This window comes from Sphaerodactylus townsendi, linkage group LG15, assembly GCF_021028975.2.
Source record: "Sphaerodactylus townsendi isolate TG3544 linkage group LG15, MPM_Stown_v2.3, whole genome shotgun sequence".
Taxonomy (NCBI): Eukaryota; Metazoa; Chordata; class Lepidosauria; order Squamata; family Sphaerodactylidae; genus Sphaerodactylus; species Sphaerodactylus townsendi.
Window position 1 is genome coordinate 14,816,685 of NC_059439.1, and position 127,239 is coordinate 14,943,923.

General features: G+C 45.1%; 3 protein-coding genes and 1 pseudogene across 3 annotated transcripts; 1 reads left to right on the plus strand and 3 right to left on the minus strand.

Annotated features, from left to right (window-relative positions):
- Nucleotides 1-18,925: 18,925 nt before the first annotated feature.
- Nucleotides 18,926-81,863, minus strand: TTLL6 (tubulin tyrosine ligase like 6). Its single transcript, XM_048516383.1, has 18 exons — nt 81,785-81,863; nt 79,240-79,338; nt 75,256-75,354; nt 72,264-72,494; nt 67,621-67,661; nt 63,990-64,108; nt 63,763-63,893; nt 58,401-58,557; nt 57,447-57,590; nt 54,742-54,827; nt 43,734-43,959; nt 40,444-40,625; nt 35,856-36,044; nt 30,460-30,616; nt 28,639-28,926; nt 23,977-24,343; nt 23,171-23,304; nt 18,926-19,762 (listed from the first exon to the last, which is right to left on the minus strand). Exons 6-18 carry the CDS (start codon nt 64,089-64,091, stop codon nt 19,676-19,678), a joined length of 2,250 nt encoding a protein of 749 aa, XP_048372340.1. The 5' UTR covers nt 64,092-64,108; nt 67,621-67,661; nt 72,264-72,494; nt 75,256-75,354; nt 79,240-79,338; nt 81,785-81,863; the 3' UTR covers nt 18,926-19,675.
- Nucleotides 66,663-67,248, minus strand: LOC125443966 (annotated as a pseudogene).
- A 5,788-nt stretch (nt 81,864-87,651) lies between the features above and the next one.
- LOC125444903 (ADP-ribosylation factor 1-like) lies at nt 87,652-88,701 on the plus strand. Its single transcript, XM_048517656.1, has one exon. It carries the CDS (start codon nt 87,665-87,667, stop codon nt 88,232-88,234), a length of 570 nt encoding a protein of 189 aa, XP_048373613.1. The 5' UTR covers nt 87,652-87,664; the 3' UTR covers nt 88,235-88,701.
- A 5,805-nt stretch (nt 88,702-94,506) lies between these two features.
- On the minus strand, nt 94,507-126,067 carry CALCOCO2 (calcium binding and coiled-coil domain 2). The gene is made up of 13 exons (XM_048518325.1): nt 125,945-126,067; nt 112,795-112,995; nt 110,597-110,693; nt 109,602-109,735; nt 106,066-106,191; nt 103,900-104,058; nt 103,578-103,705; nt 101,370-101,460; nt 99,559-99,681; nt 98,399-98,494; nt 97,564-97,687; nt 95,451-95,479; nt 94,507-95,100 (listed from the first exon to the last, which is right to left on the minus strand). Exons 2-13 carry the CDS (start codon nt 112,984-112,986, stop codon nt 94,903-94,905), a joined length of 1,497 nt encoding a protein of 498 aa, XP_048374282.1. The 5' UTR covers nt 112,987-112,995; nt 125,945-126,067; the 3' UTR covers nt 94,507-94,902.
- Nucleotides 126,068-127,239: the final 1,172 nt, after the last annotated feature.

Here is a 127,239-nt window from a genome sequence, read left to right on the forward strand (position 1 = left end):
TTTGGGGCTTTCCAGGTTGTCTCCCTATCTTTCCAAATTCTCCCTCATAGCAATTTCAGATGTGAGGAAGTAAACTGTGGCGACTCTCTGGCCAGAAAAAAAAGGCACTCTGCACATGCCTAAAGCCATTCAAATGCCAGAACTGAATTCTGGCATTGAATCTCTGGAGCTCTAGTGATAACTCCAGGTTTTAAAGTTTCAGGAATAATTGGTTCCTTATTTCTGGCATGTGAGTGAAAATCCTGTTACCTTGTGTTGCATCCAGTTCTCTTTGTAAAACGTTGGCTTTAGGATCAAAACAAGGATCCAAGATAATATCTGAAGTTGTTTCAGACTCTGAAAAAGAAGTGGAAAATTTGGCCAGAAGGAATGAGGAGGGGCCTGTCTTCCCTTTTGCCTCAAGCGTTTGTTGTAAATTGTTTCATGGAAAAAGTGTCTCGTAGATCTTTCCACATGTCAACAACTTTACACTTAAAAAAAAGAGACTTACATAATAAAAAAAAAGGATGATCTTAAAATATACCACAAGCACACAGACACACAGACTGGCAGATGAATGGAAAATTAATGGGGATTTCATCCGTGACATCTTTGACGGTGTATCAATGCTCTTAAGGCAGAGAATGTACAGTGTAGTCACTAAAGGTCTGAGACAGGCATTGTGGGTTATCATTGTCAACAAATGGAAGTGTGAGTGATGTATTACAGAGGACCTTACAAAAACAAAACAAAATAATGCCCTTCTTTAGGACAGGATGAAACAAAGCAACTGGATTGAACAAACGGCTCATCAAACGAAGCATGGAATGTTGTCCATTCTTGCCAAGAACACATAAAGCAACCTGATGTTGATGCAGGCTGTTGGTCTATCAGTTTCAGTGTAGGACACTGATGGCGAACCTATGGCTCAGGTGCCAGAGGTGGCACTCAGAGCCCTCTCTGCAGGCACACATGCACAGAGTTTGTTATGTGGGGGGGAATCGCCCAAACCCCACATCTAGGCTGGCCTGGGATGCTGGACTTGATGTGCGTGCACCTCAGTGAGCAGGAAGGGTGGTGGGCCTGGTGCCTGTGCTCCAGGTGGTTGCTGCCGGGGGGGGGGGGGGGCAGAGGTGGCAGAGATGCTAGAGAGGTGCAGAGCGGCTCATGTGGGACTTGCTACAGCAGTCTGGACCCTGCTCGAGGGGGTTATTCAGGTTAAATTGCCACGTTGGCACTTTGCGATAAATAAGTGAGTTTTGAGTTGCAATTTGGGCACTCGGTCTCGAAAAGGTTCGCCATCACTGGTGCAGGATCTCCAGTGGAGAAGACAGCGGTTGCACCTGGGACTTCTTGCCTATAAAGTGGATGCCAGCGTGGTGTAGTGGTTAAGAGCAGGTGGATTCTAATCTGGAGAACCAGGTTTGATTCCCCACTCCTCACCTGAGTGGCAGAGGCTTATCAGGTGAACCAGATGTGTTCCCGCACTCCTACATTCCTGCTGGGTGACCTTGGGCTAGTCACAGTTCTTCGGAACTCTCTCAGGAGAGAGGAAGCAAAAGGAGCTTGTAAGCCACCTTGAGTCTCCGGGCAGGAGAGAAAGGTGGGGTATAGATCCAAACTCTTCCTCCTCCTCCTCCTCCTCCTCTTCTATTCCTGATATTGAATCAGTCTAGCAGTTCACCAAGGTCCGTATTGTCGACTCAGGCAGCAGCTAGCCAGGAGTACAGGCAGAGGTCTTTCATATCATCCGCTGGCTGATCCTTTTCACTAGAGATTCTGATGATGAAAGCTGGGTCTTTCTGCTATCAGATTAACCAGACAGTCACATGGGTTTCCTTATATAATTGTGAAAATGGGGAAACCAAAATTAAGGATGCTCAAACACCTGCCACTTGGACTGATGTGCTGTTTTGGCAGCTGAGAACAGGAAGCAAGTTTTTCAGAGGACTGTTTGTCAACTAGCCTCCCTGGAAACCCCCTCTGCAGCTGCTGGGGTGTGTGTGTGTGTGGGGGAGGGTATTTTAATGCAATTTTTATTGTTGTTTTTATTGTTATTTTATTCATGGTGTTATTTTATTCATGGTGTTTTTATTGTAGTTTTTATGGTTTTTAACCTTTGTAAGCTGCCTGGAGTTGCTAGTACCGTGTTTCTCCGAAAATAAGACAGTGTCTTATATTAATTTTTGCTCCCAAAGGTGCGCTATGTCTTATTTTCAGGGGATGTCTTATTTTTCCGCTCCACAGTTGCATGCTCTGGTGTTCTGTTTGACGGGCATGCTTCCAAAGAAAAACTTTGCTATGTCTTACTTTCGGGGGATGTTTTATATTTAGCACTTCAGCAAAACCTCTACTATGTCTTATTTTCAGAGAAACAGGGTATGAAGTGGGAGACAGACAGACAGACAGACAGACAGACAGACAGACAGACAGACCCATTGGCAGCTGTTTAGCAGGTTTCTTCCTAATACTTTCAGAAACGTTCCTTCCTGACAATGCAGTATGGAGCAACAGAGGTTCTGCATATCCCTGTTCTCATCTAACCTGAGTTTCTGTTTCCCCCCATCTGTGCTGCTGCTCTGCTTGACATAAATAAATTGTTAAGTTTGCTGCAAATTATGTAAATTAGTGATGAATAAATGCTGTACTTTTAAAAAATCCTATCAATTTATTATTATTTATTATTATTTTCTTACATTTATATTCTGCTATATCTCCAGAGACTCAAGGCGGCGCACAATAAAACAATGAAACAAATAAATCAGTAGTGAATCAGTGGAAGCCATGTTGGCGGCTGTCAGTCTGCCCGGCTCAGTGCATGATGGGTTTGTGTATGTGCAGTTTTGCAAAAACCTGATGCAAAACTATTCAGCCAGCCGCTGACTCCTTCAGTGCTGAACCAAACAAAACCAGCAATCAGTTCAGGACTGACTGCTTCAGCTGAACATTGGACGTTTGACTGGCAAATATGATTGTCACAGCATTTATGGCACACCCAGTCATAACAAGAGGAGAATCAAAGTAATTCAGAAGGATGATCTACGGAAGTCTTACTGAAATGGACAGGAGTCATTCAATCACATTATGTGTGTGAAGTGCTATCAAGTTGCAGCAAATCAAGTTGCAGCAAAGTTGCAGAATGGGAATATTTAAATATTTGGACCCAGCATGGTGCACTGGTTAAGAGCAGGTGCACTCTAATCTGGAGAACCGGGTTTGATTCCCTGCTCTGCCACTTGAGCTGTGGAGGCTCATCTGGTGAACCAGATGTGTTTCTGCACTCCTACATTCCTGCTGGGTGACCTTGTGCTAGTCACAGTTCTGCAGAGCTCTCTCAGCCCCACCCACCTCACAGGGTGTTTGTTGTGGGGGGGTGGGGTGGAAAGGAGATTGTAAGCCCCTTTGAGTCTCCTTACAGGAGAGAAAGGGGGGATATAAATCCAAAAAACAACTCCTCCTCCTCCTCCTCTTCTTCTTCAATAAGGGGGCTCTGCTGTTCCCCTCTTAGAGGAATTTTAATTGCTGGACGCCATCTGTTGCTGTTGTTTTGAAATGTTTTAGAACTGAACGCTGTGTTTTAATGTATACCATTACTTTGTATGGTTTGTTATTTATTACATGTTGTGAACCGCCCTGAGCCCTCCTGGGGAGGGCGGTATATAAGTTTAATAATAAATAAATAAATAAAAAAGTTTTTTAAAACTTCAGTTTGTTTGTTTTAGTGCACAATTTTATATTTTATTAGTGGCAGCCCCACTCTACACAATATCTCCTCCCTCCATAATGCCCATGTAGGGAAAATAGTCTGGTTGCAAAGGATTATTACCTTCTGGCTCCTTTAAATATCTTATGGAAGAGGTATGGTTCTGCTTTGGAGCAGGAGGGTACAGAATTTTGAAAGTACTGTGTCATTTCCACTGACCACATTGTGATGCACTAAAATAACCCCCATTCATGTCAACAGTATTTCCCAGTTCATGAAGTCCTAAAATTAGAAGAAAGATTAATACATGGTTGATCTGCTACATGGGGAAAGGGTAACTCTGACTATGTCAGCAACTCTTTTTGTTTGGCGCTGTTTCTAGGGATGAATAAACTCATACAGAATGACGCAACCCATCATTGCTTCACTCCTATACAATCATTTAACTGATGCTCTTAGAATTCCTTTAATCTTAGATAATCTTGATCCTTACTTTTGCGAAAGCGTAGCAAAATATCTTTTAACGATTATAGACGCAACGCTAGATGGATACTAAGCATTAGATTGCTATCATCATAACAACAACAATGTTGCTTACATTAACTATTTGCTACTGGTATGCAGTGCCTACCTCTGCCAGCAACCTTTGGGTTCACGGTCACCCAAAGTCAAATAACCTGTGGGTGATTCATTGAGAGATGTCGTAGTTTTGTTATTGATTGCCAGATGGAGTGACAACTGAAGGCTGTGGCAACCTATGGGAGTCAAATCAATTGTTTGCCTATTTCCTCGCCCCCTATCCCTTGTTCTGTGTTAGGTGCCACTATAACAAACTCTGTGTTTTATAGTGGAGTGTTGATATTGTATGCTGTTGTGATGCCTGGGCTCTGTTGGTGGGTTTTCAGTCTGGTCTGTGGAGAGGTGTATAGGAATGGCACTTTTGATGAGTCCATTTAGACTAAACTATTGATAAGACTCTGAATGGCTGTTGTATCTATCTGTCTTTTATGGACAATTGTTTTATTGTATTTTGGAATGCCAATAAAGGCTTGTCTACTATAACTCATACACTTGGGTATTGTGAAAGGGAACTGCTCCCTTTCTAAAAACAATTCAAAATATTAAATAGAATTATATTGACAAAATGGCGTGGATTTTTTTTAGCACAGGTTGCCAATGATGCTGTAAGCACAGGCCAATAGGTGCTGAACGTCTTTCTTGCAATCACCATCTCCCTGCAACAAATTGCAATAGATTGTGCTTGGGAACAAAAAAAAATATTTCCCCAGTGAGGACATACCACAAATGTGATAATCAGTAGAAGAACTACCTTGAGAAAATAAGTCAGAAGCACCTGCAACAATGCACTTCTATAGATTAGAAAATAACAGTGAATATTTTGAGAAGGCAAGTTTAGTTACAGAAGGACACAGTTGGGTTGTTAATTGAAATTCATTTCAGAAGAGTAGCACCAGTGGTGGGATCCAAAAATTTTAGTAACAGGTTCCCTCGCCAGCCCCCCCTCAGCAAAGGGGGCAGAGGCGTACCTAGGCAAACCTGAGCCCTGGGCAAAACCTGAGTTGGATTCCCATGGGCAGCCACCCCACCACGACCCAAAAATTTTTTTTTCACCAGGTCATTTCTAAATCATCATCACATTATAGAAAATGCCCCAACTCACAAATCTGAACACAGCAATGGTGAAACACACAGGGTCTTTGATAGAGTCTGGTGAGATAAAAGGTACAAAAGGCTGAGAATCAATGAATTACAGTACCTGAAAGGGATTAACCCAGTTCAGGGAGTTACATTATTAGTCGCAATTGCTATATGGAACCTTCACATTCAAAGGCAGTATGCCTCTTGGGGAGGCGAGGGCCCAATTAATAACCCCCTCTCAACACACACAAATAATTAGTAACCCACTCTCGGGAACTGGTGAGAACTTGCTGGATCCCACCTCTGAGTAGCACTGCTAGTCCGTCATAGCAAAATTAAACAGTCGCATCTTAAAAACTAGCAAAACTTATTCCATCATGAGCTCTGGTGCATCAGCTCTGGTGCATCATGAGCTCTGGTGCATCTCTTGGCTGGAATACATTAGTTAACTTAATTGAAATGAATATTGAAATGAATGGAAGTTCACAAATGCAGCCACATCCAATGAATTTAAATGAGGAATATGGGGAAACCTTCCAGCTGCTTTGTGTTCCTGTCTTTCCAGTAACAGCATAATGTCAGGCCCACACCATTCCGGGCCTGGCAGTTCGCACGTCCACACCCGGCTGCATGTCCACATCCAGCCATTATCATCCTTCAGAGCTATGGAGGCCTCCCCCCTGCTCCCATGTAACTAGTCAATAGAGCTTAGCCGTTCATCCTTATCTCAAAGATTAAAAGCTGGTTCAGCGAAGAGAGCTCGGCAGCTGCTAACTCGTCGCCATCTTAACCGGAAGCCAAGCAACCGTTCATCCTTATCTGCTTTCCTGAAGGAGTGATCTATCTGTCCTAAACAATGCCTCTATTCCCACCATCCTTTCACATGCTGATATTATGGGAATGCGAGGGTGGGGAGATTCTGGGTTGAACCTTACTGTAACTTACAGGTATACACCAGAGGTCAGAGAGCCAAACTTCAGTTTCGGATATCTGAGCCCCGGACTGACACGGTTCCAATACAGCACTTGAAATCTTCTTGAGTCTCATTTGATGACTGGAGTAACAGACCCTAACACATATGGTGAAAGGGGGGGAAATCTCCCAGCAGCTGTACAGGATGGTTTCCACTTGGCTTATCCTTCTGATGGCAAGAAAGAACTGTCATGTTGCTGCACAAAGCTGGTGGTAATTATAAGCCATTTGCTCCTTGGGGAGCAAGCTAAGTGGCTCGATGCAATGCCACCCGCTCGGATGACTTCACTGGATAATGCATTTCCAAGTCCGACTTCAAAAGCTTGAGGGTGCTGTACAGTCACTGGTGATGGGTTTGATGGTGATGTGTCTCCACATTTATGACTTAATCACTATTTTTATCACCTTGGAAGCACAGTCTTAGCTGCGGAGATTGAGAATTTCTGGTAACGTGCCAGGGATTTCTCATGGTTGAGTTACAGTAATCCATTATTCTCTTGCGATTCCTATTATCGGCGTTTACTGTAGGGTCTGACTTCAGTCAACAGCGGTGGATGTACCTGCTTGTTCTTTGTCACCAAACTGAGGAACACCCTGGCCCAACCTAAAATGTCACTACTGTGAGCTGATACAAGACCTGACCTATTGGAAGACTTCCTCGAGCAACAGAGTTTGAGTGCTATTAAAGAGCATTGGTGATGTGTATGGCCTGACTTGTACGGCCAAGGCTAGACCAATCTCATTAGATTTCAGAAGCTATGCAGGGTCAGTCCTGGTTACTTCTCAAATGGGAGACCAGCAAGGAAGTCCAGGATTGCTATGTGGAGCAGAGGAATAGCAAGGGGGGAAAGCACCCAGTGCACCAGTGCGTCCCCCGCCCCACCCCGGAATGCCCCCACACGCCCCCAGAGTGCCCTCAGAACGCCCTTGCCACACCACCACAGGGGTGCACACTCGGTGCGTTGCGCCCCCCATATCTTCCTGGAGCTACGCCTCTGATGTGGAGGCAGGAAATGTCAAACTACTTTTGTTCACCCCTTGCTTTGAAAACTGTATGGGGTCATCACAAGTTGACTGTAACTTGACGGTACTTTCCACCACTGAAGGACATTGAGTTGGATCCAGACACTTTTCTTTGTGCTGGTAAAAAGGGAAGAGCCATCTTTTGGCCATTTCAAAGACTATGCTAGGAATGGGATTTCATGGTTAGCATGGTAATGACAAAGTTAATTCAGAGTATTTTGAGCCCTTGCATGTAGTAGGGCTTATACTTTATTTGGGTTTTTAGGTCTGGGGAAAAAGATGATCTGAAAATGGCACCCACTGTTCTCAACATTCTAAATAGTATTCCCAGACCGGGGACCCCTGAAGCCCAGAATATGTCATACAGAATGTGGAGGAAGCAGATAAAATTTGCTTGTGTATGCTCTAGTTTTGATCTACAGGAAGAGCAGATGGTTTCTGGAGTCCCATTTGGTTCCAGTTGTTTGGATAAACTGCACAGAATGTCAATCTGAGTTAGCGGATATTTACATGAAAATCCCTGGAACGGATCATCCAGAACAGGAGTCCCCAACACTGTAGAGACTGCGGGTATCTTTGGTATTCTGACATGGGGCGGTGGAGGTCATCACAAAATGGCCGCCATGGGAAATGGAGCTGTCAGGATGCTTTAGGGGTGCTGGGGCTGCTTAGCACTTTGGGCTTATGAGGGGATGGGAATGATGCTCTGTGTTTCTTCTCCTGCAGCTCTTACCACCTGGTGGTGCTGGCCAAGGTCAGCTCCAACGGACTTTTGCTCTTATCACACTGACTGCATATTTCTCTATCTGCTCACATGGGCGGGGTGTGTGTGTCTCCTCACAGCAGTGGCGTAGGAGGTTAAGAGCTCGTGTATCTCATCTGGAGGAACCAGGTTTGATTCCCAGCTCTGCCGCCTGAGCTGAGGAGGCTTATCTGGGGAATTCAGATTAGCCTGTACACTCCCACACATGCCAGCTGGGTGACCTTGGGCTAGTCACAGTTTCTCGGAGCTCTCTCAGCCCCACCTACCTCACAGGGTGTTTGTTGTGAGGGGGGAAGGGCAAGGAGATTGTAAGCCCCCTTGAGTCTCCTGCAGAAGAGAAAGGGGGGATATAAATCCAAACTCTTTCTTCTTCTTCTTCTTCTTCTTCTTCTTCTTCTTCTTCTTCTTCTTCTTCTTCTTCTTCTTCTTCTTCTTCTTCTTCTTCTTCTTCTTCTTCTTCTTCTTCTTCTTCTTCTTCTTCTTCTTCTTCTTCTTCTTCTTGTTATTATTACTGATGTTTGCGCGTGGAAAAGTCAATTCTGACTTTTCCAAGCTGCTCTCTGGATGTATGGATAAACCTCTGTTCTCTACAAGATGTTGTTTCCATCACTGGAGATTTGACAGAATCTACAAAATGGCCGTGATGAACAACAAACACACAGTCATGCATACACAGAGGAATTCCAAATTCAGGGGTCAGGAAGCGTAATTTTAAAAAATACACTGGGAAGGGGAGTGTGAGAGAGAATAACACCAATGATGCGGTGTCAGTCAGCTGCTGCCAAAACAACAGGTTTATCTGCACAACCAATTAGATCCCAAATGGACAATCAAACTCATGTTGGGCAGGGGCTCCACTCATCCCGTATGCTTTCCAAAAACACTTGGCAGATACCAGGAAAGGTGAAGGTACCATGATGCCCATAGGTAGCATGCTGGGGAACCCTTTTCCAGAACTTTGTAGATGGGTACCATCAACATGCTGAAGACTCCCAAGGGAGACTTTTCATCTAACTCAGGTATCGCTGTGAATGTTTGCCACAGGTATTTAGATTCAACAAGGGGTTGGAAGAGACTCAACAAACAGGAGTTCAATCCAACCAGGACAGGTTCTCTTGGTTCAAGGTCTGCTAGGTTAAGGAAGACATATTAAACCTGGACTGCATGGGATGGCACTTCTCTTGGAAGAAGAAGAAGAAGAAGAAGAAGAAGAAGAAGAAGAAGAAGAAGAAGAAGAAGAAGAAGAAGAAGAAGAAGAAGAAGAAGAAGAAGAAGAAGAATAGTTGAATTTATATGCCCCCTTTCTCAAAGGGGCTTACAAACTCCTTTCCCTTCCCCCCTCACAACAAACACCCTGTGAGGTAGGTGGGGCTGAGAGAGCTCAGAAGAACTGTGACTAGACTGTAGGAAGGTCTGGCATAGATTACTACCACATCTGGCCTGTGGACAGCAACTAGAAACCTCAGCTGGTGCAAAATGTGGTGGCAAAATAGTTTATCAACCGGGAGGATATATCACCCAAGATTTCCATATGCTTCCACTTTGTTTCAGGCTTCAGTTGCTAAAAATCCTAAATGTGGATGTTTCACAGTGCCAAAAAACACTTTCTTGGGTGTAAGCCTCATTCAGTAGCCTGGAGTAGGGTTCTGGGTAGACCTGTTGAAGAGTTCTCTCTAAAGGACTGCCTTCTCCTTTACGAACCTGCCTATCAGTGAAGGTCTTCATATGAGGCATTTGCACTTTCTGGGGTGCAGTGGTGTAGCTTCCACACCTCTCCTCCTTCTCCCTTGCCCCGCCAGGTCGGCTAAGGGGGGCGCAGGTGGAGGGCAGGGGGTGGAGGGGCCCATAGTGGGGGCAGAAAATTCAGAGTCTGCCCCGAACTCCATTTTCCCTAGCTGCGCCCCTACTGGGATGACATGTGCTGCTACAAGAGAGCAGGCTTTCTCTGCAGTGGCCTGGATTTTTGAACTCTTTCCCCCAGTATGAGTACCCAGCACAGTCTCTGTTAACATTCAGGTTAACAGGCAAAATTGGTCCTCTTCTCTAGTCCTTTATCGAATGGTATTTAAAAATCTGTTGTACGCATCTGACATTTGCTACGAGACTTACTTATCTGTTTCCTCACTTTTTTATTCCTTCTGGGTATGCATGTGTGTGTATCATATTTGCAGGCTGCCCAGGGTACTTTATCCCAAGAGGCAAAGTGACCATTTTCTAAAATAAATAAGATTTTCACTTCTGATTTACTAAGTTGTTCCATTCGTTAGATGACAAATCAAAATAATATATGCCTGGTACCTATCTCATGTGCTGTGGCTAAAGTCTCACAATTTAAACCTGTTTTTTTTTTAAAAATATCTCAGATGCTGCAAACTTCCAGATTCATGAGGATATATTTGTAGAGATAAAGACCAATAGTCACTGCTGTCAATTAATACTTTTGCCCCTTGTTGCTACATCATTATGTCAATCTGGAAAAGATCAGGTTGAGGAGAAGAAGAGGAGGAGGAGGAGGAGGAGGAGTTTGGATTTATAAACCCCTTTCTTTTCTGTAAGGAGACTCAAGGTGGCTTACAAGCTGCTTTCACTTCCTCTCCCCACAACAGACACCTTGTGAGGTAGGTGGGGCTGAGAGAGTTCAGGGAAAACTGTGGCTAGCCGCTAGCCCAAGGTCACCCAACAGGAGTGGGGGAACACATCTGGTTCACCAGATAAGTTTCAGCCACTCAGGTGGAAGGGTGGGGAATCAAACCGGGTTCTCCAGATTAGAATCCACATGCTCTTAACCTCTACACCATGATGGCACTCACACCACGGTGTGAGGGGTAAACTGATTGTCCTCTTTAAATATCTGAAAAGCTGGCACAGAGGATGGCAGCAGAGGATAGAGCAGCAGAGCAGTAATGGATATAAATTATGGACAGAAAGGTATCAGCTGGATATTAGGAAATCAGCTGCGCAGGGGAGTGGTGAGCTCCCCCTCACTGGCAGTGGCTGGATGAACACGTGTCAAGGTTACTTTAGGCTGATCCTGAATTGAGCAGGGGGTTGGACTAGATGGCATGTCTGGCCCCTTCTAACTTGGTAATTCTATGGTTCTATTTTCTGTCTTCAATTGGTGTTTTACTCTTGTTTTGTACACACTCACACAGCTTGATCACTCTAGTCTTTCAAACACTGTGAGAACTCCTTTCCTTGCCTTAATTTTCCTTTTTATCAGGATTAATAATTCATCTACGAGGAGCAGCAGTGGCGTGGTGGTTAAGAACAGGTACACTCTAATCTGGAGAACCAGGTTTGATTCCCCGCTCTGCCACTTGAGCTGTGAAGGTTCATCTGGGGAACTAAGATTAGCCTGTGCACTCCAACACATGCCAGCTGGGTGACCTTGGGCTAGCCACAGCTTTTCAGAGCTGTCTCAGCCCCACCCACCTCACAGGGTGTTTGTTGTGGGGGTGGGGCAAGGAAAAGATGATTGATGATCTCCCCTTTGAGGAGAGAAAGGGGGGTATAAATCCAAACTACTACTACTACTACTACTACTCCCCCCTCCTCCTCCTCCTCCTCCTCTTCTTCTACTGCTGCTGCTGCTGCTACTGCAACATCCAGTACCCTCCAGCAAGTTTGAGAGGCCATTGTTATGGCATACTTTCTTATGGCCTATGTTGTATTATAGTGGGTTGGAATATCAGACTAGAATCTCAGGTTTTTGAATCTCCCCTCCCGCACAAAAGATCATTGGGCAGAGAGTCATCAACCTCTGGGTGACAGATGGAGATCTCCCACTACAACTACTGATCTCCAGATGACGGAGACCAATTCACCTGGAGAAAATGGCTCCTTTGGAGGATAGACTCTATGGCAGGGGTGTCCAACTCTGGTGCTTCAGATGTTCACGGACTACAACTCCCATCAGTCCCTGCTGGCATGGCCAATTGGGAGTTGTAGTCCATGGACATCTGAACTGCCAGAGTTGGACACCCCTTCTCTATGGTATTACACTAAGGTGACCAGATGGTCACCTTGTGAACCTGGGACGAAGGTAGGTTGCTGCATGTGCAGCCACAGGAGCACACTGCCTTCTGGGGCGCTGCCGTTTCCCACCCTGTCACTTGTGCCCCAGAAGGCAGTGCGGCAGCCTCCCAAAAATCGGGACAATGGAAGGAACCCGCGGGACGCGTGACAAATTGTGAAGGCGGGACTGTCCCGCCAAAAGCGGGACGGCTGGTCAGCCTATATTACACTCCATTGAAGTTCCCCCCCTTCCCTTCCCCTCCCTAAACCCTGTCTTCCTCAGACTCCACCCCACAAATCTCCAGGTATTTCCAACCCGGAGCTGGGAATTTTAATGGAGTGACCTTCAGGTGGTCACATTCTCTCTCATTCAGCCCGACCTACTTCACGGGATCATTGTAAGAATAAAACAGAGGAAGCGAGAACCACTTATACTACTCTGAGCTCTTTGGAGAGGAAGGACGGGATTAAAAAGCACTCGACAGACAGAAGGCCCCCTTCTTCACCCTGGAAAACTGTTTATAAATGTCACATCCCCATTCGCTCTTTTCGGTGTACAACTGGTCTACTCAAATAAAATCCGGCAGCGTATTTGAAAACATCGCTACAGAACCGGAATGACAAAAACAACATGATGGGAATAAAGGCCAATAAAAAACCTTTATCTATGGCCAGGATGAGGCAAGGTCGTAAGCCTTCGGGGCAGAGGAGTTTATAGGAAAAGCGTCCAAAATACACACATCAAAGACAGACGGACAATGGCCGTTTGGTTTATCTCAGCAGGGAATCTTTTTATACAAGGAGAAGACGGAGGAAACACTCAAGATGGGCTGTGCTTGATCCCCCCCCACACACACACACACACTCTATTGGAAGGTGGGCCATCTTAGCATTCAGCGCTGCCTCCATCTTGTGGCTCAGCGGCGCCAGAAGCAGGGGGGTTGGGGGGAGCAGATTTCTCTGGTCTTTCAAGGGCATAACTGCCGCCTCCTCCTTTTCCCGGAACACGCTCTTCCTTGGCATGTCATTCATTATTGGTCTCCCAGCCCCCACCATCTTTGCTGACTCAGACCCTGGTGGAGATTATTCAGACTGGAAGTCACCTCGTGTTTTCCTCGCTCTGTCATTAAACGTTAATCATTGGGAAGCCAGCTCTTTTATTTGCAAGTGAGCATCCCAATGCCTTGATCCTCAAGTACTACTCTGTGGGCAGCCAATAGACGCTTGAGACGGGTTTCCTGGTAACCCCCTTTGTGCTTTGCTGGCTGCACGGCTGCACTGTCCGTCTTGCAACATGTAACCCTGCAAGAATTCCTCCCAGCTGCCCTCCATAGGAGATACCAAGTCCTGTGAATGGCTCAGTGGGAAGGTTACAACACTTGATCATTTAGTAATGCCCAACACGGTACTCATAGGTGCCATGGTGCCTCCCCAGTGTGTTTCTTGATGTCTACCCCAAACAATCTTGTCATCAAAGCAATGAGTCAGTTCTAGCTTTCCTCCCCTTAGCTGGAGTAGGAGATCTTTAGAAGACACAAGGAGGCATCCTCTTTGCATCTGCAGGGTGCACCTGTTTAGAAAGTATCCTCCGCAATCACAGAATACTGGCAGCCAGCGTGGTGTAGTGGTTAAGAACAGGTGGATTCTAATTTGGAGAACTGGGTTTGATTCCACACTCCTCCACCTGAGTGGCAGAGGCTTATCTGGTGAACCAGATGTGTTTCCGCATTCCTATATTCCTGCTGGGTGACCTTGGCCTAGTCACAGTTCTCTCTGGACTCTCTCAGCCCCACCTACTTCACAAGGTGTCTGTTGTGGGGAGAGGAAGGGAAAGGAGCTTGTAAGCCACCTTGAGTCTCCTTACAGGAGAGAAAGCTGGGATAAAATCCAAACTCTTCTTCTTCAGAATGCTTAGCTTGGAACTTCAAAATATCTGCTGACTGAGCTCAGGCCAACCAATTTTATTACCCTCCTTAATACAGCCATTTCCAGGTTACTTGCTGCCTTTTCTCAAAATTGCCCAAAGGTCCTGCAATTTGAGGACTCCTGGTGTAGTCTCTGGTTTGCATAGCTGGGAGTTATAGCCAACTGAAGCTTGCCCCCAGTAAAGCTCTAAATCTTGACTGGTTGAATAAGACCTGGGTAAATGAGGCCTAAGATGCAGCCACAATTGCAATGCCACTTATAGCAGCAGTGGCATAGTGGTTAAGAGCAGGTGTACTCCAATCTAGCAGAACCGGGTTTGATTCCCCACTCTGCTGCTGGAGCTGTGGAGGCTTATCTGGGGAATTCAGATTAGCCTGTGCACACCAACACATGTCAGCTGGGTGACCTTGGACTAGTGTCAAAAAATGGACCGGAAAAATTATACAAGACACACGTATGCTGCTAAAGTGGCATTCAATGTATTACCCTCTTATATTTCTAATCATACATAAAATACAAGTGCAACGATGCTTATTTGTATTTCTATTCCAAGTGGACTTCCTTAGAAGGAGCGCAGGGATTTTCTCACGCGTGCTGAAACAGTTCACTCTCAGTTTAGTGCACACTCAAAACAGTCCAACGTATTAGTCCTGCTCTTCATATATTTGTATCCAAAACCATAGTCATAGGATATTATCCTGACATTTACAAAGTTCTTATTCTTCAAGAGTATGTTGTTATTCTGGATACGTGGCTGAAATCTTACGTGATCTCCTTCTGGAGTCCATTTAAAGGAGCCTTGTTGCAATGCGGAGAAAAATTCAGCAAGCAAAAAGTTCAGCAAGCAGAAGCTAGTCGCGTAACTAAAGCTTTTCGATGCCTTCTTCAGTGCTCCGTATTTGCCATTATCCTTGTCATTCTAAATCTTGTTACTCAGAGAGTAACATCGATTTCTATGCCACTTGGAATAGAAATACAAATAAGCATTGTTGCACTTGTATTTTATGTATGATTAGAAATATAAGAGGGTAATACATTGAATGCCACTTTAGAAGCATACGTGTGTCTTGTATAATTTTTCCGGTCCATTTTTTGACATGCTCTTTGAGACGCACGTTTCCATTCATAAATTTCTTGACCTTGGACTAGTCACAGTTCTGAGCTCTCTCAGCCCCACCTACCTCGCAGGGTGTTTGTTGTGAGGGGGAAAGGGAAAGAAATTTGTAAGCCCCTTTGAGTCTCCTGCAGGAGAGAAAGGGGGGACATAAATGCAACTCTTCTTCTTTATAGTTATTATGTATCTTAGAAAATATATAGAGATTAGATTTGCCATTCCCCCATTGGAGTTGGGGGAATCCTTTACCTCTAGCTCTTATTACCTGCTGCCACTTTGAGAAGTAGCAGGAGAATTTAAAAAACACACAAACCTTTTGGCATCTTCTGCACTGCTATGTCACTTCCAAAGAAAGCCTGGAAGTGATATTGTTACCCAAAATGTTAAGGTCTGTTCCTCTTAGGATGGGGAATTAGCAGGAAATACCTTATTTAAGGTATTTAAGAAATTTACTGCTAAGATTTCTTGGTGTGTTTCTGCAAGAGATCTTAACAATTTTTATTAGAAAATAAAATAATAAACTCACACACTCAAAATGGTAAAACACAACCACACAGAGAATTTAGAAGATTCCTATGATGCAGAAAGAGTTGAGAAGATTGGGAATATAAATTTACTGCTGGAAGGGCAATAATTACCCTTGCTTGAAGAGGAAGGGTCCAGAAACAGAGCCCATGCTGGATTCCAAGGAAAGGGGTAGACCAGTCTACCTTAGAATACACTGGGCACAGTGTAACTAGACCAGAGGCTAGTCAAGAAACACTGAGCAAAGTCTGCAGGGGGAGCAGCCTAATAATAGGAAAATCTGAGCCTCTAACAAAGTTAAGAGAGCTAATCTTCCCCAAACAAAGAAAGTTCTTGTCACCTGGGAGAATACAGGGGACATTTGGCTTAATGACTCAAGCCACAGAGAGTCAAGCAATTGATTAGATTGAAGGTGGAACTGATGAGATCATAGTTCCAGAGTTATTCCAAATCAAAGTGAGGTGATCGTTTCCAGAGATAGAGCAGGAAAGGAGTGATATAATTAACAAGGTAGAGAATAGCTGACAGATAGCTTTGTTTGTATCGACTTGGTTGGTGTTAGCATATCCTTTGTGAAAGGAGACCAGGTGCACTTGGGTCTCAGGACTGTGGCTGTTTCTCAGGAAAAGTCCACTGTTTTCCAAATAGCTGAGGCCCCTTCCGCACATGCAAAATAATGCGTTTTCAAACCACTTTCACAACTGTTTGCAAGTGGATTTTGCCATTCCGCACAGCTTCAAAGAGCACTGAAAACAGTTTGAAAGTGCATTATTCTGTATGTGCGGAATGAGCCTAAGAGAAGGACATACCAGGATATCCATAGAAATGTCAAGGTTCAGACAGATCCTTTTCTTATAGGCAATGAATGCAGTACAGGGCTGAAGATGGCATCCATCTTGAATCTGTATTTCCAGGGCACTGCTTGAAAACAGCTCCCTCTGTGGTAACAATGTAGGGCCGTTCTAAGAATCCCTAGAAACTCTATGGTAAAACCACAGAATTTCCACTGGTTCCTAAAGGTACCTTAATCACATCTGGGCTTTCCCAGAAATGATATGGCAGCTCAGAGGATGTTGGACCTTCCATTTCCCTACCCACAACCCTCCCACTGGGATTCTTGCTTTTGTTAGTTTGCAGGCTAGTGGGAGGGGAGTGAGAAATGTGATGCAGAACGTTGAAGAGGAGGCGTTTGGATTTAAACCCCACATTTCTCAACTGTAATGAGTCTCAAAGTGGCTTGCAAACTTTTTCCCTTCCTCTCCCCACAACAGACACCTTGGCCCTATACGCACACGCAAAATAATGCATTTTCCAACCACTTTCACAACTGTTTGCAAGTGGATTTTGCCATTCCGCACAGTTTCAAAGAGCACTGAAAGCAGTTTGAAAGTGCATTATTCTGCATGTGCGGAATGAGCCCTTGTGAGGTAGGTGGGGCTGAGAGACGTTTGAGAAAGCTTTGGCTAGTCCCAAGTCACTCAGCACGCTTCATGTGGAGAAGCAGGGAAACAAACCTGGTTCACCAGATTAGAGTCTGCTGCTCATGTAAAAAAGTGGGAAATCAAACCCAGTCCACCACTCTTAACCACTATACCACGCAGGCTCTCTGAGTGATACGCACAGCATGAATGACTGAAAAGAATCAAGAAGCTTCACATGTTGACTACAGGAAGTTATAGACACCTCCACGTGGTCCACCACATTTATAAGGCCCATGGAAGACAATATCCTTTCTACCACCCTATTAAGCAAAGTTTAAAGCCCTCCTCTAACCTAAGGAGCATTGCTTCAATTTAAGCGCATCTTCCATTGATGAAGTTACCTAAGTTGGATGACAGAACAGAGCAGTCTGGTAGATTCCTAAAAACCAACACGATTTTGAGGGAGTCAGCCTTCAAGAGTCAAAGATCCAGTAGCGTAGCTTCCATGGGCTGGGTGGGGATAGGCGCCCTGGCGGCCACCATCGGGATCAGATGGGGGCAGAAAATCACTCCCACCCCTCCTCCTTCCCCCTCATCCCACCCTGCCAGCCTCAGCAGAGGCCATTGCCAAGGATGCGGGGATCCATGGGGTGAGGTAGAAATCTCGGAGACTGCCCCGGGCTCCATTTTCCCTAGCTACACCCTTGTAAATATTCCCATGTCAGATACAAGTTGGAGGATTTTCTTTGGAGGAACTTCCTTCAGCCTAAGATAGGATACCACCCAATGGATCCAGACAAATTTTAATTTAACCTCCTCCCCAGTCTCCTGCCACACTACAACCAGCATCCCGTATGGCTTTTGTGTTGGCAGTTTCCATGATTCTCATAGCCTTTTTGGGTGGTTGAAGAAGACACTTCCTTCCTTTCTAAAAAGCTGGTTGGAGCCAACCCGATATATGTAAAGGGATGTCAAGTCTTGGCCTGCATTATATGTGAGCTCTGGAATAGTATCACACCTGCTTCTATTCCAAGTACCACATTGACTCTGGTATGTTAACAGCTGCACCCGCATGATAACCAGAGCATTCCTTCACTTTCTTCACTGAGAGCCAGTGTGATGTAGAGGTTAAGAGTAGCAGACTCTGATCTGGAGAAGCAGATTTGATTCCCCACTCCTCCACATAAAGTCTGCTGGATGACCATTGGCTAGTTCTCTCAGAACTCTCTCATCCCTTCCTATCTTGCAAGGAGCCTGTTGGGAATGAGGGAGAAAGGTAGTTGTAAGCTGCTTTGAGACTTCTTACGATAAAAAAAAGTGGCGTGTAAAAACCAGCTCGTCTCCTTCACGGAAAAGCAGGCATTGAATATTACAGGTTTTTATCACACTTCTGCTCTGCCAGGAAAGACTCGGCCCTGCCAGGAAGCCCCAATCCCTTGACTCTCAGTAATCACAACTATAAATCAGCTTTTAAAAACAAAATAAACACTGCACTTGCAGGGACTTTGCCCCAAATACCAGACTCTGTGCTGCGCAGTTAACACGCACATTTCTTTGCGCATAGCTCGTCCATCACACCAATCATATGTCTGCCCATCTGTTGCTTGCAGGCCATTTGGGGCTTGTGCACAGGTCAAGAGATGCTCCATCAACCCCTCCTTCTGCCAAAGAGCACTGTGGGAGAATGAAAATGGGGACAAGGTTTGAGGAGAAGGAATTAAGTTAGTAACAAAGATATATGACCGTACTGCAAAGGGTACACCACGGAAAAGAACTGGATTGGTAGCCAATAATTATGACAGACACTGCATTCTTAATCCAAAGATATACAAGATAGTTTTATTCCAGTGGGAGAAGTCCCACCCCTCTGTGCTTGAATCTTTATTGAGATTCTATTAACTATATGCTAAAATAAATCTCTGTTCCCTGATGGGGTTTTTTCCAGGGGGTGGGGGAGTGTGTTATGAAAGTCTCAGCAGTGGGAGCGGAAGAACCTTGGAAGATGGAGCTACATCATTCTTTTCCCACCAGCTGTTTGCCTTTTCAAAACTGGTCCAGCAGTTGCTCTTCTCCTCTGGTGGGGGGGGGGGTGGAAACACGGGGATTTCGTTTATCCCCCCACGAGTTGGGTATTTGTGGACAAAGAGATAAAGAAGGTTACCAGACCATCCCCCGGAACCGTTCTTCTTGCAGTATAAGCTGATTTTCATGTGAAAGAATCATGCAACTGCAAAGTACGTCCAGTTTGGCTGCTGGGAATCATTTTTCAAAGCATGGAAACGCGACTGTACGTCTTGAAGAGGTTATGACAAAGCCACACAGAAGGGTAACACTCTAGTATCCGAAGTTGGCTTAATACAGCAGCCACCTTCATGGGAATGAACGGAAGAGAATTTTTTTCAGATGGCAAAACAGCAACGGCATCAATCAGATAATTCTTCAGGGACCAGAGCGCCAGGAGTGTCCATTATTTCAAAACCCACTTGGTCTACAAAGACCCAACCTCTTTGACATGCCAAATTTCATCAGGTGCATGGAGCGCCTTTATATAGGAGTACATTTGGAAAGGATACAGTTCAAAGTGACAACAGATGTCCAATAAAAGGAGCACATTTTGGGTTCCAGAGCCTCCCTTTGTTGTTTGCAAAAGCTTCACTCAGATCCTAGAAGAAAGGAAAGGAAATTGTGGACAAATGATAGGCAAAGGTTCCATTTTGTTCAGGGTTGTTGCCAACAGACTCTTGATCATTCATTAGATACATTCCTCACTTTTGTTTGGGAAAACCACACGGGGAGCTTAAATCAAATTCAACAACGCTGAGTATCTCTTAAGAACTGCACAAACAATCCACACGAGGGGTCCTCTCATTATAATGTTTGTTTCATTCTGTTATTAGTCCCCATCTAGATGACACGTGTCTCAATCCTTTGCTTTTGGGGGGGTTGGTTCCTACCATCTTTACTGCTGGTGAAAAATGAAATCATAGAGCTGGGAGGGGATAGACAGGCCTTCTTGACCAACCTTCTGCTCAATACAGGATCAGCCTAAAGAATCCCTGAAGAAAAGGTACCATTTGATCGCCCAAAAAGCTAATTATGGAGAACACGGAGCCTGTATGTACAAAAGCAGGTGGCATAAGGCACCTTCCACACCTGCAGAATAATGCACTTTCTATCCACTTTCAATGCACTTTGAAGCTGTGCGGAATAGCAAAATCCACTTGCAAACAATTGTGAAAGCAGATTGAAAGTGCATTATTGTGCATTTGCAGAAGGGACCATAGTGTTGTAATAAGGGGGGGGGGGGGATTGGATGAGATTGAGTGGAAAGTTGGCTGGATCTAGCACATTTGTTTTCCTCATTCTTTTCCTGTTTCTCCCAAGAGTTAGTTTGTGGTCTTAGCAAGCGTAATCAATATGAAATGGGGAGTACTGTGGTTCTGTTTCCTCCTCCAGTCAGAAGAGTTTGGGGACAGTAATAATGGTCTTAGGACACCACTTCCTTTGAAGCACTGTGTATACTTCTGCCTGGACATGCCTTCCCACTGCAAGCTGACAATACTTGACTGCCCTGCCTTCTATGCCAACAGCATCTGCATGAATTTGGTTTCTTGCAAAGCCTTCTGAGCAGTAGCAGACCTTCCTTCACATCTGCCATTCTAGGTCAAAGCAGGTGATGGTGATCCACTTTCAAATCTACACAGTTAAATGAAACAGCAGCTCTTCCCAGTTGTTCCAATACATGCTGTATTCCACGCATGGTCAAAGACCTGTGGGTGCATATGTGGTACCTGCTACCCAAAAATAAAAGGTTATTGTCAGGGGGAATTGTATCTAGGTGACTGAGATGCATTCCTAGCTCAATGTAATTGCTACAAGATATATGTAACCAGCCTGCTATATGTTATCATTGATGTTCTGGGACATTCTTTCCTGGATCTTTGCTTCATGGCTTCACACACTGGAATTAGGCTTTCCCCTGACACTTTGGTCTAACGGGAACTGGGATTGTTTCCATTATCCTGTGTGGGCAGAATGCCAGGTGGCTCTATATCTATCGCCGACCTTGGGGCACCTTAGCTCCAAACTAACTCTTTCTCACATTTCTTGGGAAAATGGGAGCGGGGATTAACGTTGGAATAAAGGGGGTAGCAGAAGCCAGATTTGCCAGATCTGGCTTTGTCAAGCTGGGTGCTTCGATGACTATCAATAAATGCTGCTAATCAACAATACAGAGTCCATTTGTTGCTTCAAGGTTTGAGACCTAACAGTTATCTGATCATGCTCATGGGGGACTTAAGAGAATTCCGTTTGTAATGCACCACCTTCTCCAACCCATGGGTGGTGTGAAATGTGAAGCTTGTAATGTAACCCCTCAAATGATCATTGAGAGCAGCAGTGGCGTAGTGGTTAAGAGCAGGTGCACTCTAATCTGGAGGAACTGGGTTTAATTCCCCGCTCTGCCGCTGGAGCTGTGGAGGCTTATCTGGGGAATTCAGATTAGCCTGTGCACACCAACACATGTCAGCTGGGTGACCTTGGACTAGTCACAGTTCTGAGCTCTCTCAGCCCCACCTACCTCACAGGGTGTTTGTTGTGAGGGGGGAAGGGCAAGGAGATTGTAAGCCCCTTTGAGTCTCCTTACAGGAGAAAGGGGGGATATAAATCCAACTCTCCTCCTCCTCTTCCTTTTCCTCCTCCTCCTCCTCCTTCATGATTGGTCCACTGATTGTCAGGGACAGCCTACATTTTCACTTCTCCTTGTTTCTGTTTTATACCCTGTTTTCTAGATTAACCTGCAACTGTATCTGATGGCTTCTGAAGATTACAGACAAAACTATGAAGGGTTTCATCCCCCTCCCCTCCGAATGACAAATAAAATTATTGGGGCACAGACTTTTAAACTATGCTATGCGTTACAATTGTGTTAGAAACGACGCTTGAAGTGGGTGAAAACAGGAAGTGGGATGGTTGGGTTTCATTATCCTTAGAGTCTCAGTTTGCAATTTTGATAAAGGGTAAGCTGACAGCCCTCATCAGTTGCTAAGGTAGGCTAGTAAGTATTGAACAATTGGCTCGCGACACCCAGGTGGAGCTGCTGGAGCCCAAGTCAGAGCTGAGAAGAGTTTTCAGTGTTTAGGGAATCAGATTTTAATGTCTGGTGCATCTTGTTGCCTGTCATTATGGAAGGTGGAAAAAGAATCCATTTTTCAAATTAAGGAAGTGCAGGGGCGTACCGCCCAGGGGGACATATGGGGTCAAATGTCCCAGGGCTGTGGCCATTTAGCCACATGGGGGTGGAAAAGCCCCCCTCCTCCTTCCCCCCGGGGCCATACACTTTTTCATGATCTGGTGGAAAAAACATTGTTTGGTCATGGTGGAGGAGGGTGGCCATCCATACCGGGGGAGGGGGGACAGAAAACTCAGATTTTGCACTGGGCTACATATTCCCCCTTTAGATCAGATATGGAATTTTTTTTGAGCATCTAGATACAGGATCATACTCTCATTAGCCCCATTGTGAACCTTTGGCACTCCAGATGTTATGGACTACAATTCCCATCTATTACCAGCATGGCCAATTGGCCATGCTGGCAGGGGCTGATGGGAATTGTAGTCCATAACATCTGGAGTGCCAAAGGTTCGCCACCACTGCCCTAGATACACCTCTGAGGAAGTGTATATAAATCTGAATAATTTTGCACGGTTTACCCAGGTCAAACCACATAGCTTGTCTTGCGTTTGTGCAGAAGTTCATTTTTTAAAAAATCAAGTGATATAAACACAGTTCTGAAAGGCAGCTGCAGTAAGACAACTGCATGGAAGGCTCTCCTGCCTTAAAGTCACCCTGTCTCTATAGTTTTACCATTCGCAACACACCAGGATTTAATGTAAATCGCTTGACGTGGAAGCAAGTCCTATGTTATTCAGTGTGGCACGATCTCCTGAAAACGTTCTCAGAATTGCAGCTATAAGCTAGTAGTCATCCTTGCCTGTTATTTAGCCCCTGGGATATCTCCCAACACTGGACTGTCCATTTTCTTGGACTGCTGATCCATCCGTGAGATTACCAGGAGGTCTTCCAAGCTGTGCTGTGGAAAGACTGGATTTCGTACGTTGAAGTGAATATTGTGGCCTTTTGCCTGCCTTCTGTAGGACGAGTTCCTACTGCTCAGATGGAGATCTCTCGGGAGGAGGGCGCTTTCTGTGCAACACAAAAGTGAGACTGCACACATGTGCGACATGCAAGAACAGACAAAAAGATAACGGCAAAAACCGCCATCGTATAGGGTAACATTGGAGGGCCATGTGGGAGACAAATACTAAAGAACTGGGGTGGCCAGGGGGTGGGGGGTACTTCTTCCATACAACCATAAATTTTGCTTCCACAACCAAGTCCCATTCGTATTTACTGGAAAATAAAGAAACAGATACAAAACCCCCTTATCTTTATCCCATCCCACTTTAAGCTAAAAAACCTCTGCAGTCAGAGGCATGCAGCCTATAGGGACATGGGATCACCCATGTCCCCAGGCACACGCCTTTTGGTCACTACCCCCCCCCCCATGACAAAATGGCATGTGTGCCAGCCGCACAACACCGAGCCCCGCCTTCCCACCTCCCTGCAGGCCATCTCCTGCCATTTTCTGTGTTACACAAAATCCTGTGCCAGTGGCCCCATACCCAGTTCCTCACAGCAGGAAGTTCCTGGGTGCACCCAATGCTTCAGGAAGAACATGTGGATATCTGACAGTCTACCAACAGACAGGCCTATCTTTTATTCTGCCAAATCAAAGCCAAACACCCCATCCGCCCCCCTTTTGAGACAGATACACAAGATGCTCAGATGCCAGGAAGCCAAGAAACCAGCACTCACGTGCTCTGTTGGTGAGTGGACACGGCTGGTGTTGATGTGAAAGCCTGAGAGGGTTTTCCGCTGGGGTAAAATTGACCTTGTTGAATAATTCTGAGACCAACATAGTTCTCTTTCTGCTGTGGCTCTTTGAGGAATTCATTCTCAACTTTTGGACAGGTAAACGTGGGGATGCTATGATTTCATGAGCATGCACTTGGCCATGCCCGGTTCTGAAAAGCTGAATGTTTTTAACCGATGCGGAGTTGCAGAAAGGCCGTCTAGCTGCCATGGCACTGGCGGAACGAGGCTGCCACATCTTTGGAAGCTGCTTGGGAGGGCTGGGGCTTTCTTTTTCAAATATTCTGGGAAACTCATCTGGTGACTGGAGCTGGTAAAGGCGAGAAAGCAGATCTGTGAGAGTCCTACCTGCAGCAGTGGCCTAGTGGTTAAGAGCAGATGCACTCTAATCTGGAGAACCGGGTTTGATTCCCCGCTCTGTCACTTGTGCTGTGGAGGTTTATCTGGGTGACTAGATTAGCCTATGCCAGGGGTAGGGAACCTGTGGCTCTCCAGATGTTCAGGAACTACAATTCCCATCAGCCCCTACCAGCATGGCCAATTGGCCATGCTGGTAGAGGCTGATGGGAATTGTAGTTCCTGAACATATGGAGAGCCGCAGGTTCCCTACCCCTGGCCTATGCACTCCAACACACGCCAGCTGGGTGACCTTGGGCTAGTCATAGCTCTTCAGAGCTTTCTCAGCCCCACCCACCTCACAGGGTGTTTGTTGTAGGGGGAAAGGGGAAGGAGATTGTAAGCCCCTTTGAGTCTCCTTACAAGAGAGAACAGGGGGATATAAATCCAAATTCTTCTTCTTCAATAATCTATGTGGATTTTTTTTCCCCTGGAAACTCATCAGTGTGGTAGCAGCAGTCACAAAATGGCCACCCCAAGAGACGGAGCCAGGCAGAAAATGGCGTCCACAGTTTACATTCAATCACACAGTAAAGATCCTTGTGCTGTGGTACCAGCTCTTGTCAAAGTGACGTTTTTAAGAAGCTGCACAGAAAATCAAATCTTCATTATCCAGTCTGAACCTTTGCCGGGGCCTTCGGGAATAGGGCGGGAACACACCTCCCCCAAATAAGTAAGAAAAACTCCATTCTCCTTTTTATATCTGCATGGCCAAGAGTGTGCATAGCTTGAGAAAGTTAAAGGACTACTCTCCGCATCAATGTTAACATAAAAAACTGTGGGAAAGAGGATACAGAGGTCTCCCTGCTTAGTTATTCACATAAGCCCTGTAGAGTTTATATTAATTTGTGCATTCAAAGCCCACCGAACATCAATGGGAGCAGCAGCTCCCCGCCAGCGCGAGAGCAGAGATGAGGCACCCTTACTTGCGCCTACACCCTCGGCAGAGCCTGGAAGCAACAACCCAGCAGAGGGGGCCGGTGGCAGAGGCCTTCCAATTACAACTGTTGGCTGGGATCATCACAGGATTGTGGGGGTTGGTGGCAGCAACCCAAAACAGCAATAGTGCCTGCCTGGGCAATCTTGAGCAGCCGAGCCTGGAGACATTTGAGAACGACAGGAGCCCTGGCACATTGGCAGTGAGAGAGCCAATGGGCTTGAGATAGTAGACCACTGGTCATCGACCCAGCCATGGAGGCGTTGAAGAGATTTAGTTAGTCAGTGGTTTTAGTGTAAAGTAAAGGTGGTTCCTATGTGGTGGTGGTTCCCATACCATGCGTTTGGTGGTTCCCATACCATGCAGCTGTGGACAAGTCTACATAGGAACCACCAAACGCAGCGCATTGCAGTATCATCGCATCAAAAGAACACAAAAGGCACTGCAGACTATTTCAGCCAGAAAAATCAGCAATAGCAGAACACATGATAAACCAACCTGGACATAGAATATTATTTGAAAAAACAGAAATTCTGGACCACTCTGAAAGCCACTATGTCAGACTACACAGAGAAGCAAAAGGGTTAACAAACTTCCATAAGCACATGGACAATTTTAACAGGAAGGAAGAAACTATGAAAATGAACAGAACTTGGCTGCCAGTGTTGAAAAATACTAGAGTCAAGACAGTGTCTAACCAGCTCCACACAAACACAGGATGACCATAGACAAAAGAAACAAAGGCCAGGATACTTCTATTCAGATGCTCCCACCAGTGACCTTGCTATCTCCAGTGTTACGCCCATGCTATAGTCTTCATTGTTACTCATACTTCTATTCAGACGCCCTCAACTATTGACCTGGTTGCCTCTTTGTTACTCACAGACAAGGTTTCTCCACCCACCCTGGGCACTCCAACAGATATATACTCCACTTGCTTTCCCAACATCAGATCCTCTGAAGATGCCAGCCACAGATGCAGGCGAAACGTCAGGAGAGAATGCTGCTAGAACACGGCCATACAGCCCGGAAACCACACAGCACCCATTAGGTATGGTTATTGTCTAGCTTAGATTAGGTAGTAGGTTAGTTGATGTTAGTGGTGGGGCTAGTTTGGATTTTATTTGCACTAGAACCATTACTGGTTAGATGAGTCCTGGGTTTTTGTAACATTACTAGATTGATTCTGCAGCAGTTATAGTTTAGTGTGAAATAGTTTTAGTCCTACCAGAGTAGTGTTAATGTGTTAATACATTATTGAACATATTGTTTTAAATGTATTGATTTATTGTAAATGTACTGATTGTTCATGTATTGATTTCTCACATGTTAATATATTGTTAAATCATTGTTAATATACTGGTTTTTTGATGTATTGCTATGATAGGGATTTCGTATTAATGTACTGATGTATTGTTCTAGTACTGCTGTTCTTGTTTAAGTTGCCATTTGAGTATTTTGATCTAGTTCTTAATGTATGTATTATTGCTATTATTGTTTATTCTATTATAATGTTTCTTGTTTTATTATGTTGTTAGCCGCCCTGAGCCCTTCGGGGATAGGGCGGGGTATAAATTAAAATTGAAATGAAATGAAATCTTTTAGAGAACCAGTAACTCATCTGTTAGAGGCTGATCCAGGTTAGACAATCTGATCTCAAACTCAGGCCCACTTTCGGGGACTTCAATAGTCTAGTTTAAGCAAACTAATCAAGTTTCTCATCTGTGTTTAATATATGGAAGCTGCCACCACTGTACCATATAGTTATATACAGACAGGTAAAAAATACTTGGATGAGGCAAAAATTTGACCCATGTGAAATCTGTGAAGCTTTTTCCTTATGAGATCCAGGTTCTTTGATCCAGATCATCCCGTTCTCTGCTCAGAGATAGTGGTTTGGATCCAGCCACTAACAAAAAGGAGAGATGTACTTTCCATGGATTTCCTCTTTCTGTTGCGGACCCCTGATCTGCTGATTCTGCCATTCTTGAGGATCCCCCACTAGTTTGTTTATTGATTGATTGATTGATTGATTGATTGATTGATAATTTTATATACCCTGAAGAGTGGTGTACAGAAGATAAAATACTAATAAATACTAATAAAACCATATAAATACAATCACATAATTAAAACCCAAAATAATTTACACAGTGTTACAACAAAAAGACCAGATAACAGATGGCAACTTAGAACAGACCTTCACACACACACACACCCCAGGAGGGGACTGGACACAACAAAGTGGTGACCAGCCATAGTGATATACAGGGAATAGTGGGGGGTGGGGGATGGGACGGCAAATCAGCAACCAGCCTCCCCCAAAGCCTGGTGGAACAACTCCGTTTTGCAGGCCGTGCGGAACTGTCCAATGTCCTGCAGGGCCCTGATGGCCAGGGAGAGAGTGTTCCACCAGGCAGGGGACAAGGCTGTAAAGGCAGAGGTGGAAACTAGTCACATCATAGAGGGGCCGGGGGGGGGGGGGGCGACCAGTAAATTTGCCTCTGCACAGCGCAGAGGCCGAGCAGGGACATACAGAGAGAGACGGTCCCTACTCAGGAAGCTCAGTGGGCTACCGTAGGAGGCAGGAAAGTTCTGTTCCACTGATGGAAGTGCCTTTCAGTGGCAAATTTTTTTAGTCTAGATCCAACCCATTATATCTAAATAGTACTGTACTGAACCAAGCAAGACTAGCAAGCAGACAAAGGCTTTTGAACGACCCTTGGCAACAGGCTGGCTTTGAGTTTCTTGCCTGATGCAGAACTGAGACCCCTTCTGCACAGCACAGGCAGAGCGGGTTGCAGTCGGGATAAAGCAACCCACTCTCCTGTTTACCCATTTGCATGCCTTCATGCAGGAAGCAAACGGAACCCGCAGAAGCAACGTGGGTTGCCATCGCGCCTTCGCATGGAGGCGTAGTTTTTTTTCTACTCACCTCCTTCTGCTGCGTAGGCATGGACCTCCACAGCCATGCTGACATCCCTGCTACACAGCAGAGAGGTGGGGACATTACAAAAAAGGGAGGCGTGGCTGAGTAAAGTGCTTCCTGGGCAGCCGTTCGCTCGCGAGCAGCTGCAACCCATATTAAAACCAAAGAATCACAGATAGCGTGATTCTCAAAAAACCCAGGGGAGTTAACATGGGGCAGGAGCAATGTGAAGTCCCCCCCCCCCCAAAAAATGTTTTTTTTTCCAGTCCCCAGCCTGGGTTTAATGGCCCGTGTGGAAGGGGCCCAAGATTTGAAACACAATGCAGCCAGCTTTGTAACTTACTACTGGGATGATGTTCACATCTGTTGCAGAGCGGTGGCTGCTAATGGTATCCCCCAGTTCTGGGTTCGAGTTACACGGCTCTGCAGTACTGGGTGAGTTCTGTCTCGTAAGATCAGGCTCAGAACTGTAAGGCCTCACAGGATGTTTCTCGCGTGTTCTTAGACAGCTGTTTGACCCAGGGCCGTCCGGTTGCAAGGGATCTGGATTCACACAGACAGCTTCTTTCTTGGGTTCCTGCTCGTCCGAGAAGTTTTGAAGCAGAACAGCAGTCCCGGGCTCAGACTGAGGCTGAGTAGGGAGAGGGAAAAGACAAACCAGTATTGAATTCATACAGAAAGGTTCAGATCCACAGGTCAGGTTTTATTAGTTAACAGAGGTGTCAATAATCATTTTAACTAACATATATTGCCTAGTGGCATTAGTTCTTCCCAAAGGTCCAGCCAGCGGTATATTGACAGAAAATGGAGCCCGGGCAAGAATTGAGTTTTCCCCCCCCCCCCCCCCCCCCGTGATTAAATGGGCACTGCCTGGGGACATTTGCACCCATATGCTATATATGCTAGCACCCATATGCTATATATGCTAGCAATATGCTAGCACCCAGAGCTTAAGTTAGCTGTTCAATGTTCTCAAATGCCAATGGCATTATGTGCCTGTATGTTTGGAGAATCCACAGTGGAAAATTTTCCGCATTGCATTATATTTTGCCTTTTGTATTCTTAACCTACAGCTACATTTTTTGGGTAAGTTTATTAAGAACCAGAGTTCAACGTCTGATTTAGAGAAACAGATCTTTCTCCTATCAGACACCAGTCCTCTGATTACATACAAAGTGTCAGTGTTTGGCCTGACTGCCAGGAAAATACATGCCAAATGTCAGCAATCAGAGACCAGGTGTTTGAATTCAGCTACTGAAACAGGATTCATTGAGTTTGTCTCTTCCTCTCCCGCTCCTCATATGCCCCCGCCCCCAATTTCTATTCACTCAGTAGTCATATAACCTTCCTTTCTTCCTTCCTTCACTTCTCTGACCGACAAGTCTTGAGTAATAATCTATGCCCCTACATTTCCTCTCCCCCGTCAAATCTTTAGTACTCTTTTTGCATCTGCCCCTCTCTATTTTTATTCAGATTTTTTTCCAATTAATTAATTTATTTAAATGTGTTTTTCCTTTAGCAGCTCAGGACAGCTTACAATTCCGAATGAAAAACAGCAGTGCAGTTCAATTAAATACCAGTTAAAACCCTAGAACATGCCTGTAGCTCAAACTCTACCAAGTGCCACAGCGAAACCTAAAAACCTCCATAAAGCAGCAGCCTGTGGGAAAAGGTTGAATATCAATGTTGCAAATAAATTAAATAAATACACAGGCAAGACTGCAGGTTCCGGTGACTTAAGCATAGACATGTAATGCTGCATGGCCAAGTTAGGGATCCTCAACATTTTTCAGCCTTCAGGTACTTCTGGAATTCAGACATGGCACGGTGGAAGCAGCAACAAAATGGCGGCCACAAAATGGCGGCCTCAGGAGGCAGCCACAATTTAAAACCAGTAACGCAGTGCAGATTTTTGTGCTGGGGTGGCAGCTGCTCCCAAAGCAACATTTTAAAAAACCTGCACAGCCAATAGTCCAGCATAATCCTTGCTCAGCAAAGCCCCACCTGGTCCCATCTATTTCCTTTTAGGTCGCAGCCATTGATTTAGTCATGTGGACTTCAAAAGGCCTTTCCATTTCTTTTCTTATTTCAACAGAATAAGAAGTACTAGATAGGATAGTGGGGAAAATAATTATCAGGGGGAAGGTTCCCATTTCTGTCCCACCTGGGCACAGGCTCTCGCCACAGTCGTTCTGGATACCATCTTTTGCCGGTAAACCTTTATCTTCTCTCCGCTGGACTCTCCCTGGAGTTCTACTTTTTTTTCCCTTGACAGAGCTGCTTTTTGTTCCTGCTTGAGGCGTAACTCTTGGAGTTGTTGCCTGTTGATAAGATAAGATATGACAAGTCTGGGATGGGGAAAAGGCTTCACACCAACTATACATTGAACGTGTGGATCTCCTTAAATCTCCTGTGGGCTCACAAAAAGGGGCTCATTGTGAGGTGGTTGCTTGGGGCACCCCCCCCCCCCGGTAGAACTGCAACAGGAGTAATTAATGCGATGTCCTTGAACAGGTAAGCCAAGAGGGCGAGTTACAGTCCCCAGGTTGCCACCTACTTGCTTATGAGGTCACTCTTGGCTTCCAGCAGAAGGCCAAACTATACGTGTGGGGTTTTTTTACAAATTGGGTCTGAAGTTCCAGAGCTAGATCTATCTGTCTGTCTGTCTGTCTGTCTGTCTATCTCTATCTAAAATAGAGATGACGCCTTTTCAAGTCTATGATTGACAGACAGACAGACAGACAGACAGATAGATAGATATAAAATCTGAAAATTATTATATATATATAAAATCTGAAATTGGGTCTGGGTTCCAGGACTAGATCTACATTTTTTTAAATTGACGCTCCCCCCTTCTAAATTATATACATATTTTTCTTTGTATAATTTGCTGCTGTTGCTGCCCCCTCTGTGTGCTGACAGGGTTAGGCATCCCCCCTTGCCCCCCATAGCTCTCTATAGCTCTCGGAGGGGAGATGATTTACCAATCAGGAACACAGGCAGTATACATATGAAAATTTTCACAGTGTGCAGCGCACTCATAACTTCTTACCACAAGTTAGGATGATGGGCAGTGGCTTAGATGCCTTTAGGAAGGATTACAAATTCCTGGTTAGCAGCTGTATCATCACCTGTCATGACAGCTAAACAGACCTCTACGTTCAAAGGCACTATTTGACTCCTCGCATCTGATGCCGGGAACACACAATAAGAAGGGCTATCATCTTCCTGCCCTTCTCGTCAGTTTCTGGAAATCATTTCATCCAGCAATGCTCTTAGGGTTTCAGCTGGGCTATCCCAGATGATAGAATTCGGGAGAAGCTGGACAGATTTGTACAAGCCATAGAAAAGGAATCACAAGCAGGGCCACTTTGCTGCACAAGAAACCCAATCCTTTGCAGAGTAAATCCAGTCTAAGCCCATGGAAATGAATGGGCTTAGACTGGAGTAACATTCTTGAGGATTGCACTGAAGAACTACTTGAGGAAGGCCTCACGGAAGGGGTGGGGGGTGGCCTGCCATCATTGTTGCTTCCAGAACTTCAGTGATGATCTGGTCCAAGGTGAGAACGACTGTGGGCTTGCCTTCCTATCCAAGTCCTGGTCACTGATGGCATGGGTGCCTACCACCTGGGAGAAAGGCCAGCCACACCTCTTTTGAAGAAGAGGAGGAAGTAGTAATAGTAGTAGTAGTAGTTTGGATTTAAATCCCCCTTTCTCTCCTGCAAGGAGACTCAAAGGGGCTTACAAACTCCTTCCCCCCCCCCACAAAAATCCTGTGAGATGGGTGGGGCTGAGAGAGCTCCAAAGAACTGTGACTAGTCGTCACCCAGCTGGCATGTGTAGGAGTGCACAAGCTAATCTGGTTCCCCAGATAAGCCTCCACAGCTTAAGTGGCAGAGCGGAGAATCAAACTCAGTTCTCCAGATTAGAGTGCACCTGCTCTTAACCACTGTACCAGCGATTCCCAAACAGGGTTCCGTGATACCCTGGGGCACCGTGAGCATGTCCCAGGGATTCCGCAGTAACACTACAGGCCCCCCTCACTTTTGTGGCGTCTCCCACCGGCGCCAGCAAGAACATGGAGCTGGCCCAGGAGGCAGGGCCTGCCACAAGGTCAGCAGTCAATTCCCGCACCCCCCTTCCCAGTGCTTCCCTTCACCCTGGGAGGAGAAGGTGGGGGGGTGGCAAGCAGGGGCAATGGGAGGGTAAGGTGGGGGGATGGCAGAGGTACCGTGAGGTATGAAGAGTGAGGTCAAGGGTACCGTGATGTCGAAAAGGTTGGGAAACACTGCACTATACCATGCCAGCAGAATGAGTTGGGGAGATGACTAAGGCCTAGTGCCTCCCCAGCCTGGGCTGCCCATAACTTGAACTGCCCTTGATCCCGAGGATGGAGGTCATCCATGCTCAGGACCCCCAGCATCCACATGGGAACAAGTTAATATTTTATACAAATACCAAAATGCCTGCGCCTGGCTCTGTGGCTGAGTAATCTTGGTCATATCTCCTGTGGACCCTTAAAGTCACTAAGTACGTTCAGAGATACAAAGTCATAAATTAGGTCTTATTTAAACTTTATCTCAGTGATTCCCAAAGTGGGAGGTACTGCCCCGTGGGGGGTAGTGGGGTTACCTGGTTGGGGGGCACTAAGAACAAGGTGATGACAGGAAGGTGTTGGAGGTGGGCCCCTTCAATTGTGTTGGTCCCTTATTTACAATAGATCAAGCTATAAAAACATGCTAGCAAATCTGGTGGAAACTATCAGAATGTTTTTCCTGACTTTGAAAGGCTGGCATCGCTGGTTCAAGTTCATCAATTTTGCTGAATAAATTAAACTAAAAGCTTTCAATTGAATCTGGAACAGATGTGCAATCCATTGTTACTATTCTTTTGTCATTATCTTCCTTAGAGAGTCATGCAAACCACTGTTTTGAATAATGCTTTTTATAGAGTAGTAGCGGGTCCGGGGGATGAGTTTATGGAATCAAGGGGGCAGCAGCCCACAAAAATTTTGGGCACAACTGATTTATCTAAACCTTTGACAGCCGGCGAGGCGTAGTAGTTAAAATGTTAGACTAGGATCTGGGAAACCCCGGTTCGAATCCCTACTCCGCCATGGAAACCTGCTGGGTGACCTTGGGCTAGTCACATACTTTCAGCCTTGACCTTAGAAAGTATATAGATGGGAGATCTCCAAGGAATACCAGGGTTCTGATAAGGAGGCAGGCAATGGCAATTCACCCCTGAAAAGCTCTTGCCTTGAAAACCTCCCCAGAGGTCACCCCAAGGCAGTTGTGACTTGAGGGCAAAACAAAATATTAAATGTTATGTTATTTAAAAGAAATATTGTAGTATATTGCATTACTTTAACACTTTAATAGTTATGCTGATATTCTGTCTAAAAGCCATTGCACTACTACCTGGTGCTGTAACTGGGCTGCAGTCACAAGGGTTATTTTTGATAGGTGTGACTTTAATTGCCTTTGTTGAAACCAGATCCTATGGCAAATGAATGAGTTGGGATACTCTTTCAAATGTTCCTTCCAAATTCCTTCCTTCCTTAACAGCATTCAGAATATGCAGTGCCCAAATGTGTTTCATGGGGTCAAAACAAATGGGACACTTGGGTATCTGTGATCAGATTTTTTACACACTGGACGGTGGCTACGTGGGAGGCCAAGTTCTGATTGCAACTTGCAGAGGCCTGATCCACCAAAACATCAACATTACTAAGGATATCAACAAGCTGGAACGGGTCCGGAGGAGGCCAACCAAAATGGGAAAAGGTCTGGAATCCACGCCCTACGAGGGAGAGACTTAGGGAACTGGGCATGTTTAGTTTGGTGAAGAGAAGGTTAAGAGGTGACATGATAGCCATGTTTAGATATTTGAAGGGATGTATTGTTGGTGAGGGAGCAAGCTTGTTTTCTGCTGATCCAGAGACTAGGACCAGGAGTAATGCGTTCAAGGTGAAGGAAAAGGGATTCCACCGAAACATCAGGAAAAACTTTCTGACATTAAGGGTTGTTCAACAGTGGAATGCCCTACCTCTGAGTGTGGTGTAGACCATGGAGTCTCCTTCTTTGGAGGTTTTTAAACAGAGGCTGGATGGTCATCTGTCAGGAGTGCTTTAATTACGTGTTCCTGCATTGCAGGGGGTTGGACTTGATGGCCCTTAGGGTCTCTTCCAACTCTATGATTCTATGTGTGGAGATAGAGGAAAGAAAGGGTCTGAAAGGCTAACTGGTTGGAGCCTCGGAAACAAAGCTGTTCCGCCAGGCATTTGGCCAGCCAGGCTGAGTGTGGTACTTCGTCCCGGCCTCCGGTGGGCTAGGGGTGGGAGTGGGATTTTTATCGCCATCTAAACTGCTTTGGAATAGTTTTTTAGAACATATATTTATTTATTTATTTTATTTATTGTTCCACTTATATACCGCCCTCCCCCAGAGGGCTCAGGGCGGTTCACAACATTAACAACAAACAAGTGGATAGTTAAAATCGTACAAAATAAAAAGTTAAAATACAGATGGCGTCCGACTACTAAACTCCTCTAAGAGGGGAACAGTGGGCCTTAGTTGTTGCTAACGGGCACGGATATCAGCAGCTGGCCTCCCCAAAGGCCCGGTGGAATAGCTCAGTCTTACAGGCCCTGTGGAATTTGTTAAGGTCCCGCAGGGCCCGGACAGCTGGAGGGAGCATTCCACCAGGCAGGGGCCAGGGCTGTAAAAGCCCTGGTCCTAGTGGAGGCCAGCCGCATCTTGGATCCATGAATCCACGCACACAAAGTCTCTCTGGGGGATAAAACCTCAGAAATTGCCAGGAGGAACAGGTCTGGAATAAGGAGGAACAGTCTAGAATTTATTGTCGAAGGCTTTCATGGCCAGAATCACTAGGGGGTTGTGGGTTTTCCGGGTTGTATGTCTGTGTTCCAGTAGCATCTTCAGAGGATCTGAAGATGGCAGCCACAGATGCAGGCGAAACATCTGGAGATAATGCTACTGGAACACGGCCATACAGTCCAGAAATCCCACAACACCCTAGTCTGGAATTTGCTGGAGAAAGACAGCATTCTGGGAAGCCGGTGTGGGACTCAGAACTTCCTGTGCACTTTCATGGAAATAACTTTTGTGCCATGCATTTAAAAAACACACAACAAAGACAACAGTAAGATGCCAATACTTGGACTTCCAAATCAGTTTTTAGAAGGAAGCATCTTTCTTTCCTTTAAAACAGAAGAGTGGGGAGCCGGGTTTCAATGAGTGAAACTGGGTGTGGGGCTTGCAGGGTTAAATCCATTCTGCCCTTCCAGCTCAGCCCTAATCTGGATAGCAGCTGCGCATGCACAGTTTATTGTTTACAGACCGGTGGAGATCCATGATCTTTGTCACATCTGTTCTGGCCGTGAAGGCTGCCTTGGATGCCAAACAGAGAGGGAGTGAACTGTAACTTAAGCCGGAGGCCGCTACAGCACGGCAAAGACTATAAATGGGATTAAACGTAGCCATCTTCCACAAAAAAAACCCCCCATTCTGCCCCATATCCAACAGGCCTTTTTTACCTGGCATACTCTTCCCGTGCTCTGGAAGCTGCTGTCTCTTGGAAAAGCGAATTGTGGTGCTGGAAAAACTTATCGTATTTGTCCGAATCAGGAGCGGGGTAAATTCGGCGGTAACCCCCGATGTGTTTCTCCTCATATTTCTCTGCTTGCTTAAGCCAAGCTGCTCGGCAATTCTTGTATTCCTCGGCCCTGGTAAAAACCGACCAAGTACAACGGTTAAGTCCACAGTGGGAAATCTTTCCATTTTCAATCTTATACTTCCATTTTGGGTTCTTAAATCAGATCTCTCTGGTTTTGTGCCCAAGGAAATGGAGGTCAAAGGCAGAAGTGCGGCTCGCAATAGCTTTGCATACTTGTTTGCTTATTTTAACAGACACAGAAAATCTGAAAGCAAATCAGTGTTGTTAAAGTGCTATTCTGCTCTCTCCTGGCTGTCCTCTCACAGAGGTAGAAAATACCGGGCCGGGAGAAAAGGCCACCACGCTAGATCCCCTGCAGATGGGAATTCTGCCTCCTTGCTTCTGCTTAGTTCCCCAGTAGGGGGAAGTTGACAAGGGTCATTTCCCCACTCACCATTTGCTGTGTGCTATTCGCGTCAAATAACATGGGGGCCTGCCACATTCCCCACTACCTCAGCGGCGACCACACAGTGACCCCGATTCTGCCGCTCTCCCTCCTCCTCAGTGTGCGGCATTCCTGCTCCTGAATGGTCGAGCACCTTTTTGAAAACCCTGCGCCAAGCGCAGGGGAGTGGGGAAGCCGGGGGGGGGGGGCGGGGGAGGTGACTCCAGGTTTGATTTTCCTGCCACTGCTGGTGATGTAGAGCCATCCGTCCAATTAGGACGCGTGCAGCCTGGGTTTTTTTTTTAAAAAAAACCGCTTAAAATCCACGTCTGGACATCATTTTGAGCACACATGGGCATATTGTGTCTGCTCAAATTTACGTGGATTCCTCGGCAAAGCGTGGAGACGTTGATTCATCCTTTTCGCAATTAAAAAAAATCCCGCCCCAGCACAACGCAGCAGCCAATCAGGACAGCCCCTGAGCAGATCGTGGGGAGTCCTGCGTAGCTGCTGTGTGGCTGCCGCGTTCATTGGACCAAGGGGGAGGAGGCTGCAGTGGGGACCACGAACCCGCGCTCAAAAGGTCCCGCAGCAAAGGAAACCGCAGCTTATAACCTCCATTTTGTAAGTGGGGAAACGACCAAGAGCAGAAAAAAGAACCAGGAAGAAACCCTTCCTTTGGATCTCCTATATATGACCTTGGGCCAGTCACACACACTCAGCCTTGCCCCTGGCAAGTATTTGGATGGGAGACCAGGGATGCGACTCTTAGGCAGGCAATGGCAAACCACCTAGGAACATCTCGTGCCTTGAAAACCCTCTGGGGTTGCCCTAAGTCAGCTGTGACTTGATGGCAAAACAACAACAACAACAACAACAACAACCCTGCTCCATATGATATGGGGTTAAGCACAAAACTCCATATGGGGTTAAGCGCAAAAATGACATCTGGAAAACTATCAGTAGAAACCAGGATAGAGCTTCCTCACGCTGTGGGTTGGATTCAGGCAGCTATTTCACTCAACCTCACCCAGTTCCCCTCCTCGCTACAGGCCTCTGTTCCATATGGCATCTGTCCAGGTGTGTCTCACGATCCCTGGCTTAACGTTTTGGTAGCCAAAAGGGGACTCTTCCTTTTCCATCAGCAGAGGAACTGGATGGATCCAGATTCTTTGTCTGCCCAACATTTATTTTTGTTCCCTTTGTTCCCTTTATTTGTGCCCCCTCAGGCTGTCAAAGAAACCCACCAGAAGCAATGGTTGAAGAAGAACTACACAGCCTTCTAAAACGTTCCGTGCTCCTAAAGTTTCCTTATGTTCAAATGCAAGATTAATAGTGCACGCATTTCTGCTCCGACGAGTTCCCTTTCTGCAAAGTGGCTACTCTCACCACAGTGTTTCCAGGTGATGGGTTTTGTCCCCACACATCACGTTTTTTATGCAAAATCAGGGGAATGGTGAGGTGCATTTCTTGCACAGTCCTATGTGCTGGAACTGGCTAGCACAAGATGGAGAGCTTCGAGTGGCTTACAGCATAGGTGTCAAACTCGCGGCCCTCCAGATGTTATGGACTACAGTTCCCATCATCCCCTGCCAGGATGATGCAGGGGGTGATGGGAACTGCAGTCCATAACATCTGGAGGGTCGCGAGTTTGACACCTGTGCCTTAGAGCATTTAAGTACTGGCTGGACTATACACTATAACTCCAGTCCTTCAAGCCTAGTTTATCAGATGCTTACTGAATCACATGTCGAAGAGGGAGCAAGCTTGTTTTGGCCACCTCAGAAGCTAGGAAACACAGTGATGGATTCAAGGTGCAGGAAAAGATATTCCACCTAAGCATTAGGAAGAACTTTCTGACTGTCAGGGCTGTTTGACAGTGGAATTCACTGCCTCGGAGCATGGTGGAGACTCCTTTTTCGGAGGAGTGCTTTGATTGCGTGTTCCTGCATTGCATGAGTTGGACTTGATGGCCCTTGTGGTCTCTTCCAACTCTATGATTCTATCTAACTGGCTAGTTATAATCAAGAAGAAGATAAACTCTGTGGCCTATTGAGTCCTTTCATTCCTGTTCTGCTTCGGATGCTTACAGAAGCATAAAACATAGATTTTTGGAAATTTAGGCTCAAAATCTTATTTGTGCTGCCTCTAAGACATGCTCCCCATTGAGTCTGGAATCCCAAGCATACCAGGCCATATAACTGAATATCTTTCCCTCTTACAAAAACCGAGGCAGGGCAGAGCTTACACCAGGGGTAGGGAACCTGCGGCTCTCCAGATGTTCAGGAACTACAATTCCCATCCCTTAGCCTCTGTCCAGCATGTGCCCATTAATTGGCCATTGCTGGAGTAGAAAACTGATAGAAATATGGATTCCTAAGCTATCTGAGCCACATCTATTCCTAACTTCTACACTCTCGCTAGAGCTTTAAGGCTATGCTCCGCATATCCATGCCTATACTCTCTGGAAGATTCCAGAGAGTACCATATGCAGATTGTGATTCAGGCACAATTGAAACAGTACAGCATATTTTATTCTTCTGCTCATTCTATGTTGAGATTCGGGCTAAGTTCTTAACCTCTATTTTTGCACTGAGAGCCGACTCTCTGTTGTAGCTTTTACGTCCTTCTGATTAAATAGCCCTTCTGCAGATCTGTGTGAGAGGGTAGCTAGTTTCCTGCAGGGCGCTATAAACCTTTGCGTTGTCAGGAACAAGTGTTAATTTTAGGTATTGTAAAATATATAATATATGTATTTATCTAATTTTGTTTTCCACTCTGTTTTATATTACTTTTTAATCCTATTCAATGGTGTCTCCTTTTAATTATTATAATGAATTATATTTTTTTGATGCCAGTAAAGGTGTATGTATGTACGAGTTTTGTCCTGCTCTATTCCCTGCCTTTGCTGAATGCTCTGAAGTTCTTTTACAGTACCCAGAAAAATCTGGACAGTAGAGACACAGGCTGGGTCGGCCGCATGACTGTTTGTGCTGCTCCTATCCTCTGTCCAGACTGCTGCTGAATCTTACGGCATTGAACGCTTTCCGCTGCAACATGCCACATCTTCCATTGGAAACCTAGACCTGGCTACTTCAAAATCCCATCTCACGGAACCCCCTTCCCACTCTGCATTTTTTCAGCATATTCCACCAAAGTATCTTGGTAAGGGGAAGGGGAATAATATGACACAATTGAACCAATTCGGTTGTATTTTAGGAGATAAATAAACGCCCACCTGGATTTGCCGAGAGAAGAGAACACTTTTGCAGGGAAACAACACAGAGGAGGATAAAACTAAAGCAAAATGAAGCACAGGATGGCTGTATCCCCATAGCTTTAAACTGTGTTCTTTCCCCTCTCGGGTACATTGGCTAATTCATTTTAATTTACTTCCTTTTGGAGGGGAAAAACCACCCGCCTTGAGTTGGCTGGGTTTTTTTTTTAATGTGTGAGTTTTGCCTAGGCTATGAAGCTTGTGAAGGGCTGAGTTGTTATAATATACTGACAGTTTCCCAGCAAAAGAAATGGGGGGTCTGTTGTGATATCACGATATGTAGAGGTTGTCAGTTTAAGGCAGTGGGGAAAGAGGAATACCCGGCATGAGATGGATTGATTCTATAAAGGAAGCCACGGCCCTCGGTTTGCCAGATCTGAACAAGGTTGTTAACGATAGGACATTTCGGAGGACACTGATTCATAAGGACACCAGGAGTTGGAGGCGACTTGGCTGTGCTTATCACACAGAAAGACGCTGTGGAGGGTATGGAAACACCAAATGCACGCCGGCCTCTTTTCTTGGCAGCAACTGTGCATGTGTTCCAGAATCGAATTCTCACAAAAAAAATTGCCAGGTATTGCGCTGGTTACACTTGCTAATTGAGCTGTTTCTGAGAATTATATCATTTTATACTTCTGTGACACTCCTATTTACAAAGGGATACTGAACGAACGGGGAGTTGAATCCAAAATATAGTACGATGCCACTTTGAACTATGTACACAACCCCCAGAAGAGCTCACACCTCGATTCCCGATTACGGCACTGCTTGAAAAGTCTTTCTTTTCCTCGCCGCCTCTCTTCTTCCAAGACTTTCCGCTTGTCGCAGGCTCCCAAGTTTATCAGAACCAGAGTGTCATACAGGAGTTGGTCTTTCACTTCTGTGTCGAGCCACGAATCGGTACTGAAGCTCGGAGAATGATTCACCTGCAATAACGGGGATTCAGCCTGTTTGCATTCACTGTGATTTCAAATATAAGAGTCATTAGAAATCACAACTGGAGAAATATGCTGAAATCAGTTTCCTTCTGCTTCCAGTGTTGAAAACAGTGCTCACATTTCTAGAACATTCCGGGCACATTCCCACAAACATCGACTACAAGGGCCATAATTTATAATAGCTGTATACACAGATTTTGACTGTGGTAGTCCAGTCTTCTACACAAATTCCCCAATATTTAAGCTTGAAAAACTTCCTGATGTAGTCCCTGTTTGGTATTGACTGGGAATAAGATGATATTGGAGGTTTCTTAACTTGCATTTTAACCATTGGGCTCTTCTGGGCCTTCAATCTTGTTATTTATTTTTTTTAACAGTAGTATTAACTACTAACTAAATTTTGAAGACTAGAACAAGGAATAATTTAAGCATTCCATAGAAGTCTATGACCAAGAACCGTGTTTGGATAAAATACTTTTCAGAGGCAGACTACTACAAATTCAATATTTTTGCAGATGGGAGAAGGGAAGATGACTTAAAATGCAGCATGAAAACAACATATTCTGGTTTGCTTATCCAAATGACAGCAAAATGCCTTTTATGTCCTGAAATAAGAGGTAAATAAAGAAACTGGCCATGAAAAGAACAAATATTAGATGATGGCTGAAAAATAATACACTACTTTGAACTATACGAAATCCACTGGGAACATTTACTTCTAAAGGACAACCAACTGGGACAAGATCTAAGAAAGAGATCTGAATTATGGTTTGTCATTTCTTTCTTTTAATGTTGGGATCTATATCAAATAGAACGGATGCTTTTATAGCCATCAAATTTATATTTGTAATTATAATGGAAATAACTTGATGGCTTTCTTTGTCTTTTATGTACTCTTTTGTTAGGTGAAAGCCCTGAATAATAAACTTTAAACTGAAAATTGTAATGAGTATTTTATTTGATCGGTTTGAACCTGAATAATACTGACAGCTAACACTGATATCTCCCTCATCTCTCAGTACAAGTTTAAAAAAAACCCCTAAACACGTGAGAGCAATTGACAATGGATAGACAAGAGACTTAAGAGAGGAAACAGAAGAAGGAGGGTTGGTTTTTTATACCCTACTTTTCTCTACCTTTAAGGAGTGTCAAAGCAGATTGCAATTACCTTACCTTCCCCTCCCCACAACACACACTTTGTGAGGTAGGTGGGGCTGAGGGAGTTCGAAGAGAACTGTGACTGGCCCAAGGTCACCCAGCAGGCTTCATGTGTAGGAGAGGTCAAAATAACCTGGCTCACTAGAGTACAGTCCACCACTCATGTGGAAAAGTAGGGAATCAAACCCAGTTCTCTAGATTAGGGTCCATCACTCTTAACCATGCCGGCTCTTTTTCATACAGTACACAATCAGTCTAGAGCCAGTAAAGTGTAGTTAGTGAGTTAGACTAGTCAACTGGCTGTACGGGAGGGCCAGGTTTGAATCCCCCTTCTGCCGTGGAAGCTTGCTGGGGGACGTTACCTCCGCCTCAAATAACACACAGGGTTGTTGTGAGGATAAAACGGAGAGAAGGAAAACAAAGTAAACTCCTATGGATCCCTCAGTGGAGAGGAAGGCAGGGTATAAGTGAAGTCAGCAAATAAATATGACACTAATCCCCACAATAAACACAAAGCCTGCCCTAAATGGCTTGAATTAGATGAAGCCTAGGTCCGGCAGCAGGCAAAAGGACAGCCTCCGCTTCCAGACAAGGGATGCTGCTTTGATTTTCCAAATCATCCTGTGTTGTTGATCTTCAGTATCAGCAACACAGGATGAGTCCTGCTGGGGCTTCTCTGTGGAATGCGGCTGATCGGCCTCCCAAGAGGAACCAGATCCAACATTGCAGCTTTCAAACTTGGCAGTGTTCCTCTTCTTAGTCCTCACAGGAGATTTATTTTATGCAGCCAGATGACTACCCTCCCGATAGATGCTTCCAATGTACAAGGGTACGGTTGGGGACTGGGAAAGGAAAAAAGGGGGGGGGAGGGCAGGAAAAGGTGCCATTCCCTGTAGTCTGACACCCTCTGCTGGTCATCCACATGACTGGAAGAGTAGTCATAGGGCTACATTTCTAGAGAAAGCAAAAAAAAAAGACAGAAGAAAGTGGAAAGGTAGAGAGAAAGGCCCCTTCCGCACATGCAAAATAATGCACTTTCCATCCACTTTTACAATTGTTTGCAAGTGGATTTTGCTATTCTGCCCAGTAAAATCCAGCTTCAAAATGCATTGAAAGTGGATTGAAAGTGCATTATTCTGCAGGTGTGGAAAGGGCCAAAGAGGAGGGGAGGGAACCAGAGGTGGGATCCAGCAGGTTCTCACTAGTTCCCGAGAGTGGGTTACTAATTATTTGTGTGTGCCGAGAGGGGGTTACTAATTGGGTCTGCTTTTCCGTTAGAAATTCCATTAGGTCCAAAAATCATAAAGTCCTGTTGTTTCCTATATGTGGCTAGTTTAAGCAGAAAGGGTGAAAGCGGGATAATTCTCCCCTGTTGGGCTGTTTTAAAAACATGTTTTAGAAAGTATGGTAAAGTTCCTTGTTTAAGGAAAGAGTATCCTTCTTTTAAGATTTCCTAGAAACAAAAAATTAAGTGTGTTGAAATTATATGGAAGTACCATTTGACAGGCAGTCAATTAGAGGAGAAGTAGTTGTTTCTGTTGGCGGTAGACGATAGGACTTGCTACAATGAGTTTAAATTATGGACAGAAAGATACCAGCTGGAAATTAGGAACTTTTTTTTACAGTAAGAGTTTTTTACAGTAACAGAGAAATTATTAATGCCCCGTCCCTGGAATGCCCGGCCACGCCCCCGTTGTGCCCCACCCAGCCCCATTAGCGCTATGCCACTGTTTGAATCCCACCACCATGGGAACCTGATACTAAAATTTTTGGATCCCACCACTGGAGGGAACATACTCTGAACCAGATGGATATCTGCAAAATCTTACTGGCCTCTAAGGGGCTACTGGAATCCAGCTTTTCTACTGCAGAGCAAGACAGCTATCCTCCTAAAACTGAAGATAACCTAGGGGGCCATTTGCTTTGTACCAAACATACCTCAAGCAACCATGGTTTGAGTTTGTGATCCAGTAAAATATCAAACCCCAAGATCTCGAAGCAAGCGCTTCCCATGGTGTGGTTGGGGAAACAGGTGAGATAGTTATGTTTGATGATGGGATAGGCTGATATCAGGGTTTTCACCACCACCTCTTCGATGTCCTTCCATATCGGTTCGATTTCGTAGCCATTTTCCTCCATGTGCTTATTAAAGGTAGAGAGCTTCCTTAAAACAGGCAATGCGGGTGGAAAGGAGGGAGAAAAAGAAAGACACTCTAGACTTACACTTTTAACTTGTTTTTAAGTATGCTGTTTTAACTCGACGGCAGGCATAAACACAAACATAAACCATATGCACACTGCTGTACAGTCCCACTTCACTTACATGAATGTGGAACAGCTTACAGGGATCGTTTCCCCACTCACCATTTGCTGCGTGCTATTCACGTCAAATAATGCGGGGGCCTGCCGCATTCCCCACTACCTCAGCGGTGACCAAGCAGTGACCCTGATTTTGCTGCTCTCCTTCCTCCTCAGCGCGCAGCATTCCTGCTCCTGGATGGTCGAGCACCTTTTTGAAAACCCTGCACTGAGCGCGGGGGAGTGGGGAAGCCTGGGGAGGTGACTCTGGGTATGATTTTCCTGCCACTGCTGGTGACATAGAGCCATCCGTCCAATTAGGACGCGCGCAGCCTGGGTTTTAATTTTTTAAAATTTTAAACGCTTAAAATCCACGTCTGGACATCGTTTTGAACGCACATGGGCATATTGTGTCTGCTCAAATTTACGTGGATTCTTCAGCAAAGCGTGGAGACGTTGATTCGTCCTTTTCACAATTAAAAAAAATCCTGCCCCAGCACAATGCAGCAGCCAATCAGGACAGCCCCTGGGAGGATCGTGGGGAGTCCTGCGTAGTTGCTGCGCGGCTGCCGCATTCCTTGGACCAAGGAGGTGGAGGCTGCAGTGGGAACCATGAACCTGCGCTCAAAAGGTCCTGCAGCAAAGGAAACCGCAGCTTATGACCTCCATTTTGTAAGTGGGAAAACGACCAGGATTGTATTTCCAATCAATAAAGTGGATCAGAACTCCCCGAACAACAACAGTGAGCAAAAATAGCATGGGAAGATATAAGCTTTTGCAATTCTATAAACATTCATATACTACATACACAAAAGGCAAGAGCCGATTTGTAGTGGCTGGAGTGTTTCCACATGGGGACAGGACCCCGTTGTGCCCTCAATGGTCCACATGGGGGTACTCTTTGTGGTGCATTTGTGCCTGCCGTTTCCTCCTGCATGCCACTGCCAGTTTTTGTTGGCCCTTAAAAAATAAGCCAATTGCTAAAGCATACAACCAAATTAAAATAACGCCAGCAAGTAAAATAAAGACAAGGTTGAAGGCGAGGAGAAGATGGCAGGCGCAGGGGAGTGTGCAGGGGAAGAGGCACCAGGTTTGGGTTAGAAGGCTCAGAACTTGCCTGTCCACACTATAGCCGAACCAATCTTTCCAAAAGGAATGAAATAAAGCAGATCTGTGAAATACCAGAGTAAATTGGGCAGACAGGTGCCAGCTGGCTATTAGGAAAAGAATTACAGTAAGACTAATTCAGCATTGGAATTGCCTGCCCACGGAGGTGGTGAGATTCCCCTAAATGGAAGTCTGCAAGCAGGAGCCGGACAAACACTTGTTAGGGGTGTTTTAGACTGATCCTGCATTGAACAGGGAATCAGGCTACATTGCCTCTATGGCCCTTTCCAACTCCATGATTCTATGATTCTAAGCAGGCCGAAACAATGAAAGGATAAATGTTGCTATAAGACATCTCGTGAGTGTTCCCAAATTGTCCACTCCAGCTTGAGAGCCAGGGCAGAGAAAATCCTCCAGGATCTGGTATGATCTGAAGGAGAAGAAGACGAAGAAGACGAAGAAGACGAAGAAGAAGGGGAGGAGGAGGAGGATTTATATCCCCCCTTTCTCTCCTGCAAGGAGACTCAAAGGGGCTTACAAAGTCCTTACCCTTCCCCCCTCACAACAAACACCCAGTGAGGTAGATGGGGCTGAGAGAGCTTAGAAGAACCATGACTAGCCCAAGGTCACCCAGTTGGTGTGTGTTGGAGTGTACAGGCTAATTTGAATTCCCCAGACAAGCCTCCACAGCTCAGGCGGCAGAGCGGGGAATCAAACCCGGTTCCTCCAGATTAGAGTACACCTGCTCTTAACCACCACACCTTCTGCAGATTCCCCATGAACAAAATGGTGATGTTATTAGTCACCCCCAAGGAGATGGGTATTGGGAGGCACCAGGGAATACAGCTAACCCACTTGGGGATGGGGGCTAAAACCCGGGTTGTGGGGGCGGGGAACTTGGATGGATCCCAATCCTAATGCAGATCTGCTCTGCATTTCTTCCCCCAAACCCGGGTTTGTCGAGAATCGCGTTATGTGCGATTCTTTTGTTTTAACACAGCTGACAGCCATGGCTGAGCAAATGACTGTAGATGTGAGCTGCATTAAAACAAGAGAATCTCACATAACCGGATTCTCAAAAAACCCTTCCCCAGCTCTCTTCTGCGAAGCCACACAGGGGAAATGTGCTGTATCATGGCCCGGGGTTGGTCCTGCTTGCCTGCAATGTGGGGGGGGGGGGGGAAGGCAGGCAGGGAAGTAAACAAAAAGTGCCTACATGTGAATGCGCATGCCCCTGCCAACGCGCTGGCTGTCCACGGGACAGGCAGCCATGCGAAGGTCCCAGGGCTATGCCGGGTTCGTTAATCCTGGCTGAAACCCGCTCAGAATTTGCTGTGTGGAAAGGGCCTATAAGAACATAAGAACATAAGAACAAGCCAGCTGGATCAGACCAGAGTCCATCTAGTCCAGCTCTCTGCTACTCGCAGTGGCCCACCAGGTGCCTTTGGGAGTTCACATGTAGGATGTGAAAGCAATGGCCTTCTGCGGCTGTTGCTCCCGAGCACCTGGACTGTTAAGGCATTTGCAATCTCAGATCAAAGAGGATCAAGATTGGTAGCCATAAATTGACTTCTCCTCCATAAATCTGTCCAAGCCCCTTTGAAAGCTATCCAGGTTAGTGGCCATCACCACCTCCTGTGGCAGCATATTCCAAACACCAATCACACGTTGCGTGAAGAAGTGTTTCCTTTTATTAGTTCTAATTCTTCCCCCCAGCATTTTTCCAGTAGATACCCCTGGTTCCTAGTATTGTGAGAGAAGAGAGAAAAATTTCTCTCTGTCCCAGCAGTACCCAATGCACAATTTTATAGACTTCAATCATATCCCCCCTCGGGCGTCTCCCTCTCCCAGAGCTAAAGAGTCCCAAGCGCTGCAGCCTTTCCCTCATAAGGAAGGTGCTCCAGTCCCCTCAATCATCCTCGTTGCCCTTCTCTGCACTTTTTCTATCTCTTCAATATGCTTTTTTTGAGGATGAAAGCAGGTGACCAAGAGACTGAACTTTTAATTACTCCAAGTGTGAATTACAGCACCAGTGCTTTATATAAGGGCATGATGACAATCTTTGCAGTTTATTATTATCAATTCCTTTCCTGATTATCCCTAGCATAGAGTTTACCTTTGTCAAAGCTGCCATACATTGAGTTGACATTCCCATGGAACTATCAATTAAGGCGTAAAATCCCTTTCCTGGTCTGTGACTGATAGCACTGACCCCTGTAAGCGTGTATGTGAAGTTTGGATTTTTTGCCCCTATGTGCATCACTTTGCATTTTGCTACATTGAACTGCATTTGCCATTTCTTAGCCCACTCACCTAATTTATCAAGGTCCGCTTAGAGCTCCTCGCAATCCTTTGTGGTTCTCACCACCCTACATAATTTGGTATCATCTGCAAACTTAGCCCACCACGCTACCCACCCCTACTTCCAGGTCATTTATGAATGGAGTTAAAGAGCACTGGTCCCAATCTCACGGGGATCCTTGGGGGACACCACTCCCCACATCTCTCCATTGTGAGAATTTCCCATTTACACCCACTCTTTTGCTTCCCTGTTTCTCAACCAGTTTTTAATCCATAGGAGGACTTCCCCTCTTATTCCCTTCATTGCTGAGTTTTCTCAATGAGTCTCTGGTGAGGAACTTTTGTCAAAAGCCTTTTGGAAATCCAAGTAGACAGCAAATGTCCACTGGTTCCCCCTTATCCACATGCCTATTTACATCCCATCAAAGAACTCTAGTAAGTTTGTAAGACAGGATTTACCTCTGCAAAAGCCATGCTGACTCTTTCTCAGCAGGTCTTGCTTTTCTACATGTTTTATAATTTTATCTTTAATGACAGATTCTACTAATTTACCAGGAACAGATGTCAAACTGACTGGCCTGTAATTTCCCGGGTCCCCCCTAGATCCTTTCTTAAAGATTGGTGTGACAGTGGCCATCTTCCAGTCTTCAGGGGATGGAGCCTGATTTCAGGGATAAGTGGCATATTAAAGGTAGGAACATCCAGCAATTTCGTAGCAGAGCTCCTTTAGGGGAACTCTTGGGTGAATACAATCTGGGCCAGAGGATTTGGTAGCATTTAGTTTATCAATGGCTGCCAAGAGACTTCTTCCTTGTCTACCACACTATCTTAGTTGGTTCTCCCGGATTAGCCCTCCTAAGAAGCTTGGTTCAGGTGCAGGAATGTTCCTCACCTCCTCTTGGGTGAGAGCCAGGATGCAAAGAATTCATTCAGCTTTTCTGCAATCTCCCCTGTCATCTTTTAGCACACCCTTTGTTCCTTTGTCATCCTAACGGGCCTTGAGATTTCCTTGCTGGCTACCTGCTTTTGATGTACTTGAAGAACTTCGGTACATTGTTGCTGAAGATGCTTGATGTTCACAGCCATGCGTTCCCTCATAATCCTTTTTTGCCTCCCCTTACAGCTAACTTGCTTCTCTTTTGCCACCATTTGTGTTCTCTCTGGTATTCTTTATCAGTTAGAGTTGGACTTCCATTTTTCTAAAAGACATCTTTTTTTCCCTAATAATTTCCTCAAAAGCGTCCCCTTGGTAACCATGGTGGCTTTCTTTTGGACACAAGTACCTTTCCTAACCTGTGGAACCACGATTTCGAAGTTGAGGAAAGCTTTTAAGACTGTGTTTTTAAATAACCTCCAAGCATCTTGGACATTTTTGACTCTCTTGATTTTCCCTTTCAGCTTCCTGCTTACTATCCCCCTCATCTTTGAGAAATTTCCCTTTCTGAAGGTGAATGTAGCAACTACATTAGTAGTTGTCACTTGTTAAGCATGCAGGGCCACAAATCTAATAACATTGTAATTGCTATTCCCTCTCGGCTCATATAACGCAGACTTCCCTTGCCTGGAGTCCTGGGTCCCACATAGAATTAGATCTAGGGATCACATCTCCCCTGGTTGGTTCCTACAACCATCTGCTCTAAACCACAGTCGGTTTAGCATATCCAGGAATGTTCTCTCCCTTACTATGACCTGAACATGCATTTTTTCCAGTTTATATGGGGATAGTTAAAATCGCATTATTACATTACCCGCGACATTTTTGCTTTTGATGGCCTCTCTAATTTCTTTTTTCCATCTCAGAGTCCTCTTGTGCTTGCGCTTTGGTCAGGGGGACGATAATATATTCCCTAATGTTAAACTATGCTTCACCCCTAATTATTGATATCCACAGTGCTTCTGTAGAGAATTAAGCTCCCCCTGCATTGTCTATTTTATGTGACACTATACTCTCTTGCTTTGATGTAGAGGGCCACCCCACTGTCAATACGCCCTGTCCTATCCCTTCCTGTAGAGCCTGTAACCTGGGATAACAGCATCCCACTGGTTCTCCTCGGTCCACCATGTCTCTGTGATGCCCACTATATCAATGTCCTCCTTCAAAGAGCTCTGTACTCCAGCTCCCCCATTTTAGGTGGTATGCTTCTACTATTAGCATAGAGACACTTGTATACTCTGTCTCTGTCCCCTAACTACAGGATTTATGTGTTTTGCCCTCTAGCCTTTTGTAGACACTATCACTTATCACATTGCTATGTTTCCTCCCTTGTATGTGGTTGATTTAAAAAAACCTCCTTCTCTGTCTGCATCCCCATGGACTCCTGTATTCAGAACCGCAGTCACCTAAACTCATGTCGGCTTTCCCCCAGGAATCAGGTTAAAAGCTGTTCTGCCACCTTTTTTAATGTTGAGCGTATGTGGCATGGTTCCCTCTTTGGTTAAGATGAAGCCCGTCCCTTTTGTACAGATACTGCCTTATCCCAAAAGGTTCCCCAGTTCCCTGACAAATCCCAAACCCTCTGCCTTGCACCACCTTCTCATCCATTTGGGATTCCCTGTATCTCCGCTTGCCCTAGCTTCGCCCTGTGATGGAGACAGGTAGCATTTCAGAGGGAATGCCACCTTGGGGGGTCCTGGATTTTTAACTTTTTCCCTAGCAGCCTAAATTTAACCAGGAGACCTCCCGGCTACATTTCCCAATGTCATTTGGGTACCAATGTGGACCACAACTGCGGCGCTCCCACCCAGCACTGTCTAACAGCCTATCTAGGCGTGGCGTGACATCCATAACCTTGGCACCAGACGGAGCAAGGTCACCATCCCCGGTCATCACGCCTGTCACTAGGCCAACTCTCTATATTCCTGATGGTCGAATCACCCACTACAAGGAGGCCCCACCTCCCCGAGGGGTATCCTCAGTCGCGAGGAAGATAGCTGATCACCAGTTAAGGAAGGGATCCCACCTAGGGGAGCATCTTCCCCCACCTCAGACTGGCACCCTCTGTCACCCAGACTCTCATTCTCCATGACATCTGAAGAGATGTCACCCAGGAGAGTGGGACCCGGCTGCTAGGTCCCTGAAAGCCTTGTTTGTTGCCCTCTCTGCCTCTCTCAGCTTCTGCAGGTCTGCAACCGTGGCTTCAAGGAGAGCAGGACACGTTCCTTCAGGGTGCCAGGAACTCATTCGATACAGCGAGGAGGCACTTGCGACTTCTGGCCTAGTGGCAGATAATGGTCATACATGTGACACTCAGTGCAAAACACTGGCAAAACCCCATCCCCCTGCTGGCTTCCTGCCTTCATATCTACTTTTGTTTAGATATTTAGATATTAAACTTTTAGTCAGTGCCCCTTGGAATATCTGTACCTACTATCCCTCAAAGAAATGTCCTTATTAATTAATTGAAAATTTTATTTATTTTTAAAGAAAAAAGAAAGAAATTGCGCAGCCGCTTGGCGCTAGCCGCTAGTTCCAGAGACTGAACTAGAGACTGAATGACTCACCTCAGGAGCCCCACCTTTAGTAGCCCAGGACAAAGAGTAACCTCTGTTAACCCCTGTTAAGCCCCACCTCCAGCAGTCTCAGCTCCTAGTAGCCTTAAGGAGAAAAAGAGATAACCCCTGCAAACCCCTGTTAAAAATACACTGTTTTAAAAGATGTGGCTTTGAGAAAAGCCCTCCAAAATGAACACCAGAGTCACTCTGTTCTTCCTGGCCCAGATGCCTTGTCCACATGGCCCAGATGCCTTGGCCTATGAGATTGAAGTGAAGGTTGTGAATAATACTTTGCAGCTAATATTGCATCTGCTAGCTTGCAACCAGCACAATTGTTTAGGGTAATTCAGCAATTAACTGCCCTATCAGACAGACCTCAGAATATTAGAGATTTGGTTGTGACTGTTTGGCAAGCTTTTTTTGCAAATAAAGTCTTATTTGTCCGGACCTTCCAATTTTGATGCAGAAAGTATGCTGGAGGCCTCTTGTGCATCCTCTGGTCCTGTGTCGGACCACTTCAGCCTGCTCTCCCAGGATGATGCAGACAGAGTCCTCAGGGCTATGAAGCCCGCCACATGCCTTTTGGACCCATACCTATCCCAGCTGGTGAAAGCCAGGGGGATGTGGTGCAGAATATCATAAATCTTTCCCTAAGTTCAGGGATCTTCCCTGAGAGGTTTAAGGAGTCCATGGTGAAACTGATCTTGAAAAAACATTGATGGATCCTCCAGATCCTTCAAGTTACAACCCAGTGCAGACTCTTTCGTTCCTGGGCCAGGTAATTGAGACAGTGGTTGTGGAGTAGCTCCAGAGGTTTTTGAATGAGATATCACAGAGGTGGGATCCAGCAGGTTCTCACCAGTTCCTAAGAATGGGTTACTAATTATTTGTGTGTGCCAAGAGGGGGTTACTAATTGGGTCCGATTTTCCATCTCTACGCCCTCGCCTCCCCGAGAGGCATACTGCCTTTGAACATGAAGGTTCCATATAGCAATTGCAACTAATAATGTAACTCCCTGAACTGGGTTAATCCCTTTCAGGTACTGCAATTCGTTGATTCTCAATCTTTCGTACCTTTTATCTCACCAGTCTCTATCAACGAACCTGTGTGTTTCACCATTGCTGTGTTCAGATTTGTGAGTGGGGGCATTTTCTATAATGTGATGATGATTTAGAAATGACCCGGTGCAAAAAAATTTTGGGGGGTCATGGTGGGGTGGTTGCCCATGGGGGAGCATCCAACTCAGGTTTTGCTCAGGGCTCAGGTTTGCCTCTGCCCCCTTTGCTGCCCCCTAACCCTAACCTGTTACTAAAATTTTTTGGATCCCACCACTGGATATCAGTCCTGGATCCTTTCCAGTCCAGCTTTCACGCTGGCCACGGAGTAGAAACAACTCTGACTACCCCCAAAGATGACGTTTGGAGACACCTGGACCAAGGTGGGGCAGCATTGCTGATTTTTGTTAGATCTATCAGCAATGTTCGATTTGGTTGATTCTTCTTCTTATGCAACTCTGCAGGGCCTGTAAGGCAGAGTTGTTCCACCAAGCGTACTGTTGAGGCAGCCTTAGTACTTAGTACCTTAGTACCATTAGGCAGCCTCCTTTCTTCTCTCGCCATTTTCGCATCTGGCTATTATTGAGTTTATTCCACCCCTTACAGGACTGTTGTATCTTCCCCATCTGGACAAAATAGCTGCAATTTACTGAATGTTATTTGTTGGAATGTTTTAATTATATTTAGACTTTCCTATTCAGTCCTAGTTTTCTACTTATGGGAGATTACTAATGTAGGGGAGCTTTGAAAAATACAGCCCCTCACCTGAGTCGGAAATGGTAAAGCCATTCTACCATCTCTGCACTCTGTCACCTCATTATCACCTAATTCTGCCGCTTGTGTAGACGACACATTAGCTCTCATTTTAAAGTGTCAACAAAACCTGGTGGCACTAAAAATTAATTCCCTAAAGCCTAAACGGAGCTGGAAACATGTGTGTCAAGTACCACCAAGTCACAGCAGAATTATGGCAGCCCAGTAGGGTTTTGGGGGCAAGTGTGTAATTCTGATGGCCTTCTGTTGCTTTCCTGCACATAGTGACCCTGGCATTCCTTGGCGGTCTCCCATCCAAACCCTATCCAGGCTCAATCCTGCTTAGCTTCTGATATCTGATGAGATCAGGCTAGCCTGTGCCACCCAGATCAGGACTAGGAGCTGAAAATACCCTGTTTTCCCGAAAATAAGACCTATCCCAAAAATAAGCCCTAGCATGATTTTTCGGGATCTTTGGAGGATGCTTGAAATATAAACCCTACTCCAAAAATAAGTCCTAGTTATAGATTCCCCAGCAAAGCTGATCTGGTGATGTGGGGAGCACAAAATCATGGAAAAAAATAAGACTTCCCCTGAAAATAAGCCCTAACGCAGTGGTTCTCAACCTTCCTAATGCCACAACATTAATTAATTAATTTAATTAATTTAATACAGTTCCTCACGCTGTGGTGACCCCCAACCATAAAATTGGTATACATAAAATATAAAAGGTCATTTTCTGATGGTCTTAGGCAACCCCTGTGAAAGGGTCGTTCGACCCCCAAAGGCGTTCCGACCCCCAGGTTGGGAACCACTGCCCTAATGAATCTTTTGGAGCAAAAATTAATATAAGATCCTGTCTTATTTTGGAGAAAATATGGTAGCTCTACATTTTATTTATGTATTTATTGTTTATTTATTTATTTTATTATTAGACTTATTATACTGCCCACCCCCAAAGGGCTCTGGGCGGTGTACAAAAGATGAAAACACCATAATATTACAACGATTAAACCATAAATAATCAACCACTGCATAATTAAAACATGACAGATGGCGACTCAACATATAATCTCCTAACGGGCGCAGAGGTGACAGTAACCTGCTACAGTGGCTGCTACAGTGATATGCAGTAGCCCACTACAATGGCATGCAGGGGAGTGCCTTTCTCTAACATAAAGGTTTGAAAGCTGAACTCCAAAACTGAACTCCTTAGAGAAGTTCAACAGCACAAGGATAGAGAGTAAGCAGGCATTGATCTGGGCAGATGGCTATTGTAGAGCGTTGAGGGGGGGTCGATTGGACTCTTCCGGCTTGTTTATTGATCTACCCTACCACAGACTTTGTTTTGGACTGCAACTGCAAGTCTAGCCAGCATTGCTGATATTTGATTCTCTTACTGGGAAAGCATGCTAATGCTACGGAAAAACAGGCGGGTAAACCGAGCGTTTTGCCGCAGTGGGCCGAACGCTGCAGAAGAGCGGCAGCCACCAGATTAATAAGGAGTCGATGATCAACAGCAGCGGCAACAAAAAAAAAATAAAGCCAAGGAGAGCTGGGGAGGGGGAGGGGAATCGAGACGGCAATAATTAGATCCAACTGACCGTTCCATGCAAGATTTAGAGAGGCGGCTAATTACGCCCACTGAAAACAATAAAAACAGAGGGCGGCAATCCAGCAATTCCATTTGCAACAAATTCATTTGTATTTCCTTCAGGGGGGGATAAATCCAGGCTCCTCTCGCCTGCTCCAGGTCCCCTGCTGTTACTCATCTGAGCTTTTTAAATGATTTATTCCACCTAATGATGGAGAAGACACCGCGAGCCGACCGAATCCGGAGAAATGTTTCCTAAACACGTATGAAACGGCCGTAAAGATTCATGACAAGAGGCCCACCGGCGTCCCCCCAGCTGTGATTATTTGGGAAAACATTCTGTACCTCTTGCTACCAGAATCGTCGTCTCGCACAAAATTAGCGCTGTGTTTGTTAATTGAATAATTAGTCAGGTGCATGCAGACGTCGTCCTGTAAATAATTAAACAAACAAGCAGGTTATGAGGCTAGAGAGATTTCAGCCTCCCTTCTGTTCTTCTTTTCTTCTGAACTGGGGGTGGGGGGAGACTGTTGATGTCAGAGGAAAAGGCACCTATACTTGACTGGAGAGTCTGCAAATGAACTGGATGGCCTTCATAACCCTTTCAGATCTAGGAGTGCTTTGATTTCCTTCTGCATTCATTCAGAATAACTTATGCCAGGAAAGCAACATCAGAATCATAGATCTGAGAGGGATAGAAAGCCACCTGATCTGCTCAAGCGCTTCATAAAACACAGGCGCCCAGGGCCAAAACTGAATCGAACCCTACTTCATAGTGAGCTTGATTACTATTGGCCTGCGGGTTTCTCTAAGAACAAAAGAAAGGAGTGCAGGCTATTTTAACTGAATCACAGACCCTGTTAACTGGCTACAGTGTGGGATTTCCTTATGGCCATCTAAGCATTTGTTCCGTTTTGTATGCCAGTAAAGGTTTTGTATTTGTTCAGGCTCCACCTATACATTATAAAGCATTATAAAGAACAACATGAAGACTTTGTGTCATATACACAATGGAAGTTTTGTGCCTCTCAGACCAATTCTGGGAGGCTCTTCTTCATTTGTGACACCCAAGCACAGGGAGAAGGGTCTTTATCTTCCCTCCAAATTGTTCTCCACTTCCACAAATCATCCCACAGAACTGCTATTGGCTCTGATGTGAAACCATGTAAGTAATGTGATTTTCACAACATTTCCAGTAGTGACCATGTGGAGCTGCTTACAGATGCAAAAACAATATGGGGGAGGGAAGCTGCAACTGCTTCTTCCTGTGTGCTGCGACTGCAAAGAGAAAAGAGCCGGCATGTGTCTGGGAGGCACAAAACTCTCACTGTGCTGGTAGCACAAAGCTGCTAAGTTGTTCCCCAATGAATACAAGGACCTCGCAGGGTGTGAACGGAGCCTCAGATAAATATTAACAGAATGGAAATGCAAACTGGGAACGTGGCAGGGGCCAGAGCATCCAAGGAATGATCCGGAGGGGAGCAACAGCAAACGAAGAATGGATAAAGCACACGGCTTCTCTGCTCCTCTCCGGCGCATTCTTACATTCGAATGTACAACTAAGCCTTTAGAGCATTGCTATTCCTCTGTGGTTTGGGAACAATCACCATCAATTAAACAAGCCACATGACAACGGCATGCCCTCTGAATCACCCCACCAAACTCATATATGACGTAATGCAAGATATAACTATGTTGGGATAAGATATGTTGGGATAAGATAGAAAAAGTTGTGGATTGCTGGAGACAATGGGCTTTTTGCTAGCCTAGGCCCACCCTGAGAGCCCTGGGGGGGCTCTCAGCTTACTTGTCTTCCAATCCTTCCAGTGGTGGCTCTTCCAAGGTGGGACCCCCCCCCCCCCGCCAACCATAAGTGCAACCAGATAATGGCCTTGCCCATTTTCCCAGAATATGGGGAGAGTACCATATTGGGGAACAGTTCTCAGAAGAGCCTTAGGTGGCATGACAAAGAACCACGGTGTATCAACTGCTTTAAAGATAACCCTAACAAATCAAACACAACAGTTAAACTCCAGCCCCACTCACATGTCACAATGAATATGCAGACATCTGTTTGTAAGAAACAACCAATGTGTGTTTACTTTAAAAATGAAACCGGAGACCAGCTCCCTGGACAAATGTGACCTCTTCAACTGTATGAGAACTTAATGTAACATGAGAATTATTCAACATGTGTATTTTTAAAAGTGTATAATTTTTAAAATTCACTATAATTTGTGAACAGGGCAGAAGACACAAAGTAAGTAAAATGCAAATGCAAATTACAGTAATGTAGAAGTCCTGAGCCACACATCATTCTATACCCCCATGCTGGCCCTATGTCCATCACATGAAAACTGCAGATACTGAGGGGTTGCTGCAGCCTCCCCAAGTATTGCACAGAAAGGAATGCTGTGTGCAGTACCAGACAACTGAGAGGTTGTTTCCGCACGGTCAAAATATCCTGGATTGAGCAAGAAAACTATCCCTGTGCAGCCAAGAATTCTGCACAGTTCCCGGTGCTAAGGCGGGCCTGCCCCAGTGTTGCCTTGCGATATTTCCCTTACCTCAGGATTTTCAACAATCGCCAAACTGGCGATTCTTTTCAAATATCCCGGGGTGACCCCGCTGCCATGCAAACACCATGGGAGTAGAACCGGTTTATTTTTTCCCACCCCAAACAACAGCCAATCAGAATGCCTGGTTTGCGCATGTGGGGATGCACTTGCGGTGTAAATACAAAATACCCAGGTTCATGCGGAACAAACTGGAGTATTACCTCCCAGTCCTAACTCGGCTCTTGGAAAGAAATGGGCAGCCATGCAGAGGGAGAAACTGGGATAAAATAGACCCAGGTTAAAAAAATGGTAGTATACAGGTATAATTTTGCCGTGCGGAAACAGCCAGAGACTACTTTTTTTAGTTTAGCTTTTTACCAAAGCAGCAGGACCAGAAGTTCCCATGTGAGCCATCTGAGGAAAGATGCGCCTTGAACCTGAATTCACCACCCTTTCCGCATTCCACAGTTCACGTTACCAGGATTTGCTCACCAAGTTGCTGAGGGATGGATCCGAATAAGCGGAGGTTGCAAAACGAGCCAGACCTTCCTTATAAATAAATATCCGCAGGGGATCACATGATGTTACCAGCACGTAAATCCGAAGATCAAACTTGAACCCGTCAATAATAAAAGGCTTGGAGAAAGGAAGTGGAAACCGTATTAAAACCATACTTGCAAAAAACACTAAAGGGCAGTAAAAAGTTGGATACATCTGGAGGGCGCAATGTCTCCTAAAAGGCTACCTGCAAGCCAGTACTCTCTCTTCCTGCAGCCTTCTGGGCTGAAATCTACATGTAATTTTGGGGGGGAAATTGGGGGGGGGGGCACATGGCTTGCAGAGCCTGTGTGCATAAAGATTGACAGATGACCCCATCCATATGGTGCGTTGATACCAGATAGGCTGGCACAGAAGGGCATTTTCAATGGCTGTTCTCTGGAGGGACACCAAAACAAATCGGAACTTTGTCTGAAGGCAGTGACAGCTGTCAGTTCTAATGACCAAAGACTTGATTCAGCTGCTTATTTCCCATTGGTATGCATGATTCAATACCTTTGACCTCCAGTTTCCTGAACCACACTTCCCTTGTCCCTCTGCACCCCTTATCAGACTTCCCCCTCCTTTCCCCAGGATTCCTGTTTTCCATCCCACTGCTTTTTCCATTGCCTTCCTTATGGGGGAGTCATCTGTCTCCCCAATTTTTTCCAGCCCATGAAATCCTCTTGACTCCTGGGTTCTCTGACTGCAGCTCCTTCTGGCTCTTGCTGTTGTATGTGAATTCCTCCTGACCCTACCCAGTAGCTTCCTTCACAATACTTTGCCGATCATCAACATTCTTTGACCACCTGATCCTTTTTCTTTTCCTTCGGTTACAAACATCTGTAATGTTGCTGCCCCCAATGACTAGAAGAGTACCATTTTATGCCTCAGTTAAAAGGTGGTTACCTTTGAGATATAGAGCTGGCAGATCATATCTTCTCCTGGTTTGATATCTTTCACAGATCTCATGATGTAGATGCCTCTACCTTGACAGCCAGAATCCGGCTTGCAGATGAAGGTCTTATTCTTTTTTGACCTGCTGTAAGTCTGCAGTTCTCCATAACTGAGAGCAGCGGGGTTGAGGACAAAAAGGGGACCCGTGGTTAACAACTTGCCATATTTGCATTTGGGTAGTTTTCATTTTTTATTTCTTCTTCCTGGCATGATGTAGTCTGATACTAGCCAGCCTTGCCTTGTGCCCGCTGAAGTTAGCTAAACATCCAACAAACCTAGGCTCATTCCGCACACGCAAAATAATGCACTTTCAAGCTGCTTTCACAACTGTTTTTGCCATTCCGCACAGCTTCAAAGAGCCCTGAAAGCAGCTTGAAAGTGCATTATTCTGCGTGTGCGGAATGAGCCCTACAGACACATCTAAGCAGCACACAAAGGCAGAAAAAACTGGTTGTAAAGTGTTAATCCCGCCCACAGCCCGAGTATGTGAGTGGCAGGCTCTGAGTGGGTGGAGTCAGGAAGGCAGTCAGAGCTTCTGACAGGAATGTAAGGGGTTGAACTCCTTAGTTCAGACCCAGAGTGATCAGATGTGTATAGTGCCTGTGAACAGACCTATGGTCTTAGCAGGGAGAGAGTACTGGGGGGAAAGGACCATACTCTAGCCATAGAGGGGAATTATCTTCTAGAGAGGGAAGAATTCCAAATCTAGGTTCCAATATCAAAGCTTGCTCATTTTCTGGACAGAGTGGGTAGCAGAGGCGTATCTAGGGAAAATGTAGCCCGGTGCAAAATCTGAGTTTTCTGCCTCCCCTCCATGAGCGGCTGCCCTCCCCCATCACAACCAAACAATTTTTTTTGCACCAGGTCTTGAAGTCAGTGTATTGATCTGGGGGAAAGGAAGAGCGGTGTGGGGGCGATTTTCCGCCCCCCATGTGACTAAATGGCTGCAACCCAGGGACATTAGACCCCAGATGTCCCCCTAGGCAGTACACCCCTGGTGAGTAGCGTGGAGGGAAGTGACTGAATGATAATTTGAGTCAGAGAGGGACCATTTTCAGCCAGGACAATCTGAAGGCATGTTGGACAATCTGAAGGGGGAAAAATTAGAAGAATTAGGGAACATTTCTTGCCCTTGGATAGAAGGGGAGGTGCGGGAGATTTCCCCCTTCTTCTGGACTATTCTGCCCCACTACAGATCTAATTCCATCAGAAGACAGTCCTCTTGAACATTTCTGTTTTGTTCGTTTTTATCGTGGGAGGCTTCCTGACCTCCTCAGGCAGTTCCACTACCACAGAGAATGCACCGAGGTATTACTAAAGAGGGGCACAATAATAGGCCAAGCGAACAGATTATAGTAAAGCTCCTGGACTTTCAGGAACCATCCCAGACTCAGGTGTTTGATGGTGTTTTATTTTTTTAATTGAGGCTGATTCCGCATGGGCCAAAAACAGTGATGTGAAACTGGTTTGAAAACAGTATAAACCCTTTCACACCATTTTAAACCCTTTTACACCATTTTCACACCATTTTCAAACTGCTGTTTTTGGCCCATGCGGAATCAGCCTGAGAGACCCGCAACGAGCATCCCTTCCCCCAAGCGCTCTTTCTCTCCCCAGCAGCAGGGCAGCCAGGAAGAAAGCACACAGGATGGTGCCAATATCCCTAGCATTATCTGGCACTCCGGATCCCATTAATTTGCTACAAACAAGGCTTGAAGCATGCAGTCAACAGCTGGAATGTTTTAAAGCCAGCCACGAGAGACCTTGCCCGTCTCTTGCTCATCCGTCCACCGAGACTCTCGTATTCTGGTTTCGGAGGGCACCGCAAGGCTGTTAAAATAGGCTCGTAAATAGCTATGCACCTGGTCATCCATGGTGCACAATAACATATTTTGGGGTAACTCCATGACCATTTTTAACGAGCCCTCCTTTCCACATGCAGCATTTGGGTGGCTGTTTCAGTAAAGAGAACAATATGGGTGGGAAGAAGGGTTTTTAAAATATTTTCCTCGTCAGCAATTGTCCTGGTAAAAAATGCTCCCTGCTCAAGCCTTTTTTATCTGTGCCGGGGAAAACTTACAGGTCATTTTTTTTTCATCAGCATCTCAAGCACACAGAAGACGCTACAATGAATACTGTTTAAATTCCCTCACAGCTCATCTTTGTCTTAACTGCGGGAGACCAACACAGTGACTTCACTCATTCCCACCCACCCCCCTCACCCTCCTGTTTCCCTCAACAAAGCAGTCCAAGCTGCTATGCTCAAAAAAGAAAAAAATGTCTTGTAGAATAAACGTGCAGTTCTCCCCTAAGAATCTCCTCCAGGGAAACCTTACAAAAACAAGTTCTCTCTTTCCTATAGCCCACAAATGGCTACCCCTTGGGAGAGACCCTGGCTTGTAAAAATACTGAAGGCTAGTAACTTTTGTTGACTTATTGTACATGAGAGGATACGGAACCGAGGCAGTCCACTCATCGTTTTCTGAAGCCAGAATGTGAGGACAAGGCTTGGAGATTCGTGTAAAAGAAATACCAGATTCAGCCTGAATCTGGACGAATTCGGGCAAAAATTGGCCAAATATGTCCTGTCTGAATATGTACGAATCCGAATGCAAGGTATTCGGTCTTTTGGGGGGGTATTTTTGGTGGTTTTTGCATTTTGGCCTGCAGGGGGCGCATTTTTAAAGCTAGCAGCACCAAAATTTCAGGATATCATCCGGAGAATGTCCTAACGATACCACCCGAGATTGGTGAAGTTTGGTTCAGGACCCCAAAGTTATGGACCCCCAAAGGGGTGCCCCGCCTCCCATTGTTTCAAGTGGGAGCTAACAGGAGATGGGGGCTACCTCTTTGAGGGTCCATAACTCTGCCCCCCCCTGAACCAATCTTATTCTTGTCTTACTCAGGCATACAGATAATTTTATGCCCGAATAAATCTGAATCTCACTGAATTTCTAGGGTATTGACCAAGCCTAGTGAGAACTGAACATCAACTGTTTAAACAGACTGAACGTAAGGCAGGTATGGAGATATTTCTCTCCACTGGGAGGGGCACTTTATCATTACAGTCTTGTAAGCAAGTTGCAACCAGTTCATAAGTCTGCAATGCTTCTATGCAGGGGAAGGCCATGAAAACACGCACCTTCTCACATCTCGGGTTGTCAACCTCCGGGTCTGGGGGAGGGGAGAGAAATCTGCTCTTACAGCTGATCTCCAGGCACGAGATATCAGTTCCCCTGGAGAAAATGGCTGCCTTGGAGAGTGGACTCTATGGCATTGTATCTTGCTGAAGTCCCTCCCCTCCCCAAACTCCATGTTCCCCAAGCTCCACCCCAAAAATCTCGAGGTATTTCCTCACTCAGGCCCTTTCCAAATGTGCAGAATAATGCACTTTCAATCCACTTTCACAATTGTTTGCAAGTGGATTTTGCTATTCCGCACAGTAAAATCCAGCTTCAAAGTGCATGCGTGGAAGGGGCCCCAGGGCTGACAACTCTAGACATAGCAGCAGCATGCAGTGTGAGTACACATGGGAACAATGTCCACTCCTCCGCATTCTGGCACTGTTTATTGTTGCTGCCTCCCCTACAACCAGAGGCATAGCTCCAAGGGGACAGCAGGGTGCAACACACCAGGCGCGCGCCCCTGTGGGGGTGTGGTGAGGGTGTTCCGGGGGCGTGGTAGGGATGTTCCGGGGCAGGACGGGGTGGAGGACGAACCGGTGCACTGGGCGCTTTCCCCCCTTGCTACGCCTCTGCCTACAACCCCCATTCCTCCCCCCGACCTGTGAAAAAGCACAAGTGCTACAGTGATCACACCGCGACAACCCATGACTTGGGACCTTCCCCACTGCAGCTCAGCAGGGAAATGGGGAAAAGGCCTTCAAAAGGCTCAAAGGGCAAGAGGAGAATGGCACATAGCATTTTGAGCTTAGCTTGATCCTCCTCCTCACGGTGGTTCCACCTACACAACTCCACATCTCCTCCTTTAAACCTGGAGAAAAGGGGCTGTGCTTGTTTGCTGAAGAAACATGACATCATGCAAGTGTTCCCCTTAAATCCAAGGGATTGTTGTTGTTGTTTTAATTTTCTATTTCTGTGCTCGATGCAGAGGAAAGAAAACCATATTGAAGCAGCAGCCCTGAATCCAGACAGGCTTCAGGCAGGGGGTTCGAAAATATGCCTGAAATCCCTGCGCTAAGCTGGGGCAATTCTTTACTTGGCCAGGGCAGGGATTTCAAAACAATGCTTAACCATGTGTTTGTGTATAGCTATGGGAGGGACTTGGATATATTTACTGAGTGCTGCAGATCCCCACAAACCACAAAACTTTGTTGATTTACTACCAGGTCAAGCAGGTAGTGGCAGCACAGTCTTTGCAGGCAAATTCTCAATAGAACAGAAAGCACAACACACAAACACAGAGAGAAAAGTGTTATGAAGTAGCAGTTGACGTATGGTGATCCCATGGGGTTTCAAGGCAAGAGACTGCAAAGCAACTCTGATATTCCTTGGGGGTCTCCCATCCAAAGGACCAGCCCTGCTTAGCTTCTGAGATCTATCAAGATCAGGCTAGCTTGGGCCATCCAGAAATCTGTCAAGAGCAGGCTAGCTTGGGCCATCCAGGGCCCCTTCCCCACATGCAGAATCATGCACTTACAATCCACTTCCAATGCACTTTGCAGCAGGATTTTACTGTGCGAAACAGCAAATTCCACTTGCAAACAATTGTGAAAGTGCACTGAAAGTACATTAATCTGCATGTGCGGAAGGGGCCCAGGTCTGGTAGAAAACACTTAGGAACAGACATAACAAAGAGTCGGTTAGCAAGGTGGCGAAGGTAAAAGTAATCCTCCGTGCAAGCACCAGGTCATTACTGATGGGGTGATGTCATATCACAACATTTACTAGGCAGTCGGTGCTTACAGGGTGGTTTGCTACTGATTGACCCATTCATTTACACTTTACCCCCAGCGAGCTAGGTACTCATTTTACCAACCTCAGAAGGAAGAAAGGCTGAGTCAACCATGATCTGGCTACCCTGACTTTTAATTGAGATTGAATTGAAAATTCCCCTTCCTTCCTCCTTAGAACTGCCTGCCTAGTTTTCTGCCCATCTCCTAAAGCACTGGACTGATTAAAGTAAGAGGAAAATCTGTGTGTGTGTGTGTGTGTGTGTGTGTGTGTGTGTGCGTGCGTGCGTGCGTGCGTGCGTGCGTGCGTGCGTGCGTGCGTGAGAGAGAGAGAGAGAGAGAGTGAGTGAGTGAGTGAGTGAGTGTGAGTGCACGCATGTAAATAAATATGTAAATACTCACTCAGCAGGAAGACACCAGGTCCTAGGGAAGAAATTAAATTCCTTGGGGAAAAGTTTTAGCATCCTGCTCATGTTCCTAGCCAGAAGATCCTTCCGACAGATTTCACACATCCCTGGGAAATGATTTATTTTCTAGGAAAGAAAAAAGCAAAGACTAAGCATCTCTTTAATTAATAAAAACAGAAAAAGGATAAAATTTAGCTCCACCCTGTGAGTGACGAAAAATACCTGATAACTTTTCATTTCCAGCACCCGGTCCAGTGAGACTGAATAATCGGTCCAATACAGGGTCCAGTCATCCAAGTCGCTGGCTTCCCGGAGGCCGCACATCTTAGCAGCTCGCCGTACTGCATCACCAAAAGAGGAACAGTTTACGTCATTGTTTGCATAGGAACATCTCGTGATCTTTTAGCACTAAACTGAAGGGGCAGAGTATGTGTTTGTTCCCGTCTTTTGTTTGTGCAGAATATAGGTTTGCCAGGGACAATCTTAACACTGAAAATAGATACATTTCAATGTGGAAGATTTTCTTGTGTACCAAGATAAAGCCAAGATAGTTCTCTGATGGTCTATAACAGTGATGGCGAACCTATGGCATGGGTGTCAGAGGTGGCACTTGGAGCCCTCTCTGTGGGCACGCACACACATAGTTTGTTGTGGGGGGGCGGAAAATCACCCCCCACACACACACACACATCTAGTCTGGCCTGGGCCACTGAGCACGACATGCATGCACTGCAGTGAGCAGGGAGGACTTGTGTGGCGGGCTCGTGCCTGTGCTCCAAGTGGCTGCTGCCCGAGGGGGGTGGGGGTGCAGAGGAGGCAGAGATGCTACAGAGGCACAGAGCGGTGCGCAAGGGACTTGCTGGAAGCTACAGCAGGCTGGCCCCTGCTGGAGTGGGTGGGGTGGGGGAAGAGGGAGCCAACCAGTTTTTTCAAAACCTCAGCATTCAGGTTAAATTGCCGTATTGGCAATTGGACACTGAAAGTCTGCGATAAATAAGTGGGGTTTGGGTTGCAATTTGGGCACTCGGTCTCGAAAAGGTTCACCATCATTGGTCTATAAAACTGATGGTCTATAATACTGGAAGGGGAGAGCGGAGGAGAGAATTAGCACAGATGTGCTGTGGTACAGCACAGGCTCCTGGGAACTATCAATAATTCATTTAATCTTATTTACTTCCATCTATTCCCTGCCTTTTCTCCCTAATGAGGGCCCCAAGTGGCATACATTGTTCTACCCTCCCCCATTTTATTGTTACAACAACCCTCTGAGGTAGGTAACCTTCCATGGCTGAGTGGGGTTTCAAGCCTAGGTCTCTAGAGCAGGGTCTCCAGTATAGTGTCTGTGGGTGCCTGGCACCCACCAACACCTTTCTTGGTGCCCACCAAATTATTTTAGAAAGTGAGTGAGGCCAAGTCGGGCTGCTGTCCAGCAGGGCTTCTAATTGGACAGCGAAGACCTGATAAACTATGCAGATTAAAATACTACTGTTTCAGTAGCACCCGCTGTTTTGTTTTGTTCTCTCTCACCCCTCTTTCCCAGTGTATTCATTAATGACCTTGCTTCTCCACTGAGCTCAGGCAACTTCTGTGCATGTGTGTTCCCCTCCTGCAGCAGCCATTTTATCATTGCGCTCACCACCCTGTGTCATAATTCCGAAAATTCCAAAAGTGCCCATGGCATCGTTAGGTTGGGACCTCTGTCCTAGCTCCTAGTCCAGTGATAGTGAATCTTTTGGGCTTAGCATGTCGAAAATTTGGAAAATGCCTAAGTTGACTGTGCTACAAAAGAAAAGAATTCTTTACATATTAATTTATTTTTTAATAATACAGTCCAATCATGTGTGGTGCTACGTATTATGTAAAGAAACATTAAATAATTACACAAATGACTCAAACTCAAACAGGGAACAGTTGTTGTCAGGTGCTTGCGATTGCTGATGTGTCACCCAAAATGTTGTGGCATGTCACCTTTGACACATGGTCAGTCAGTCAGTCAGTCAGTCAGTTTTATCACGGCCAAAGATCAGAAATTGTTAAATACAGAGTATAGAAACCACAATATACACTTTCCAAATAACAGTTTGGGAATGTTAATTAAAAAGAATTTTACAGATACAAATTGTTAAAACCATAAGATAAAATCAAACCTCAGCACTGAAAGCACAAGTGATGTTTGCAACCAAAATATAAAATTGATAATTCAAATAACCTACCACTAGTTGATTGATTGATTGATTGATTGATTGATTGATTGATTGATTGATTGATTGATTGACTGACTGACTGATTGATTGACACGTGTGTCACCAATTCGCTGTCACTGTCCTAGTCTGATACTCTAACCACTACACCCCATTGGCTCTCAATATTCTGAAAGCAGGATCAGCAACTAGATTTGTGAAAGGACCAGTCTGTGTATCATCCAAATGGGAGAGGGGCAAATGAGGCTTTTTTCTGTAGCCTTGAAGGTGTCTCGCCTATAGATGGCAGCAGCAGAATGGGTAATATAGTTGAGATTTCAAGTAGTCCAAAAGGCAGACTTTCAGTGTCCTATTATCTTCTTGCATCTCTCCACTTTCTATTCATTTCAGAAGCAGAATACATTAAGAAATGGGAATATGTACAAGATTTCATGTAAGCTGAAGAATTCAGTTGTTTTTGTACTGGAGTTGGGTTATCTTGGGAGCAAATTTTTTTTACTAGCTGTATTTGGATTTATTGTCTCAAAATAAGTAATTACAGGTATGCACAATAAGAACTGTTCACTAAATACACTGAGTGAACAATGAAACGTTATTTCCTTTTTCTAAAAAAAACCCCTAGCCTCTAAAGACATTATTGTAACAGGAACAATTAGTACAGAAGAAAAGAAACCAGATACGTTTTCTAGGATATTTAATTATCTTCCTCTTCGAGATTTACTTTGTTGCCAAACTTCGCACAGAGTTGGATTTTGAGGCCAGATAATACTCTCTGGATAGATTCTACTTGTGACTCCAACAGCTGAATTTTTGTCAGAGGTGATCAAGATAAGATCATAAGGGAAGCTTGTTCGCCTCTTCGTTTCCGGCCTGATGTGATTTGTCCTGGTTTCAAGTTTTGCTTTAAGAACCGTGTAGATTTTTTTTTGCTCTGTTTTGTACTTTATGTCATGTGGGTATGCCTAATGAAGGTCAGTTGAAGTTGACTCCAAAGCGAATCATCATCTAGCATCATGATATCATCACCGGCATATTGCAGGGTCTGAAGCTGTTTCTTTTTATCCTCAGTTTCTTCTTTCAGCTCCATAATTCTGCTGGTGTTTCTTGCAAACTTGTTCATTTTCTGTTTATCTTCAAATGTAATGTTGACATCTTCTGCTGCCACCTTCGTCATGGTAGCCGCCATCTTAGGACTCTTGGGAACAAATTGTTGATTTTCAAAAGCAAAACCTTCGGTGTAAGACCGATTATGAAAGGCTGGTCAGTCCTTGGGGTATGTGAAGAAGAGATCCCTAAATAGCTGGGATTGTCCAGCAAAAGGACTCAAATGCAGTCATGTAGGACAAAGCTCTGTTTCTTATGGAATGCATAATCAATGGAAAAACTGAGTAATTCTCAAGCTATAAAACAGCTCTGTACACTGGGCTTTCTTGTGCTCAAACACCATTATCCCATAAAAGGGAGGGCTGTAAAAACAGAGGGCTGTCCTAATTCCTTGGGTGTTGATGTGTTAAGAGAAAGGAAAAATAATGTCTTTATTAATCTGACCTTTTGCTTCCTAGTGAAAATAAAGGGTTTTTTTTCACTGTTTGCTATATCTGACTAAGGAGCAAGAAAAGGCTTTCCTTTTGCAGTTGGCCAAGGGGACTCACCGCTCTCATATTTGCAGTTGCTCAGATTTATCACTGGTCATCTGAAAAACATAAAAAAAGAAGAAAGACAGAGGCAGACAGGCAAAAACAAATGGGGTTTTGTGGCAAAGAATCTGAGCACTGAGTACTTCAGTTGTCCCCAATCTCATTGGGCCTTTGGAGAGCTCTTGGAATTTTGAAAGCTGAGAATGGAAATCACCACAAAATGGCTGCTGTGAGGAAAAGGATGTGGCCAATCACAAAATGGCTGCCATTGGGATAATCACGGGGACTGGGAGGTTGTCAGGCATTTTTCTGCTCTGGAGGCAACCGTTTTTTAATGAGGGCTCCCTGGAGGCACAAACGGCTTTTCAAAAGCACTTTCTGCTCCAGTGAGGTGGAGAAAAGCCAGGATTGGCTATTCTCTTTGAAAACAAGATGTCTATATACAGCTTTAAGCAATTTTTCCAAAGGACTAACAGTACCAGTCATAGGAAGAATGATACTCTGCTAAGCCCATTCACATTGATGGGTGTACAAAGGGCATTAGTCTGTTTAGGATTGCACTGTTAGAGCTACAATTCATCTGGAAAAGAAGACAAACCAAAATAAGATTCTAAGCATCTGCAAGAAGGACCCAGCGAGAATACGGAAGGGCTTAATAACAGCCAGGAACTAGGTTGCTAAGGTGCCTAGAAATTTCATCATGATACCCCGAATTTTCAATTATCTTATTGTGGCATCTCTCTCAGCAACTCTCAGTTGTTGCTATCATCAGATCTCAGATGGTGGCATGTTTTCTCAGGTCTCAGAAACAAAACAGGATCAGGAAGGGAGATCACCAAAGAAGGCTCGGCAAAGGAAGGCAACGGCAAACCACCTTTGCTTCTCACTGGCCTTGAAAGCCCGTTGCATATGTCAGCTGTAACTTGACAGTGCTTTACATAAACACACACAAACACACACATTCATTTCAAAAGCTAATTTATCATATTCCATCAGAATATGTCCTGATGCGTGCATTCAAATAAATGCATCAAGTTCCTGTCATTGCTTATTTATATGTCAACTTCAATTTATGCCATACACTAAGGTGACCAGCCGTCCCGATTTTCGCGGGACACTCACGCTTTTGCGTAGTGTGTCCCGCGTCCCGCCGGGCTTATGCTATTGTCCCGATTAGGCAATGTGCTCCTGCGGGAGCACACTGCCTTTCTTGGCGCTCACAGTCAGGGAAACGAGGCGGCTCCCCAGTCCAGGAAGTAGGGGACCGCGCCCTTTTGCGGCAGCCAGCGAGGTGCCTTCTGGGGCGCTTCCCTGTTTCCTGACCGGGGAGCGCTTGCATAAGGCAGTGTGCTGCTCGCGGGTGTCATCGCATGCCAGGCGTTGGCCGCGATGAGCGCCTCGTTTTTAATAGGAAAAATCTGGTCACCTTACCATACACTGACAGCAGATATTTCCCTTAAAACAATGGTGAAATTATAAGAAATTAGGGAAAATAAATTGGGTTAGAGTACGAGGTTAGTGTTTCGTTGCGATGACAACCAGGGTCGCTCCCTATAAGTTTTATTCCCAGCATTTCTGTAATAGCATTAATGAAAGTACAAGAAACTGTGAAAAGAGGGTAGGATAAAGCACTGTACTACTAATAATCAGAAAATATGGCAGTCAAAATGCAACACCATGAAGGTTGAAAAGTAAGTGTGACTCCTAAATTTCTGGGCAGCTCCAAGATGCAAAGAAACCTGTCACTCCTGTGAAAGGCCAATGAAAGCCATACAGCTATATCTCGCCTTATCCTATGTGAGCACCCTAGATTGAGCAGTATGACATACAGAAAAGTTTATGCACACACAGAACTGTGGTCATTTTTAATTCTGGCTTATATGTCTGTAAGAAAATTATCTTTAGGGGTTTTTAAAATTAAAAACTTGGTGAATATTTTCTAAGAGGTGCTACAAGAATTAAAGCTAGAGGTAGCAGTCCCTTGTGCGAGCACCAAGACATTACTGACACACAGGGTGATGTCTTGGAAGAATTTGTCACGGGATGGTTTGAGGTTGACTTCCCCGGTCGTCTACACTTTAACCCCAGCAAGCTGAGTACTCATTTTACCAACCACAGAAGGATGGAAGGCTGAGTCAACCTTGAGCCAGCTACCTGAAACCGACTTCCGTCGGGATTGAACTCAGGTCGAATTCAGGTCGTGAGCAGAGCTTTGACTGCAGTTCTTCCACTTATCACTCTGCACTACAGGGTTCTAGAAAAATTACAGCCATCTTAAAGGATGTTTAACAAGCAAGTAGCTGGCCAGCTGCTTGCTTGTTCACTGATCACTGCAGTCAGAGTATGCAAATACAGAACTTCTAGGGCTACAAGGAGGCTGTTAGATTAACCATGAACAGTGCAGTTTATTTGGCAGCGAAACAGAGGCAGGGAAGTTTCCATTCCTGAAGGCCGATGGTGTGTGAAGCCAGATTTCCCATGACAGCCAATTCCAAAGAAGTAGTAGTAGTTTGGATTTATATACCCCCATTCTCTCCTGAAGGAGACTCAAAGGGGCTTACAATCTCCTTTCCCTTCCCCGCCTCCCCCACAGCAAACACCCTATGAGGTGGATGGGGATGAGAGAGTTCCGAAGAACTGTGACTAGTCCAAGGTCACCCAGCTGGCGTGTGTTGGAGTGCACACGCTAATCTGGTTCACCAGACAAGCCTCCACAACTCAAGTGGCAGAGTAGGGAATCAAACCTGGTTGTCCAGATTAGAGTGCACCTGCTCTTAACCACTACACCACGCTGGCTCCACTACACCATGCTGGCTCACAGCTCACAGGATTTTTTAAAAAAAGAAGCAAGAAATATATTGTTATTCTTAAAGAATGGAGAAACGTTTATGAACGGACAGTATAGTTCAGTTATATCCTCACAGCATGAACTATTAACCTAGCCAGGACCCATGCACATGCGGGGGGGGGGGGCTATGTGGTATTCAGGAGAGTGGGGGGATGACCCATCATCATGATGTGGTCTAAATCAGGTTCATCAACCTTATATTCAATAAGAACTTATTCTGAATAATGAAAAATATCCTGAGCTGCTACTTCCCCCCTCCCTTGGCATATTACTTACTTTTGATCCGCCCTAGATACAGGACATGGACTAGCTAAAACACTGCAAAAGAAGTTATTGGTTAAGCAGCACATAGAAAAATCCAAAGAAGTAAAGATTTCTTTTAAAAGTTGGAGCAGGTCTTCTCCTGGGTCCTGTAGGGAAATGGTTCCCAACTTTTTTTTGTTATGGTAACCTACAAGTCCAAATTGACTTGATATGGTGATCCACTTGAAAAACAACAACAGAGCAGGCATAAATCAACAAAACTTCAAAGAACACTGGGTCCGCTTTCACAGGTTTTGTGACTCACTTTTGGGTTAAGAAGCACGTGGCGGGAAACACTTTTCTAGACAGGGGCGTACCATACAGGAGGATATATGGGGTCAAATGTCCCTGGGCTGCAGCCATTTAGTCACAGGGGTGGAAAAATCGCCCCCCCCACACCCATCCTCCTTTCCCCTGGATCCATACACTGACTTCAAGACAAGTGCAAAAAAATGTTGTTTGGTTATGGTGGGGGAGGATGGCCACCCATGGGGGAAGGGAGATTCAGATTTTGCACCGGGCTACATTTTCCCTAGATATGCCTCTGATTCTAGAGGATACATGAACTCAGGTGTAGCAGCTGGTGTGGTATCAGTAGCTCAGAGGCCACATGTCGAGGACCCCTAGTCTACATGCCATTAAAATGCGTTGGTGTAGTGGTGTCAGACAAGGTTCAAATCCCCACTCGAGCTGTCGAAGCTCGCTGGGCGACCTTCAGCCTGTCACACACTCTCAGCCCTGACCCTGGCTTGTATTTGGATGAGAGACCTCCAGAGGTGGAATCCAGCAGGTTCTCACAGGTTCCCGAGAGTAGGTTACTAATTATTTGTGTGTGCCGAGAGGGGGTTACTAATTGGTGATTTTGCCACGTGATTTTTGCCTTAGTTACGCCCCTCCTTTACTCCTCAGCAGTAGCGTGCAGAACTTGAAGCAGTCTAGCACGAGGTGCGTGGCAGCCTGCGCCTGTATGCATTCATTTACCGCCCAAGGACCGGCGCAGCGGCTGCGTCCTTGCCACAGCCCCGCCCAGCAATGCCCCCCCTGGAATGCCCGGCCATGCCCCCGTCGTGCCCCACCCAGCCCCATTGGCTCTATGCCACTGTTTGAATCCCACCACCATAGGAACCTGTTACTAAAATTTTTGGATCCCACCACTGGAGACCTCCAAAGAATACCAAGGACATGACACGAAAGCAGACATTGGCAAACCATCTCCCCAATATCTTCCTGCACCTTTCCTGCCATGGAAACCTTATGGGGTCACCATAAGTCAGCATGACTTGATAGCAAAAAAACTTGTATATACTGAATGGGATTGTGTTGTATGCAGGGGCTACCCCGGCTTCAAACTGAGCCTGGCTTTTTCACACCATAAATTCTGCATTCTTTCCATTTCTGTTGTCCCCCATCAGGAGTTCCTGTTCTTCCCAATCTTGCCTCCCTTGTATTCAGGAGCTTTAGAAATACAATTTCCTGGCTCAAAGTCTTTTCAGTGCTTATTTCTAACCTTTTTTTCTTCCTTTTCTTCTTCCCAGCCGTGCTGACACACGAACTTTTCCTGCTCTCTTCTTCACACAAGACGGTTTCTTGGTCGGTGGTGTCCAGCGCACTCTCCTCCCTTTCCAGCTCCCCTGGAAAAAGTTCTAGCTCAGAGACGTCCTTCTCACTCAGCTCTTCTGCCTCGTCCCTCTCTCTGTGAAATGAACTGCAAGGTCCAAGTTCATCTGATACCTTCATCCTGAAAAAGAAGCAACACGAATTTGCAAAGAGGTTAGCTAGAGGGTCTTCATATTTCCTGAGTAAGCAACTATCTAAAAAAGTTAAATGACCCAGATAGCTTTTTTGCTCAGCTAATTCCCATTCTTATGACAGCCCTATCCCAAATGGCTTTTGCCCATGCAGGTTCCATCTTGCTGAGTATGGCCTTTTTTGAGTGGTCCAAAAGAAACCCTCCTTCCTTTCTCAACAGCACAAAAGCTGAATGGCTCCAACCCTAAGTTAGCCCCATACACATGTACATGTTCATTTAGATGGCTTAACAGCAATCTCCATGGGTTTGTCAGCATTCTGATAGGATGGCTTCTTCCTTTCAAAAGAGACAGTCACCCATCATATCCCTTTTTATTTAGAGCAGCACCTAGGTAACTGGATGTTCCTTACAAGGAAAAAAGCCACTAATACCCGCAGCCCTGTTAATGTCTATTATGCCCAGAATATTTCATGCATTACTCCCAGAACAGACTCTACAACTATGCATATCCTTCTCCATTATAGCCCACTGCTTCTTTAATGCCTTACCCCTGCTTGTCTCTATAAGTGTCGTCTTCCTCAGATTCTGCAGTGCAATGCTATCACCCGAAGGAACAGGCACCTCCACTTGAGTGCCACCTTGGTATTGATACCAGATCGGCAGGATGAGAGAATTCCGGGCCTATCAAATCTACAGACTGAAATCTGAACCTAACTGGTCAGGTTCTCCTGCAAGCAAGCAGTTTGAAGAGATAACAAGACACAGGAAATCTCCACCTTGTGTCTGTGTATTCTAAAGATAAGCTTAGTGTGTCCATCAGCATCAAATAGGTTCGCTTCTGCAACAAACGTCGGAAAGCAGGATGAAAATTTAGGGTCCCACAACTAATTCAGTTTAAGAAAGTTAAATGTCAAGCAAGTAGGAGAACCATCAACATTCCATGTATAACCAGCCATCTCGGGGGAAGAACCATATATTAGGGAGACAGGCAGTTATTTATACCTGTGCTTTGGATGACATAGGTGTAGAGAAAACAGGGACCTTTACTATAAACCAAAAAGTCCCTTCAACCTAAAATCTTATTTTCCAAATCTCATGCTACCAAAATATTTGGATAATCAGAAGTTTAGATAAAAGGGGGACATGGTTTACAGAGAAGTTTGCACTGATTTGGCAGAAAATGAGTGAATTTAGAAAATTTGGAGCATTAGAAGTCTTTACACAAAGAGATTCTCTGTGGCCATTTACAAACTTGTGGTCTCCTTCACATTGAGCATACATTCCCTTTGGGTTGGATTCTCAGTTATGCACACATTTCCCCCTCTTTGGAACTCACCGCACTGTCAGATCAGAGAATCCTTGGGGTTTTCAAAACCTGTTAAAATGCGACTTTTTCTCTCCTTTCCCAGAGAAAGCAAAGGAGATAACTGCACTTTTTTTCCCGATGAAGGTTTTTGGGGTTTTCTCACTCCTCCATACTTTCTCCAACCCACACAAAAGCAATTTCTCCCACTCTTCGGGCCACCAGCTCTGCCTATCTCAGGCACTGCCCCCGAATCTCCCGGTGCTTCCCAAGCCTGAGTTGGCAACCCTATGGCAACATCTTATACATTTTGCAAGAGTACAAGCAATTCCTTTCAGTCTGTACAAATGTACAAGCAATTCCACCTGTACAAATGTACGAGCAATTCTTTCCGCCTGTACAAATATTGTTTTTAAAAAGACTACTTGTTCATTTTCAGTCCCATAGAAAAGTAAAGGGAGGCTGAACTCTTGTTTAAAGATGGGCCTTTGTCTTTTTCAAGGCTTGTTTTCATCAGTGGGTGATGGGAGAAGGGAGAGGTTCTTACAGAAATTCTTAAAAATTGCAGCAATTATTCTGAAATAGGACATAACTACTTTAATCCCAAATTGTACAATTGGACATAACTACATTAATCCTACATTGTAATCTGCATACAAAGCATTTTAAAAACGGAATATACAACGAACACACCATTTTTAAGCTGTCAATAGGATTGCCTAGCTGTCTAGCAAAACAATACACATGTAAACATCACAAATTATGAAAAATCATTGTTTTTGTATTTAGGCTGTAATTCTCAAGAATGGTACCTTTGAAATCAATAGACTCTTACCAATAAAAAAATCAAACATTGCTGGGATTAGAGAGCACTTGGCAAAAGATATGATAACATGAAGGGACTGCATATGTTTAAATGTAGAATAATTTGTTTAAAGTAGAGAATCAAACTGATCTACTGCTATGGGCTCCCAATAACTTTTAAAATAAGAAAATTGAACGCAACAAGATTTGTTGACAAGTGAGTGTAAAAGGAAGCAAACATTTCTTCACGTAATGCATGACTGGTGTTTGGAATATGCTGCCACAGGAGGTGGTGTTGACCTGGATAGCTTTAAAAGGGGCTTGGAGAGATTTATGGAGGAGAAGTCGATCTATGGCTACCAATCTTGACCCTCCTTGATCTGAGATTGCAAATGCCTTAGCAGACCAGGTGCTCGGAAGCAGCAGCAGCAGCAGCAGCAGAAGGCCATTGCTTTCACATCCTGCATGTGAGCTCCCAAAGGCATCTGGTGGGCCACTGCGAGTAGCAGAGTGCTGGACTAGATGGATTCTGGTTTGATCCAACAGGATCTTTCTTATATTCTTAATAATCATTAATTAATAATCATGAATAATCATTCCATTCACATTCACCACCTCTATTACCCATTTATTAACACTAACCTGGTTCTCTTTTTCCATTTCTTAGAATGAACTTTAGCTTCTTCCCAGAGCTGTTTATAAGTGAAGGAATATGTTCTTGCAGTTGTCATGTTGATGTCTCTAAGCAGGGTAAAAAACAAACACTGTGTAACAAAATTGAAGCCTTAGCTGATAAGAGAACAGTTGCAGCATGCAATCTACCCAAGACACATGAATGCAGTTATAACAGATCCTAGCATAAATCAGGAGTCGTTTTGAAGGAGTCAATGGAGGAGTATCAGCTAACAGAATCAGTCCTGTTTCCAAGGAAAGGTTTGTTTGTTCCAGTCACAGTTGCCTGAAGCCTGAACATGTATTTACATTTATCAGGTGACAAAGGACACATGAATGCTTACCAAAATTCAAGAGGGGGAAGTATGGACAGGTTTTAAAGGCCTAACATATTTATTTTTGTAAAAGGAAAAGAAAACGAACTGTAGAAACACATGCCTGATCTAAATTCAGGTGTTTCTTCACAATATATACATGCAAATGCTGCAGTTTCTAATGTTGCTGTCAACCATGGCCAAATTCCCACTGAAAATTTAATCTAGATACAGCCAAGTTTCAAAAGAGTCGGCACTTTTTCATCCAGGTTCCAACATCCTCACTACAGCATGTTTCTAGTGAAGACGTCTAGGTCTGCCCCTTGGGGGGGGGGGGGGTGCCTGCTGTCAGGGGTGCAGCACCAACATTTCAGAGTATCTTTAGGAGACCCTCCTGATGATACCACCCAGGTTTGGTGAAGTTTGGTTCATGGGGGCCAAAGTTATGGACCCTCAAGTGGGTAGCCCCCATCTCCTATTAGCTCCCATTGGAAACAGTGGGGGATGGGGGCACCCCCTTTGGGGGTTCAAAGCTGAACCAAACTTCACAAAACTTGAGTCATATCAGTAGAGGACTCTGATGATGATACCACCCAGGTTTGGTGAAGTTTGGTTCATGGATCCTCAAATGGGTAGCCCCATCTCCTATTCGCTTCCATTGGAGTGTTCTTTCAAAAAGGTGTATATACAAGCAGGTCCAGGAAAATCCCATGATAAGGGGGGGAGCGCCAGAAATGGGACTGATCTGTGTTCCATGGTTCAGCAGTGGAAAGTTCGCAAGGAAACCTGGATATTTCAGGTGACTATCCCAAGATTAATCGTCAGTGGGAAATCGCCCCATGAGAGAGAAAATATCCCACCTTTTAATAGCAACTTACAGTGCAAACCTAAACAGAATTATGCAGCTTAGACTGGAGTAACTTTGTTTAGGATTGTACTGTTAACAGGTGGAAAAGGTCAAGTGAAGCTTTTCATAGCCTAGAGATAGATATCACCGGGTAAGTAACATCCCATTAAGTTTCTATCAAGAGAGCAGGACTCTTTTTCTCCAAGTTGCTGTCAACCCTAGCAGTTTCTTTTACAATACGTTAATCAAAACAGGCGAACAGGCGACCATGAATGACCACCTCAGCCGACTGCGTAAAACCAGCAAACAGGTAAGCAAGCAGGGCCACACAGCCCAGAAAACCCACAACAGCCAGCTGATTCTGGCTGTGAAAGCCTTTAACAATATATCAAGCAAAAGGGACTTTAAATTTCACATACGTCCAGTTTTTTTACTAGCTAGTGTTGGACCCTAAAAAAAGATTGTGTGTACCACAGACCATGAGCTAGCCGAAGCACTGAAATCCCTTTATGTGGCTAGCCCCTTCCCCACATGCAAAATAGCGCCCTTTCAATCCACTTTTCACAATTGTTTGCAAGTGGATTTTGCTATTCTACACAGTCAAATCCAGCTGCAAAGTGCACTGAAAGTGGATTGAAAGTGCATTATTCTGCATGTGCGGAAGGGACAAAGGTATTTCCTCCAATGCAACTCCAAAAGCAGTTTAAATACAAACATGAAAAATCCCGTTGCTTCATATGCATTGCTATTACTTAAAAATCATTTTAAAATGCTATGTGCTGCGGCAGCCCTCCCGCTACTGCTTGCCACAACTGTGCTAAGTATACTTCTTGCTTATGCATTGCTGGATCCAAGCCAATGTCCAAATGACGAAGACGGAAATAGAATAAGGCAGAATAGAATAGAAGACCGAATAAGAATAAGAATAGAATAGAATAGGAATGGGAATAGAATAGAATAGAATGAATAAAGGAATAGAATAGAGATAAGGCGAGCCAGAATAGGGCTTCTATTGGCCAAGTGTGATTGGACACACAAGGAATTTGTCTCCGGTGCATATGCTCTCAGTGTACATAAAAGAAAATACATTTGTCAAGAATCATAAGGTACAGCACTTAATGATTGTCATATAGGTCTAGTAGTAAGCAATCAGGAAACAATCAATAGTAATAAAAACATAAAATGTAAAATCATAAAATAAAATGAAATGTCAGCACAGGCTATAGTCATACAGTCATAATTGGGAGGAGATGGGTAATAGGAATGATGAAAAAAGTAGTGCAGTAATTATATAATAAATATATAATAAATAGTTTGACATTATCGAGGGAATTATTTGTTTAACAGAGTGATGGCATTCGGGAAAAAACTGTTCTTATGTCTAGTTGTCTTGGTGTGCAGTGCTCTGTAGCGACGTTTAGAGGGTAAGAGTTGAAACAGTTTATGTCCAGGATGCGAGGGGTCAGTAAATATTTTCACAGCCCTTTTTTGACCCGTGCAGTATACAGGTCCTCAATGGAAGGCAGGTTAGCAGCAATTGTTTTTTCTGCAGTTCTGATTATTCTCTGAAGCAAATATTACTCTGAATAAGAATTAAGCAAATATTACTCTGAATAAGAATTAAGAATTAAGGTGCATATCCCTTAATTCCCAAGCAAAAGCTTGGAAAACATGTGTGACCCTGCAAGTATTCTGTAGGCTGTTGTTAGTTTTGCAGTTAAGAGAAGCATCATAGTGGATGAATGTTAGTAAACAAAGCTTTTGTTTACGAGGCAAGGTCAGGACAGATGGAAGTAGCTAGTTTGCTGTTTGGGAATGCAGAAATACAAAGCTTGTAGGCACATTCTGTGCATTGGAGCTGTTGATTGGCAGAGGCGTATCTAGGGGAAATGTAGCCTGATGCAAAATTGGAGTTTTCTGCCACCACCACCCCCTCCCCGTTTGGCCGGCTGCCCTCTTCCACCACGACCAAACAACTTTTTTTGCACCAGGTCGTCTCAAAGTCAGGGGGACCCGGGGGGAAGGAGGAGGGGTATGGGGGCGATTTTCTGCTCCCCATGTGACTAAATGGCTACAGCCCAGGGACATTTGATCCCATATGTCCCCCTGGGCGGTACGTCCCTGTTGATAGGGCACTGCAGGGCAAGAGGCAGATCATGACCTAGGTCTCATTAGCATTCTAAATCACACACTCATAGGCAGGACTGCCCCTTACATACGACCCATGTGGAAGCATGCAGATGGTCCAATATGGGCAAACATGCAACAAGTGGCTGAGAAATGATGTCAGAATGTTAATGGCTGCGTAATCACAACATGCTGTTGTACATTGTAGAAATATGAGATCCTGCGAGATTCCAGTTGCTTCTGCTTTCGGGAGTCTATTTAGTAGCTGTCAAATAAAGGATTTAACCTCTCACTCTTGGGTGGGTTAACTAGAAACAAACTGATGCCAAGCACACCCGCTCTGCTACCCAGACCTGAGGGATATCAAATAGATTGCAAATTAGAACCAAAACAGGACAAGACGGGGGACTCAACTGATCCAGCAACCTCCTGCAGATAAAGGAATCGGGTCAGTTGTACACAAGCTTTCCCACCCACAATGGCTTCTCCATTCACTCCAACCGAGGTCAGCTTTGCCTGTGTGAAGACACTAAAGCGAGTAAGAAAGTCTCCTTTCGCAAATAAGGAAGGTATTTTGCTTTTCTGCACAAAATAAATTAGTAATTGATGATGGCGGTGAAACCGACAAGACACTGGTGTGAATATCCACAGTCGCTAAGAGCTCACCTTTTCCTTCGAGGCATGTAGATTTCTCTTTCATTTTATGAGTTCAAGATAGCAACAGACCCAGAAAGCCTTGCTAGGTATGCTACCTGTGTACTGATGCTGAATGGCAAAAAAAGGTAGAGAGTGTAAGTCAGCCTTTGTAATTCATCATGTACAGCCTAGACTAACACTTTTAACTGCTAAACAATGTGGTTCACCAGCATCTAAGTAAAACATCCCTGGTCCTAAGTAACTCGAGTCTGTGGGGCACATTCCAGTTTGCCCTGAGGTGAAGGAAGGAGATGAAATCCAAATCAGGAAACTCACACCATGCTAGCTCTGGGTTGGGAAAGACCTGCCAATTTTAGAGGTGGATCCTTTAAAGGCTGGGTTTGGGATGGGGCGGGACCTTGTTTGGGTCACACGCAATAGAGTCCACCCTCTAAAGCAGCAATTTTCTCCAGGGCAATTGATCATGGTCCCCTGGAGATCAATTGTAATAGGAGATCTTGAGATGCCCCTGGAGGTTAACAGTACCCTTGGCTTCCAGCTCCCCCACCCCTAGCTATTGAAGGACCTGCTGGGATTGGGGAAAATAATCCCATTATTTTAAAAGTTATGTTATTTAGATTAAGATTAGCTAAATCAATTATTCAGTGTCAAAAGCGTTTAGAAAGGACTAGGGAGAAAGCAGGGGAATCAATTAGGCCCAACTGCTGATCACCACCCAGTGAATTGAGGGCAGAAGGGAATCAGAAAATAGAGTTTGGAAAGGGCTTAGGGCTAAATGATTAAAGGAAATGTCAGGCAACAGGGAAAGCAGGATAAGAGACTACAATTTATTATGTGGAAGAGTTGTAATTGGTTTGTTTTCTTTGGGGGAGGGTGTCCGTGAAACCTAAAAGGCAGGGAATTCTTTCTGAGAAATCATTTGATATGGGGGATATAGGTGAATTAAAGGAGGGAAACTGCGGCATGAAAGTGTAGAAGAGATAGGAGAAATGGAAGTGGTGAGGTCTAACTTCGCACTTTTTTTGCCATCAAGTCACAGCTGACTTATGGCAACCCCATAGAGTTTTCAAAGCAAGAGAGATACAGAGATGGTTTGCCATTGCCTGCCTCTAGGCCAGTGAGGGAGAACCTTTTCAAGACTGAGTGCCCAAATTGCAACCCCAAACCCGCTTATTTATCGCAAAGTGCCAACACAGCAATTTAACCTGAATACTGAGGTTTTAGTTTAGAAAAAATTGTTGGCTCCGAGGCCTGCGTTACTCGGGAGTAAGCTTGGTGGTAGTCGGTGGCTTGGCTTTGAAGCAACAGTACAACTCTTCCAATGGGTGAATCATGACCCTAGGAGGGTTTACTCAGAAGCAAGCCCCATTGCCAGCAACTGATCTTACTCCCAGGTAAAGGATGGCGCTTTAGTTCTTCGCATGAAAATCAGTGGGGTTTAACAGCGCTTAACAGGGTTACCTACACTGCTTCCCCAAAACTAGGTCTTAGGTTTAATGCTAATGTGGCCCAGGCCAGCCTAGATGTGTGTGTGTGGGAGGTGTGGGCGACTCTGTTTTTGCGTGCCCACAGAGAGGGCTCTGAGTGCCACCTCTGGCATCCGTGCCATAGGTTCGCCACCACTGCTCTAGGCCTTATGCCCCTGCTATTCCTTGGAGGTCTCCCATCCAAATACTTGCCAGGGTCGAGGCTGAGAGTGTACACCTGACCCAAAGTTACTCGGCAAGTTTCCACGGCAGAGTGGGAATTCGAACCCAGATCTCAATTCGACACCTTAATCACTACACTTCAACTAAATTAAACAAAAGAGAGCCCACACAGTGTAGCGGTTAAGAGTGGTGGACTTCAGTCTAGTGAACCAGATTTGTTTCCCCACTCTTCACGTGAAGCCTTATCGTGAGAAGGGGATTGTAAGCCACTTGAAGACTCCTTACAGAGAAAAGTGGGGCATAAATCCAAATTCTTCTTTATCTACACCACACTGGCTTTCTCTTGTCTATTTTACTTGGCTTTAAACAAACAAAAAACAATTGATTGTTGTGGTTTTATTGATGTTTGCTGCCCTGAGCCATGTGGGAAGGGCGGGATATAAATTGAAAAATAAATAAATGAAAATAAACCTTGATTAGACATACTAAGATTAGACATACTAGTAATCAGAAAACGTTATATTGGGATCCATTATGTAATATGTATTTAATATAATGGTGGGTAGATGTCTTTTTTACTGCAATCTTAACTATTTTCTATTACTTCTTTTTCCCTTTTTCTGTTATAATAATAATAATATAACCTAGGTAAATTAAAGCTTTTTCAATAACGTGCACTTTCCTATATTTCTGAAGGAAAGGCAGAACTTTCACGACTCCTTTGCAGCACCCCCAGAGTCAAAGTTAACCTATGACGATAGAGGGGACTACTTAGACAGCGTGACATCACCCAGGTGACGTGACCAAAAATCCCCCTTCATTGGTCCTTAACTCCGCGGCTCTACCACCCCCTCCATCCCTTCACCCCCCTCCCACCTCCTCCCCAGTTATCCTTCTCAACCAACCAGCATCTTCTCCGCCCACCAGCGCTTCAAAAAAGAAAAGCTTCCCTTTGCTCCTCTTGCGCGATTGGCTCAAATCGAGGAGAGCCTTCTATAGGACAAAAAAAAAAAGCCTGCTTTCCTATTGGCCAAAATTTAAGCTCGAGGGAATTTGTTTTGTTTAAGGAGGGTAGATAATTAGTGACGTCAAATCGGAAACGTGGATGTGACGGGAAATTGAGGGGGGGTGACACGGTTGTCATAGAGATGGCTCCGCAAATGCGGCTGCGCGGAGAACTCTGCTCTTCTCACTCCCCTCCCAATCTGGTGCCGAGTGCCCATATCTTGCGCACGCGTACGTCGGGTTGTTCATCCTCCTGCCGCATGCAAATTAGCGCGAGGCAAACGGTCTCCAACTGTGATTCGGGTGGCGAAGGGAGGAGAAGAGGCAGCCAATCAGAGCCCGTGACGGAACTGGCTGATTTGAATATGGATGATCGCCCTTTCGTCACCTCCAAGAGGTTCTACCTCGCATAATAATCCCAAGATTGTTTTGTACCCCCCCCCCCACTAGATAGAGTTGCCAACTCCAGTTCGGGAATTTCCTGGCTGTTATGACAGGGCAATAGGCGAACTGACTTCAGTGGCTTAACCTCCAGAGCAAAAATGCTGAGGAAAATCCAGGGTCCTCCTGGAGGTTGGCAGCTGCCATGACTATGGGGAAGGCAGAAGATGCTCAATCAATCAAATCTTTGTTACCATCGTAGGCTGCTGCCAAATCTCCCAGAAATTCCCAATATCAAATCTTTTTTACAGCCAGAGACTACTCCCAAATCTCCCAGCCTGTATTGGCAACATTACTGCTGTTAGGAAATATTTCCTGCTATCCCATTTTTCCATAGACAAAGATAATGGGGGGAAAAACCTTAGATAAAAGCTCTTTCATCTTATAACTGGAACACTGTTTGCAGAATGAACGAGCAACTAGCTCATTGGCCGTTGTATTTGTACTACTCCCCTTGGTCTTTGGTCTGCAAGAGGATATCTTAAAGAATGGCATGTCTGTACAGGATGAAGCAAAGTGTTCGTACGCGTGTGTGGGAGCGTGGGTAACACAGCAACTGTGAACCTCATAGCTATAAAGGAAGAAGCTCTCTGGTTTCACTAGATTTACAACCATGCACGACTGGCCCAGGTTGGCCTGATCTCATCAGATCTTAGAAACTAAACAGGATTGGCCCTGGATAGTATTTGAATGGGAGACCACTAAGGAAATGGCATGGTTGGTATGCAGCGGAAGGTGATAGCAAACCACCTCTGGATGTCTCTTGCCTGGAAAACTCTAGCCGGCTTTGACTTGACGGCACTTTAGACAGAGAGAGAGAGAGAATTCATGCAGCTGAAATGGCCCAGAGTACCCTGACCTTGTCAGAGCTCAGAAGCTAAGCAAGTCATTACTTAGATGGGAACCACTAAGGAGGACCTGTGTTGCTAGAGGAAGTCAATGGCAAACCACCTCTGATCAACTGCCTTGAAAACCAATGAGGAATTGTCATAAACAACAACTTGACAGCCTTGAATTGCTATATCAGGGGACGAGCGTTCAAACTTAACTGCTTCTCCCAGAGTCTTCTGTGACCTTTGTGGGGATGTTAGTTGTCCATTCCCTATGAGGAAATACCCCTCACACAGTGATATATGAAAGATGTCAGGTGACTTTCACCAGCCACCCAACAGCTGCTTTCCCTCCCCATCCCACCAGTCTATGTTTCTTATTTATGCTGCAGACTTGCAGTCCCAGAGGAGAGATTGCGTGCTGGAAATGAGGGAAAGACACGTAGGCAGAATTGCACAGATTTACAGAGCTCATTGGGCTCCTATTATAATCCTTCGGCAATTTATAGTTGAGGAAAATGGCTCCTATTTTGCTAATCGACGGAGGAGGAGGAGGAGGAGGAGGAGGAGTTTGGATTTATATCCCCCCTTTCTCTCCTGCAGGAGACTCAAAGGGGCTTACAATCTCCTTGCCCTTCCCCCCTCACAACAAACACCCTGTGAGGTAGGTGGGGCTGAGAGAGCTCCATAGAGCTGTGGCTAGCCCAAGGTCACCCAGCTGGCATGTGTGGGAGTGCACAGGCTAATCTGAATTCCCCAGATAAGCCTCCACAGATCAAGCGGCAGAGCGGGGAATCAAACCCGGTTCCTCCAGATTAGAATTTAGGAACCATCCTAACCCATGATGCTGTCTTTGGACACAGAACAAACATTCACAAGAAACTAAACACTGGCTTTGTTGCGAGTATTCAACTGGCTTCACAAAAACAAACAAAAAACCCTGCACTGTGCAATAGACATCCTTTGGGGAAACATGATAAAGTTCTCTTCTAAATGTCATATATGCCATCAGCTGTCAGCATTGCTCTTCTACTCTCTACATCAGACAAACAGGTCAATCCTTATGCAGAAAAATAACTGCACAAAAATCTGATCTTAAAAACCACAACACTACAAAAAAAGTGAGAGAACATTTTAATCTTCCAGGCCCAGGGCATTCCGTTGCTGACCTAAAAGTGGCAGTTCTGAAACAAAGAAATTTCAAGGGGAAATTAAAACCTGATTGGTGGATTTTGAGTTCATTCACAGGTTCAGTACCATGGATCCTGCTGCGCCCCCCCCCCCCCATCTAAAGAGGGACGTAGGATTCTGATCTCATTAGAGATGCTTATTTTCTGTCACTGAGATCTCCCCAAATCAAGCTGATTACAACATGCATGGCACCTTTACAAGCATCCTTTATAGGCATCCTTTACAACATCCCTCCCACCTTCTGACTATAGTAAAAGGACTCCGAGATCCCCATTTCTACTCATATCTGATAAAAGGAGCTTTTGATTCTCAAAAGGTTATTCCCTGAAACTAGTGCTTGTTTTTAATCTGGACCAGAATCTTAACTGTTTTATTGTAGACTAATGTGATTAGCTTCTGAAACACTAGAATAATTGAGAACAAAGCCTCCCAAGCTCAGTTACACTAATACAGAACTGATAATCTATTAGGTCTTTAGAGTCCTATTTAAAATGAGCTTTTGTTTACGGAGTTCTTGCCTCTCTCTATTAGAATTTTTATTTCACAGTAAATTAACATTGTGTTGATCATTAGTGTAATTATTCAGAGGGCATGCAGATATTTGCTGCCAACAAATTGCAAAGTTACAGTAATGAGGACCTTTTTCTTTTTCATTCTTTCTTTTTGCTGTTACTGTCAAACCAACAGCCTGAATGCTAAATAGAGATATTTGATTGCAAATGAAAATTAGCAGCTAGATATTTATCCCCTAAACACAAACATCTTCCACTTACTGGAAATGGACAACATATAGCTTAGGGATCAAAACCAAGCGTTGTGACTCAGTTTCTTCTCTTTACCAGCAGTTCATGAGTCAATGTGCTTTAATAAACGTCCCAGTTTCCCTATCACTTATCAGTAAATGTTATCAGTTGACAGGATGGGCTCAAATTGCCTAGTATTTTAAAGAAATTAGATGGATTGAGGCGTATAATTGCATGTATTTTTCTTAGAACAAGTAATTGAAGATGTACTAATTATTTAACTTTTTTCTAAGATAACACTATGAGGCAACATAGGAATAACTGAGGCAGCAGACAGGAAAGGAGAATTGTGACACTTACTGATGAGTAAACTATTACCTGTCCTTGATCAGTTTCAGTCTGAAATTGACCTGGTTTTGTGATGGAGATTGTTTTAGTTGCTTTGGTGGATGAGATCTCATTTACAGAGTGAGAAAGGAAATGCATCTTTGTTGATTTACCTTGGCTTGTCTGATGCCTTTGGTATGGCAAGCCACACAGTTCTACTGAGATGCCTTGGGACCCCAGTAAGCTCCAAAAGTATCGTGTTAAAACGATACTGTCTTTTTTATTTAGGTGAACTTGGAAAGTCACGGTGGACAACAATGAGTTTGTGATGTAGTATCTGTCTTCTGGGATTCCAGTACAGTTGCTACCTCCAGTTCTCTGGGAATTACAGCTGAACTCCAGATTATACAGATACGTTCCCTTGGAGAAAAAAGCAGCTTTGGATTGCAACACATCCCTGCTAAATTCCCCTTCCATTGCTAAACTCTGTCCTACCTGGGCACCCCAACCTCAATCTCCAGGGATTTCCCAACCTGGCGTTGGCAATTGAAGTTGCACAGAGGTGGATTTTTCTCACCAGTGTTGTGTAATTTTTTTTTAATGTTAGACCTTTGAATAAGGTCTGAGCTTTGGGACTTTGTGTTATCAGTAGGCTGATGACACCCAACTCCTTATGTCTTTGACCACCACCTTCAACTTCTGTGCTGGATCCTACCAGCTTTTCAACTGACTCAAGAAAAATGAAGGGTCCTTTTGACTACCTCAAAAGGCTATGGAGGGAAACTTTGGATAAGAGACATTGCTGCAATGAGAAGAGTCTGACAAAATTATTCTTTTGGCTTCTTATGCTACCAGAAACATCCTTTCCCTATACTGCTGAACGCATCTCATGGTTTGTAGATTGTCCTCTGAGTGGCTGTATACCTCTGTTAAGAATCACTGCTTATGGGATCTGAAATTATTTTTAAAACATTTTACCTTGCCACATAAGTAAACAATCTATATATATAAAAAGCAAACCATCCGTTTGTGAGTTGTGCTCTAACTCCGAAACCACTGGATGGATTGCTTTCAAATTTTCACTCAATGTGCCTTTCCAACGCGGGCAGGTTTTTGGATATTCACATTGCTGAAATTCAATACCTGAGCCAGGTAAAATTTCCAGGCGCACCAGGCCACGAAGCTGGTTGTGTTTAACTGTCACCCTTAGAATGTTCGTGCAGCATGTCTGTGGCCTGAGGGGTTGGTATGCCCTTACACTGTTCGCACAGATGGCCAGAGATGAGCAGTGAAAACAGTAAATAGGTAATACTGGTAGGTAATACGACTGGAAGTGAAACACATACACACTTTGCCGTGTGAGACGTCAGGTAGAGCCCCCCCCCTCACGTGCAGGTAACTTTCTCTCTCTGTGCCTCACCCACTGCTACCACACAACACACTTACTCTCATACATATCCAGCTCATCCTCACAGACCTCACTCTGCCCTCCCTCACATCCAACCACCACTTACCCACTTCCTCACCAATATTTGCCACAGCTCTCTTTTACTAAAAGCAAGCTGGAGTTTGCCTTTTTCTTCTAAGAAAATCCGGGGCGGGGGCGAACCAACACTACTGGCTCCGCTTCTTTTGCACGTGGCCCTTTAAGAACCGAGGGAGCGCCTCACCACTCTGCCTCTGCTGCCTGACTGGGATAGCCTGCTTGCCCCAATTCATCCAGATCCAAGATGCCCTAAGGGTTACTTTTCAAAAAAACAAAACAAAAGAAAGCTGAATGTTATGAGATACTGAGAAATCTGTGAATGAATCTGTCAATTAATAATTAGCAATAATTAGAGTTCCCCCATTCAGATTATGTCTATAAAATACAATTCACCCTGATGCTGTTTTCCAATTCAACCCTCATTTGCCGAGCACAGGGAAATATCTGATACAACTTAAACCTTGAAAATGAACATGTTTCGGCTCCTTGCTAACCAGGAAACGTGGCATTGCAAACAAAACAAAATGAAAGCACACAGCTCATAAGCGTAATGCTTCCTCATATGCGCCTGACGTCAAAACCTCCTGCATCAGGCTGCAATCTGTCAAAACTTCCAGCAAGCTTGCTGCCAGCAAGACAAGGGAATTCCTTCACCACTCCCTCTAGAGGTGAGCCAATAAAAAAATACAACCCAGTGACTATAAGAATGAGAGCAATCCTTGTACACATTGCACAGCACAGCACGGGAGCAGACAGAGAGCCATGGGGCTTTTACTCAGCCGGATCCAAGACGCCTTGCAAAGTTTCTATGGAATGAACGCTCGCATTCTCTTGCTGGGCTTGGATGCAGCTGGCAAAACAACTCTTCTCTATCGACTGAAACTGAACGAAACTACAATGACTATCCCCACCATAGGCTTCAATGTGGAGACAATCCAGCCCATCAACAACGTCACTTTCACCATGTGGGACGTGGGCGGTCAACACCGGATCCGGACACTTTGGAAGCACTACCAGACCAACACGGACGGGCTGGTGTTTGTGGTGGACAGCGTGGATAGCAGTCGCTTTGCAGAGGCCTGGTCCGAGCTGGAGGCCCTCCTGGATGCTGACCTGCTGCGCGGAGTGCCGTTGGTGCTGCTGGCGAACAAGCAAGACTTGCCCGGAGCCTTGCCCCCCATGCAGGTGGCAGAAGAGATGGGTTTGAGGAAGCTGGTGGGTTCTCGGTGGCACGTGCAGGGCTGCTGCGCCGTGAGCGGAGAAGGGATCCCGGAAGCCATGACCAAGTTGTCTGAAATGGTCAGGTCGTTTCGCAAAGCCCGTGGTATGTAATCCACTACAAGGCCTAGTGGTTGGACTTCCGTCTCACTGAACTCTTGCCTGACCGTAACTTCCTGACCTGGCCGTGATTCTCTGTTTGCTTTGCATGAGGCCTTCAGGACATTATCTGGCTTATAAGCAGTTGCCACGGTGGGAGGTGAGAATATGTTTATGATTGTCTCTGGGGCTTTTTGGACACAGCTGTGGACTGTCTGTGGTCGAGTTTTTCTTCAAAATGATACCCCTTACAGGGATGCAAAGTCAAACCGAGGACTCGAAAACTGAAGAATCAGACCGCAAACCATCATCCCAGGACTCTTGATCAGAGTAATCTATTTTTGTTTCATTATAAAAGTATGATTAATTCTTTCTCTGTCCCTATCACTGCTGATTCCATCAGAATAGCTGGAAGAGCTCATTTCTTCCTTCACAATATTCCCAGTGCAACTGATGAAGAATAAAAGTAACTGCTTAATTAATATCTTGTGGTGTGTCTCATTACTGTTATGCACTCCCTCCTTCCTGTCAGGGTGAGAAGCTCCAAGGCCAGTTTTTGTCATTTGGAGCAAAGAGCACTATAGATGTATGGGGCTGGATCCAGGCCGCTTTTCCCTTGGTGTAAAGGGGAAGAGGGATCCCACAGAACAGCTAAAATAGTCTGTGCTGAGGATTCCGGGTCTGCATGGACAAAAGCCAGAGACACAGAGAGTGTAATAAGGAGAACTGGTTGAGGCTGAGAAAAAAAAACCCTTGCTGGATCCAACCCACAGTGTCTGTGTTTTATCAGCAAAACATAGAACCATAGAGTTGGAAGAGACCACAAGGGCCATCAAGTCCAACCCCCTGCAATGCAGGCACACACAATCAAAGCCCTTCATATGTTCATCCAGCTTGTGTTTAAAAACCTCCAAAGGAGACTCCACCACTCTCCCAGGTAGTGAATTCCATTATCAAACAGCCCTGACAGTCAGGAAATTCTTCCTCATGTTTAGGTGGAATATCTTTTCCTGCATTTTAAATCTATTACTCTGTGTCCTAGTTTTTGTCATTTGGAGCAAAGAGCACTATAGATGTATGGGGCTGGATCCAGCAAGAAAACAAGCTTGCTCCCTCTTCGACATGGCATCCCTTCAAATATTTAAACATAGCTTTCATGTCCCCCTGTTAACCTTCGCTTCTCCAGACTAAACATCCCCAGCTCCCTAAGCCTCTCTTCATAGGGCAGTGATGGTGACCCTTTTCGAGACCGTGTGCCGAAACTGCAACCCAAAACCCACTTATTTATCGCAAAGTGCCAACACGGCAATTTAACCTGAATACTGAGGTTTTAGTTTAGAAAAAACAGTTGGCTCCAAGGCGAACGTTACTTGGGAGTAAGCTTGGTGAAGCAACTGTGCAACACTTCGGGGTGAATCACGACCCTAGGAGAGTTTACTCAGAAGCAAGCCCCATGGCCAGCAACTAAGCTTGCTCCCAGGTAAAGGATCATGCTTTAGTTCTTCCCATGTCGTGCCCCGTGACCCAGGCCAGCCTAGATGTGTGTGTGTGGGGGGGGGGATGATTTTCCACTCCCCACATGACGAACTCTGTGCCCGAGTGCTCACAGAGAGGGCTCTGAGTGCCACCTCTGGCACACGTGCCATAGGTTCGCCACCACTGTCATAGGGCATGGACCTTTTACCTTTTCAGAGGCCCGATCTGAGATGGAGGCTTTACTGAAAGCAAACCACTTGCTAAAGGTGCCCTTGGTGCTATTGTAAGAAAAAACGCACCGCACTCAGTGCCTAAATGATGAATGGACACAGACTATAGATGGCACTACACCTGTAAATTTCCCCGGTCATGGCAACTATTGAACTGACTCTGTTTCAACTGACTTGGTGTTAGTGCATGTGGGTCATTCCATTGTGTAGTGTTTTACTAGGATACTAAGAACAGTTGGCAATCTTAATGTATAATGTTATATGATGTTATTTACAGTGAAATATGTATGCTTAGATATTAGTATCTAATATCAGTATACTGAACTAAAGAAGTTGATTTAGATTACAGAAGAATAAGAATTGATGTACTTAGATAACAGAAAAATAAGGGCAATAAGTTGATTGCACACACTTAGCAATCGAGTGTGACGTGGTTCTGAGAATTATCAGAAATACAGTCCACTTATCAGCCTGAGTGCGGTGCGTTTTTTCTTACAGTATGTTTCACATTGCACTCCCATTTTGCCCTTGGTGCTATTGCCAGCAAGCAAGACTTGCCTGGCACCCAGCCCCGATGCAGGTGGCCAGAGAGACGGGAGTGGAGAAGGTGCAAAGGAATTGGTGGGACTTGCAGGGCCGCTGTGCTTTGAGTCGGGAAGGGATCTTGAATTGGTCAAACAGTAGCAGAAAGCCCAGGGTAGGGTATGTAATCAGGTAAAGAAAATAACTAGTCTTCCAATCTTCCATAAGGGGCACAAGAGTTCCAGCTTTCCAGTGACTTCATGTGGCCCCAACCCTCACGCCAAAGCCATTTAATTAGCAGAAAGCCACAGAGGCTTTACCCAACTCAGCAACAGCTGTCTGAAAACACGTCAGGGCGATGTGCAGTGAGTCAGAAGGAGAAACCTGGAACGTAAATGGCCACACGCTATAGCACAGAAGCCCAATTTAAAAATCCCGCAGTTGGGCTGGAGACATCAAACGCAAATTCTGTGAAGAAGCAGCTTCAGACTGGACTTATCCAAAGTTTTTGAGCCTTCAGGTGCCTTTGGAATTCTGACACAAAGCGGCAGGCACTACTACAAGGGGTGGAGCTGAGCACAGAATGTCAAAGAGTAAAGTCACACATAGGGGCTTTCCGCACTTACTGTGTTGTACCGGTTTCTACTCAGGTTCAACTCAGTGTATCCGCACTACAACCGAGCTCGACGTTGTCTTGTCTCTGTTCCCCCCGCTCGGAACCGCAACATCCCTGTCGCAGTTATGAACCGCGACTCGCTGGTGGAACAAGGTCGATATCGCTTCGAAGCTTCGAAATGCGGACACATTGAAACGACACCGCATCCACTCAACCAATCAGGGATGCCCGCTTCGGTTCAGATGCGCAGAACGGGAGAGTCGTGACGGGCAGAGAGCGCGGCAGTTTTTTATACAGTTTCACGCTTCGGGCTACTATATCGAGATCAAGCTTCAAAGCCATCATTAAACTGGCGAAAAATTTTTTGGCTTCAGAAGCTTCATCAGCCTTCGGACATGGCCAGCTGAACGAAGTTCAGCATACTTCAATGCTAGCCGCAGAGCTGCTTAATGCATCGGAAACTCGTGTAAACAAAAAACAAAGAACGCTCCTCGCTTCCCCGTCGTGAACACAAGCGCCAATCTCGATCGAGGAGCGAAACAGGTACCAAGATGATCCCGCCCACTTAGCTCGGTTCCAGGGGGCCAAGGAAGTTGCTGTGCGGACAGCCAGGAATCACCCCCCATTGAAGGGAACTGAGTCGACCTTCACTCCCTTTTGTAGTGCGGAAAGCCCCATAGTAACTTTTCAACATTTCACGCAGAGGCTGTGCTTATCAGGATGCCTTCTTCAATGAACATACCGTTTTAAATATTTTCCTTCATACACACAGCCTATCTTCAGTCAGACAGATCCTTGGGCTGTGGGACAGCTGCTGTTGAAGCAATTTTTTTTTTTAAAAAAAATCTGCATAGCCAACAGAAGTAAAATCTGAGTAAACTCTTCTGCTGAGTAAAATCTTCACCTGGCCCGACCCATTTTCTAAAAACACTTTGCAGGTGCCAGAAATAGAATTAAAGGGCACCATGTTGGAGACGCCAGAGTGGCATATAAATACTGCTTGATTTTATTTCAGGATTCCTTTGTTTAACCAGACTTGATTCTATTTAAGAAAAAAAGGGCATTGAAGTTTTCAATACAATAAATAAAACATGCCAACAAGAGACACCACGCAGCAAAAAAAAACAAACAAACAAACCCGTGTCACAGCATAAAATAAGGACAACATGAAGTCCATTTATTTAACTGTAGAGGATAACCAACACAATTGTAGACCCTGAAGAGCATATTTTACAGGGCCTTCCTCTTAAAAGCAATACCCAATATACTTGAAAATAGGATCCTATAATCCAAAGAGTCCTCTGGAGACATTCGGGATGGTAGTACACAAATACAGCATCCACAGGTAAGTTAACCATGGTTACAGCTTTTGGTCTTGCATAGAGAATATGCTGTCAGCATCAAAATGTGTTTTTTAAAGGTATTTTCATAAGAACCAGTGCAAGAATTCTAGGCACTTGTTCAGTTCAGTGTTTATTAAGTACGCGTGCCCTGAATGCGGATTCTTTAAAAAAAAATCAGAGACATTTGGACCAAGCCGTGAAAGTCCAAAGCAGCAATGCAGGCCCACAGCTTCTGTGAAAAGATTAGTTCAATATGACTTTGCTTTGATTCCTGAGTCACCTATCAGCATTCAGTGGGAAGAGGTATAATAAAGAGGCCAATTGTAAGAAAGGGGTCTTGAGTGACTCGTTTTCCATGGTCTGTACAGAAAAGAGACTTCCACCTGGTGAACAACATCCAACACACAAACTGGCAAGAGGGTGTAGCTGAATATGGTATGTACAACTCGCCCGTATGGGCTCTTTTAAGGAAGAGGGCTCAATCACATCCACTGTTGTTTGACTGTTAGGTGTTCTGTGGTAACCAACGCTGTGTATGTTGGGAAAGGCAGGTGCAGAACAGTTTGGCAAGTTTAGAACCACTGACAGAGCCAGTGTGTTGGATAACGGCTACGACCCTAAGCATGCTTCCTTAAAACTAAATCTTAGTGAAATCAATGCGACTGACTTCTAAGATGGACTGCAATCCTAAGAACACTTGCCCGAGAGTAAGGCCTGTGGAATAAAATGCATAGGCTTCTTAGGAATTCCTCCCAAAATGTTTTTCAGGACAGTTATGATGCACAACAGGTATGTGAGTTTTCCCAAATGCCCATTAGGTAATGCCTAACCTTTTCTAAAAGTTGTCTATTTTGCAAAACAGACCCCTTCCCCGCTGCAAATCTTTGCTCTGGTTTTTTGGTTGTTAGCTTTTGCCTTCCACCTTTCATGCCCCACCCCCCCTCCACCAAACCACTGTACAAATCACTAACGTCCTCTTTCAATGAGCAGGATTCACAGCAAAGTATGGTGGCTGTGTTTTATCATTCTGACGCATTGGGGGGGGGGGGGTGGTATAAAACATATTTAGTATGTTTTGAGTTAATTATTATGCTCCTGTGAAATCATGGGGGATTCAAGGCACATGACCTTAACTTACAACTGTGGAGAAGACAAAATTGAGGGACTAGAGCACCTTCCTCACCTCATGAGGAGAGGCTGCAGCATTTGGGACTCTCTAGTTTGGAGAGGAGATGTCTGAGGGGGGATATGATTGAAGTCTATAAAATTATGCATGGGGTAGAAAATGTCAACAGAGATAATTTTTCTCTCTTTCTCACAATACTAGAACCAGGGGGCATACATTGAAAATGCTGGGGGGAAGAATTAGGACTAATAAAAGGAAACAATTATCCACACAACACGTGATTGGTGTTTGGAATAAGCTGCCACAGGAGGTGGTGATGGCCACTAACCTGGATAGCTTTAAAAGAGGCTTGGACAGATTTATGGAGAAGATCCTCCAATCTTGATCCTCCTTGATCTCAGATTGCAAATGCCTTAGCAGACAAGGTGCTCAGGAGCAGCAGCAGCAGAAGAAGAAGAAGGCCATTGCTTTCACATCCTGCAGTTGAGATCCCAAAGGCATCTGGTGGGCCACTGCGAGTAGCAGAGTGCTGGACTAGATGGACTCTGGTCTGATCCAGTAGGCTTTTTCTTATGTTCTTCTTAAAATTGGTGACCCCCCCCCCCACCTTTTTTTCCCTCTGAGCTACTGGTAACCTCACTATTATTTTCCACCCCACTTTTCTCCTCAAAAGTGGCTTGCAACATCATTCTCCGCTCCTTTACTCTATCGTCACCACAACAGTCCTGTGAGGTAGGTTACATTGAGAGTGACTCACTCAAGGCCACCCCGTGAGCTTCCATGGCAAAACAGAGTTGAACTTGGGCCTTCCAGACCAGGTCCAACGCTCTAGCCAGTTCACAACATCAGAAGGTACACCTTTACACGCACTACAGATCGGCCTCTTTCGTACAACCTGCATGAAGAGGGAAGTGGGCGAGGTTGCACTCTTTCATGATTGTACCCAAGTTACGCTAAGGGGCGAGGAAGCAAGCAAAGGTAGAGCTTTTTATAGTTTCCATAACGAATCAAGTGCCATATTACAAGCAGTTCCTTATGCTAGAGAGGTTTCTGCCATTTAGAAACAGCGAGGAAGCAAATCACCATCTACAGTGAAAGGCACGGAAGAAAACAGCTCTGAAAATAATGCTTAGTGTTATTCATGCTGTAGAAAGATGTACTAAAATCAACCTATATCCTTTCACACAGCACAAGTGCTATGCTCATTGGATCCATATGTCACAAAACGGAAGAAAAGTATCAGTGCTGCAATATAGATTTCACACACCCCTTCCCCGCACAGCATGTTTAAACAGCGGCAGAAATTGCCTACAGAAATCGTTCCATCCAATCATACAAAGAAAGAGAACAAGGATGCTATCCCTTGCAGATTATTCCAGCCGCGAGTTGCAGCTTAAGTCTAAGGCATGGCAGAAAACGTGGTCTTCATGCACTTGCTTGTTAAACGGGTCAAAGGTCTCGTCGCAATACGGGCATTCGAGAAGGTGGCTTCGCACATGGTCTGAATACTGCTCTCCGCAGTCAGGAGGGAAGATTTCATAGCACACTGGACATTTCTTCATGGAGTCCTAAAATCCAGAGAGGCAGAAGGAGGGAATGCAAAAAGAAAAAGAACACCAGTTTTCAGCACTGTAAAATGTATCCATCTATGCTGCATCAAATAAGGGGTTAATTTTTGGCGGCTATAAATGTAGGCATGTGGTGGATCTGGACTGATTCAAACCACACTGCACAGATCCCTTTTCATATCCAGGTTGTGAAGGTACTGACTGCATCATGCTGGATGGAGAAAGTAAAAGCTCTAGTTTCCTTATTAGCACTATGAGATTCCTTTTTTAAAAACGAAATGCTTCGTCTTTCCTGAATTTAACAATTCAGTTATAGTTCTTTTCCAAAAGTCTCAACAACACTAACTTACCGAGCCTGGATCAGGATGCTTGGGGATGCCTGTAAAACAAACAAGGCATCTTAACCACAATAAGAAAATGACACAAACCCAGAGGTGGGATCCAGCAGGTTCTCACAGGTTCCCGAGAGTAGGTTACTAATTATTTGTGTGTGCCGAGAGGGGGTTACTAATTGGTGATTTTGCCACGTGATTTTTGCCTTCGTTACGCCCCCCTCTCAGCAGTAGCGCGCAGAACTTGAAACAGTCTAGCAGGAGGTGCACCGGCGTGCGTGGCAGCCTACGCCTGCGTGCATTCGTTTCCCGCCCAAGGACCGGTGCAGCGGCTGCATCCTTGCCACAGCCCCGCCCAGGAATGCCCCACCCCCGAAATGCCCGGCCACACCCCCTGTCGTGCCCCGCCCAGCCCCATTGGCGCTACGCCACAGTTTGAATCCCACCACCATGGGAACCTGTTACTAACATTTTTGGATCCCACCACTGCACAAACTGGTCTTTAACTTAGGGCTCCGTGGGATTCTGTGGTGGTGAAATGGTCTAGCGTTGTGACTGACTCATCACAAAAGAGCTAGCACAGATTAAGGGCCTCTGGTTGTCACTGGCCGAGCTGGTCCTAGCTTGGATTGCCAATTCCTCCCCAAAATTGGGGTGGTTTCCCATGTTGGAAACTCCTGGAGATTTGGGGATGGAATCTGGGGAGGTCGGGGACCTCAGAGGGGCATGATCCCATAGTGTCCACCCTCCAAAGCACCCATTTTCTCCTTTCGCCTTGTCTCAGCCCCCCTATAAACATAACAAAGAGGTTTTCCCCCAGGCTTTCAATTAGCCCAGTGGTTCTCAACCTTCCTAATGCCGCGACCCTTTAATACAGTTCCTCATGTTGTGGTGACCCCCAACTCTAACATTTATCCATTTTACAGATGAAGAACACTAATGCAGAGAGTTTTAGGTGACCCCTGTTTGACCCCCAAAGGAGTCCCGACCCCCAGCTTGAGAACCACTGAATTAGCCAGATTATTGCACTAGGCTGTTATGCAATGTAGCAATGTACTAATTCCCAGCTTTATTTTAGCCAGTCTCTAGCCCTTCTTGTGGAGTTACAGGGAAGAAGGTTTAGACTATACACTTCCAATTATAGCTCTGAAAGGAAAAGAGCAAGAGGCTTAATAAATGAAATTAAAGCAGAAAATTAAAGCCTCTCTGGAGGCATGGGAGAAAATGGCAGCCACAGAAGGCTGGGACTAGGAAAGCACAGGGAAATACTGTCAGGATGTTTTATTTCCACAATGAATGTCCCTGTTTTTGTGTCAGCTGTGAAATCCACACAGAGAAACCTGTTTTGCCAAGGAAAGGGTAATAACAGACCAGAAGGGGGAAAAATGGGCACCTGTGGCAGCTATTTAGTGTTAAAGGCATTTCTGCACCACTTTTCCATACTGCTCAAAATGTGCCCAACAGAAACAATAGCTTAAAAACATAACTCTCTCTCAACGAAAGCAGCATCAATACAAAGAATAAAAGACAGCTAAAACAGCATCACCACACACTATCAAGAAGGTTAACACATCAGAGCGTTGCAGTGGAATAAAAAAAACCGCAGCTACTCCGTGAAAAAGCTCTTTTAAAGAGATGTGCACCTTTTTCTAAAAAGTAGCTACAAAAAGGCTTCCTGCCATTAAGGGTGGAGCTACAGCAGAAAGAAGAGGAGGAGTTTGGATGTTTACCCCTCCCCCCTTTCTCTCCTGTAAGGAGACTTAAAGGATCTGACAATCTCCTCCCCCCACACACACAACAAACACCCTGTGAAGTGGGTGTGGCTGAGAGAACAACTAGCCCAAGGCCACCCAGCTGGCGTGTGTTGGAGTGCACAGACTAATCCAGTTCCCCAGATAAGCCTCCATAGCTCAAGTGGCAGAGCAGGGAATCAAACCTAGTTCTCCAGATTAGAGTGCACTGACTCTTAACCACTACACCACTGCTGCTCATAGACTGAAAAAGTCAGAAAAAGACTGAACTGTTGCAAATCCAACCTCCCTATATCCAGAGGACTGAATATTAATTTTTTTTTAAAAGAGGAAGACTACGTTTATACACTTTCACCTCTAGAAGGTTCACATATACTCACTAGAATACGGGTTCCCAAACACAAGAGCCCCATTTTCAGATGATTGAGTGAAGGCCCCAGCAGGTGCATCTTCTAGGACTTCAGGGAGGTGTGCCATGAGATCCTCATTCTCCCGCTTTAATCTCTGCATGGAAAGAAAGCAGAAAATGGACAAAGCTAAAATCAGCAGGAATTAAAGCAACTGCTCACACCTTCAAATATGCAGAGAAAATGATGGTAAACCCTTTATTCACCACAAAAGGAGTATTCTTGGTCCACTACCTACTTAAAAAAGAAGAAGAGTTTGGATTTATATCCCCCCCTTTCTCACCTGTAAGGAGACTCAAAGGGACTTACAGTCCTTATCCACCTGCTCTTATCCACCTGCTCTTAACCACAAATATAGGGCTGAGGACATAGTTTGAATGTGTGGTATAATGATTGTGAAGGCCAATACTGGGCCAGTGCAATAAACTAAGCTCTGTCAAGTTGAGCTAAGCTCTGTCAAGTTGCTTCCGCCTCAAGGTGAGCCTATGAATTAATGATCTCCAAAATGTTCTATCACTAACAGCCTTGCTCAGGTCTTGCAAACTGAGGGCCGTGGCTTCCTTTACAGAGTCAATCCATCTCGTGTCAGGTCTCCCTCTTTTCCTGCTGCCTTCAACTGTTCCTAGCATCTGAGAGTTTCAAATCATCTTGTTTTTTGCAATGATCTGCTGTACAACGTTTATCAACATCCCCTTTGATTGCAGCAACAGTTTCAAAATGATGTTCTATTTTCACAACACTGGGAGCATTTTGGCTCTAAGCTGGGGGAGAACATGAGCATGGCCCTTACTGGTTAGCACCTGCGCACCTGAGACTCTCTTTCTATTTCATCCTTTTCCTTCTGCAGGGTCTGAAGCAAGAGTGCTTTCTCCTCCAGTTCCTTTTCCAAATAGCCATATTTTTTCTGAGAAAAGAAAAATACAATTGTGATCTAAATATTCAAAAGGTAGAAAAGCTCATGCCCTCAGTCACAGAACAGTATTGGGGAGGCATTAAAACAGTGATGACTAAAATACGTTCTATACCAGTGAACCCAACCTTTTTGAGCCTGTGGGCACAGGCAATTCTGACACAAAATGGCTGCCAAAGGAGGCACAGCCAACCACAAAATGGCTGCCACAGGAAGCACAGCCAACCACACAATGGCTGTCATGGAAGGTGCAGCCAACCACACAGAGGAAATATAGAGGGAAAGATGTGATGTTTTAAAAATACATGTGGAAAAAGGAGTGACAAGGAGTAAAATCACTGCTGTGCTGGCAGCTGCGGCTAACACATTATTATAATTTGCACAGCCAAACCGAAGCCCCGTTGGGAAAGAGACCTACATACCTCTACCCGCTTTCCAAAAACACTTGGTGGGTCCCGGAAACAGTGTTAGCAGGCACCATATTGTGCAAAGTCTACAGTGGAACCTCGGTTTTCATTGCCTTTGGTTTTCATCGATTTCGGTTTTCATCAATTTTTTCAGTGAAAAATTTGTCTCGGTTTTTATCAATTTGCCTTGGTTTTCATCGAATTGCAGTAAGGTGCAGGGACTTGTGGAGAAAAATCACCTGGACAAAGCTGTTGCAGGCCGTGTCTGCAACTTGTTTAATGACAATGTCTTGCCCCATTTCAGACAAATCTTAAAGAGGCGTCAGAAACAGACCTCTTGGGACAGCTTTCTGGTGCGACATTGGTCCGCTGGCTCTGAAGCTGGTCCTAGTGTTATTGTTTGTTACTGTTTTCAGCATTAAACACTATGTTTATTCACCAAAAGTGTGTTTTTGGTATGTTTTTTGGAGAGCCTAGAACAGATTAATTGGATTTACATTGATTCCTATGGAAAAGTTTGCCTCGGTTTTCATCAGTTTCGGTTTTCATCGATTCTTTTCAGACAGATTACAGAGGCTCCACTGTATTTTCCTCTCCTTTTGCACACTACTGGATCCAACACAGAGTAAGGGAAGAATAAGGGAGGTGTACCTGTTTAAGCAAGGTGGCATGTAACTGATTGTTTTCTTCCTTCAGCTGCTCTAGGAGCATGGCTCTGTCCGAATCTGTGTTTTGGAGCTTTACTACTTCCTCTTGTTCTTTCTCAATCTGGGACTGAAATGGAATGAGAAGAACACGTGGCTTCCATGTGGAGGAGGAAGAAGAAGAGTTTGGATTTATATCCCCCCCGTCCTCTCCTGTAAGGAGACTAGTTAAAGGAATGCTAGGAAGTTAGGATTTCCTTCATGGGGTTGGATCCCCAAGGAGTTGAAACTTTTCTGCAGGTAAAAAAAAGAGAAGTGGGTGGCTCTGCTGGGGATCACAGGACTGGCAGGGACAAAAGCCAGGTGGGATAGGGCTGGTAATAAGGAGGAAAACTGGCTGAGGTGGATAGAAAAGCTTGCTGGATCCAACCCATGATGTTTTGGTGACATTTCCAGATCAGCAACTATGCAATTAGATTAAGAATAAGAATAAGTGGAGGAGGAGTTTAGATTTATACCACCCTTTCCCTCCTGTAGGAGACTCAAAGGGGCTTACAAACTCCTTTCCCTTCCCTGCTCCCCACAACAAAACCCTGTGAGGTGGGTGGGGCTGAGAGAGCTCCGTAGAGCTGTGATTAGCCCAAGGTCACCCAGCTGGCGTGTGTTGGAGTGCACAAGCTAATCTAGTTCACCAGATAAGCCTCTGCCACTCAGGTGGAGGAGTGGGGAATCAAACCCGGTTCTCCAGATTAGAGTGCACCTGCTCTTAACCACTACACCACTGCTGCTCCCAACAACAACAAAAATTAAGCCTAAAGCGATGGATTGCTTTAGTTACCAGAGGTGTCCCATAATCCTTTATATTTATTGTGAATGTCCTGGAATGTTTTTTCTTTTTTAATTTTCAAATGTTTTTCCCCCTTCAAGTACAGAGCAGTGGAAAGATTTGGGAGTTGGGTCATCCCCCACCTCCACCAAAGCTTTGCAAATTGAAGACAGAATCAGTTCCGTTGGTGACAGAGCTACATATTACACAAATAAGCAAGCTCTTATTTATCCCCGATGGTGTGAGACCTCCTGCAGCAGCAGAGAAGGAATGCAACTCAGTGGGAGAGTATGTGACTTGCAGGCCAGCTCTCCAGTTTAATCCTCGGCAGCTCCAATTAAAAGGATCAAAAAGTAGAAGATGTGATAGGCCTCATCCTGAGAACATGGAGAACTGCTGCCAGCCGGAGTAGGCAATAACCAATTGATGAGACAATTGCCTGACTCAGTAAAAGGCAACTTCATGAGTCACGAACATATAAGTGCTAGAATTCTGGTTTCTGCCATTTCAGGCTGCTTAAACTTCTTCAACACATGAGAGGAAATTTACAGCACCTTTGTCTCTGATAACCAGCGACATGACAGGAGCTTTTGTAGGGATTCTGAAGTTGTACCGTCCAGAATTTTCAGAATTCGTTCTGCATAACATGTAGCTCAGTTCAGAGACGTTGTAGATACTATTACATTGCTGCCACTACTTGAAACTACTGATTTCCCAGCATGCACTGTAATATTCAGGGACTGTCCTATTCTGAAATTTTGACAGCAGTTGTGACTGAACTTGAGATACCCATTTGTGGCTAAGGTGGCTCAAGCAAGGGGCTTTGATGTATAAATGGGAAAGTGATGAACATCTTCAGCCCTGTCCACTTGGGCACAATTCCCCTTTTCTCTGCAATATACAGAGATAAATCCTCTCCAATCACCACATTCCATTGCCCAGGATCTCCACTCAAGAGATGGAGCGAGAAACACGATCCAGGAGTGGCCCACCTCAAGATGATCCACGCGACCGAGGGTAGCTTTCAACTTGCTTTCCAGATGTTGCTTTTCAGCCAGCAGCTTTTTATTCTCTTCTTTAATCCTGTTTGGGAAAAGGGAGGCTACATTCTTACAGCAGTTTACGCTCAGACACCCACCCACCCACCTCTCACCAGTGTGTTTGCTACACACCTCCATCCACCTGCTTTCCCGGCAACACTTAAAAACTCATTTTGTCTTCCAGTAGATTCCAAAATAGCGCAATCCTAAGCTTTCCAACATGACAGAAAAGTCAGCAGGCCTGCCAACTGGCTGAGTTCTTTGCGGACAGTTACACAAGAGGCAGCAGACTCAAGAGTTTTGGCCTCCGTCCCACTAACCTCTCCCTACAGAAAAATATGAAGTTGTGTAATGGCTGGATGACTTCCAACTGCCAGAGTTGCTAAGTCACTTTTCCCAGTACAACACCAAGTGCAGACTGTGAAGGCCAGATGTAAATCAGAGCTTTGAAGGAGGAGAAGGAAAAGAAGGTGGAGGAGGAGTTTGGATTTATACCCCACCTTTCTCTCCTGTAAGGAGACTCAAGGTGGCTTACAAGCTCCTTTCCCTTCCTCTCCCCACCACAGACATCTTCTTCTCCCCACAACAGACATCTTATTTATTGTGCACATTGTTTTAGTTGTGGTTTTGCTGTACACCGGCCAAAGCCCTTCGGGGGTGGGCGGTTTAGCTAATTAATTAATCAATTAATTAATAATAGGTGGAGCTAAGAGAGTTATATGAGAGAAGTGACTAGCCCAAGGTCACCCAGCAGGAATGTAGGAGGGTGGAAACACATCTGGTTCACTGGATAAGCCTCTGCCACTCAGGTGGAGGAGTGGAAAGATTCAAACCCAGTTCTCCAGATTAGAATCCCCTGCTCTTAACCACTATACCACACTGGCTAGTTCACATCTATCTTTCTTTCTTTCTTTCTTTCTTTCTTTCTTTCTTTCTTTCTTTCTTTCTTTCTTTCTTTCTTTCTTTCTTTCTTTCTTTCTCTCTCTCTTTCTGGCTGGCCAAAAGGCCGTAATAAATGTCCGTCCGTCTGTCCGTCCATTTGGATGAATCACAGCTGGGGTGGGGGGTTTCAGATATTTTCATTGACTTCTGCAGGTGTCTATTTATGTATTTAAATTTTGCAAGTGTATTTGTGCGTGCATGTTCATTTGCGCTGTAAAGTGCCAACAAGTTGCAGCTGACTCCATGGGGTTTTCAAGGCAAAAGACTTACAGAGACGGTTTGCCATTGCCTTCATCTGCACAGCGACCGTGGTATTCCTTGCTGGTCTCCCATCCAATTCCTAACCCTCATTAGGACTTGGATGGACAAGATCAGGCTAGTCTGGACCATCCTGGTTAGAACATTTTAATATTACGGTGTCACTTTCCCCCTGCATGACAGGACTCCATTTGCCTTGCAAGCATTAGAACCACTGTCCAAAATTCAAGTAAACATATGAATGTGACGAGTCCTGCAGTGCAGACTGGTAAACCTGCAGTACTGAAGTCAAAAGCTTTACTCATAACCTGAGTTTGATCCTGACGGAATTCAGTTTCAGGTAGCCGGTTCAAGGCTGACTCTGCCTTCCATCCTCCCGAGGTTGGTAAAATGAGTGCACAGTTTGCTGGGGTTTAAGTGTAGACAACTGGGGAAGGCCATGGCAAACTACCCTGACAACATAGTCTGCCTAGTATGTATTGTGATGTGACATCATCCCATGGTTCAGTAATGACCCAGCGTTTGCACAGGGGACTACCTTTATTTTTGAAAACGTATCAGTAAACGGCAAGAGGCACTGATCCCTTCCAGATGTCACTCAGACCCTCACTCCTGACTTTGTCATGAACAGCCAGAATGGTGTAGTGGTTAAGAGTGTCAGGCTCAAACCTGGAAAACCCACGTTCAAATCCCATCTCTACCATGAAAACTTGATGGTTGACCTTGGGGAAGGCACACTACCACAGCCTAACCTACTTCACAGGGTTGTTGTGGCAACCAAATCACGGAGAGAATGACGTAAGCTACTTTGGATCCCCCTTACTGGGGACAAAACGATAGGAAATTAATCATAAATATCTCCGAGCAGGAAGTATAGCTGGAGCAACCAGACTAGAGTCCACCTATTTAAGCCCATGGGCTTCCAAAAAACCCCCCAGAAAAATAGCAAGGTGTTCTCACTGGTGTAGTTCTGCCTCCTTGTTGCCGCTCTGGATTTCCAGATTCATGAGCTCCCCTTTGGCAAGTTCCACGTCTGAATAGAGGGTCTCATTTTCATGCCTTAAATCCTCCAATCTCCTTTTAAGATCCTGAAGAGTCAAGTGGATACACAAGTCATAAGAGTGACCCGCTTCGGCATCTGATTTCTACGGAAAATCCATTTGCAAAGAGACCAATCCCGCACTCTCTTTCAATCCCACAACCTTAAGGCTGGATGGTCAGCTGCTTAATCTCCCGACTGCTGCCAAACATCTCCCGACCTTCCGGCAATTTTGAGGCTTACCTGGTTTTCCTCTTGCAGTTTAACGTTATTTTCCTTCGCAGCGGCCAGTTCCTTTTGGGAAGAGCTGATCTCTAAAGCCTGGAGATCTTGAGCTCTCTGAAGCTCCATGGTCCCACTCTGCAACAAATGGACTTTGTCCTCAAGCTCTTTCACTGTCTCCTGGACACACAAAATAGGGGGCAGGGAGGAACTGAGAGTAAGGGTCTAGGTGCATGATACAGACAACTATAGTGCAGATGACTGGAAAAGGCAGCGACAAACCACCCTGGAAATGCAGTCTACTGTGATGTGGCAACAGGTTCGCCAGAATTGGCTTTGACAAGCTGGGTGCTTCAATACCTATCAATAAATGCTGCTGATCCACAATACTGAGTCAGTTTATTGCTTTAAAGTTTGAGACCTAACAGATGGCTAACTTCACCAGGATTGGCTGCTGTGAGTTTTCTAGGCTGGGTGGCCGTGGCCTGGTGGTTTTTACTCCTAACTTTTCACCGGCATCTATGGCTGGCATCTTCATAAGAACATAAGAACAAGCCAGCTGGATCAGACCACAGTCCATCTAGTCCAGCTCTCTGCTACTCGCAGTGGCCCACCAGGTGCCTTTGGGAGCTCACCTGCAGGATGTGAAAGCAATGGCCTTCTGCGGCTGTTGCTCCCGATCACCTGGTCTGTTAAGGCATTTGCAATCTCAGATCAAAGAGGATCAAGATTGGTAGCCATAAATCGACTTCAATGGCATGTCATGGTTAAGATGCGTTTATCTCTCCATGGCAAGAGACTGGCTTGCCGTTGTGACTGGGAAGGGCCACGGTTCAGTGGTCATGCATCGACTTTGAACGCAGAAGGTCCCAACCCCTGCCATCTCCATTGAAAAGAATTAAGGTAACAGGTGAAGTGAAAGATCTCGAACTGAGATCCTGGAGAAATGCTGCCAACCAGAGCAGGCAATTCCGACTTTGACAGATGGCCTGACTCAATATAATTCAAATTATTATGGGGTGGGTGCACTATATAGATATAGGCAATCCACTTTTACACCCAAAAAGCTAATTCATTTGTCCTAAGACAATGATGATTTTCAAATCTTTAAGACAATGTACAAGACATGGGAGAAAGCAGTCAGCTGTAGTCTCGGAGGAGCAAAAGTCAGAAATTGTTAGTACAAAATTATCTGACTCATTATAAGCTCATTATAAATTGAGCTACAAGTATTCGGCCAAACTGAAGGATTTCCGAGACTAAACCTACCGGAGTTTGGTTAGCCTAAGCCAAAACAAACCTACGCCAAAATATGATTAATGCTTTGATGACAGACATACATAAATGTTGTTAAGGTTCATTGTTTAAATTATCAAAAAAAGAATGCCCAAGCCAAAAAATTGTTGATGGTTGATGATTGGCAAAAGTGTAAGCTGTTAAGATTTCTTTGTATTGTAAACATTGTAGTTACTTGTAAGTTTGAATGATTTCTGTTGGTGAATGATAAGAAAAGCATTTCTGCATGTACATTATAAAGATTTGAAAATCATCATTCTTAGGACAAGTGAATTAGCCTTTTGGGTGTAAAGGTGGATTGACTGTGCCAAACGGTTGTAGATCAGAGAAGTTGATTTACAGGGAGGGGCCAGGAAGCAGAGTTTACCTGAGAACCAAGGAGAGAGAACAAAGTACTTCTGATCCAGGCTGGGCAGGAGAAAGCAACTCCTAATCCCAGGTCTGAAACAAAACCTGCTTGGAACGAAGCTAGAGCTGAGAAATCTGTGTATTAGAACATTTCTTATTTTCTGGGGTTTTTTTCCAATAAAATCTTTGGAAAACTCAGTGGTTTTGAGTATCTGGAAAAAAGAACCCAGGATTCATAAGACAGGTGTGGACCCCCACATCTCACCATGTGTAGAAGGTTCCAGAGCTTCGATCCCCCAAACCTCCAATTAAAATGAACAGCTGACAGGCGATGTGGATGGACCCCACCCAAGACCCTGGAGAGCTGCAGCCAGTCAGAGTAGCCAAGACAGACCTTAACAGCCCAATGGTCCAGTTCAGTATAATGCAACTACATGTATTCAATTCTAAGTTCCATATCCTTCCAAAGAAATAAAAAGACCGATATCTTGATCTCTGTGGAGATCTGTGAGCTTCGTTTTTTAAAAAAAGAGAATTGCTAACCTTCGCTTTCTCAACCTGCTCTTCTAAGTCTTCGTTCCGCTTTTGGAGATTTGTTAACGTTTCCCTCTGTTTCTGGTTTTCATGAAGCAGCGATTTATTTTGCTGTTCGATCTCCTCCACCTCTCCCTGGGGTGGAAAAAATAAGCAACATGAAGGGAGTAGCGTCAATAGGAACTTTGCAAAGGCAGCTGCTGAAAGGAGAGAGCGAGAAGGCGCAGCTGTGTCCAAAAATCTCACAAGGGGCGCCTGCATTTGAGGGAAAGGCTTCAAAACACTGAGATTTCCAGAGCTGTGGCAAACACAAGGAGACCACAGTGAGGTAACAAAAATGGCGGCATGAGGTAGAGAAGCACGTGCCTCCCACTAACGTTCTTCAGGGAGTCATTGTGTGACAAAAGGAGGAACTTAAAAGACCCCCTCCAGAGAGCACATCTGCTTCTAATGTCCAATGCTCCTGTTGAATCAAAACATTCAGTCTGAGGGAAAGATGGCCGCACCGGGGACTGATTCTTAAAATGTGGCTGGCAGCTGCATGCAGTTTGTGTTTGATCATGTCAACGTTCTGTGCAGTATTCAATATTTAGTTTTTGAACTAAGTTGTTGTATGTAGGTAGCAGCTGCATATAGAAACATGCTGGGTGATCTTGGGCCAATCACACAAGCTCAGCCTATCACAGGATTGTTGTGGAGATGAAATGGAGGAGGGGAGAAAGGGATGTATGACACTGAGTTCCTTCAGGAGCAGCAGTGGCGTAGGAGGTTAAGAGCTGGTGTATCTAACCTGGAGGAACCGGGTTTGATTCCCAGCTCTGCCGCCTGAGCTGTGGAGGCTTATCTGGGGAATTCAGATTAGCCTGTGCACTCCCACACATGCCAGGCTGGGTGACCTTGGGCTAGTCACAGCTTCTCGGAGCTCTCTCAGCCCCACCTACGTCACAGGGTGTTTGTTGTGAGGGGGGAAGGGCAAGGAGATTGTCAGCCCCTTTGAGTCTCCTGCAGGAGAGAAAGGGGGGGATATAAATCCAAACTCTTCTTCTTCTTCATTGGAAGAGTGTAACATGACAAATACCATGAACGAGACCACAGTTCACCACATGCACATGAACCTGCATATAGATCTCTCTTTTGGGAAACAGGGTGCAACTTTTCCCACCCTCTGAAAATTAGCGTAGCGAGCTGTACTGCCAACCTGCAACCAAAATAACCTAGTGTTCAATGTATTGTCGAAGTTTTCACAGCCGGATTCAACTGGCTGTTGTCAGTTTTCCGGGCCGCGTGGCCGTGGTCTGGCAGAACTTGTTCCTGACGTTTCTCCCGCATCTGTGGCCGGCATCTTCAGAGGTGCATCACAGAGAGAAGCCTGTTACACACTGTGCCCAGTGAGAAGGAACGTTAGGAACAAGTTCTACCAGACCACGGCCACACAGCCCGGAAAACCCACCTGTCAGGAGGCCTGTTATTATGGGGATTTTGCTATTGCTGCTTTCTGTATGCTGGGGGTGGAGGAATGGGTTAATTGCATTTCTAACTGACTTTCAACTGTTTTCTGTGTGATGTTATACTGTACCGGGTGCTGCTCAAGGTCAGGGCCTGGCCGTCTTTACCGTTATCTCTTTCACACTTCCTTTTGGGCACGCTTTCCCAGGATGGGGGGTGCAGTCTGTTTTAACTACTGGGTTTTGCGCAGGCGAACCTCAGCTCTGGCATGACCAGAGAAGATCCTCAATACTCATTTGCAGCAGTGGCGTAGTGGCTAAGAGCAGTGGCTAAGACCAGGTGCACTATGATCTGGAGCAGGGGTCCCCAAACTACGGCCCGGGGGCCAAATGCGGCCCCCTGAAGGCATTTATCCGGCCCGCCAGGCATGGCGGCGATGGCTCCATTCATGTGCAGTGGGGGCTCAAGGGAGAGGAGGAACCGGCCCCAACGGCTGTTGATTGCAGTTACATGATGGCACCCCCAAATCTCCATGAATTTTCTGACCCAGAGTTGGAAACCTTACATGTGGCAACGCCTGCTCCGCCCTTCCCTCTCAGCTACTCCATGTGTTGCTCTCAGGCTTTCTGTTCCACCTCACTCCCATTGGCATCAGCCAGGCTGGCGAATCGCTCGCTGGCTGCTAGGGAGGAAAGAACCCAGGAAGATACCTGATCCTGGGTTAGATGGAATGCTTCATTGGAAAAGTTCTGCTTTTTTTTTTACAGGGGAAGGTATTCCACAGCCTCCCTAACAATATTTGGAGCCCACCCTGTACTTGACATACTTTGGTCACTGTTCTAAAAATAGACCATGACAGAAAGGCTGAAAGGTGAAATCAAACATTTTACAATCATTTGTGCATAGGAATTTGTTCATAGTTTTTTTAGTTCGGCCCTCCAACAGTCTGAGGGACAGTGAACTGGCCCCCTGTTTAAAAAGTTTGGGGACCCCTGATCTGGAGGAACCGGGTTTGATTACCCGCTTGCCGCTTGAGTTGTGGAGGCTTATCTGGGGAATTCAGATTAGCCTGTACACTCCCACACACGCCAGCTGGGTGACCTTGGGCTAGTCACAGCTTCTCGGAGCTCTCTCAGCCCCACCCACCTCACAGGGTGTTTGTTGTGAGGGGGGAAAGGGCAAGGAGATTGTAAGCCCCTTTGAGTCTCCTACAGGAGAGAAAGGGGGGATATAAATCCAAACTCTTCTTCTTCTCTTCTTCAATAAACTACGGTTCTTATACATGAGTTTGTTTCAGTTTTTGGGATTCTGACACCACCACAACCAACTAACATAGTGTTGTTTGAGGAATTTTGGTTAGCTAGCAATATCAAGGGTATGGTAACAAAATGGCATACAGGTATCAACTAGGGGGCATAATGGGCTGGCAGAGGTTGGCAAACACCTGAAGCACATCACTGAATTTCCTTCAGACCTTATAGCCACATATACCAGAAGGCCTGCAACTGTGCATAGGTCCTCCTAATTATACACATAGAAGAAGAAGAGGAGGAGTTTGGATTTATACCCCACCTTTCTCTCCTGTAAAGAGACTCAAGGTGGCTTACAAGCTCCTTTCCCTTCCTTTCCCCACAACAGATACCTGGTGAAGTAGGTGGGGCTGAGAGTATTCGGAGAGAACTGTGACTGGCCTAAGGTCACCCAACAGGAATTCAGGAGTGCGGAAACACATCTGGTTCACCAGATAAGCCTCTGCCAATCAGGTGGAGGAGTGGGGAATCAAACCCAGTTCTCCAGATTAGAATCCATCTGCTCTTAACTACTAAACCACACTGGCTCTGGTGCACGTGCACCTACAGCTTCAATACACATGAACCACCTCTGGATTTTCCCATGATTTGGGTTTGCATGTACCAAAGTAGTAAGAACATGAAAAATGCATATGTTTCCTCTGTTCAGATAACGTGATGACTGCATGTGTTGGGAGCACAGCAGGCAGTGCAAGTGACTGATACACACAGTAGCTATGCTTCCACTACACATGGGTATAAAACTTGGAAAGGGTTCACACAGCTCAGAGACCAGAGAAAGAAACAAACCTGTGTAGTAACCACCAGCATGTCATCCTCGGCCGCTGCATGGAACTGAAAGGGAACACTGGCGCCACGGACTATCCCGTCCTGGTCGACATAGCAGAACTGGTAATATTCATCATCCTTCGGCAGGTAGTAAGCTAGAGGACAAAAAGTCAGGTTGTATTTCCAGCCTCTCAAGAAAGCAAAGCGGCCACAGCACAAGCAAGAACGCCACCTACAAAGCCGTAGTAAGCAAGCCCAACTCAGCAAGTACGCCTCCACATGAAGCCTGCTGGGTGACCTTGGGACGGTCACACTTCTCTCAGAGGCAGGCAATGGGAAATCACCTCTGAATGTCTCTCGCCTTGAAAACCCTACAGGGTTGCCATAAATCAGTTGGGATTTGACGGCACTTTCCACCACTTTACAGCTCCATATGTCATCTGCTGATTGAATATCGGCCAGTCCCCTCCTGGGGGGTTAATGCCGGACATCACCTACTTATTTTAATTGTGGAAGATTACTGCTGCTAGTATTTTAATGTTTAATTTATGTATTGTTTTAATTGAAACTATCTGATGTATTTAAGTGTTTGATTGTTTTGTGAACCCCCCTGAGCCCTTCAGGGGTAGGGCGGTCTATCAAATTGAATAAATAATAATAATAATTGAGCCACTAATGTGTTTTGACGTTAAGGCCCCTTCCGCACAGGCAGAATAATGCACTTTCAGTCCACTTTCACAATTGTTTGCAAGTGGGTTTTGCTATTCCGCACCGTAAAATCCAGCTGCACAGTGCATTGGAAGTGGATTGAAAGTGCATTATTCTGCATGTGCGGAAGGGGCCTTTAGTCCGCCAACAAAATTTGGTCTTCTCTGAAGATACTGGGAAGCAAGTCACCGGCAGCTCTCTCCAACCCATCCAGAGCACTATTCAAAACTGTGTTGGAAGGCATGTGATTCTAATTCTACCATAAAGTGGCCAGTGGCATGTTTGTATCCCTCAGTGCCACAACTCACCTTTAAACAGGACTTGATGAGGTGCAGCATTCTCAGGGCCACTTGGCAACGGCGCCCACATGAACGTGTAATATTCACGCGTCGTCTTCCATCCCACCTGCAACAGCAACATTGTCCAGTAATGGACTTGAGTAAACCAAAAGGTAGGCTATGAGTGACTTAAGACCAGGGGTCTCACAGTGGAACAGAAGGTGCTTCTGTTCGTGCTTTTAACCATCCAAGAACAAGGGGCACCACACAGACTTAAATACAATGGTTTGCACATTTTGTGACGCGGGATTGACTTCAGCACTTGTCTAGACCCCTTGCAAAGTAAATCCACACCATTCTCCTTTGCCCTCACCAAAAAAAATCTTACAACACGAACAATTTTGTATCCTTTTTTGCACGGGCAGTATACATACATATACGTTACTTAGAACTATACTATATTTCATGGCCGTTGCTCATTAGGGATAACAAAAATGAAAACCTCAGCACTTGCCCCAAATGAAAATCCCCAGGATTATTTTGAAGGGGGGAAAGCCCCAACAGGCATGCGCAAAGATGAGTTGGTGGTAGAGACAATGAAAAGACCTTCTACATGCCTCTAAAAGGACAGCAATCTCTAAACTACTGTTTTCCACAAAAAGATGACAGTACATTTGTATATTAATCCACCATTTCCTGGACCTTCTTTGTAGCAGAATGCTTTGCAGGTGTTTTAGTGCCTATCTAGTTTTTCTGTGCAGGAATATAGGAAAGTTGAGAAAGTACACTGAACTGTACTAAAGTTAGCATATGAAAATTCGGAAAACATTACTTGTGTCTCTATCCAGGTTCCAGTAGTGAAAGCTTCCATCAATCCTATGATCAAGTTATCTCTTCCTCTCACCCCACATAAGACCATGGGCCTCATAACAGAATTCCATCTTAAACAGAACAGTACCTTTTTTTCAAATTGCAACCATAAAAGCCCTTGTGACCCCAAAAGGCCTCTACAAATTACAGCAACAGATTGCTGTAATCCATGTTGGATCGATCGATCGATCTATCTATCTATCTATCTATCTATCTATCTATCTATCTATCTATCTATCTATCTATCTATCTATCTATCTATCTATCTATCTATCTATCTATCTATCTATCTATCTATCTATCTATCTATCTATCTATCTATCTATCCATCCATCTATCTATCCATCTATCTATCTATCCATCTATCTATCTATCCATCTATCCATCCATCTATCCATCCATCTATCCATCCATCTATCCATCCATCTATCCATCCATCTATCCATCCATCCATCCATCCATCCATCCATCCATCCATCCATCCATCCATCCATCTATCCTCTATCCATCTATCCATCTATCCAATCCATCCCCCATCTATCCATCTATCCATCTATCCATCTATCCATCTATCCATCTATCCATCCATCCATCCATCCATCCATCCATCCATCCATCCATCCATCCATCCATCCATCCATCCATCCATCCATCCATCCATCCATCCATCCATCCATCCATCCATCCATCCATCTATCTATTGGTTAAACTTATATATGGTCACTCCAGATTTGAAAGTCAATCAGGAACCTCTCCACTCTCTCTAGAATTACCTGTGAGACTAATGTATATAGTCTATAATGCTGTTGCCTATTGTAGATATATGGGTGAAGTCACCAGAATTTTTGTATTGTATTAGCCCATTTAACTGGATAAGATCGAATTGGGAGCAAAGCTGTGCAAATTTAGATTCCACCTTATTTACTGAGTGGTTTGCCTAGGCAGTGAAAAGTACCATGAGAACTATCTGCGTTCAATCCTGATAGAGAGAGAAAGCTGGCCTCATTTGGGCCAATTCTGGTGTTGAAATCTCCTGCCATATGCCAGTTAGAATGAGAGTGTAAGGTTTGAAGACCTAGGAGGTAGTCGGTAAATTTGGACCATAGGATTTTCATCGTTATGTGTTATTGGAGGAAAATAAACGTGGACTACAGTGAGTTTATAGTCACCCCATGACAGTGAAACTGCCAGTGAGTATTGCTCATAAGATAGCCCAGTGGTGGTGAACCTTTGGCACTCCAGATGTTATGGACTACAATTCCCATCAGCCCCTGCCAATTGACCATGATGGGAGGGGCTGATGGGAATCGTAGTCCATAACATCATAGTCCATAAGGCTTTCAGAAACACAAACTCACCTTGAAAATGCCCACCCAGTCTTTCCTACGTGGCATGATGTACTCAGAAAGGTTGTAGTGGCAAGTGATATCTGCGCCAGGAATGTAGAACTTCTCCACATTTGTAAATATGACTTGCGAGAAGTGGCAGCTGTCCAAGAGGACAGTGGAAGTCGGAGGGTCATCTGAGGTACTGGACGATAAGCCTTCCATGCTGATGTTCTGTGAAAGGACAAAGGGGGAGGGAAATAGAAACAGTTCAAAACAACCACTTATTAATTTTGACCTCTACTTTGAGGCCCCATCCATTGTGTCCATTGAGAGCCAGCGTGGTGTGGTGGTTAGGAGCAGGTGGATTCTAATCTGGAGAACTGGATTTAATTCCCCACGCCGCCACCTGAGTGGCAGAGGCTTATCTGGTGAACCAAATGTGTTTCCGCACTCCTACATTCCTGCTGGGTGACCTTGGGCTAGTCACAGTTCTTTGGAACTCTCTCAGCCCCACCTGCCTCACAAGGTGTCTGTGGTGGGGAGAGGAAGGGAAAAGAGCTTGAAAGCCACCTTGAGTCTCCTTACAGGAGAGAAAAGTGGAGTATAAATCCAAACTCTTCTTCTTCTTCTCTTCTTAATATAGGACTTTCATGCCATTAGGGGCTAGTTTGCTGTGTCAATGCAACCAGCTACAGGGCAGGGAAAGAAATTCCAGAGGGGCTAGCTTGTAGTAAACACACAAAAGGAACCCCATGGCTTCAGAAAGACTAGGACATTAACTGAAGCATAAGGTTTCGCAGGCTTGAGACCCACTTATCAGAGGCATCAAGTCAGCACACGTTTAACCGCACATCCTCCGTTTCTTGCAGAAAAGGTGGAGATAAAACCAAATGTAATGAGGAAATAAAGGCCAGTATTGTGGACGTTGATTGGCTGTGGCTCTCCTGCTAGAGGTCTTCCACATAATCTACTACCCAGTACTTTTTAACTGGAGTTGCTGGGGATTGAACCTCAGGCCTTCAACATGCAAAGCAAGTGCTCTTTCACAGAGTCACGGCCTCACATTTGCAAGAAAACTTCCCCATAGATTACAGCCCATGTTTGATCAGGGAGGAGAAGAGGCCTTCAGCCTTTCCGGGTCAGAAAACAGTCTGTCCTGAGTCAACTCCAGAGGGAAACAAAACACAGGCTTTTCTCCTAGGCTCCAAAAGCTTTGGCCATTGACCAGAGTGGGGGGGGGGGGGGGCGGCTTGCCCAGACGGTTTCCTGACAATCTGATACCATTCCAGTTCCAGGAAACTAGGAGCACAAGCTCTCTCGCTGATTCTCACAGCTCACACCATCTGGGAGACATGACCTCTCCAGATAATGGGCGCCGAGGCCATTTAGGGTGATGGAAAAGGGGTCACAGACTGGAGCACCAGCTTTCTAACATGCAGGATTTGTTTTCCAGACTACAGCTTGCTTGGCCCCGTCCCTGTGCCAAACCAGACTCCACAGCATGGCAAATCTGTATTTGAAGAGTGAGGGGGGGAAAGGATTTGAAAATATGCACAGCTCTTGCCCTGGACACAGAAGAAATTCTTAAAGGGTCCTGAGAGAAACACCCATTTCAGTTTCTAAACCAACAGTACTCCGACATTTCTTACACAAATGATTCTGGAAAGAAAATAGGAGCGGTGTAGGACGAGTTTCACCCAGGAGTACTGAATCCCTGTGGTTACTGCTTTTTCCCCCCAAACGGCACATTCAACCGAACATACATTCCCAGCCAAGCAAATCCACCAAGCCTGCCAAAAATCTATTTCGACCACAGTTTCCCTGTGTATCTGATTGCAGGATTTGGAGTTATTTATAGCAGAAACTTGAACGACCAGAGGATACAACTGACATACTCTGGGGAAGATGATGCTGTCAGGAAAGTCCCCAACACATTTTACCTTGGCTTGAAGTCATCCCTGTTACCTCAGGAAAAACCCAAAGCCCTTCTAACACAGGGACGCCCAGCAGGGTGCCCATAGGAATCATGGAACCCCCTACAGTGTTTTCAGCCCCCATTTCCTTCTTCTCCAAAGCAAAGAGACAATAGTAGCTTTACTCCAGCTCTTGGGAGAAGGAGGTACTTCAAAAGAGGCCAAGAGGCATCACCCGTTGTGTCTACAGGGAGCATCTGATTTGGAAAGGGAAGCTTCCCTCATAGGAGACTGCTTGGCTTGCAACATTTCAAAATTCTGTGACTATCCCAGCATCCATGGCAGCCATTTTGTGGTTAGATGTCTCCCTTTCTCCAACCTTGGCAGCCATTTCATGGTTGCACTTAATAACCTATTTGCCAAAGCCCACAGGCTCTAGAGAAGGTTAGGGCCCCCTATAAAGGTACAGGCAGGCATAGACTATGGTGGTCTTATAGAACTTCCACTGGCAGATTTGGACAGCCTTAACGGCAGTAGAGCAGAAGGTGGACAGTTCTAACCCATGGAACACTATCCATTTGGAGAACAAACCCTACTAAAAGCTAATGGGAATTAGCACGGTGTAGTGGTTAGCAGCAGCAGATCCTAACCTGGCAAAGTGAGTTTGATTCCTCACTCCTCCACATGAGCTATGGACTCTGATCTAATGAACCAGGCTTGTTTCCCTACTTCTCCACAACACACCTGCTGGGTGACCCTCGGCTAGTCACAGTTCTCTCAGAACTCTCTCAAGCCCCACCTACATCATCATCATCATCATCATCATTATTATTTTGATACAAAAACAGTTATACACAGCAAACAAGATCAATATGCTGGATTTTGTATTACATCACACGTCGGACACTTCCCAAACATCTAGGACTGTGTGATGTTGTTGTTATTATTATTATTAATTCAATTTAATAACCCGCCCACAAAGTGTCTGTTGTGGGGAAGGGAAGGGAAAGGAGTTTGTAAGCTGCTTTGAAACTCCTTAAAAAGGTAGAGGCTGATTCCGCATGGGCCAAAAACAGTGGTGTGAAAACGGTGTGAAAACAGTATAAACCCTTTTACACCATTTTAAACCCTTTTACACCATTTTCACACCGTTTTCACACTGCTGTTTTTGGCCCATGCGGAATCAGCCAGAGAAAAGCAAGATATAAAAACTAATTCTTCTTAGGAGTAAACTTTCCATATCTTTGGAAAGTCCATATTTGTATTTTCCACCTTAAGGCTAATAATAATAAAAACCACAGAGCCGTGAATTTAAGACATGTGTTGCTTTTGGTAAAGCAAGTCCTTTGGCCTCGAATGGAAAAAAAAGGGAAATCCACTATTGTTCTGGAAGATTCCAAGCCAGGGGTCCCGCAGCATGAATAAAAGCAAACACACTGTAGGAAAGGGGAGGGAGATTCCTTTCCCACCCGAAGGCCTTCTCCTCCTTGATAAAGCAATCCAAGAGGCTGCATTTGCAACAGAATAACAAAAAGGTGTTCAAAACAAACACAGAAAGGAAGGTGTCCTGAGCCCAACCCCACACTCAAGTTCCATTCCGTCCCGTATCCACTGTAAAGATTCAAAGAAGAACTAGAACAAAGTCCAGCTCACTCTCCATTCACGCTCATTCCCTTGCGATGAAGTACACAAGATAATGCACGTAACAGGGCGGCCTGCCAGCTTTTTCATATGTCCGGCCCTAAAAACAACGCCTTTCACAGTGGTTCCTGTTCGGGACAACTTGTGGATCACTCGATCGCTTTCATTTTCCACACACAGAAAAGGCAACACACACTGAAGTCCAATTCCAGGAATTGTCTCTGAGGCACAGCACAGGTGGCACTCCTTTAGCTACACCCTACTCAAGATAAATATGACAGGAGGTTTGTGAATTCAGCTGCCATTCCCTGGACTGTCTTTGTTCTACAATGCTCCACTTCCCAAAGTACTAGGACCCAAGCAGAGCATTCTAGAACACCATTGGGAAGCCTCTATGTGAGTGGTGGGGTGATGTTGCGGTCTGCCACCTCCCGTTCAGATGGGGCTGTTAATCGGTTTATGTGGTGTTGGGTGCAGGATGGGTTTCCAAGATGCATGGAGGGTTAGTAGACCCAGTTAGCAAATAAAAATTGCCACTTCTGAGAATTATCTTGATGAGTCATTCCCAAAGGGTAGCTGTTGCAAAAAAACTCAAACATAAATGTACACTCCAGTATATCTATTGAAGTAAGTTCGGACTCATTAAAGTATGATGGAAAATTTCTCATCTGTTTTTAAGCAGCCGCTGGGTATGGATTAAGATATGCCCCAGACATTGTTTTGTAATAGAGTATCAAACGAGGTTTTAGGCAACCCAAGTTTGAATCCCTACTTTCTACCATTGCCAGTTCTCAGCCGGAAAATTTGTGGGGATTTTGGGGTGAAGCAGGGGAAGGTTTGATGGGGCATAATTATGGTGACCAGACGTCCCGCTTTTGGCGGGACAGTCCCGTCTTAAAACAATTTGTCCCGCATCCCGCGGGTTTTTTGAACTTTCCCGATTTTTGGAAGGCAGTGCGGCAGCCTCCTACGCACACGGCCACAGGAGCGCACTGCCTTCTGGGGCGCTCCCGTTTCCCGCCCTGTCACAGGGCGGGAAACGGGAGCGCCCCAGAAGGCAGTGCGCTCCTGCGGCTGCGCGCGCATGCACGAGGCCGCGCGGCCACCCGGGTCCCGGTTTACAAAGGTGACAATCTGGTCACCTTAGGCATAATGTCATTGAATCCAACTTCCAAATTAGCCATTTTCTTCAGAGTAACTGACAGTTTTAGTCTGGAAATCAGTTGTAATTCTGAGAGATCTCCGGGACCCACCTGGAAGTGGGCAACTGTATCATTCAGCCACAATCCAAAATCTTGTATGTTTCTCTGGCAACCTTTGTCTGTGCCCCCTTTTTTGGGAAACCAAAACAGCATCTCTTTCCCAAAGCGAACTGTCTGTCCCAACCGCCATCCCACTTTGGGATAGCATCCACTACTCAAGACTTCAAAAGTTTTACCTCAGAGAACCTTGAAGAACATGCAGCTCTCTCCCTTAAAAGAAAAAGTCATCATTTATTTAGAAAACTTAGAATGCTGCTTCACCAGAGACTTGTTTGAAGCAACTCACAAAATAACCAACAAAAGCAATGAAGTCAGGAACACAACAATGTCCAAACTGTCAGAAACAAATTAACAAAGCAAAACAGAACGGGTACAAGAATCTTCAAATATGTATGTCAAAAACCCCTAGTCCAAGCTCAGCAAATTTACAAAACCCTGGGGTATGAATCCTCACACCTTGGTCTTAACAGCTGCCACCAGCCCCTTTTCACTACCCAAAATGCCAGAAGATGAGCGGCAAGCTTCCAACTTTCCTGAGATTAAAGTCATGAAAGTCACCCCTACAAGGAAGACCACTCGCATCATGAGTTTCACAAAATAATTAATCTGTAAGTGCACTGGCCGAAGTGCTGGAATTAGCCTGAAGCCACCTGAACACAAAACACTACAAGATAAAATTAAAGCATTTCATTAAAATCATGGAAGAATATTTCTAAAAGGAGCAGAGAGCAGTCAGGATTAAAATTACTAAACTAAATCAAAAGGACTAACTACACCGTAGCAGCTTTTGTTCAAATTACCAGATGTTTCCATTTCAGATGAAATCCTCCAGCAAGCAAAATCCACTCTTTCTGAGATTCAGCATAGGCCCCTTCCGCACTGCAGAATAATGCACTTTCAATCCACTTTCACAATTGTTTGCAAGTGGATGTTGCTATTCCACACAGGAAAATCTAGCTGCAAAGTGCATTGAAAGTGGATTGAAAGTGCATGTCAGAACCATATAGCAACTATGATAGCATGTCAGAACCATATAGCAACTATGAAATCACAAGGTCCAAAGGTGGATCAAGGAGCCAGAAAGACAGCACCAAGAACAAAATTAGGCTGAAAATCCTAAACTTTACAGCCAAGGGTTTGAGTTGGCCTGGGGCTATTGACCAATCAGATCTATGGCTGGTGATGTCAATTAATCACATAACCCTGCTGCTATCTATATGCTCTGGAGGGTCAGCATGGGATAAAGTGGTAGGACTTATCTGCAGGTTAAGTCCTCCCATTTCTCAGATGACGATGCATAATTTCATCTGCTAATTAAATGGAATATTGCTCTGCTATTCTCGACCTTGGAGACTTAGAGGGGAAACAGGATAGGGACTAACTCCTCCCAGCATCTGGGTTCTTATCTCAGTTGCTAAAGGTCACAACTTAGTGGAATCTCATGCAACAGTACAGTTATTTTCCCCTTCAACTTTTCTGTTGCAGGTCTGAACCTGAACCAATGTATGTAAGAACATGAAACTGCATTGAGGAACTCTGTTTTTTGACACTGTAAGCAATATTTATTTACAACACCTCAAACAGTTTATCAAATCAGTTGGTTGTTTGATAAATGTTTTGCGCTGTTGTTGAAAACAAGGTTTGATCCCAAGGAAGCACTTTGATGAAAAACATGTTGAGATCATCAAATATTCAATTTACAAACTTGAAGAAGAATTTGGATTGATATCCCGCTTTCCTCAACCATAAAGAGTCTCAAAGTGGCTTACAAACTCCTTCCCTTGCTCTCACCACATCTTGTCAGGTAGAGGGGGCTGAGAGAGTTCTGCAAGAACTGACTAGCCCAAGGTCACCCAGCAGGCTTCGTGTGTAGGAGTGGGGAAACAAACCTGGTTCACCAGATAAGCCTCCACCATTCAGGTGGAGGAGTGGGGAATGAAACCCAGCTCTCCAGATTAGAATCCATCACTCTTAACCACTACACCATGATTCTTGGTGCACCTTTTGTTTTGTTGCTCTTTGGCTCATTCCGCACATGCAAAATAATGCACTTTCAAACTGCTTTCAGTGCTCTTTGAAGCTGTGAGGAATAGCAAAATCCACTTGCAAACAGTTGTGAAAGTGGTTTGAAAACACATTATTTTGCGTGTGCGGAAGGGGCCTTTGTTTATATCTTTGCTAATGCAACCCATCCATACAGTTCAGCAACAGATTAAACCATAAGAGAGGAACATTCAGTGACATAAAATGATATCCATGAAACGGTCTTCAGACTAGAAACTGGGCATAAAACTGATAAAAATGATAAACCCCACAGTTCAGAAGTCTAGGTACAAAGAACACGTCAGCCTGAAGGACAGTCACAGGCCAGTTGATGTTCAAATGGAAGCATACATTTATACTACAAAGGTGAGGTGTCACTGTTAGATTAAAAAAAAAATCCCACCTGTGGTGTCTTGCTCTCATATCCCAGGGCTGACCGGCCCCTAGGGCAAGCCTCTGGGCACTGACAAAAGCCCTGTCTTTGGTTGCCACCCACCTCATCTCTGCAAACGGCAGGACAGAAGAAAAGGGCTTGGAAAGGCAGTACAAGAGAAGATGACCTTTAGGAACCCCAGCCCAAAGTCATTTAGGGCATTAAGAAGAAGGAAAGAAGGAGAGGTGGATTTATATCCCCCTTTCTCTCCTATAAGGAGACTCAAAGGGGCTCACAATCTCCTTTCCCCCCCACCCCCCACCCCACAACAAACACCCTGTGAGGTAGGTGGGCTGAGAGAGCTCAAACGAACTGTGACTAGCCCAAGGTCACCCAGCTGACATGTGTTGGAGTGCACAGGCTCATCTGAATTCCCCAGATAAGCCTCCACAGCTCAAGCGGCAGAGCGGGGAATCAAACCCAGTTCCTCCAGATTAGAGTACACCTGCTCTTAACCACTACACCACATAAGAAACAGGATATATTTCCCTGGGTGCCCAATGGCCTCCCCTTTCCTTCAGTAGCTGATTTCATTGCCAAGACAGCCTTAGTCTGAAATCATTTCCTGTTGCTAAAGATGGAAAAACAGAAGCAAGAGTTCAGAGTGCTTGACCCCACAGGCTTCTTGCCCAGGCTGCTAGATGACCTCCGTCCACTGCCCCACACTTTGACTGCATGGGCTTCCAAAGTAAAACGTGCTGGACTGTTTTGACCAGCCTCAGGTCATCGGCCAAGCGATCCATAGATGAAGAGAAAAGGAGAAAGACAAATAAATTGGGACAAGAGTCAGGAGGGGAGAGGGTCTCCTACTAAAAAAATATGAAATACAAACAAAGGTGTACACTATACTTGCCAAGAGGGGCATTTTCTATAAATCCACATGCATGTTTCTCTGACTCACAAACGGCACTAAATTGTAACACTGCAATTAAGAGCATTCCAAAACATTTCTCAGTAATCCTTACAGCACCAGACGGTGAGTTAATCTTAGCATTACTCCATACATAGACGGGGACTTAAAGCTGAACCTTAATTAACAGCTTGCTTAAGGCCTTCTAGGCAGTCTATGGCAGGGGTAGGGAACCTGCGGCTCGAGAGCCGCATGCGGCTCTTCTGCCCTTGCACTGTGGCTCCACGAGCCGAGCCGCCGGCCCCATCCTTGCCCACCCTGCAGGCAGCAGGGCGGGCGCACCAACTGCCCACGGTTGGCTGGGCTGTGCCACGGGTTTCCCCTCTCGCCCGCCCCGTTGGAGTGGGGCGGGCGCTTTCCCGGCGGCCGGTGAGGCCGAGCTGCCGGCTTCATCCTTGCCCACCCTGTAGGCAGCAGGGTGGGCGCATCCATGCGCTTCTCAGAATGAGCGGAGTAAAAGGTTAAAAAAAACCCATATATATAGTGTTATCTTTATTTTAAATGTCAAAAATTATTTGCAGCTCCAAGTGTTTTCTTTTCCCGTGGAAAACGGGTCCAAATGGCTCTTTGAGTGTTAAAGGTTCCCTACCCCTGGTCTATGGCAACACCAATTCATAGCGTAGTTGCTTAACTCGGATACAAACACAGGCATCTGCTTTCCCCTGCAAAATACTTCTACTCCGTTTAGCACAAAACATTTTTATGCAGGCCAGCAGCGGCTCTGCAATATCTCAGGCAGAGAGCCAACCCAAGGATCAAACCAAGGTCCTCAAGCATGCAAAGTACACGTGATGCCACAAAACGTCTCTACAGCAAGACAAGGAAATAGGATTACTACATCACATCATGAGGAGCATGACTCACAACTCCATTCAAAGGGGAGGGGCGAATTTGCCAGTGGAACGGCACAGGGATGTGCCGGTAGATTTGCCTTCCCCGGGGCACTTGCCCCGCCAGAGGGGCGAATCTATTAGTGGCCAGCTCCCATGATCCTCCTCTGCAGTGGAACACGGTACGGGACACTGTGCTAGCATCCCTGCGCCCTTGTTGCCTGCATCAAGGAGCGGGCTAAAGAGGAGCCTCCGCTAGCTGACTTCTACCCCCGCTTCCCCACTGGGCACCCCAGCACTCCGCTCCTGGACTTACACCACCTTTTTGATGGCATAAGTCCATGGGACACCTGTGAAAGGTTTCTAGTGGGGGTGGGTGTTGCCTTTTTTTGGCTCCCCACACGGTCGGAAAAGAAGAAGAGTTTGGATTTATACCCCACCTTTCTCCCCTTTAAAGAGATTCAAGGTGGCTGACAAGCTCCTTTCCCTTCCTCTCCCCACAACAGACACCTTGTGAAGTAGCTGGGACTGAGAGCATTCTGAGAAAACTGTGACTAGCCCAAGGTCACCTAGCAGGATGTAGGAGTGTGGAAACACATCTGGTTCACCAGATAAGTTTCTGCCACTCAGGTGGGTAATCAAACCATGTTCTCCAGATTAGAATCCACCTGCTCTCACCCACTACACCGTGCTGGCCCTCCCTTCTGGGTATGGTGGGGTGGCATGGCTGCAGCACTATGGCCACGCGTCCCACCGTTTGGATGGGGCTGTCTGTAGCAAATCATCTTGCAGACAAAAGGCCCTAAATGCAATCACTGGCATCTCCAGTTATAAAGGATCACATTGTAAGTTGTGTGAAAGACCCCAGTAGGCCACTGTCATTCTGAGCAGACAATAGTGAACTCAGTGAACCAAAGTTCAGACTTGATATAGAGCAGCTTCGTGTAGTACAAGACAGTGATGGTAGTTCCCTGAAGTCACTACGGAGGGTTTGCACAGTGAAATCTGAATCAGGAAACTTTGTAGCTGACAAGCCCTGCCACTTTGCCAAGTCTTTCTGTTTCTATTTCCCAGCATCTTTTAGGCCTCTTACAGATTTTTAGCCTTGGCCCAACAAACATACAGCTGTTATCTCCCATTCATTACACTGTTCAGATATTTCGGCTACAGCAAGACTGCATCATCCCAGCATTAGATGGCTGCTATTTTTCAGAATTGACAACAGGAGTTTCTTCCTCTCGGAAGACACGATTTGAGATTGCACAGCACAACACAGGTACAAAAAAGTCTGAGGGATATTAACTGTGTTGTGTAGCTGAAACCACCATCATCAAAAATACATCTGAACCATGCTGTGACTTTTAAGACGCAAGTGATCTATAATTAATGCTTTAGAGAGACAGAGCGCTCTCTCTCTTGTTGGATGTTGTATCTATTTCAGTGCTGGAAAGAAGGAAAACATTCCTCACCCTCCCCTCAAGCATGAACGAGCGTGATGGATAGCGTGGAGAGCTAGATTTTTATTGCATTCTTTTCAAACTACAACAAAAGAACAAGTCAGTGAAACTCAGCAAAGAGAACCACAAGGTGACTTCCAGAATATTGAAGAATATCCTATTTGTAACTAAGGACACTATAAAAATGATATCCAAAAATTACAAAGTTTGGTTAATATAAAACAAAATATACAACTAAAAACTTAGACAGGACTTCATAAAATAATTTTACAGACATTATTCTATAGGCAAACATAACTGATATTCTTCAGCCGAACAAAAAGACAGTTACATCACTGTTCACAACTGCTGACTATATAATTGTTCCATATCATGTGCATTTTTATACTATCTTTGGATACAAATAGGATATACTTCAGTATTATAGGAGCCACCTCGAGGCTCTCTTATTTTCAAACTCTACATATTCCCGCTCTGATGCTAAAAATACTCATCTGTTTGGTTGTGATTTCCCTCTCTCCCTCCCCAAACTTTCTGAACGCTATACACCAGACTTCCCAGAATGGCTATTTAAAGATTTCATTCAGCTATGATTAGCAGTCTGAATAGACCAGCTTAGCCAGAGCTCATCAGAACTTGGAAAGCAAGCAGCCATGGCCAATATTTAGAGAGGGGGAACACCAAGGAATACCAGAGTTGTGATGCACAGGCAGACAATTGCACACCATTTTTGAACATCTCTTGTCTTTAAAATCCCGTTGAGGTGGCCGTGAGTCAAATGTGACTCAAGGGGTAAAGAATAATTCTTTGTTCAACTCTCTAACCACTACATCACACTGGCATTAAGGGGAAATCTCGTCTGGATTTCCATCACCCCCCTTTTTTTTTATTTCCTTCAAAAAAAGACAATTCTTTAAAATCTTTCTGACCTATTATGCTGCAGCTTTAGAGTGTCATGGTCTACGATAAGGTTTTTTTTTAATTGGCTGGGATGCAAAATTGTAAGAAAGCCTCCGCCCACCGCCAGCAGTAACAGTGGAGACCCCTGAACCATGGAGATGCAAGTTCAAACCACTGTATGGTCAAAAGGCTGATCTTGGACTTGTTGTTACTCTTCTGGCAACCTTCCAGGGCCCTTGAGAAGTGAAAATGAAATTTGTTTCAGTTCCTTGAAGGTCAGCTAAGGGACAGAAGTGCCAAACTATGTGAATCAAAACCAACATTCCACCGCACAGTATTTTTTACATGCCAATATGACCAAGAAATATAACCCAAGAATGCAAAGCACAGTGGAATCTCAGCAGCTGGGATATCAAGATTCTGGGAGTCACCAAACAACATGTTTTTTCTCCCACCTCCAAGAAGAAGAGTTTGAAGAGAATAGTTTGGATTAATATCCCCCCTTTCTCTCCTGTAAGGAGACTCAAAGGGGCTTACAATCTCCTTTCCCTTCCCCCTCACAACAAACACCCTGTGAGATAGGTGGGGCTGAGAGAGCTCTGAAGAACTGTGACTAGCCCAAGGTTACCCAGCTGGCATGTGTTGGAGTGCACAAGCTAATCTGGTTCCCCAGATAAGCCTCCACAGCTCAAGTGGCAGAACAGGGAATCAAATTTGGTTCTCCAGATTAGAACGCACCTGCTCTTAACCACTACACCACACTAGAAGATACATGAACACACAAATCTGATATATATCAGGTCAGTCCACTGCTCATTCCAGGTATTGTCTACTCTGACTGGCAGGCGGCAGCCGCTATCAAGCAGCTCAGGCAGGGATCTTCCCCAGTGGTTCAGAAAGTAAAATTAGAAAAGCCAGTGCAGTATAAGGTTTGGGATTGGATAGAATGGATAGAACCAGGGTTGTTTATGTGGATAAAAGAGAAGAGAATGAAACTATACACACTTCCCCAAGTTGCTTGGATGAAAGGTGGGTTAACATCATAATGGAAACTTTTCGTCCAGGGGCAGTGCACACAGAAAACAAACCGGGTCCATTGGGTTGCATACAGTGGCGGGATCCAAAAATTTTAATAACAGGTTCCGATGGTCCCTGTTGGGCAGGGAAGTTGCTTTAGTAACCCCTTCTCGGCACTCAGAAAAAATTAGTAACCACTTCTAGAGAAATGGTGAGAACTGGTTGGATCCCAACTCTGGCTGTATAGCTATCAGAGATCCTAAAAGGATTCAAGGGGATATTTGGGCACAGCAGGCAGAGGGGGGAGGCTTTACAAAGATAGCTCTTTTTCTACACATGTCCCTGGTAGCAGGCAGAATACCAGACAAAGATCTGGAAGACCTGGGTTCAAATCCACCCTCTGTCGAATGGCTCACCACTCTCTCTCAGTGCAACCTTCCTAACTGGAGTGTTGTGAGAACAAAATGGAGCAAAGAAAGACCACGCACACCCTGCTGACCAGATATTTTAAAATTGCTAAATTCACAAGGGTTTCTCTATCAATAGTAAGAATATTCTTACACTTTCCCCAAAACTATCCCTGAATATACGTCATGGTTTAAGTAATCCACTCCCCCAATGCAAACAAGGTTCGGTTTGCACTTTTCTTTTCTCTTTCCCTTGAGCCAAACTTGGCGGATTGTACTGCTACGCCCGATTCTTTCTCGTTGGTAAGAGCGCAAAGCAGGACAGAGCTAACGTGCGGCTCACATCTAACGCGTTTTACCGACTCACCCTTCAGCAAAAACCGGAGGACCCACAAGAATTCCCCGCAGAGATGCAGCCGCTTGGAGCAACAACCCGCAGCACCAACCAACGTGCCGCTTCTGATCATCGGACCAGCCCCAAGCTGGAAAGTTACAGCTGGAGGCACCTCCTTTCGCGAGGCACGCTGGGAGATGTAGTTTTAGAAGAGTACGACGCTTGCGCGCTCCATTCCAAGAACTCGGGTTAGCATCCAACTGGGGAAGTTTGCTTCAGGGGATGGGGTCGCTCTCGAATCATGTTGGAAGAGCAATGGAAAAAGGAGACTAGGACGAGTAGTTTTGTCATTTCTTCATTAAGGATAACGTGAAGAAGAAGAGTTTGCATTTATCCCCCGCTTTTCTCAATGCCCCTTCCTGGTCTTTAAAAAAACTTGTGAACGTGGACAATGCAAGTGAAAAAAAGGTTGGAAAGCATCTTTGCCAAGTATTCATCCAACAGCTGATTGAGTGCCACTGAAGGGGAGCTCACCATCTCCCTAAGCAGTTGATTCCACTGCTAAATAACTCTTACTGTAAAAAAATGTTTTCTTAATAAACAGCCAGTTATCTAGCTATATATCTATAATATATCTATGTTTGTAGATAGCTATACTTATCTTATCTGTATCTATAGAACCTCTGCCAATTGGAAATGCAGCCTTGGTAGGAACTAGGGATGCCCCAGAATTACAGCTGATCTCCAGACTATAGAGATATAGGCTCATTCCGCACATGCAGAATAATGCACTTTCAAACTGCTTTCAGTGCTCTTTGAAGCTGTGCGGAATAGCAAAATCCACTTGCAAACAGTTGTGAAAGTGGTTTGAAAACGCATTATTTTGCGTGTGCGGAAGGGGCCATAATTTAAACCCATTATTGCGAGTCCTATCTGCAGCTGCCAACAGGAACCCTTCTCTACATGACAACCTTTCCAATACATAAAGACTGTAATCTTGTTTCCCCTTCAACTTCTTCTTTTCCATACTGAACGTTCCCCAATTCTTCAGACTTTCTTCACAGGGCTTGGTCTCCAGGCCCTGGGTCACTGACCATACATATCATTCTTCTCTGCTTTATGTTCTGTTCTATCCACATCCTTTTTTGAAGTTGTATATTCAGAACTGCACATGGCACTCCAGGGCGGCCTGACCAATGTGATGTGACATCTTGTGATTTGGATGTTATGCTTCTATTGATACATCCCAAGACTTGCATTAGCCCTTTTGTCGCTGTATTACATGGGCTGCTCATATACCACAACATCTTGTTCACTCATACTGCTAC

Coding starts and splice junctions, on each gene's coding strand:
- TTLL6 (XM_048516383.1), bottom strand. CDS start 64,091: ATGTGCGGCCTCCGGGAAGCCAGCGACTTGGATGACTGGACCCTGTAT. Junction 54,828..57,446: donor ATCCATCCCTCAGCAACTTG/GTGAGCAAATCC, acceptor AATTATTTACAG/GACGACGTCTGCATGCACCT. Junction 23,305..23,976: donor TCCACTCACCAACAGAGCAC/GTGAGTGCTGGT, acceptor TGTGTTGCACAG/AAAGCGCCCTCCTCCCGAGA.
- LOC125444903 (XM_048517656.1), top strand. CDS start 87,665: ATGGGGCTTTTACTCAGCCGGATCCAAGACGCCTTGCAAAGTTTCTAT.
- CALCOCO2 (XM_048518325.1), bottom strand. CDS start 112,986: ATGGAAGGCTTATCGTCCAGTACCTCAGATGACCCTCCGACTTCCACT. Junction 109,736..110,596: donor TCATCAAGTCCTGTTTAAAG/GTGAGTTGTGGC, acceptor TTTGTCCTCTAG/CTTACTACCTGCCGAAGGAT. Junction 95,480..97,563: donor GTTTGGGAACCCGTATTCTA/GTGAGTATATGT, acceptor TTTGTTTTACAG/GCATCCCCAAGCATCCTGAT.